The sequence below is a fragment of the Ochotona curzoniae genome, unplaced genomic scaffold, assembly GCF_017591425.1.
Source record: "Ochotona curzoniae isolate NIBS_2020 unplaced genomic scaffold, NIBS_Ocur_1.0 scaffold_3208, whole genome shotgun sequence".
Lineage (NCBI taxonomy): Eukaryota > Metazoa > Chordata > Mammalia > Lagomorpha > Ochotonidae > Ochotona > Ochotona curzoniae.
Genome location: NW_024467106.1, coordinates 2,668,147 through 2,778,487, shown reverse-complemented (window position 1 = coordinate 2,778,487; position 110,341 = coordinate 2,668,147). Strand labels below are relative to the sequence as shown.

General features: G+C 54.1%; 2 protein-coding genes, 1 long non-coding RNA gene and 1 other non-coding gene across 10 annotated transcripts; 1 reads left to right on the top strand and 3 right to left on the bottom strand.

The window, feature by feature from the left end:
• Positions 1-577: 577 nt before the first annotated feature.
• On the top strand, positions 578-41,494 carry NTNG2 (netrin G2). The gene is made up of 9 exons (XM_041004656.1): positions 578-793; positions 15,212-15,855; positions 32,440-32,612; positions 34,601-34,627; positions 36,972-37,046; positions 38,143-38,238; positions 39,511-39,678; positions 40,812-40,946; positions 41,265-41,494. Exons 1-9 carry the CDS (start codon positions 578-580, stop codon positions 41,492-41,494), a joined length of 1,764 nt encoding a protein of 587 aa, XP_040860590.1.
• A 2,842-nt stretch (positions 41,495-44,336) lies between these two features.
• On the bottom strand, positions 44,337-46,617 carry LOC121145068. Its single transcript, XR_005881939.1, has 3 exons — positions 46,020-46,617; positions 45,194-45,314; positions 44,337-44,801 (listed from the first exon to the last, which is right to left on the bottom strand). It is a non-coding gene; the product is annotated as an uncharacterized LOC121145068 (long non-coding RNA).
• A 3,656-nt stretch (positions 46,618-50,273) lies between these two features.
• On the bottom strand, positions 50,274-110,104 carry SETX (senataxin). Of its 7 annotated transcripts, none has more exons than XM_040963737.1 (26): positions 109,954-110,104; positions 109,382-109,501; positions 106,955-108,121; positions 103,599-103,809; positions 103,066-103,175; positions 96,667-96,886; positions 95,886-96,005; positions 90,678-90,849; positions 90,461-90,548; positions 86,004-90,005; positions 82,341-82,440; positions 80,051-80,224; positions 77,760-77,998; positions 76,756-76,923; positions 76,098-76,254; positions 71,917-72,018; positions 71,638-71,753; positions 70,604-70,675; positions 66,696-66,845; positions 65,057-65,164; positions 62,439-62,626; positions 61,796-61,888; positions 60,887-61,051; positions 56,713-56,811; positions 54,525-54,612; positions 50,274-51,307 (listed from the first exon to the last, which is right to left on the bottom strand). In XM_040963737.1, the coding sequence occupies exons 3-26, from the start codon at positions 107,261-107,263 to the stop codon at positions 50,588-50,590; spliced, it is 7,971 nt and encodes a 2,656-aa protein (XP_040819671.1). In that variant the 5' UTR covers positions 107,264-108,121; positions 109,382-109,501; positions 109,954-110,104; the 3' UTR covers positions 50,274-50,587. The 7 variants fall into 7 exon arrangements, with proteins under 7 accessions (XP_040819671.1, XP_040819675.1, XP_040819670.1 ...); XM_040963741.1 differs by having other exon boundaries at positions 86,004-86,969; positions 88,017-90,005; positions 109,382-110,103; XM_040963736.1 differs by having other exon boundaries at positions 109,382-110,104.
• Positions 93,820-93,951, bottom strand: LOC121145164. The gene has a single exon (XR_005881961.1). It is a non-coding gene; the product is annotated as a small nucleolar RNA SNORA30/SNORA37 family (small nucleolar RNA).
• Positions 110,105-110,341: the final 237 nt, after the last annotated feature.

Below are 110,341 nucleotides of genomic sequence, written 5' to 3'. Positions count from 1 at the left end.
ATTGTTGGCACTTTGGATCCCTGCGAAGAGAAATCTCTGATCAGTTGGAAATGCCAAGTCCAGTGCCAAGAAGGGAATGTGTTTCCTGCTAGTGTCTGCACCCCCGATTCTGCTGCATCTTTGCAATGCAGGTGGGGCAGGGAGGGGGGCGGTCACTGTGCGGCCAGTCGCCTTGAACCTGACGCCAGTTAAGGGCCCTTTAAAGACCTGGATTGATTGAAAGGACAAAAATTAAAAGCAATCGGATCCACCCTCGTGCCGGATCGCAGCCCCCGTCACCATCTGAGGGTTGTTCATCTCACCTCCTCCGACAGAGGTGCGACAGAGGTGTGAGGCCAAGGGCAGGAGGACACCAAGTGCTGCTCTCTGACCTGCCCGTCACAGCAGTCTGAAACGCTGGCTCCGAATTTTCCGGGTCGGCTCCCGGCTGTCGGCAGACCTGCAGCGCCCTGGGCCCTGGCAGATGTGGCCTTTCCAGGCTGAGGTTGCGAATCCGGTCTGACCCTGTCATCGTCACCACTGTCACTGCCGCCTCGCTGGGGCCTCTGGGGGCCACGCCCCTGGGCACTGCACAGCCATGCTGCTATACCTGCTGGCGTTCCTCTTACACGTGCTCCCGCTGGCCTCCGGGGCCTACGACATCTGCAAGTCCTGGGTGACCACGGACGAGGGCCCCACCTGGGAATTCTACGCTTGCCAACCCAAGGTGATGCGCCTGAAGGACTACGTCAAGGTGAAGGTGGAGCCTTCCGGCATCACGTGCGGCGACCCCCCAGAGAGGTTCTGCTCCCATGTAAGTTGGCCTGCTGCCCAGGCCAGGGGGCGGGGCGGGGGGGAAGGCAGGAGACCTTCAGATGCATGGGTGGGCCAGGTAATTTGAATCAGGCCTAGGAATCTGTCCATCCCCACCCATGGAATCGGAGAGTCATTCTGTACCTCCCACAAAGACCCCAGTTCTGGATGGAAGCCCCGCCCACTTGCAGTCCCCCAGCCTCGCTCATAGAAAGTCAACTGGAGGTGCTGTTTGCAACAGTACCCACCACTTCCCCCATGTGGTGCAAGCCCCCAACCCACCCAGTGCCGCTATGCAGACCGGACTGGGCAGTCAGGATGGGCTGGCCCTTTGCAAGAGTCCCAAGGGACTCTTGGCAGACCCTGCAGCCAGCACTCCTTCCAGCCCCACTCCCACGTGCCGTGACCACAGGCCATGGCCGAGTCAGGGAGGGCAGGTGGCCAGCTATGGGCAAAGGAGGCAGCTCCTGGCCTCAGTGGGCTGTGGGACCTCGGCAGCCGCAGACATGGTGGCAGAGATCACAGGGAGACCCTTGGTGAGGGATACCACCCCTCAGCGCCCCTCCCCCCACCGGGCCAACCCAGCCTGTGCCGGTCAGTGGAGGGCGGGGCAAGATGGCAGCGATGGCATGCTGAAGCAAGCAGATCCTCGGGAAGTGCTCCGGATGCATCTGGCATGGAGCAGGTGCTGTGTCCGTGTTGGCCTCGTTATTCCCATGATCCAGATGGGCAAACCAAGGCAGCGGGCAGGGAGGCCACACACCAGCAAATGGTCCAGCCATAGGGGCTCTCCCTGGGCGCAGTGTCAGTGAGCTGAGACTGCCCCTGGAGAGGTGCCCTCCCTCCCTGGCATAAGGCCGGGCAGCCCAGCCGGGCTGTAGGAAGGACTCGGATCCTTCGAGTGCCCTTGACCAGGGTCTCCAGGCCTCTGGGGCCCTGGCAGGGCTGGCCTGGTTTCCCAAGCTGGGCCTTTTGAGGACGGCTTGGTCCCATGGGGCCATTTCAGTCACAGCTCAGAGCAGTCAGCCAGGCAGGTCCCCCCTTGGGCTTGTCAGAGGTGATAAGGCAGTCGCCGTGGGTGGTGGCTGGGCCCTGGGCCAGCGGGGGAGGACTGGAGGGGAAGATGCAGGAGGCTGGACGGTCCAGGGACAGCCCTGCCTGGGCAGGCTCAGCAGGGCCTCCCTGGCTCAGGGTCAGGGGGCTGGGCCTGACGGGGGCGGGAAGGGCTCTAGGGCTAAGTGCAGATCTGAGCCCAAGGCAAAGCCAGCCGTGTCTTGTCTGTGCAGTGTCAGCATTGCCTAAATGTGGTATGGACGGGGTAGGGGACACTGCATTGTAAGTTGGAGATCTTGACCAAGGGCCCTCCAGGTCCACTCCTGCCCACAGCTGGCTCTGGACAGGCTCAGCTCTGCACCTGTTCCATCCCCACCCTGACTCGGAACCCAGGGCCGCTGCAGGGGGGCCGGCCACCCTTCACATGCCTGCCTGCCGCAGAGCTGGGCAGCTGAGCCCAGGCCTCCCGGAGGGAGCTCTCTTGCTTTTGCTTTTCTTGTTTCTCCTGGGAAGTCAGAGGAAGAAGAGCAGCAGCCCAAGATCCCCGGCAGGGCTGCCCCTGGGGTCGGCTTGCCTGCTTGACGGACGGAACAGTTGATCCCAGGCTGTGTCCAGCTCTTGCCTTGGGGACCTGGGAGCTGGGCAGGTGGCCTGAGTGATGGAGCCTGGGCACTGTGTGTGCCTCGGTGGCTCCTGTAGGAGGTGCAGTCTGCTCCAGGGCCCTCTCAGAGTGTGCCAGGTTACCGAGGCCCGGCTGTCACCTGCTTGCCCACCAAGGGGCACAGCACCCTTGCCCACCCGCCCCTGTTCAGGCATGAACTTAATCCCCTGCAGCCCCCTGTTGTTGCAGCCAGCCACCAGGGGGCGCCCTGATGGCATCAGACGGGCCCACAGCCACCTTACTCTGGCAAAGGCCGCGTGGCTGCTGCCTGCTCCTGTCCCCTCGTCTGGCCTGTCCCAGGGCACCCTGAGTGCCAGGGGAGCTGAGGGGTCGTCCCCCCATTGCCCGCCCAGGCCTCTCGTCCTTGGTAGGACCCGTTGAGAACTGCATTGTAAATTCCAGGTTGGAGAGGAAGGGGAGGCGGGTGAAAGACAAGATGAATGAATAAATAAAAACCTATTGGCTCTGAACGCACAACAGGAATTAATAGGGATGAGCTCCCGGCCGAGGGTTCCTGGGCAAGGACACGATTTCCATGAGGCCGGGCAGGGATGGGGCGGCCCCACCCCCACTGCCGGGACTCTGGGGAAGCTGTTGGGCGGGAGGGGAGGGAAGAGGGTGCTGGGCTCTGGTCTGGCATCCCTCAAAGGCAGAAGCTGCACTGGGGAGCCCTTGGGGGTGGGGAAAACACAGCTGGGCAAGTGGTGCTCTACCCGAGGGGTCTCCTACCTGGGCCCCCGGGTTGGGGGAGGCCCTTTCTTTGTGCCTTTGAGCCACTTGAGACACAGGGGGGAAAGAATGCCAACCCCAGCCTTGCCACCCAGCAACACAAGCTCCCCTGTTACAAATGCAGAGCCCCAGACCCCACCCAACCCTGCATTGCTTTATTTTGTTATTTATTTACACATAGAGAGAGGGAGAGACCGAGAAAGAGATCTTCCACCCACCAGTTCATCTCCCAAAAGGCTGCGTCTGGCTGGTCCGAAGACAGGAGCTTCTTGTAGTACTCTCCTGTGGGTGCAGGGACCGAAGGACCTGAGTCCTTCTCCACTGCTTTCCCAGGACATCAGCAGGGAGCTGCATGGGAAGTGGAACAGCTGGGACTCGAACCAGCACCCACTGTGGGTCACAGGTGTCACAGGCAATGGCGTAGTGCCAAGCCCCAGACTCCTGCATTTTGACCAGAAGTCCAGAGGCTGCAACGTGTGGATGCAGACAGAGCTGATGGTGGAGGAAGGGGTGGGCAGCCTGTGGATGCTGTGTCCTAGGGACCAGGGCAGCTTTGCCTAGGGTGGAAGGAAAGACCCTGAAGCATAGGATCGTAGCTAAGGGCCGAGGCCCCACCCAAAGGCCGCCTTCACCAAGGCCAGAGCCCACACTTCACTCTGGGCAGGAGCTGGAGAGGGGTGGCCCAGGCCCTGGAGGATGCCTCCCAGTGTGACCTGCTGCCCAGGCCTGTTTCCCTACCTGCAGAAAGGGGCGTGGCCCTGGCCATCTCCCCACCTCCTCGCAGAGCCGCCATTCTGCTCTGCTCTGGCCCAGCCCAGCACTGGCCCTCGCTTGGCCCTGTTATGTCTTGACTTGGGGAATGCCTGGGGGTCGGTGTGCTTTATCCATAGAGACCCTAAAGAGAGAGAGGCTGGACTGTAGTGCTGTGTGATGCTCGGCATCCGACGTGAGCTCCCTGGCCTGTGTTCCTCCCACTCAGGGCTAGTGGCAGCAGGTGTGCTAAAAATGCTGATACCAGGACCCTAGCTCCCAGGGTTTGGGGTTCACCCCCGCCTTGGTCTGTCACCTGTATCTGTGCCCGGGCCGGGCGCCCCCTTTCTTTGCTCAGTCCGTGCTCAGACAAGTGGGGAGGGAGGCTGGTGTGATCCAGGAAGGCTGCTTGGAGGAGGAGAGCTTGGGGCTGCATCTTGGGGAAGGAATAATGGGGAGGCCCATAAGTGCCTGCATCCTTCCCAGAGCTGAGCAGCTGGCTTTTCCAAGGGGGTAGGTCTGGACAGGGACCCCTGCCCCCACATACCATACCCCTGCCAAGGAGGGCAGCAGGCAAGGCAAATGAAGGACTGGCAAGTCTTCCCAAAGAGTGTGTGTGTGGGGGGGTTCCTCTCCCTGCGTGTCCACGCAGCTGCCTAAGCTCTGTCCTTGCTGTCCCTGCTGCTGCTCCTTTCGCAAGCTGCTCCAATCTCACGCGTGATGAGGCAGGTGAGAGGTGGCCAGCCACACAGGCAGGCTCAGTCAGTGCTGTGGCTGAGAGGTGGGCTCTGGGCTGGGGCTGATGGGGCTCAGGGCTCCCCTGGGCTTGGAGACCCCAGGTCTGAGACATACCTTGCTGACGCCAAGCCTCGGTTTTCTCATCTGGAAATGGGGTGCCACGTGACCAGGCATCCAGGAGTGGGCTGTGTTCTAGAAGTTAGCTCAAGGGCCATAAAAGTGGTAGGGCAAAGGAGGGCGAGGTGCCAGGCAGGAGACGAGCCGCAGGCTGATCATGGCGGAGGGGAAGGTGTGTGTAGCAGTTTTGCTTAAATCTAAGAAAACGAGGTTCTCACACCCAGAGCACCCCCAGCTGCAGAGGACGAGCTGATGGGAGCTGAGTGTCCCAGCCCTGGGGACTGGAGATCTTTGCCCCACCTCCAAGCCTCAGTTTCCCAGGCTGTCTGACCCCGGGGTTTGGCTAAATGGATCACTTCAGGTCACTGAGAGTCAGGCAGACAAGGGGTGTCCAGCCTGTCCATGCCTGTGCCTGGCGTAGCGTGGAACGGATCAACAAGACGTTTGTGAAACTTCCAACACATTGTTTTTTCATGGCGGTAAAATACAGCTACCTTTGGGAATCTCCTAGGACCTGTTGGCACACACGGATTCACAGCTGCCCTCTCCTTATGGGCCGTTAGGGCCGTCCCTCCCCGGCCCCAAGCCCCGGCCCTCACCGGTCAGCGTTACCTCTGTGCACCTGTCTGTTTTTGGATGCCAGAGCTCACAGCTTCTCGTAGCTCTGTTCTCCCACTCACAGCGGTCACGTGTCTTGTACTTCGTTCCCTGTAGCCGTGTGCCATTTACCAGGCAGTGGGCACTTGCATTGTTTGTGCTGTGGGGCTTCCGTGAATCTGTTGCTAAGAGCAGCTGTGTGTAAGGTTCTCACGTCACAGGGTAGACAGCTTGCAGTGGAGTGGCTGGGTCCCGTGGTGAGACCGTGTTGGACTTGTGGGGAGCTGCAGAGTGCCCCACACAGAGGCTGTGCCATCGCACGCCCCCTCCAGTCCTGCACAAGTTCTCATTCTGTCTCCTCCAGTCCATGCTCTCTGTGCCTTCTATTCTCAGAGTTACACAGAGTGAGAGACAGATCTTCCATCCGCTGGGTCACACCCCAAATGGCCACAACAGCCAGGGCTGGGCCAGGTCCAAGTCTTCCCCCGGGTCTCCCACGTGGGTGCAGGGGCCCACGCCTTCCCCCGGGTCTCCCACATGGGTGCAGGGGCCCACGCCTTCTCTCGGGTCTCCCATGCGGGTGCAGGGACCCACGCCTTCTCTCGGGTCTCCCATGCGGGTGCAGGGGCCCACGCCTTCCCCCTGGGTCTCCCATGTGGGTGCAGGGGCCCACACTCTCAGGCTGTCTTCTGCTGCTTCCTCAGGTGCATCAGCAAGGTGCTAGATGGGAAGTGGAGCTGCCAGAATTCAAACTAGTGGGATACCAGCATCACAGGCAGTGTCTTAACCCACTCGGTCACAGCAAGGACCCCTGGGATCGGAATCTGCATCTCCCTGCTTACCAGTGACACTGAGCTTGCGGATGTCTGGGTCTTCCTTGGAGACCTGCCGATCAAGTCCTTTGCCCATTGCTAAATGCAGTTGTCTTCTTGTTGCGGTGTAGAAGTTCTTCCTATAGGCCAGATCCTTGTCCAGTGTCTCTTGGGAGGACCTCCTCTGTTCCGTGGATTTTCTTGGCACTCTGTGTTTGGAGCACATTTTCCATTTTCATAAAGTCCAGTTTATTCTTCTTTTTGTTGCCTGCGCTTTGGGCATCTTGTCTAAACATCGATCAATCCAAGGTCGTAAGCATTACTCCTATGTTTTTCTTCTAAAAGTCTTATAGTCTTGGCTCTTATAGCATTTTGGTTTATTTATACGCGAGTCAGGGGGCAGGGAGAGACAGACAGATGAACAGACAGACGGACAGATGGACAGAGCTCCACTGGCTGATTCGCTCCCCTGAGATGCCCGCAATAGCTGAGGGCGAAACAAGAGCTAGGAGCTCCATCGAGTCTCCTGTGCTTGGGGACCCTGGCAGCTGAGCTGGCACCTGAGCTGGCACCTGAGCTGTCTCCAGGGTGTGCAGGAGTCGGAAGCTGGGGTGGGGAAGTTCAGCTGGGTGCTGAATCCAGGTCCGCTGGTAGGGGACAGAGGGATCCCAACCGCTGAGCCGAGCACCTGCTTGGGGCTCAGGTGTGGGGCCCGTCTGAGCTGGGTCGAGGCCCGCCCTTGTTTTCCAGTGGTGGCTGTCGGGTTTCCCGTTGCGCTGTGCTGTTTGGAGGAGTCCAGTAGTTTCTCCCTGTCATATCCTCGACACCCAGGCCCCAGACCAGCCGGCCATGGGTGCGGGCTCGGCTCCTGATGCACAGCTCTCCCCACTGAATCCCTGACTCTCTGTGCAGTTCTCCACCAATCCTCCTGCAGAGTGTGTCCTGGAGAAATGACCAGCACCCCCTGTTGTCCATTTTATAGATAGGAAAACTGAGGCTGAAATCCTGGATGATGAGCTCCAGGCTTAAACTCAGGGCAGAGGTCATCAACGGCTGCCATGATGAGGCCTGCGGCTGAGGGGCCCGGCTGCACCCCGTCTCCCTCCACCCCACACTCTTTCCTGCTCCCCCTTTCTGTCCTAGCTCTGAGGCTGAGGTGCTGTTGGTGACTCGGGGGACACCATTGCCCTGGTTGCCTGCAGAATCCATTTCTCTCTTACCTCTCTTCCACCTAGTGGGGTACCTCCTTGGCCACCTGTGGTAGTGTTGATATGCAGTCAGTGCTAAATAAATGCTGAAGCCAACATTTTGTCAGAGGTGATAAGGCAGTCACACAGGGCTGGGGAGATCCTCTCCAGGACCCCTCCTGGGAAGTCCTAGCCACACTCAGTGGCTGGAGCCACCTGCAGCCAGCCAGGGGACGGAGCTGCACGGGGTCTGGGAGGTGGAGGGATCCCAGCGTTCGCTCTCTGGGTTCTGCCTGGGGGAGCTCCCACGAGCATCGTGTCCCCCCAAAGCTGTGCCTCACTGGTCCCAAGGGACACTTCCAGCCATGGCTTCCTTGAAGAAGCAGCTCCAGGACAGGGCGACACAGACGTGGTGTGTGGGGGAGGCTCTGGGTGGGGCTTGCGATCACCACAAGTTAGCCTGTACAATGGTCCTGGGAGCTTTGTGAAGGACAAGCCAATGACTCACAGGGCCTCCCACGGCCTCCTGCTGCATCCTTTGAGGATTCTGAGATGGAAAGGGACAGCATCAGGGAGAGCATCAGGGTGGAGGAGACTCGGGGCGGTCCCGAGTGGCTAAGGCAGGGGACAGCAGCAGGGAGAGAAGCCAGCTGTCCCTGCCCCGTGTCCTCCCTGCACCATCAGAAACTGGCTGATGTAGCGCTGGGGCCCAGCTCCTGAGTGGCCTGGAGCAGGACGCTTTGCTTAATGGACGTTTGGACCCTCTTTCCATCCACTTCGGATATGTAGATTCTGGGTTCAGAGAGGCTAAGGCTGTCGCTCAAGGTCACACAGCCTGCAAGCAGAGAAGTCTGACATCCGGCTCCCTCCCCCCAGTTCCCTGTGGGTTGAGTGGATCTAGCTGCCAGGCTCCCAAGCGGCTGCTCACCTGACACGAGTCGGTTCCAGTTTCCCCCCCTCCCCGTCCCCTCCCTGGGGCCTGCTGTCTTGTGTGTGTGTGCTGCGCCTGTGGGTACCTGAGTAGCCTGGCCTGGCATGCCATGGACCCCAGAAAGGAAGGCTGCTGGTCGGGGGAGCAGGGGGTGGTAGTGGTGTGTGCCTCGCCCCTGCCCCTTGGGACGCTTTGCAGTCTGCCACGCCCCGCCGCTTGTTTGAGGACTTAATTCCTGTCTACCAGCACCAGCTCTGTGCACGGAGCAATGCCTTTGCCCAGGGGAACCTGATTTGCTTTGCAAGGAGAGGCGGGGTATGCCACCAACACCCAGCAAGGGACCTAAAAATAAGGGGGAGAGTGGCCAGGGCAGGATGGTGGCGTGCTCCCTGCTGATTAGCTACCCTTGATGTGGGCACACCCTAGGGGGTCAAACGAGACCCAACTGTGGTGAGGGGTCTCTATGGTGAGACCTCAACCCCAGGGTACGTCCCTGGCCCAGCCACTATCTCCCCCAGCCAGAACCCCTGCACTGCTCAGCAATGCACTGCCCACCCCCCCAAGCCTTAAACCTCTTAAAGGAGCCAAGTGGGAGAGGCCCTGACCCCCAGGCCTCCTTCCTCTGTTGGAGCCGTGGGGCCCTCCCAGTTCTGCCTTCCTGGGTGCTCCGTGGGGTGAGCCGGAGGAAGGCTGCCCAGTGTGCTGCCAGGGGTTTAATCTCTGGTCCTAGAAGGAGAAGGCAGCCAGAAGCAAGGCTGCTTTGCAGCTGCTAAATGTCACAGCTGCTGGCCTCAGCTCCTTGCAGCTCCCTGCTCCCAGTGCCGCCTTGTGCATTAACCCCTGGCTCCCTGCAGCATCGTGCGCCGCGGCCTCGTCCTGTCCCTGTCCCCCTTCTCGCGGCCTGCCTGGCCTTGGCCAGCACACCTAGAAGCTTCCCCAAGTTCCCCGCCGGCCCTCCTCGGGTCCTGCACTGCCACAGTGAGGGCGTGGGTAGCTGACTGGGCCTGCTGCGGGAGCAGCTTTGCGGCCTCTGGGGGAAGAACCTTGCCAAACCCGGCCCCTCCCAGTTCCTCCCCTACCGCCAGGTGTTTTGATGGACAGCCAGCTCCGGTCAGAGCTGACGAGCATGTGAAGGAACCAATCGGTGAGCTGCTACCAGGCCAGCCCCACCTCCCCGACTGCCTCTGCTCAAACGTGCCCAGGTGTGCCCAGAGCCAGTTTCCTCTAGATGGTCCCAGCCAGCTAGGGGCTCCCCATTCGCGAGGCCTCCTTGGGTGGGGCAGAGGGGCCCTGCTGAGAGGAGGCATGGACTAAAGACTCCAGCTGAGCACCCAAGAGGTGCAGGTGGCCCCCTGGCTTCCCAGAGCGCTCATGAGGTGGGGACACGCTGGAGGAGTTGGTCTGTGGCCTGTGGGGCTGGGGACCCCCACAGAGGAGCCCGAAGGGGCGGAGCTGCCAGCAGAGTCCCTTCTTTCAGCTGCGTTCCTGGTACACCCCAGGTGCCTGCCAGGCCTGGCAGTAGGGCCCAAAGCCCCCAGAATCCACGGAGGGGCACCTGCCCTGTGCCCACCCCTTCAGAGGGACACGGCTGCCCTGCCCCTCACCCAGCCCCGCAGTGAAGCCCGGCCTCCCTCCCTGTGTCCCTGATGCAATATTCATGCGGGCAGCAGCCGCTCCAGGAGGCCGCGTCTGCTCGCCCTGCGCAGGCTTTCACGGAGCAGGGCGCTGGGCTCTCCGCACATCCTCCCGGATCAATACTGCACTTTGCGGGCTGCTGGCCCAGCCGCCCCGCCCCTCGACCTAGTGCCCTCCCAGCCTTCCCTTCCTTCTTCTCTCGTGTTTACTTTTGTAGAAAGTGTTCAATAAAAACGCCCAGCTGTGGGGGAGTGGCGTGGGCAGGGAGAGGGGACCTCAGTGTCACGAGGGGCACTCACCAGGCAGGCGGCCAGCCGTGTGCAGGGAGAGGGCTGAGATGGAGGAAGAGAGGAAGGGAGAGGGTGAGGGGAGGTGGGTAAGTAGGGGAGAGGAAGGGGAGGGGAAGAGACAACAGCCCTCCCAAGCACTTACTGGCCCCGGGAGTGGGGGGAGCAAGTGCCGGCCCAGCCCCCTCTCCATTGTCAGAAACCCACAGCGTAGCAGGAACCCAGGGCCCAAATGGCTTGGCAAGGGGAGCTGAAACAAAGACAGCAAGCAGAGCCTGGCCAGGTGCATCACCCACCTGCCATGGTGGTGGTGAGGGTGCCGGCCAGGACAGATGCCCCCGCTATGGGGTCGGGGCTGTGGCTTGCTGTGGGGACGGAGTTTCCCTCCCCAGCGTTCCTGGAAGTCTGGCCGTGGGAGGGAGCCGCATATGCCCAGGGCCTGCTTCCCTATGGTGCTTTATTTATTTATTTTTAAAGGATTCAGTTTTCAATTCCTGGAGAAATTAACCCTTGTCTGCCTGGGATGCTGGAGGAGCATGCCCATAGGTGGGGTGCTGGCCCTTCTGCCCTTCCCCCAAGGATCCCAGGACCTGCTGCCAGGGTGCTGTGCGAGCTGCCCGCCTCACTCAGGTCCTATGCAACCCTGAGGTCCACGGTCAAGGCCCACAGCTCGGTGTGCGAGTGTTTGCCAACTGTCTCTGCACAACCTTGGGCCAGGGAGTGAGGTCCCCAAGTGGACGAACCTCAGTTCGTACCCTAAGCCACAGAAGGTTCTAGAAGGAGGAAAACCATAGACAAGGTTGCAGGGAGCATTCTCAGCACTGTTTCCTGGCAGGCTGTGTGGGGTGAGGAGACGAGATGAGATGCATAGGAGGTGGCCTGAGACAGGTGGGCCTGTGCCCAGGGGATGCCCGGGGCGTGGCCACTGGGATGGCCAAGCCCTGAGCCGCCTCCTGTGCCCTGGGGAATTGATTGGGGCCTGGCGGAAAAAAGAGAAAGGGAAAACAAAGCCTTGCTCCAAGTAGCATCCCCCAGGGGAGCGGCTGCAGCTCCAGGCGGGTGGGTTTCCAGCAGGCGGGCAGGTGCAAGTGACCTTGCTGCCCAGGGCTTTTGCTCAGAGAAGAGAAGCAAAGGGCAGGAGCAGTGGGGCAGGGGTCAAAGAAGCCGCAGAAGGAAGAGCTGGGGGCTGGAGACTTAGAGACCATTGGTCAGGGCGGCTGGAATTGGAAGCGGCTCCAAGCAGAAGCTCTGTTTCCGCCCTGTTAATAATTTATTCCTGCTGCAACTTTTCTTACCCATAAAGAGGAAGTGATCTGTTAGTGAGAATTCCCCCTGGCCCCCGCGTTGTAGTCGAAGAGGGTGTGCGTCCCGGTGCTTTGATTCAGGAACTTGACTTTGGTGGCAGCGGCAAGGCTGGACTGGTGCCTTGGACACAAGTTACGTGAACAGCGCAGATGGCAAAGACAACAACTCCACCTTGCAGGGGCCCCAGCGGGGCACGCGAGTGGGCACAGGGGGCTCTGGGTTGGACGTGGCTGCTGGCTCCAGCCGTGGGGCCAGGCACCGCCATGACATCCTTGCCACGCGACGGCTTGCCTCAGTGGCTGCGGCTGGGAGGCCGGTCCTCGTGGAGTTGTAGATGGCTGTTCCTTCCAGCCCCGGGGCCTGCCCCCGCTAGCAGCCTGCATCCCCATTCAGTTCTGTCTCCTTTCCTGCAGCCCTGACTGCACTGTTTACCAGCTGGCCTCTGACTTATCAACTGTACCTCGTGCGCAGAAAATGAAAAGAAGCAGCTAGGAGGCCTTCCCACGGTTTGAAAAGTGTCGTGTCAGACGGCTTCTCCCTATGCTGGTTCTAGCTGGAAGGCTGAGTGGGAGGCTTGTCCCCTCTGTGCACCGTCCCTGTCGCTCCCCTGGCTGCACTGCCCGGCTTCCCAGGTGGCTTGCCTCTGTGGGGAAGAGCACACATGCCAGGTTCCCCAGACGCTGCATTTCCCAGGATTCCCGACGTGAGGTTCCCCTCGAAGGCCAGAGCAATCAGGGGCCACCTGTGAAGTAGCCATAACTACAGTGTCCCCATCTCCCGACACGGCCAGCGCAGGGCGACAGTGGCTGTGGTTCCCTGTCCACAGCTCCAAAGTGGCCAGGCTGGGTTGTTCACCATGTTCCCTCCAATACACAGGGCGTCTCGGCAGAGAGGTCCCCAAGCTGGTGTGTCCAGCTGCCCTGGCAGGGACACTTTTGAAGCCTTTTGTTCACATCAACGTGCTTGATACAAGATGGAAAGCAGAGCCTAGGACAAAGCTTCCTCGCAAAGGAAGGACAGAGCGGGGATGGAACTCGGGGGAGGGGTGCCCCAGAGCTAGCTTGGCCATGCCAGGCCCAACGTAAGGGGAGACACAGACCTTACACCCATGTGGCATTGTATGAGAAGGGTTGTTGGTTTTGCGTTTTTCTGGGGTCAATTCCAAGGCATTCGTTCAGGTGGTGGGGTGATGCTGCTTTCTGGATTGTTCGAATCCTCAGCTCCATGCTGAGGACCCTCCCGTGTTAGGAGGGCTGTGGGGCCAGCACAGCCCCTACCTGCGGCTCAGGGGAGAGCCAGACCCGAGGGTTCAAGGCTGGTGCAAGGGTGGTGGGATGGCCAAGAGCGAGGAAGAGAGAGCGTGAACCGGGGGTGGCAGCGGCCTGGGATCTGTTTGCTGAGCTCGCCGTGGTGGCCGCCTGCTCCCAGCAGGTGCAGGGCCGGGCGGCTTGCAGACTGATTCATTAGTCTTCACCATCTGCTGCTCGGGGCAGCTCGGAAGAGGCCGGGTCGGAGGACCCTGTCTGCTGCCTGGGCTCAAGGCGCCAGTCTTCTCCATGATGGACAGCCAGGCACAGCTGGGGCTTTAGAGAGCCTGGGCTCCCCCGCCCCGCCATGGAGACCACCAGGGGTGCGTGGGAGGAGACGGGGACAGCAGGGGAAGGGTTACACTGATGACTGGAAGTGTTTCTGGGTGTCGTGTAGACATCCATGGACGTTCTTCAAGTGGCAGGAATGGCCCCCTCCTCGCAGACATCGTAGTCACAGCTCAGTCTGCAGGGGTCTGGGGGCTGTCCTGGGCTCCCCTCCCCACCGCGCCTGCCAGCTGTAGCCCCAGAAACCAGGGGGCCACCTGACTGCACTGCGCTCAGGGCCACCAAGCAGGGTCACTGGCCAGGGAGTGGGGCAGCTTGTCCCTACGATGCACCTGAGCCAGGGCCCTCCTTGGGGTGTCGTGGTGCGAGTGAGCCAGGCATGGAAGGGAGAAGCCTAACCTGCTGAAGTACTGTACCTCCATCCCAGAGAAGCCTGTTTCCCCTCTGTTCGACAGCTGCCAGACTCCAGGAAGAGCTCCCTGCCTCGTGCCAGGGCCCCAAGGCAGGCCGGGTACAGAGGACCGTGGCATGCAGCGGGACTGTGGACAGGGCTAACAGGGCCACGGAAGGCCGTGTGCAGCCTGTGGTGGGACGTGCCAGGGTGGCCCTGCCCACTGAGGGGCCTCTGGGGGCTGGGCATCTGGCCTGCTCCAACACAGAGGATCAAGCCCATAGCCGAAGGCATGTCACCTGGCAGGGGAGCGGGGGCAGTGTGTCCCCTCCTGCTGTGGCTGAGCGTGAGCAGCTCAACACCTGAGGGCTGGCGTGGAGCTGTGCGCTGTGCACACGCGTGCACATCTGTTCGTTAATCATCTCTCCAAAGCTGTGTTGGGCTCAGAGTGCAGCAAGGTTCGACTGTGCCACCTGTGGTTTGGCGCTTGCAGGGCAGCGGCCATTGACTTGGAATGGCCCCGTGCTCCACCTTGATCCCCTCGGGCCCTGGGCCACCCATGGGCACAGGGCAGGAGGAGCCACTGCCTCTCCGACCCGCGGGATGTGGGCCGTGTGTGCCAAGACTCACATCGCAGCTGATGCTGCTACCAGGGCTGGGTACGGATCTGGCTCGGACTCCACGACCCTGCCTCCGCTTCAGTCCTCTGCCAGGGCAACTTGCCGCTGTTGACCAGTTCATGATAAAGCATGGCACACGGGAAGGAGGGGCAGGGGACGGGGATGGGGGGCACCCCAAGGGGTTCCCTAACCACACAGTGCTGATGAAAGGGCTGGGGGCATCCTGGCATGGGGTGTTTGAAGTGTGAAGACTGTGAGTGGGGCCAACAGCAGTGGAAAGGGCTGTAGCAACAAGGAAGAGCAGAGGTTCAAGGCAGGGCCGGCAGGGCTTCTGGGATGGAGGGTCAGCCAGTGTCCCCACTGTGGGGAGGGCAGGTCACAGTGTCACCGGGTGTGTGTTGAGAAGGGCACAGTCAGTGCGTCCAAGAGACAAGGCAGGGACTTTATTTTCCAGGTGATAGGAAACCATAAGGGACGTTTTTTGTTTTTTTTTTTTCAAGATTTCTTTGTTCAAAAATCAAGAGTTACAGAGAGAAGGAAGAGAGATCTGTCTATTAGTTCACTGCCCAGATGATCACAACAGCTGGCCCTGGCCCAGACCAGGAGCCCAGAGCTCTATCCGGGTCTCCCACTCGGGTGCAGGGTCCCACGGCTTTGGGCCGTCCTCTGCTGTTTTCTCAGGCCACAGGCAGGGAGGTGGAAGGGAAGTGGAGCATCGGGGACGTGAGCTGGTGCCCCTGTGGGATGCCTGCATTACAGACAGTCACAATGCTGCCGTCACCGTGGGGGACTTTGGAGAAGGGCCTGATCCTTGCCTGTCTTGGTCTCGCCCAGAGTGTGGCTGTGTGTGTTTCTCTGGGAAGCTGAGCATCAGCAGATCCTGGGGAGACAGGTGTCAAACACTCACGTGGGAGACTTGCCCTGCTGCCTGATGACTGGGGTACCGGCTGGGTGACTGCCCCATTGTGGCCAGCGGCCTGTGCCCATCCTCCCCTTGTCTGCCTGCTGCAGGAGAACCCCTACTTGTGCAGTAATGAATGTGATGCCTCCAACCCGGACCTGGCCCACCCGCCCCGGCTCATGCTGGACAAGGAGGACGAGGGGCTGGTTACCTACTGGCAGAGCATCACCTGGAGCCGGTACCCCAGCCCGCTCGAGGCCAACATCACCCTGTCGTGGAACAAGAGCGTGGAGCTGACGGACGATGTTGTGGTGACCTTCGAGTACGGCCGGCCCACAGTCATGGTCCTGGAGAAGTCGCTGGACAATGGGCGCACGTGGCAGCCCTACCAGTTCTACGCCGAGGACTGCTCAGAGGCCTTTGGCATGCCCGCGCGGCGTGCCCGCGACATGTCCTCCTCCAGCGCGCACCGCGTGCTCTGCACCGAGGAGTACTCGCGCTGGGCGGGCTCTAAGAAGGAGAAGCACGTGCGCTTCGAGGTGCGGGACCGCCTGGCCATCTTCGCTGGCCCGGACCTGCGCAACATGGACAACCTCTACACGCGCCTGGAGAGCGCAAAGGGCCTCAAGGAGTTCTTCACGCTCACCGACCTGCGCATGCGGCTGCTGCGTCCGGCGCTGGGCGGCACCTACGTGCAGCGTGAAAACCTCTACAAGTACTTCTACGCCATCTCCAACATCGAGGTCGTCGGCAGGTAAGGCCCGGGCGGGGCCACCAGGCTGTCCTCTGGGATGTCACCCGGCCCCTGGGTGGAGACGTGATCGGAAGCCTGGAGGGTCTGGGTCCACTGGACCGTGAAGGCAGGGCTGGGAGGACAGCCTAGTGGCTGGCCACGGACTCAGTGGTCCGGGACCACCCTTGGGTGTGATCGTGTCCAGAGGGACTCGGCAAAGCGGTGGAGTTCGCAGTTGCTGTCTACTGGAGAGAAAGCTGGCAGGTGACCCTCTACAACAGGAGGTGCCGGGGCAGGAAATGGGAGACGCGCAGGCCAAGCTTCCCCGGGGGGGGAGGTCTGCAGACAGCACGTGCCCCTCTCATTGATGATGTGTGACCGCACGTGGCTGGTGTGGTGTTGCCAGCTGGGACAGCCGGCCTGAGCCTTGGAGCCAGGGGTCTCATGGCAAGCTGACCACAGAGGTGTGGCTCCATGCCCGCCGGGTCTACCTCAGCCTCTGCTCCCTGCAGACACCAGGGGCATACTGCATGGCCTGCTGCGCCTGCTGTGCACTGTAAATTACATCCTTCGTGTACATGCCCCCTGCAGGACCCAAGACCCCTGCCAACACGGATAGACCCTCTTGGCAGACAGCACACTCCCAGTCCAGGGGGACAGTGGTCTCCTGGGAGCTGGGCCAGGGCCACTCTGACTTTGCAGGGTGTGGACACCATGCTCCCCCACCCCCAGGCCTGCTGAGTTAACCTGGCACTGGACGGGAGGTCCTGAGGGCGCTTTAGACCCGAGACTGTCGTGACCTGCGAAACCAGTCCAGGAACGGCCTCAAGGGCCTGTGTGTTTGTGGGCAGGTGATGTTCCAGTCAGTAGGAGCTGGAGCCCCTGCGTGACGTGGCGTGCCCAGTGACCAGAACCCTCTCGTGGGATTGTGCAAGGGCTTGGCAAGTGAACGCTGGGAGGCCCTCGGAACAGTTCCTGGCCTGTAAAATGTGCTTTCTGAAGAGTGGCATGCAAGGACAGGGGCAGCCTGGCGGAGGGCGGAAGTGAGGCCCAAGGCGGCTGGGGCACCGAGCAGGGACGTCCCACCCCGGGCAGCCACCAAGTGCTGGCTTTGTTGCTGACCTGGAGGACATTCCTGCTGGGAAGAAAAAGCAGTTTGCTGCAAGGTCCTGGGTAGACCTTGAGAAGGGGGAGGGGTGGGCACCTGCTGGTGAGGCAGGGTGGGGTGAGAGGGGCAGAGGTGGTGGACAGCAGGGCCAGCAAGGGCTCTTGTTTTCGGCTTGGGTCTGCGTATTCTTTGGCTTTGCATAGATTCCATGTGGACAAAGGCAGTGGCAGGTTGTTTGTGGGGTGTGAGTGAGGCCCCGGCAGCAGATGGGGGAGGAGCAGGTGCATAAGCAGGAGCCCGGGATTTGGACCCTGTGGTCTCTGGTCCCTCCCCACCACACACACACACACACACACACACACACACACACACACAGCACAAGACTGGCTAGTTCACACCCCACATATCCACAATGGCCAGGACTGGGAGCCAGAAATGGAGTCCAGCTTTGCCACGTGAGGGGCAGCAGCCTGATCCCTCTAGCCATTGCTGCTCCCAGAGGCTGCGTTGGCTGGAAGCTGGGAGGAGCCGGGGCCCCAGGCCCCAGGATTGAGTCCTGGCATTCTCTGTGGAATGGGTGCATCTGTACTGCTGGGCTGGCGCCTGCTCCCAGGATAGGATGCTGAAAAGCAGGACTCCTGTGGGAAGCACCAGTCTGTGGGCACGGCTGTGGGATCCCAGGCTTCTGGTGGCTCAGCCTCTGCATGACCCAGGCCAGCAAGATGCGTCCTCCAGCCCTCCACTCCCACCGGGCTTCGCAGCTCAAGGGTTACAGGGGTTGACACCCAGACCCTCCCAGGATCACACGTGCTCTCTGTCCTGCCTTGGGCTTCCCCAGGGAGCCCTCAGCTCCATCAGTGACTCAGGCAGGGTCCACACATCGGAGCCAGCTTGCCGCTGGCCAGGACTGTGGCAGGCAGGGTCTCGGTGCTCCACAGGGAGCTGGCAGCTGGCAGCTGTCTGTGAACCTGGGGCTTAAGCACTCTGTGTCCCGCCTTCCCGAGTCTTGGTTTTCTGTCTGTGACAAAAGCCCTGAGCCTGTCCCCAGCCCACGCCTCCCTGGCCCATGGCTGTGCCTAGCTGCCCCTGGCCCACAGTGAGCAGCAGGGACTAGCCATGGCAGTGGCTACAGCGATCAGTACACCAGGAGAAGAGCAGCTGAAAAGCACAGCTTGGCTCATCGATTTGTTAGGTCTGGTTAGACGGCTCGGCTGAGGGCCCTGACAGACTCGTCCTGTCCAGTTCCCCATGGAGAGCCCAGTGACGCCCAGAAGCCGGGGTGGCCCGGAGGAGAGGCCAGAGCCTGCCAGGTGACGCCTCCAGGTCGCCTGGGGGTACACTCGGGGAGGAGGCCATTCCTTGATGCAGCCATTCCCAGGGATCCCGTGGCGTTGCCATCTCTGCTGCCACCTGCCAACAGTAGCAGGCTGTCCTGCTGCCCACTGTTTGGCACCGTGAGAATGTCCTTGTCATTTAACTTCCCAGGTTTCAGAACAAGCCAGGCCTCATCCCCACCCTGCAGTCCCTCCCCGCCGAGGATGAGGTGGCCACACAGCGAGTCAGGCAGAGGTCCAAACCCAGGCCCAACTGTGGCCCTCTGCCTCTGCCACGGGGACGCCCTAGCAGCTTCCCCTTCTAAATCCTTTCATGTGAGGGTGGGTCCTCATGGGGGAATAGTGGGGAGGGGTGGGGGCAGGAGAGCATAGATCAGCTGGGCAGGAAGGAGGCTTCCGTGTGCTGCTCCCCGGGTACCCCCTCCTGCCTCGAAGCTCTTCCTCCCTCCATGTTTCTGGCCTCGTCCTGGCTCCATCCATGCCCACTGTCCTCTGGCATCAACAGGCCAAGAGCGCTTGTGGAAGAAGAGAGAGGTGGACAAGGGCACACAGCAGCCCAGGGGCTTGGGGTGTGAGAAGCCAGGCCCCAACAGAGTGTGGCTGAGCCAGGCTCCCAGGTTAGAGCTCAAAGCTGCCCTGTGAGGTCATCGTCCATTACCCAGAGGTGAGAACCGAGGCTCCAGGGCTGAGAAATAGATGAGCATCCTAGATAGAGTAGCTGTTGCCAGGGAAACAGGAAATAGCAGGTGTAGTAAGGATGTGGCCAGATTGGAGCCCCACTCATTGTTGGCGGGAATGTGAAATGCTGTCAGTGCAGAGGAGGATAGTACAGTGCAGCCAGCAAAGAAAAAACTGAAACGTTTCAGAGGGAGAGAGAGAAGGAGCGGGGTCTTCAGGGGCTCCATGGCAGCCTGGCGAGTCAGTGTGTGACTGCGAGAACTCTGAAAATGGGCCATGGATGTGGCAACGCAAGGAAGCCCAGCTTGCAGGCGGCCGGCCCCAACAGCCTTCTCCCACGGGGCTGTGATCTGCTGGGAGGGAGGAGGGTGGACCTGAAGGGCCTGAGGGCTCCTCTGGGCATCTCAGCCACTCAGCCATCATAGCCAGCTCCTGGCCTCCCACCCACCCAGCTCCCACCTGTACAGTATGGTGGCCACTCTGTGACTGTGGCCATGGGCCTGGGTGTGGCTGGCCAGCATCAGCAGAGACGGCCTCCCGCTGGCTCCAGGGAAAAAGCCTCGCCTGGCTTCTGCTGAGGGCAGACTGCCCTGGGCCACAGTGCGTCCGGGGCTGCGGTGGGTGGGTGCCTGCTCAGGGAGAGGCCCCCATTTTGACCTCATTCCCAAAGGGAGCTGGCAGAGCCGCTGGGAAAGTAGTTTTGTGTCCTTTTTTAACTATAATTTTTAAAAAGTTTACTTATTTTTATTGAAAAATCAGATATACAGAGAGAAGGAGAGACAGAAAGATCTTCCATCTGCTGGTTCACTCCCCAAGTGGCTGCAATGGCCAGAACTAAGCCAGGAGCCAGGAGCAATTCTGGGTCTCCCACACAGGTGCAGGGTCCAAGGCTTTGGTCTGTCCTTGACTACTTTCCCAGGCCACAAGCAGGGAGCTGGGAGGGAAATAGTGCAGCCAGGACACAAATTGACACCCATATGGGATTCCAGCATGTGCTACTCTGCCAGGCCACTTTTTAAAAAAAGATTTGTTTTGTTTATTTATTTATTTATAAAGGCCGAGAGAGAGATCTTCAATCCACTGGTTCACTCACCAAATGCCACAGCAGCCGGATGGACCAAGTCAGCCAGGAGCTCCTTCCAAGTTTCCCACGTGGGTGGCAGGATTAGGCCTATTAGCAGGGAGCTGGTTGGAAGTGGAGCAGCCTGGACTGGAACTGGAGCCCATGCAGCGTTGCAGGCAGCAGCCTAACTCACTGCACCAGCCCGGGGTGGGTGCAAGATAACAGAACCAGTCAATTGACACCGATTCCAGAGGCCCGAGGTCAAGGTGCTGCTGGCTGGGGCCTCTCCTAGAGGGGCGGTTGCAGCCTCTGCCCCTGCTTCCAGGGGCTGCTGGCCTGCTCTCTCTGCTCTCTGACACACCCTGGATGGCTGTTCTCCAGGCATCAGCCTTGGCAGTGGCTGGTGACAACACCAGCTTATAGCTCAAGCACACCCACAAAGGCCCTAGTTCCAGAAAAGGTCGCTCAAACAGCATTGTGGATATAGGGTTTCAATGTGCCCTTTTGGGGGACACAGTTTGGCTCCTGACAGATACCTGCTATGGGTTGGGTCCTAGAGCCTTGAGTGGCTGATGTGCTAGGAGAAAGAATGTGGGAATAACCCCACTCAGTGGCCAAGGAGCCTGCAGGTGCCTGCTGGAACACTCTGAGGGCAATATAGGAGTGGTGCTTGACCCAGCCTGAGATGGCCTGGAGACAGTGTGAGGGGGCAGATGCCAGGTGCCCCGGAGCTGGAATGGGCATGAGAGGAGCTGGCAGCCACAGAAGGAGGCTGGCCCGGTCCTGAGTTTGGTGAGGGCACTGCAGGGCTGTGGGCAGGGCGGCTGCGGCATGGGAAGTCTGAGGCTTGGAATTTTAGGGCTACTGGAGAGCAGCAGGGAGCAGCGGGGAGCGGCGGGGAGCGCAGGCAAGTCTGTGAGCCTGGACCGGGTTTGGAGGTGGTGCAGAGGTAACATACAGGAGGAATCCAGGGGACTGCGAGGCGATGCGGACCTGGGGCTGTGCCCAGATCCTGGGTGACTGTGTATGTGAAGGGGGTGGTTTGTGAAATGCTCATGGAGGCTGTAAGATTGACCCTCTGGGGGCACAGCCTCCTGTTCCTCCCCTAAGAAGGCCCTCCCGCACACCCCAGTGCCAGCAGCCACTCAGCTGCTGCCTGGCACCATGGCTGTGTCTTTGGAAATGTCCTACGAGGGGAACTTTGCAGCAGGCACTCTGACGTGGGCATGTTTGGCTCAGGATGTTGCCCTTGACCCTGTCTGTGCTGCTCGCTCCAATGATTACAGTGAGGGGAGATGTGCCCCTGTGTGGAAGGGACATGCACCTGCACCTGTGTGGCTGGGGGCGTGCACCTGTGTGGATGGGGCATGCACCTGCACCTGTGTGGCTGGGGGTGTGCACCTGTGTGGATGGGGGCATGCACCTGAGTGGCTGGGGCGTGCACCTGCACCTGTGTGGCTGGGGGCGTGCACCTGTATGGATGGGGTGTGCACCTGTGTGGATGGGGTGTGCACCTGTGTGGATGGGGGCGTGCACCTGTGTGGCTGGGGGCGTGCACCTGTGTGGATGGGGGCATACATCTGTGTGGCTGGGGGCATGCACCTGTATAATGGGGCATGCACCTGTTGGTATCTATGGCTGCCCTCCTGGCCCCCATGGAAAGACACGGGGCAGCTCCCAGGTTGGGGTGATCACAGACCAGCCTGCTGAGGCCATCTGGGTAAACCTGCGTTGGTTCTCTGTGGAAATGCTCAGGTGTGGCTGGCAGATCCTGACATGTGGAGGAGTGCCAATGACTTCTCCAGATAGCCTGGGTTCTGTTTTGGACCTTTAGTGGGCATACGATGCCCCTTGCACCCAGGCAGTGTGCAGGCATGGAAGCTGGGCACTCAGAGGTGCCAGCTGATGCTGAGAGGGGTGCAGGGCCTCTGAGAAAGATAGCAGGTACACAGAGGGCCCTGAGCCCGCACAGACTCCCGGACGCTGGAGCAAGGAGGCTGAATATGGAGCAGGTGGAGCCGGCTGGGGGCCTAGGGGTCAGGGGCCCCACCTGAGCAGGAAGATTCTGCCAAGGAGTGGGCCCCATGTCCGCTGCTGCTGCAGGACCCATGAGCTTGGCAAACAGCAGGTCAAGGGTAACCTTGTCAGGAGCAGGTGTGGGCGGTCCAGAGGAGAGGGAGGAAGCCTGCCAGCGGGGGATCCCACCTTGTGTCTGGCTCTCTCTCCAGCCCTGGCATGACCCCCCCCCCCGGGGCCCCAGGAAGCAGCAGCCCACTGTAACTTTCGGTGTGGTCCATGTGACCCCCACAGAGAGGACTCCAACCAGCTGCCCTCCCGGGAGCAAGGATGTACAGCCCAGACCCTGCAGGCTACTGAACCCCACATGCAGCTTGGTGACTTGAAAAGCCCCTAAGCCATAATTGGGGCTCCTGGGGCCTGGACCAGACAGGGTGGGGAGCCAGAGGGTGCAGGATGCAGACCCGTGAGCAGAACAGGCCTTATTCCTGCCCCACCCCCAATTGTAGGGCAGGCCTGATGCTGCGTGCCCACCTGGGGCATGTGGGCTCCAGTGCCAAGCATGCTTTAAAAAACAAAAGATGATTTGTATTGCAAGGTAGCGTTAAAAAGAGAGAAGTAGAGGGAGAGAGGGAAGGAGGGAGAGATATCTTCCATCCACTGCTGGGTCACTCCCCAAATGGCTGCAACAGCCAGAGCTGAACTAATTAAAGCCAGGAACCTCTTCCAGGTCTCCCACGCAGGTGCAGGGTCCCAAGGCCTTGGGCCGTCCTCGACTGCTTTCCCAGGCCACAAGCAGGGAGCTGGATGGGAAGTGGAGCAGCTGGGATATGAAGCAGTGCTCATGCAGGATACTGGTACTGCAGGTGGAAGTTCACTGTGTCACGGCTCTGGGCCAGCCAAGCATGTTAGGTTCTGACATTTGTGTCTCCCCGCAGGCTGCACACACTTCCGCCTACATCCGCACTGCAGGTTCTCATACGCCCTCACCCCGCACCTCGGCACCAGGGGGCCTGGACACCAGGCAGCCACCCACACGCCCACCCCTGGCCACCCAAGTCCTGGTGGGTCTTGGCACCGCTGCCCCTGGGTTCTCAATGCTTTTGGCCCGTTTTCCAGCTGTCCACTTTGCACTTGGGCTTCTGCCATGTTCTGCACTCCGACCCCCTCTACCCACCTGCCCCCCACAGCTTGCCCCAGGAGACCCCTCATTGTACCCTGCCCCCAGGAGAGGTATTGCCCCTTCCTTGAGCAGCTGTGTCAGCAGGAAGCCAACAAGCCATCTCCCCCCGCCCCCCCCCGTCCCCTGGAATACAGTCCAGCGCCCCTATGGCGCTCTCTCCGCCCCCCACTTGGCTTAGTGAGTGTCTGTCCAGGAAACCTGTCCCAGACCTGGGCTGCACCAGGCACACATACCTACTGCCCACGCCAGCAGGTTCTGAGCCAGATAGGCATGCTGTGTGTGTGTGTGTGTGGGGGGGTGGATTCATCCATTCGTGACTTCATTTGTTCACAAGCAAATGAACAGGAACGTAATTGCCAACGGCCACCACTTACCCTTCCCGCACCACACCCCGTTTTTCCTAGGGGAGGAAGGGGCTCCTTGTCCCCATGGGGCCAGGGGGTTGCGGCCCTTTGCATGCCTGGACTACAGCCACGCCGACCCCCTAAGGCGCCGCCATCCCCAGCCTCCCTCCTGCTGCCTGTGGTTCTGTGCCGGCTAACAGGGTTTATCAGCAGCCGGAGAGAGGTGATGTATGTTAAAGCACTTAATAGAAAAGGACTCGGAGCAGAAGCCCAAATCTGATTTCAGCAATGAACTCAATTGCCGGCCTGATTGTCTTCCGGGAGCAGTGGCTGCTGGTACTGTCCATGTTTCCTTGGAGAGGCCCGGACGGCCTGGGCCCTCACCTGCACCTCCACGCCACCCCACCTCGCCAGCTCCAGCCCTCCTCTCCCCATTGCTCCAGTCTCAGGTCAGCGGCCAGGCTGGCCAGTCCCAAACTCCCAACATCTGGGAGCTTTCCTTCCCGACCCCACAAGCAGCAGGCGGTCTGCTGAGACAGATCTTCCGTCTGCTGCTTCACTCTCCAAATGGCCTCACCAGCCAGGGCCAGACCAGGCCGGAGCCAGGAGCCCATCAGGGCAGCCGGGGCCCGGGGCCCTGTGCCGTCATGCCCCACTCCCAGGGTGCGTGAGCAGGAAGCTGGGTGGAAGTGGAGGCCTCGGACAGGCACACTGATGAGCGATGCCAACATCTGGGCAAGAGGTGGCTGAGCCAGCTGCACCCCGGCTCCTGTCCCCAGAGAACAGCCGTGTCGCCCGGGGCTGTGCCTGAACCCGCCCACACAGCCATGGGCTCCCTCCTGGTAGCTGTCAAGGAGTTAGAACACGAGTGGGCGGCGGATTGAGCAGGAGTGAGGCTGTGGCTGGCGGGGATGGGGTACCCCAGTCCAGGCTGCTGTGCAAGGAGTCAGGGCAGAGGTCATGCAGGTGCAGGTGACCTGCAGTGAGAGGCTTCCTGGCGCAGGGAGGGGTCCCCCAGGCCCTGGCCTCTGCCCTCGGTTTCTCAGGGCTCACCCTGGCTGCCTCTAGCATGCTGCTCCCTGTGTGTCCCCAGGGGCTGGGTGACATCTCTCTCCTGGCAGCCGCAAGCTGACCTACATCCCACCGGCCTCCTGTCTGGGAGCCGCTCCAAATGCCCTGCTCCCCTGGCGGGCAGGGGAAGGGCCCGGCTCACGATTTTCATGGCACTGTCCTGTGCCAGGCCTGTGCCCAGATGGTACCCCTGCTGGCATCTCCTGGGCATGACGAGCATCTCCCTGCAGGGCAGGGCACGCTCCAGCTTGACTCCAGCTGGCACCCAGCCCTCCTGTGTGTGGCTGTCGGGAACCCCACCCCCGAGCCATCCCCCATTCCCTGGGCTGTCTGACACAGCACTTTGCCTGAGGCAGTTGGTGAGGGACAGAGCAGGAGCGTGGCTCTGGTCAGTGGGGATGGGGTGCAAAGGTTCCCCTGGGGAGCTGGCAGAGGACACCCCGTGACCCTTCACACACATGCAGCTCCTCCCTCTACTGCTGGTGACAGATCGGCCGGGTCAGGGCTGTGTGGGGAAGCGACTCCCATCGGCAGTGGCCCTCTTGCTCCGTGGTGTCTGCCGAGCAGGCACAGGATGCAAGCACAGAGGGGCTGAGGGTCAGGCCGGCCAGGACTCTGGGGCTCCTGCCTCTGGCCCCAGCAGCGGCTGTCCAGTGAAAAGGCCAGATGTGCTCCCCAAGCCGCCCACCCTTGCCTGGAGGTTGCTCCCTGGACAAGTGCTGAGCGCCCACTGTATTCCGGTGCCTTCGGGCAGCTGCACAGCCACCACGGTGCTTCCTGGGGTGACCAGTGCACTGGCACCCAGAGAAGTCGCTTGTTCAAGGACACCAGCACGGACCCCTCGGAATGGGGTGCTGAGTCAGCTCTCCCTCCCCTGTTCCTCTTTCCTTCCTTCATCCCTCTTTCCCTCCCTCTCTCTCCTCTCCTTCCTGCTCTCCCCCCTCCAGCTATCTCCTCTCCTCTCTCCCTGTCTCCCCCCTCCTCCTGCCCCCCTCCCCGTGCCTGGACAGAGCCCAGAAAGAGTTAAAACCCTGAGTTGGCAGTGGGGGGTGGGGAGCAGCAGGGCCTGGTGGGCAGGGCTGGCTGGCTGGACCCTGTCCCTCTGCTCATGATTAAATAATGCCTTCTGATGGATGAGCCGAAAGTGCTGTGCAGGGGCAGGCGGCCCAGGCGCTGCTCTCTGGAGAAATGGATGGTTCCGAAGGTCACCTCCACAAGGCACCTGAGAAAGTGGATCCCTGGAGGAAGGGGGCCCTTCTGGGGCTCAGCGGGGAGTCCTGCTCAGGAGGTGCTCCCCTCCCAGCTCTGGGCGCCAGGCCAGAGATCGTGCTTCTGGAGTTCCCTATCCCAGGCTGGACCGGGAACTCAGGAGTGGGGTCTGGGCGGCTGGCCGGGGTGGGAGGCCCTGGCTCCAGGACCCTCTCCTGGCCTGTATGAAGCAAGCCTAGGCGACCCAGAGCCGGCCCGGAGCGCAGAGGTCCCAGTTCAGAGTTTGCATCTTCCACCCAGAAGCTGGGTGCTGCCCGGCCCTGACCCCTGACCCTGGTCTGGGAAATGGGTAGAGTGGCGCTGCCAGGTTTCCATCCAGACTTGGTCAGCGCTGCACAGCCCAAGGGTGAGCACGGGCAGTACGGTGCCGGTTTGCTCGTTTATTATATTTACTGCATCTCCCGGGCAGGGAAGGAGGAGAGCGGAAGGAGGAGAGATGGCGCGAGGGATGCGGGGAGGAAGCGGGAGGAGGGGGCCCGTGGCGCTGCGCATGCGTCCGGGAGCCGCAGGCGCCACTGCCCACCAGTCAGCGGCCGCTGCGTCATTTCCTTGGACACGAGACCAGCAGCTGATCCCTGTCGGAGCGCATGGTGCGTGAGGAGCTGTCGGGACCGCCGGCCTCAGGCAAGAGGCTGACATTTCCACAGCGTCTCTGTGGCATCTTCCTCTAGGAGGCCTGTGCTTTAGCCATCACCCAGTTTGCAGACTGGAAGACTGAGGCCCAAGGAAGTTCAGCAACTTGATGAAGGTTTCCCAGGAGGAGCTGGGTCTCCCAGGCCAGCAGCCCACCAAGAGAGGGCGCAGACCCCAAGCTGTGGGGGTAGAGATGGGGCTTAGGGCGGCAGTTAAACGCAGGCTTGGACAGCCACATTCCGTAGTGGAGAACCCAGATTCACCTTTGAATCCCAGCTTACAGCAGGTGCGCACCCGGGGGAGCAGCCTGCCGTGGACCTGGCTGCTGCAGGCATGCAGGGAGTGACCCAGCAGATGGACACTCTGAATCTCAGCGTCTCCAAGATGGGCACTGAATTTGTTGAGGATGCCAGCGGAGCCTGCCCTGCGTGGGTGGGAGTGCGCAGGCAGTGGGTGTGTTGCTTAGGGTCTTCCATCCGTTCTGTTGGTCGCTCGTGAACGACCCACGTCACTGATGGAGGTAGGCAGGGTTATTGCTTGCACTCTCGGGTAACAAATGGAGACTCTCGTTGGTGAAGAGCCTGTGCAGGGTCCTGGTTCTGTGGTGGAGCAGACCTCCGCCCTGCGGTACCCACATCCCGTGTAGACGCTGGTTCAAATCCTGGCTGTTCCACTTGCAATCCAGCTTCCTGCTATGTGCCTTGGGAAGCAGTGGAGGGTGGCCCAAGTCTTTGGATCCCTGCATCCACATGGGAGACCTGAATGAAATTCCTAGCTTCTGTTGTAGCTAGCAGATGGAAGATCTTTTTCTCTCTTTATCAAACAAACAAACAAAAAGATTCAGCATGAGCCGCAGCGGACAGGGCTGTGTACCTGCAGCTCTGGTGTCAGGCTCGCTGGATCCCACACAGCCAGGGGTGTCCCTGCCCAGGCCTCGGCTTCCCCAGTTGCAGAATGGAGCAGGAGACGCACCGGTCGTGGGAAGGGCCGGGCACTGGCTCCTTGTGCAGAACCAACAGTGGGCAGCGTGCAGGCTGCTGGCCTGCAGAGACGACGTGGGAGGTTTGTACAAAAAGTAAGACGCTGTCTGGGGGTGTGTAGAAGACATTGCCCGCGCTGTGCGTGTTCAGGTCAGTCCTTCACGGCTCCCCACATCCCATTCACATATTCGTCCGCGCCTGCACCCACAGTTCCACTGAGATGTTAGCTCACGCACCACACAGCCTTGCTCCTCAAGTGCCCAAGACGGGGGCAGCAGCGCGTTCCCCCTGCGGCTCCTCCCACAGTCTCTCTTGTAAAAGCCGCATCCCCCTGACCCGTGAGGCTGCCCTGCTCCTCTGAGGCCTCACCCTCCCGTGCCCCGGGCCCACATCGGCCCAGCCCTGGCAGCAGGGCCTCCGAGTGGCTGTCCCAGATGGGTGGCGGTCATCGCTGACGTGTCACCTGCCCACTTCCTTCCCACAGCGGCTGCCCCACTGCGCCTCCCTTCCCCCAGCCCAGTGCGTGACAGTCCTGGCCCCTCCACCTCTTCCCCAATACTTGTGCTTTTAAAAGCTTATTTATCTATTCAAAAGGCAGAGTGACAGAAAGAGAGGGAGATCCTTCATCTGCTGGCTCACTTCCCAAATGGTTCCCACAGCCAGGGCTGGGCCAGGAGCTTTACCACGACCCCAAGTGGGTAGTAGGGACTGAAACACTTGGGCAGACTGCTGCTTGCGCCGGGCACATTGGCAGGGACCTGGAATGGAACTGGAGTGGCTGGGACTCGGACCAGGGCTATGATGAGGGCCACTGGTTTTGTAAGCAAGTCGCAGCATTGCTGAGCCCCTCAGCTGTCCCTGCTGGCCGGGGCAGCCCTCCCGGGGCCCGCTGGCTCTGCTGCAGAGATGCCCGGGCAGGTTCCTTCCTCGGGTGTGGTGCTCCTGTAACTGAGCCACCTGCTGAGGTGACCCGGGTGACCCTCGTTACGGACACAGTGCACACAGGCTTTCTCCCATGCTGTGACTCGGCTTCTCTTGGAAGCGCAAAGCTACAAAGCTGAGATGCCGTCCGGCTCTCCAGACTGTCACCCGTGGTTTGGGGCCAGGGCTGAGGAGCACCCCTAAACGCAGCTTGTGAGGTTGGCTCCTGGATTTTGTTCTGGGAGCTGTCACGGTCTTCAGGTCTCTTGAGTTCTCCCTGTGTGTGCCGTATGAAGTTAGGGTCCGTCCCTTGAGAGGTGACTTTCCCATCTCATTCACTCCCCACTCGGTGTCATCTTTAAACCGGTACACCAGGTGTGACTGCAGCTGGGCCAGGACACACTGAAGCTCACAGGTTTGGTGAGCTGGACATCTGAAGTCCTGTGCAGTCGCAAATAACGAACAATCCAGGAAACCTTCTCACGTGTCCCGCGAATGCTGGGGGAGAGCGGGGAGGGGCTGCGTGCCGCGGCCTCCCTGCTGGGATGCCATTTGGCCTCTGGGTGCCAGCTTTAGGAGGGGGCGGGGATCGGCAGAGGGAGCCCCAAGCACACAAGGCACCCGCAGCAAGCTCAGACAGACAGGAACCCCAAGAGGGAGCCAGTGAGTTCAGGCCCCAGACGCCCCACAGCACCGGGCCCGAGTGCAGCCTTTCTCAGCACCTGGGTGCTGGGCAGCCCGGCCACCAGGGCCTGCCCAGAGGAGGAGGCTCCCAGCTCGTTTCAGTGTCCAGCCAGGCGGCAGAGAAGCCAGGACAGGCAGCCACATTCCTGTAGAAGACAGGCCAGGGCAGCGCGGCTGACCGGGTGGGTGACCTTGCTGCCGGATCCACACCTGTGCTGCCTGGGTGCGTCCTGCGTCAGCACCCCAGGACTCCTGTCATCACCACCACAATACGCTGTTCAGCTGGTGCTGCTCGGGTGTGCATTTTTAATAAGCCAAGGTCAATGTGACCAACCCAGGTGGATGGCATCTTTTCCTCTCGTAGCCGATAGCTAAAAATATCCGTTCCTCTGCCGAGCGGCGTGCATGGGGTAGGTTCCTGGATTTCCACTGCCCGGGGTTCCTCCCCAGCTCACTCAGCCAGAGCAGAGAGGGTGAAATAGAAGGCCAGAAGGAAATATTCAAACCCTCCAAGGCCGAGCAGGTGTTGCTTCCTCCCTGCAGGAGTTGTTAGACCCTTTGAGGAGCTAACGTGCACGGAGACCCTGACTGGTGGGGGGGTCGCCTGCTCGAAGGAACAGGCTCATGCCAGGCTTGCGTTCTGTTCCCAGGGGACTGGAGCCCCTGGACTGGAGCAGGGTGCACAGTGGTAGGACGGGGCCCATCGTAGGCCCGCATGTGACTTCAGAGGGGTCGGATAAACAGGTGTCTTCATGCTGCACCTGTAAAACCTCGGGGCCCCTCGACTGGAAAGGCATGAACGCCAGGACTTTGGCGTTCCACCTCTCTTCCCTCCCGGGGATGGGGGTGGGGGGATAGGACCAGCTTCCAAGCCCGCTGCCCCGCCCCCACTCCCAGCCTGCTGACCTGTTGTGGAAATGCAAACCTGACTGGTTCAGGTAAAGGCAAACCGAGCCGAAGTGTAGAGCTTCAGCCGTATACATCCCGCCTCCCCCGACACCCCGCAGGTACAATGGCCTTTGCTGTCCAGCGTTCCCACCGTTGATGTTGGACGAGTTATGGTTTGACGGACACCTGAGGTCACGCAGCCTAGGGAAGCCCTGTCACCAGAGGACATTGTTTTTGGTTTGTCAAAGCCCAGCTGCATGGGAGCTGGTGCTGTGTAACGGGTCAAGCCACTGTCAGCAGCACTGGCATCCCACACAGGCACAGGTTCAAGACATGGCTGCCCCACTTCCTATCCAACTCCCTTGAGACTGCACCTGGGAAATACAAGTGGGACATGGGGGCTGCAGCTGCCACAGGTCCAGGCCACCGTCCCTGGCTGTCTCGGCAGCCCCCGCCCCAGCTTCTGTTCCCAGATAGCACCATGTCCAGGGAGCAGCTCCAATGAGCCAAACCGCTACTCAGAGCCAGTGTCAGGCCTTGTAGGGCTGCTGCTCAGCCAACTGCAGCCGCCGCCCCTTCCTCCTCCCCTTGGGCCACATCTTGGACCAGCGTCTTCTGGCCCTCCCTCACATTATTGCTTGCTCTCACTCTCTCTCTTTATGTTTATTTTTAAAAAAATATTTATTTTTATTATTTTTTTATTGGAAAAGTGGATATACAGAGAGGAGAGACAGAGAGGAAGATCTTCCGTCCGATGATTCACTCCCCAAGTGAGCGCAACGGCCAATACTATGCCGATCCGAAGCCAGGAGCCTCTTCCAGGTCTCCCATGCGGGTGCAGGGGCCCAAAGCCTTGGGCCGTCCTCGACTGCTTTCCCGGGCCACAGGCAGGGAGCTGGAAGGGAAGCGGGGCTGCCGGGATTAGAACCGGCGCCCATATGGGATCCCGGGGGTGCAAGGCGAGGACCTTAACCACTGCGCCACCGCGCCGGGCCCTCTTTATGTTTATTTTAAAGGCAGAATTACAGAGAAAGGAGAGAAAGATCTTCCATCTGCTGGTTCAGTGTCCAGATGGCTGCAATAGCCAGAGCTGAGCCACTCTGAAGCCAGGAGCCAGGAACCTCCTTCAGGTTTCCCACACGAGGGCAGGGTCCAAGGCTTTGGGACATCCTCCACTGCTTTGCTAGACCACCAGCAGCTCTGTGCCCATTTCTACCCATTTGGGGCCAGCACCAGGGTATAGGAGGTTAAGCCTACAGTTGCAAAGCTGGCATCCCATATGGGTGCCGGTTTGTGTCCCAGCTGCTCCACTTCCCATCCAGCTCCCTGCTTGTGGCCTGGGAAAGCAGTGGAGGACGGCCCAGGGCCTTGGGACCTGCCCCCGTGTGGGAGACTGGAGGAGGCTGCTGGCATTGCACTGGCTCAGCTCTGGCTGTTACAGCCATTTACGGAGTGAACCAGTAGATGGAAGACTTCTCTGTCTCTCCTTCTCTCTGTAACTGACTTTCAAATAAAAATGAAATAAATCTTAAAAAAATAAAAAGATGGTAAGAACGTGTCAAAACACTGGATCCACAAGACCAGCATCGCACTGAATGGCTTCCCCTCCCCCACTGACATCGTGTGTTGCCAGGGTCTTGGGGTGTCCCACTTTTCTTGGCTCACACAGTTTGACAGAGCCAAGGTCCCAGGGCGCCGCGCCTGTCTGCTCACCATTCCCTCCGTGTCAGTGTCTGTTCCACGCTGTTCCCCCGATCGGAGGCCCGGCTCGCAGCGTTGGGAGCATGGCCTCAGCAAGCCCTGGTACTAACCAGCTTTCACTTCTGTTTGCTTCCTGAATGGTTCTGTGTGTCAGCATCAGGCACACGTGGGTCACACCCCGTGCCACCTGCCGCTGCCCAGGGTCCATCCCAAACCCCAGAAACAAGCGGTTCCACCCGCCACTCCCCACCCCAGCCACTTGCTGATAGCACAGGCAGGATAAATACTTGCTGCTTCCCCTGTAATTTACCAATTTCCAGAATTAGCTGCCTGTGAACATCTGAATGGATGAATAAAGCGTGTGGGGAAGACTTGGCGGGCTGCGGGAGTGTGGCTCCTCTCGGTTGCTCTCCAAGGTTGTGGTTCCACCTACCATCCCGCCCCACTAGTTACACAACACACAGCCAGTGGCCAAACTTGCTAGCTGTGAGCCCACTGCAGTCCGTCGCAAGCAGACGTGATCAGCATCCGGGATTGAGGAACCCTGACGGCTTCCTGCAGCGGAACCTTCCAGCACCATCAGAGGAGGGGACAGGCCGACAGTGAGGGACTCACGAAGGCAGCTGACTTGGTGAGGGTTGGGCCTGGCCTCCAGTGTCTCCTGCTGGGCCAGCCGACCCTCCCCTGCCCACCGGGCAGCAGGGGCCTCTCTGATCCTCTCTCTCTCCCCAGGTGCAAGTGCAACCTGCACGCCAACCTGTGCTCGGTGCGGGAGGGCAGTCTGCAGTGCGAGTGCGAGCACAACACGACGGGCCCCGACTGCGGCAAGTGCAAGAAGAACTTCCGTACGCGTTCCTGGCGTGCCGGCTCCTACCTGCCGCTGCCTCACGGCTCCCCCAATGCCTGTAGGTCCTGGGGTCTCTCCCTGCCTTCCACACCCCACCCAGGAGCGCAAGCTCACACACACATGTGGCACACATGCGCACATGCAGAGACATGCCAGCATGTACAAATCCACCTGCTTGTGCATGGGCGGGTGCACACCTTAAGCGGGGCTCCCAGCCTTGTAGTAACTCCCCTTGCAGTCCCACTGACTGCTGGGAAACCCGGACTGGGCTGTCACTGTCTGAGCCTGCTCTGTTGTTCTCTGCCTGGTCCTCCCTGCACCTCGCTCAGGGGAACTGGGCAAGTCCACCTGTGTGTATACAGGGACGCCTTGCGGGTCCTCAGCACCGAGCACAGGTGTGTCCAGGGACTGTGACACGTGGTGGAGAATCCCGCAGCTGGCCCTGGATGCTATACCCCTGCCCCAGCTGGCCCTGGATGCTATACCCCTGCCCCAGCTGGCCCTGATGCTATACCCCTGCCCCAGCTGACCCTGATGCTATACCCCTGCCCCAGCTGACCCTGATGCTATACCCCTGCCCCAGCTGGCCCTGGATGCTATACCCCTGCCCCAGCTGACCCTGATGCTATACCCCTGCCCCAGCTGGCCCTGGATGCTATACCCCTGCCCCAGCTGACCCTGATGCTATACCCCTGCCCCAGCTGGCCCTGGATGCTATACCCCTTGCCCCAGCTGAGGTTGGGTGCTTCATTCTCTCCTGAGATTGAACAATGGGCATGCCCTCTCACTCAACCCTTGCAGCACCCCCATTCTCCACTTGAGCACACTGAGGCCCAGCCCATTGCCTGCCTTGAGTCCAGCCCTGAGACTCAAGGCCACTTACCGGCTCTGCTGCCCAAGCCCCCCCCATGCTTTGTCCCCTGCCACCCAGCCACATGCCCACCCTGCCCCAGGGTCTCCCGTCTGCCTGCTTCTGGATGCCCACTGACTCGAGGCCCAAGCCTACAGGTCCCTCACTAGGGGACCACAGACCCTAGCCCCTCTCTTCCCTGCAGGGCCTAAGAGCTGGACCCGCCCCTGCCTACCAGCAGGAGGAGGTGCTAGTGCTGGGAGCATCTAGAGACCCCCAAGCCAAGGGGTGGGGGGCTCTGGGGTCAGGATGGCTCCTACCCCCGCTTCTCCTGGAGCAATGAGGATGCAGCCTACACCTGCCCTCGCCTGCCGCTACCTGCAGGAACCCCCCTCAACAAGGAGGCTCATCTTGTCCGGGCTCCCCTCCACCACCCTCCCTCCTCTCTTGGGGCTGCCCTTGACCTTGGGCACTGTGACCCAGCGTCCCTGCCTTCGTCACCGCCCAGCATTCCGAGACCCGAGCTCTGGCCCGTGCGTGCTGGAGCTTGCTTTGCTGCGGCTGTGATCCTTCTGGGTTCCAGTCACGGGTCCGCCACCCTGGAGTCTTGCCGGGCAAGGACCCGTGCCCTTGCCCATCCACTCTGTGACTGCCCCCCCGCCGGGTTCCCCCAAGTCTGTGCTCCTCCCCCCCTTGTATAAGAGAACGGAGGAGGGGGTGTCCCAGGCCACAGCCTCCCCCACCCCTGCTCCTTAGACAAGGCTCAGGTGTCACCCAGTCCCTCCTGGGGGCCCCTTGAAGAAGAGGCCTCACTGTCCTCCTCTGATGCTGGCAAGGACATGCTCACCCAGGGATGGCCAGGCCCTGCTCCCATTGTGATCTGGGCTTCCCGGAGCGCGGGCGGAGACCCAGGGGTGAGGGCTGCCTCTGGGCTCACAGCCAACCCCCTACCCCTCCCGCCTCCCTGAACCCAGTCCCCCAGCCCTAGGACCGGCCTCAGGAACCTCCCTCTTTGGGGCTATTGGGAGTTCCAGGGGCGGGGGGAAACTCAAGCTCTCCAAGAGCAGGAGCGGCTGCTGCCCCCACCAGCTGCCCCATGCATCGCGCAGCCTGGGAGGTGGGCTCCTGGCCGCACTGCTGATTGAGGTGACTCCCAGGGGGCTGGCCACTCTGTGACCTCTGTTCTCCCCCAACAGGTGCTGCTGCAGGCTCTGCTTGGGGTAGTAAGTACAGCCTGGTGCTGCCCCCCCACTGTGCTGCATGAGGGAGGGGGAGCTCAGACATCCTGGGGCTCAACCCTGTCCCCTGCCTCCCCTCACACCCTCCCACTGTCACCCTCATTGTCATCATCATTGTCATCATTGTCATCTCTGGCCTGTGGTCCAGCCACTCAGTCCCCCTAGGAGCTTCATTCCTGCTGCTTTGGAAAGCAGGGTGGCCTTCTGCAGGTCCCTGGGCCACTCCAGCCCTGGGACTCCCTGCCCCTTCCCAACCTGGAACTCTTGCCTACAGCCACTGTTCCCAGGAAGTCCTTACTGCCAGCCTGGCCCTTCGTGGGGTTGGGGGTGGTCTGCCCTGTCCTGCCCCAGTGACTAGCATGGGACACACCAACACGGGGGGCATCTGCTAGAAGGACAAGGGGTCCTGCCAAGTCATCAGAGATGGGGGCAGGGCCGTAGGAAGCCACTTGGAAAGGGTTCTCCTCCACTCACCACTCCAGGCTCCGTGCTGGGCAGGACGCCGCAGCGTCTGGTAGCGCCCTCACTACCCCTGCAGGGATAGACACTGCCAAGGTCATCTGGCAGGGCCCTGGCAGAGCCTAGGTCTCAGCCATGCCCCAGGACTCTGAGATCCTGCAGGGACGCCACAGCCGAGCAGGCGCTGGAAGGAAGCTGGACCCTGTGGCGACACTGCCCTCACATCCTCTCACTTTTTCCCATTTCTCACCAGACGTCAGCAGGTCCAGGAAAGAGTCTGTTCCCCAAGCCCCCATGGCCACTGTGGCCATGCGGAGAGGCCCTGCCACTCCCACCCCCGTTAAGCCCACTGCTTTGGCTCCCCGGGCCCACAGCATGCCAGAGCCCACAGGTGGGTGCCAGGGTACAGCAGTGACCCCTGCTGCCCCCTTTCCGCTTGTGTCTGCCTCTCGCGTCTGCTCTTAGAGTAGTCAAAGCTAGAACCTAGTGTGGGCTTGCTTACACCCGGCCAGGGAGCCAACCCAGTTCTGGAAAATTCCACCTGCTGCTCTGAGGCACATTCAGGCAGAGAGGAGCCCTGTCCACGAGCGGCTCTGTAGAACTGGCTGAGTCCTGTCAGGAAGCCTGGTTTACGTTTATACCCTGGCTCTGACACAACACAGGGCAGACTGAGCGAAGGGGAGTGAGGTACCCAGGATCCGTGATGAGGACCCTAGGGCCTGTGGCTGGGAGGAGGCTAAGCCAGTCCCCAGGGTACCAGGAATGCTCTGCACCTCTGTAGCCACCCAGGACACCGGGTCCACTTGGTACGGAGCAGGCTGTCCCGGGGGATGCTCGGCTATTGCCCCCCTTGTTCCCTGGGTGTGGGGAATGAAGCTTAGAGCAACTTCCGGATTCTGTGGTATGGCACTTAGACTCCAGGAAGCTGCTGTTGAGTGGCGGCGGCTGCCCACTGTCCTAGGGTTAGGAACATGCACAGCCTCACTGGCCGCAGACACCATGGCCCCCAGGCCCTCAGGCTGTCCTGCCTGCCTGGCTCTTCCTCCTCCTTGTTCCAGAGTGACAGACGGACCTCCATCTGGTCTTGGCACATGGCATGGGCCACCACTAGGACTTCCTCCTGTACACCTGAGCATGCCCCATGCAGAGCCCAACTCCCCTGCCCCCCACGGGCCCCTCATCCCTCCGGGGGTCCCCCAGCAGCAGGTGCCTTGGGATGTGTCTGTCCTCTCCCCCCATGACTGCAGAGGGTGCCGGGAAGGCGGCTGGGAAGCAGGATGCCTCTGGGGCTGGTGCGGCCCTGGCTCTAATTAAGCCCTTGCCAGTTTTGACTTGGCAGCCTCTGTGCCTCCCGCAACACCACATTAATGTCAGGTTGATGTCCGGCAGCTCCCGGCTCCCAGCTGCAGCAGCTCCAGCACTTTCTCGCCCCGGTCCTGGGTTTGTTCTTTGAGATCCAGCCCGGAACAAGCCCCTCGGAGGGCAGTGACCTGGGAGACCGATCACATGTTCAGGGGCACTCCTGCATCCGAGGGGGCGCCGATGTCCCAGCTAGAACATAGTACCCTTGGCAGCTGCAGCCATGCCCACTGCCCGAGATGGGACGCCATCTGACTGTGCTCAACAGGCATGGGGTCCATACAGGGGACAGCTCCCGTCTGACTTCACAGCCACATGCACCCACCTTGGTGTAGACACTGCCTCTGCTGTAGTTTTCACCTCGCCCTTTCCGCCAGTGTAGACAGAGCCTCCTCCTCCAGTGTTGCTACTCGCGGGGCTGCAGGGAGCGATGTCCCAGTAGGTGCCCGGGCTCCCCCCATGTGTCCCCACTGCCACCCCATGTGACTTGCTTTCTCTTCTTCCTGGCAAGAGTGGACCAGGCCCTCCACGGCCACCCCACTGGGGGAGAGCCTCTCCCAGCCCCAGGCAGCCGCTCCTGCAGAAGGTATGGGAGGGGTGGGAGGACCTTGCCCTTGGAGTGAGAGTGACAGGTGGACAAGCAAGGGGCCAGCCAGGAATCGGGAGGGAGAGGTGGAGAGAGACTTTCCTGAAGGGTGGAGCTCTTCCGGCTTTGTCCCAACCACCGGTCAATGCTTAGAGATGTCCCGGGGACATCACCGACAGCCCCAGGCCCCTCCATCTGGGGACTTCAGAGTCAGATGAGCCTCTGCAGCCACCCTGGCTCCAAGGATGCTTGGGCAGCTAAGGGAGCCCAAGGAGGGCTTCCTGCAGGAAGAGGTACAGGTGACCTAGAAAGAGGGAGAAGGTGGCTCATGCCAGGTGCCAGATGGCAGGACCTGGCTCAGGACAGCAGAGAGCCTGGAAAGGAGGGCTGGGGAGAGAGGTGAGAGGCTGCACCACCCTACGCCGGGCGTGCATAGATGGGCATGTTCAGAAATGGCACAGGTGGCACCTGACCCTCCAGGAAGGACGTGGTCTCCGTCCAGGCTGGAGTGTCCCCATCTGTACCCTGCCCTGGCCCTCCAACCTCAGCCATGAGCAGCTTTACATGTCCTTTGCTGGGAGGTACTTCCAGAGCAGGCCCTGCTTTTCGGGGAGGGTCTCAAGGCTGGGTTCCCACACCAAGGCATCCGCTCTGGGTAGGGACACAGAAAAGATGGGGCCAGGGGCAGGGCAGGACTGCCTTCCCTACAGTCTCCCAGAGGGGAACTGAGGCAATGACAGACCTGTGGCATCAGTCTGGAATACAGGGCTGCAGGCTGCACCCGGGACCTTGGCAGCACGTGCGAGCGGGAAGCTGGATTTTGAAGTCAGCTTTAGATTCAGAATGGATGCTTGGGAGGGGTGGGATATTGGCCAGGACAGGTGCCACTCACAGGAATGAGCTGGCATGTGTAGCTGGTCTTGGGGCAGAGGACCCCGGGGCAAGGTGCCTCCTAGACCCCACCTAGGGACCCCGTGCCCTCCTTGTCTCAAAGCTGAGCAGGTGACAAGGCTGCCCCAGATGCAGGCCTGGACAGCCAACCTGCTCTGGGCAGCCAGAGCCCGGCCTACGAAAGCATGTTTCTTGTTCCTCCAAGCCACGGGCCCCTCCGCCACTGCCCCTGCCAAGGGCTCCAAACTGGCCCAGCTCAAGCCCAAATCTCCACACGTGATGCCCATTGAAGAATTCCCAGGTAAGAGCAAGGCCCAGCCCAGGTCAGCCCACACCAGTGGCGCTCTCTCCCCGCCACCCAGCCCTGGCCACCACTGGAAAACCACAAGGCAGGGCTCAGACCCACACTTACAGGGCCTCTGTAAGCACTTGCCCTGATCAGCTGGGTCAAGGTGAAGCTGGCTCTTCCCTCCCTCCCCAGGGAGCCGGGAACAGGTATGAGTCAGAAGCAACTTGGGCATCATGGCCTGGGGTGCTGGGCAGACACAGCAATGCCAGAAATAGCCTGCCCTGGCCCCCCCGGGGAGGAACCCAGGGGCGGGTCACACTGATGGACATAAAATCTGGGACAGCTGGGTCACTGACGGACACTGCCCTTGGGACTCGTGGAGGGCACCTCCCCTCTCTCTTGTCTTGGGAAGGACGAGTGAAGGCAGCAGGCTCTGGAAGGTCCTAGGCAGATGCCCACTGCCACCTCTTCCTGGCTCACCATCAAGGTTTTCCATGACCTTGACTGCAGTGGCCTGGGCCTCCATCTCCTTTCCCAGGAGGGTGGCCGTATCTCTTGCTGGGCAGTGGTGAAGATGTTGGATCCTCACAATGGATATTGAGGGACCACCAGGGAGGGACTCCCTCCTTCTCATCAAACCCTGCCCCCTCCTGGTAGTGGACGATCCCCCGCCAATCCCAGGGCGCCATGCCCCGCTGCCCCAGCTCCTGGCCAGTCCATGCTCCTGGGCTGTTGGGTAGGAATGGACAGAGAGCCACACGCAGGGAGGGGGAGGCACAGACATGGGATGGGCGACAGAAGCTGGGCCATGACCAGGGGACAAGGATACACCAAGGTACATACGCAAAAGGGCATTCACTCTCAGAGTCCCTCTGGTGCCAACCAGACTTTGAGGAAGCCAGGCAGATGGCTCTCCTGTCCCCCCATCATGTTCCAAAGCAGCAGTTTGAGGAAGCTCCTGGCCCATCCGTCTTACCCATGTCCACGCATGCGTCCATCTGCCTACAGATTCACCAAGGTTGCAGTGGGGAGTGTGTTGGCCCTGGGCATGCCCCCCGCCAGCTCACAGTCCAGCAGCCTGACCCTGTGATAACCCTGGCACTGCCTGGCCTGCCCCCAGGCCAGGTGGCACTTCCTGGGCAGGGCCTGCACCTGTTCTCCTTAGGGTGTTGGGAGTGATGCCCTTTCCCCTGTGCGTCCTGGAGGCAGGCCCTTCCTCGCCTGTGCCTCCATTTCCCCAAGTGCTCACTGACCCTCGCCGTCTCTCCCGCCCGGCCGGCCCAGACTGTGAGTGCTACGGCCACTCCAACCGCTGCAGCTACATTGACTTCCTGAACGTGGTGACGTGTGTCAGCTGCAAGCACAACACGCGTGGCCAGCACTGCCAGCACTGCCGCCTGGGCTACTACCGCAACGGCTCAGCCGAGCTGGACGACGAGAACGTGTGCATTGGTGAGCGCAGGGCCCCGGAGTCGGCCCGCCCGGGCTCCCGCCCCCAGGCCCCGAGAAGCAGGTCCAAAGCCCCAGGCTCACTTTGCTGAGCCCTCCCCTTCTCTGCGCCTTTTGCAAGGTTTATTTATTTGGAAGGCAGAGTTTTAGAGAGCAGGGAGGGAGGCAGATTCTTATCTGCTGGCACACTTGCCAAGCGGGGCTGGGCCAGGGCAAAGCCAGGAGCCAGGTGCTTCCTCCAGGTCGCCCATCTGGGTGCAGGGCCCTAGGCCCTTGGGCATCCCCCACTGCCTTCCCAGGGGTGTGAGCAGGGAGTTGGATTGGACCCAAACCAGTGCTGGCACGGGGTGCTGGTATCTCAGATGGCAATGTAACCCTGAGTGCCACAATGCCATATGCCCCAGACCAGGGATTTGTGAGCTGTTCTTGTGACTGAAACTTGCCTCCAAAGGCTTTCTAAGCAGAGGTGAAGTTTGTGGAGTTGCCCCTGCCCTGCTTGCTTCAAAGCTCTGCCTAAACTGCCTTTAGAGTTAAAGAGGAAATCTAGGAGGGACACGGCTGGGTTGGGCAGGTGACCACCAGCCAGCCAGCATCCAACAGCAGGCAGGGAGGAGCCCCAGTAGGCCGGCTCACCCTGCCCACCAGCCCCCTGGCCACCCCAGGCTGCAGTCCTCCCACCAGGCAGCTCTGACAGCTTACAGCTAGCGCTGTTAGCCTGCATCGGCCGGTGGCCTTCAGCTAATTCCATCAGTGCTGAAGCAATCCGCGTGGGATTGTGCTGTGACGTCACCCCGGGCCAGCTTGCAGACGCCCCGCAGCAGCCCTGGATCCGGTTAGAGATACCCCCACCCCAGCGCCCTCCTCCTCTCCTCTCAGCTCTGGGGCTTCAGCGGCCCCCAGCCCCCTCCCAAGAACAGAGATCCTGGTGGGGCAAAGGCCAGGGCCTGGAAAGGAGCTGCAGCTGGGGGTCACACCTCGCCCCCCTCCCCCCTCCCCGCCTGAGGACTCCGGGGCCATCTGACCACTTGCAGGAATTCTAGCTCCTTGGAGCTGGGAAGGCCAGGGCACGGGCTGGTGGGGGTGATGTGAGGCAGGCGGCTGAGCAGCCCTTGACCGTGTGCTGTCTGCCCGTGCAGAGTGTAACTGCAACCAGATCGGCTCTGTGCACGACCGCTGCAACGAGACGGGCTTCTGCGAGTGCCGCGAGGGCGCGGCCGGCCCGAAGTGCGACGACTGCCTCCCCACGCACTACTGGCGCCAAGGCTGCTACCGTGAGTGGGCACCTGCTACTGGGAGGGCAGCTATGGAAGGACAGGAAAGCCGGTACCTCCCCCGACCGGCAGAGGGTGAAAGGGCGTCCCCAGGCACAGGCGCCAGCAGGTGCAGAGCTCGGCAGTGGGGGAAGACAGCAGCCGGAGCCTGGGGAAGAGCTCTCCTAGACCAGCAGGGTTGGAGCTCAGGTGTGCGCTAAGTCCCCACCCTGGTACAGCAGGGGTTAGCCCGCACCCTTAAGGGGCTCGTGCACAACCCCCCGCCCCACTACCGCCTGCGTTAACCGCGTGCCCCCTCCCTCGCCCCTTCCCCCACAGCCAACGTGTGCGACGACGACCAGCTGCTGTGCCAGAACGGAGGCACCTGCCTGCGGAACCAGCGCTGCGCCTGTCCGCGCGGCTACACCGGTGTGCGCTGCGAGCAGGCCCGCTGCGACCTGGCCGAGGGCGGCCTGGACTGCGACGGCGCGCCCGGGGCTGCCCCGCGCCCGGCCACCCTGCTCGGCTGCCTGCTGCTGCTGGGCCTGGCTGCTCGCCTGGGCTGCTGAGCCCGGGCGGCGGTGCGCAGAGGGCTGCCCGAGCTGCTCCCCGGTGCTACTCCGCAGGGTCCCTCGCCGCAGCCCGCCCCTGCCTTCCTTTCCCCCACCTCACGCGCAGCACTGGACTCTTGCTGGCCCTCCCCGCACCGGCCGGCTCCCCGCACCGGTCCGGCTCTTTTGTATTCTTTTTCCTTTGCAACGCCCTCCACCCCCAGACCCCGGCACCGCCCTCCCCCAGGCCTGGTGACCCTAGAACTCACCGCCTGGGGGAGGGGATGCGAAGGGGGCTTCTTTTTGGAGGGCGGGCAACTGCGTTTCCTAGAGAACTATTTTTGTTCCTGTGAACTGTCCCCCTGTGGCGGGGAGCGCGGGAGGCAGTGCCCGCGGGGTGGCTGCTGGAGTGTAACCGCAGAGTAAAATGCCCCCTGCTGCCTCCCGCCCGTGTCCGTCCGTGTGTCAGTCCCGGTGGGCTGGGGACAGCTGCGGGGCTTGCAGTTCACCCCGCGGGGCGAGCAGGTGTGGCCAGGCTGCCGGACACCACATGTTAGAGGCTTCCAAAAGCCAAGAGGGGGAAAAAATCCCTAGAGATCCCTGGCCCGGTGCTAGGCAAATGCCCAGCGCCGTGCTGTGTCCAGATGGCCATGATGGGTGAGTATTGCAGGGCCTGCTGGGGGCTTCGGGCCATGGCTAGTCAGAACCCACAGTTGTGGGTGGCCACCGTCTTCCTGGCTGCAGGGTGCACCCCCTCTGGAGGGTCCCCCAGCCCCACTCACCCCACCGTCAGCCTCTTGTACCAGCTCCTGCCAGCAGTTTCCAGGCAGGGCAGCCCAGACCTCAGTTCCTCCCTGGAGTCACCAGAGCTGAGCTGAGGCCTTGGGATTAAGAATGGATTACAGCGGGGGGGGGGGGGGGGGGGGGGGCCCGCGCAGGTCATGGCCAGGGAGGCCCAATGCTGCCCCCTACTGGCCTTCTTGGCTCCCAGCACCAGGCTGCAGGGATCAGCTGCTACATCCCTCGCCCTGCTATACCCACACCCACCCACCCACCCTCGGCACTCGGCCCTTCCCCAGGGACGGCACAGGTGTCGGGTCCAGCAGAGACCAGTATGTGCCAAACAGGGCCTGAGCTGATGGCAAGTGTGGAATCTGGTTCTCGGCTGCGGGCCAACTCACCATGCCACAGCGTCCACTGGGGCCCCGGGGTACCAAAGTTTCCCTGCATGACCCAGTTCCCACCCTGGATGCCAGCTGCCCCCCTTCCCCCCATCCATGAAGACTGCAGTTCCCACAGCCTCTGGCCATGTTCTGCCCCTTCTCAGAGCTGCACCCAGCCCTGCCTTACGTGAGCAGGGGGCAGGCGGGCTGGAGACCAGCCCCTTCTGGTCATCAAGGCAGGGGGTTCAGAGCAGCCCGGCTCTGGGTCCCCCTGGAGCAGAGGCTGAGTTCTGGATCTTGGCAGAGAGAGCCTGTGAGGGAAGTGGGGAGAGCCCGGCTGGGGCCTTCCACCTGCACCACTGCCCTCGGGTGGCTGAACAAACCCCTTGTGCAGAATCGTTGGGTCTGGGGACCCTGCCGGTGGGAGGCTGTGGGCTGGAAACCCACAGCTTCCAGCACATACACAGGGTTACATGCACACACATACACACAGGGGCACACACACATGCATACCTCACTCTGTTTCCCAGGGTGCAACCCAAGAAGCCCCTGGGAGCTCTGGGAGGAGAGGGGCCCTCGTGGGTCCCAGTTCTGGCCACCCTGACTCAGCTGAGCATGGCCCAGGTCTGGTGAGAGCCCAGGGGTGGTGGAGTGTGTTGTATGTCAAAGTGTGAGCTCTGGTCCCCGGGGACTGCCGAGGCCCTGACCTCAGCCGGAGGGCAGAGGAACGTGGTCAGTGGCCATTTGGAAAACTCTGCCATCTTCCAGGTGGCCCACAGGAGAAAGCAAGGGCAGCAGTGCAGAAGTGGCAGAGCCACCTCCTAGTCAATGGCGCACCTGTCCCCAGGTGAGCTCATGTGTGACGCCCAGTGTCAACAGCATGCCACAGACCAGTAACATGGCTTTAGTAACCGGGGCCCAAGGGAGGGAGGGAAGCTCCTGGCTCTCACCCTCACTTGGAACCAAAGCTTCAGCCTTGGCCTCTCCAGCCTCAGAGCTGGCGGTCTTCAGTACAGCACCACGGCCTCAGTGTGGCTCGTGAAGGCTGGGGACCCCCTTCCACCCAGCACGGATCCCATACCCAAGGTTGAGAACTGCCTTGGGCAGGTACTGCGCCCTTTTTACAAAGGGGTAAGTGGAGGCTGCGAGCAGGAACGTGACTCGCCTAGAGTCCCAAATGCTCAGGAGCTGCGTCGTACATTCCAGCCAAGGCTTCCTGACCCCAGGCCAGGCATCCACATGGGGACACCTACCCACCTTCTGCCTTCACCCCACGGCCAAGCCAGGCCGACCGAAGAGCCCTGGAGAGCTGGGCTTCACCTGGGAGCTGCCCCGCCCACCCCTAAATAAGCAGGCTGTACCACCTCGGGGGTTCTGGCAGTCCCTACGGTTCCCAGGTGTCTATGGGTTCCTGGGCAGCAGTGCCCTCACCCCAGCACACCTCCAGGCCTGCGCCCCTTAGCAGGGAGGCTTGTAGGGAAGGGAGAGAACGCAGAGAAGGGGAGGCCATCAGGATGTTTAAGTCAGCTTCGGCACGACCTTCCAGTCACAGCCAGAGACTGTGCCCTGCACTGCCCCTCTGCAGCCGCCAGCCAGAGACTGTGCCCTGCACTGCCCCTCTGCAGCCGCCAGCCAGAGACTGTGCCCTGCACTGCCCCTCTGCAGCCGCCAGCCAGTGCGGGTTCCACCTGCCCCTGGTTGAGCTGGGGCTTCCCCTCCCTCCCTTGAGCCCTGACCACTAAAGTCATTTTACAGCCAGACACGCTGAGACTCCTGACCTCCAGGGACCTAAACTCCACAACCCCAGGTGATTGTAGCAGCTGGCGTGGATTGGGAGAGCTGGGAAGCCAGGGATTCTGCCTGTGTCCCCGCCGGGGAGCCCCGGGAACTCCAGCTACTGTCCTCACCCCCAGGCCCAGCTCTTGCCAGCCTCCCCAACAAACCCCTACCACGGGGCCACCCTTCGTGTCCAGCATCTACAGTTCCTTCCAGGAAGAGGGGACAGGGGCAGAGTGAGTAGCACAGAGGGTGAGTAAGCCAGCTCAGGGTTACACAGGCCAAGAGCAAACTGCGAGCCCGAGCTTACCACAGCCATCTGCTCAGGCGTGCACCCGCTTCCGAGTCGGCTGTTCCAGGTGTAGCCAGGGGCAGGGGTCAGGGAGCTGCTTGGGATGACACATCCCATCGTGGGGGCCTGGATTCCGCTTCCAGCCCTGCCCTCTAGTCCAGCTCCCTGCTAGGGTCCACAGGTGATGCTGCCAGTATGTGCTGCCCTGCCACCCACCCATGTAGGATGCCCAGGTGGAGCTCCTGACTCCTGGCCCAGCCCTGGCTGTTGCAGGCCTTTAAGGGGTGAACCCATTGGGTGGGAGTTCTGTCTCTCAAATGGAAAAATCAGTACTCTCTCCCCCAACTCAGCAACATACCCAGGACACCCGAGGAAGGGGCCTCCAGGGGGTAGTGACCCTGGGAGCCCCCAAGGCTGGCTTTCCCAGGCCACTCGGCCAGGGGGTGCACCTCACAGGGCAGGCTTGGCAAGTGTCTGCCCACTCACCTAAGTCACCCAAGGCCAGCACATGCTCACCGCCTCTTCACTGTGCCTGGAGGCAGCTCATCAGGGGCCAGCTCACAGATGGTGGGTACCACAGGAACACACGGCTGTGTGTCACAGCACCCTGCAACCACACAGGGGACAATCAGCTAACGCTGCGCGTCTCAGGAAGTGTTTCTGTCCTTAAGTGAGCACCACCACGTGCCAGGCACAAGCGCCAGGGACATTCAACCCCTGTCCCCGGCCTTCCCAGCTACCCTCACTATGGCCTATCTCTGGCAAGAGTACGGAAGGGCTGTCCTGCACTAGGCCGCCAGAGGCCCTATCTGTGACAGCAGTGGCTCTTAGACCCAGGGATCACAGTCCCCACCTTATCCTAAGGTGTACGCCCGTCTTGCCTGGAGATGAAGGGAGGACAGGGCAAGGCCAAGGGCACGGGTTCCAGGCACAGCAGAGTCTGCAAGGGACTTGCACCTGTGTAACAGGTGGGAGGCCCAGCCAGTTGCCACCTCTGTGCATGGTTCTCCCTCTGGTCACTCGCTCAACTGCTCTACTTTGAGCCCTGATGGTGCCCCCCGCACTGGGGGTCCAGGGCGCTTGCTGCCGAGTGGGACATGGTCCACACCTGGGGCAGCAAAGGAGTCTGGCCGAAGAGCTAGCCTGTGTCCTTTAAGGGACAATTACACTTCCTGCAGTACAACCCCAGGAGTGCAGCAGGAAGCAGCGGGGCAGGTGGCATTGTCACGCACCTGCCCAAAGCCACAGCTGTCCGAGAAGGAGTGCTGGGCTGTGGGTGACAGCCACGTGGGTCCCTCAGGTCACCACCTACCACTCAGTGCGGGGCTGGAGAGGCTGCTGAAGGGGCGGCTAGCACTGAGGATGATTTACTGTTCTACACTGGCCTGCAGGAACGGGGACCCCACACTGGCAGATTCCTTTCCCGACAGCGTTCCGGGGTGAGCGCCACCAGGTAAGGTCTCCACAGTGGCTCACGACCATGCTGCATGTGGAGAACTCCGCAGAAAGAGAAAGGAATTCAGAAATGGAAAATACAGTATCTAAAATGCAGAAAGCTCACAAATCCATCCATGAACTTGAGGATATGTTGATACAAGTTGCCCAATTTGGAAAAAAAGATGCTGAAGCAAAATCAAAAGATCCCCAGAGAAATCCCAGCCGCAAGCCCAGTCAGCACGGTCGTCTGAGAAGGTTGATCTGAGGGGGTGGGGGCGAGACAGCATGCTCTGCCCTCCACTGCTTTAACCCCAAACATCTGCAACAGCTGGGGTTGGGCCACGACAAAGGCAGGAGCCCCCACTCCATGCAGTCTCCCACGTGGGCAGAAGACCCACATCCTTGGCCAGGACCGGCGGGCATGTCAGCAGCACAAAGGTCCATCAGGAGTAGCTAGCACCAGGCTGATACTCCAACATGGGATGTGAGGATCCCAAGTTGGCAACTTAACCCACTGTACCGCAACAGCTACCTAGTAGATTAATTTGAAGAAATAATGGATAAGAAAACCTTTTAAAAGTACTTATTTTGGGACCAAGCACAGTAGCCTAGTGGCTAAAGTCCTTACCTTGCATGCACCAGGATCCCATATGGGCACTGGTTCATATCCTGGCAGCTCCACTTCCCCCCATCCAGCTCCCTGCCTGTGGCCTGGGAAAGCAGTTGAGGACAGCCCAAGGCCTTGGGACCCTGCACCTGTGTGGGAGACCCAGAAGAAGTTTCTGGTTCCTGGCCTTGGGATTGGTTCAGCTCTGGCCATTGTGATCACTTGGGGAGTGAACCAGCAGACAGATCTTTCTGTCTCTCTTTTCTATAAATGTGACTTTGCAATAAAATTTTTTAATTTTCAAAAATTTATTTTGAGAGTTGCAGAAAGAGGACAGAGCTTTCACCCACTTGGCTCATGCTCCAGATGGCCACACCGCCAGGACTGGGTGGGTCAGGCTGTAGCCAGAAGCCAAGCACTCCGTCCGGGTCTCCATGTGTCGGATAGGGCCCAAGGACGTGACCATCTTTTGCTTTTTCCCAGGCCATTAGCTGGATTGGAAGAAGCAGAGCATCTGGGACACAAATCAATGCCCATGTGAAATGTCACTGTCGTAGGTGGTCACTTCACCCACTACGCCACAACCCCAACCCCAAAGATAACCTCAGTGGTTTCTAACTCTGCTTCCCCTGCTGCACAAGGCCAAGTCCTACTTATTTTTCCACAGTGGATCTACTTCTAAATTTTATTTTTACTATTTTTTAAGCATTTACTTTTATTTCCAAGATTTCTGGAGAAAGAAGACGGACAGATCTTCCATCTATTGACCTACTCCTCAAATGGCTGCAATGGAGAGGGCCCCTACACAGCCGGGGCTTCTTCCAGCTCTCCATGCAGGGGCAGGGCCCGAGGACTTGGGCCATTTGCTGCCCTCCCAGGTGCATTAGCAGGGAGCTGGAAGGGAAGTGGAGCAGCCGGGATTCAAACCAATGCCTGCATGGGATGCTGGTACTGCAGGCGGAAATTAAACTTGATCCACCACAGTGTAATTAGACACTAACAGAGTTTGTTGAGCGCTTTGCATATGACTGTGACTTTGGGGGTTAATTTTCAAAGTATCAGTTTGGGGGGACACACCCACTTTCAGACCTCAGCAAGGGCAGATGGCACTGGTGCACTTGTCATCAGGAAGCCCAAGCACAGGCCAGGGGTCACGGGCAGTGCGGCTCCTCCAACTTCAAGTCCCTTGAGGTAAGAAGGGCGGACGAAGCTGCTCTCTCCCTCCATCTCTAACTCTGCCTTTCAAATCTTAGGAAAAAAACTGTGGCCAACCCAAAACTGGAACTGTCCACTGGGGCCTCTAGACACATGCACATATACTCCATTGGATGGCCACAAAACCCACGTGGGAAGGGGCTGCCTAATGCTGCAGCCTGACCCTGGGGGAGGCAGCTGGGGTGCCTGGCTTGGCACCGCCTCCTGTGCCATGGGTGACGGCAACCTCAGCTATGGAGGGCTCCCCTGGGTACAGAAACTGCCTCTGTGGTCACACACCACTGTAAATCGTTGGGCCTGAAGCAAGGCTTTATTTTTCCTTCCTGAATTATTTATCCCTCAATGAATGGCGAGGCCCAGGAGGCGGGGGTGGTGTGGCAATGAATCCTGCAAATGAAGTGACCATCACACGGCACTCCGGCCTCGCTGGTCCTCTGGCAGATTTACGTTTCCATCCGACTCCCTCTTCAGTAACCCGTGCGTGCACAGCGAGAGCCAGGCCGGCTGGACTGCGCTGTGTATGCACGCTTGGGGTGCCGCGTGAGGCAAAGGTCAGGTGCTTCTCCAAGTGTAGGAGAGCCAGGCTGTGTTTTCTGAAGCTGTTGCTTTGCCAAGAGCGCATCCCACTTGTATGACGTGCACTGAGCACCTGCATCCTCCCACACTGTGCCCCGCAGCGCCCCACACAGGCCGTGTCATGTCCTCTCCCCAGTCCAAGAGCAGGGGCAGCGAGGGCAGTTACCACTCCTAGCGGTGCCCACAACAATGGCACCTTCAATAACAAGCAACTGGCAGCCCACAATAGCACTCTTGTTTCTACTTTTTAATTCTGCCATTTTCCCTGAAAACTCAGGTTTTAACAAAGAGGACTACTGCTGCAGCCCAGTCCAGGGAACAGAATGTTGGAGGCGCAGCAAAACAACTACTTTAGAAAAGAATACACTTTATAGGAGATTATTCGCAGGTACTTAACGAATTCGCTCCAGGTAATTCACAAAAACATGTCATGGAATCAACTGTGCACAATAAACCAAAGGCAAATTATCTACAAATCAGCCAACTGAGGTTTTCAGTAGAAAATATTCACATTCAAGTGGCAGTGTCAGGAGACACGGCAGTGTCTTCTCCCGCTGTGCAAGGCCAAAGGCCAGGCTGACTTCCCCGCTTACAGTAGGTTGTGCTGTCCCCGGCCCCAGTGCTGGGGCAGCTCTGGCAGGACTGGCACGACTTGTCCCGCTGTGTTCTGCTGGCACAGGACACAGGCCTGGGCTTCACCAAGGATGCCGTACTCCCGATGCTAGTGCGATCAGGCCTGACAGGTAAACTGATGGCTGAACACGGCCCGAGCCCGGAGATCAGCCTGAAGCGGACAGTCATGTTCTGCCTGCAAAGTATTCTGGGGAAAACTCGCCTTCTAATTTGCATGTCCGTGTGAGGCAAGAGACACGTCCTTACGGCGCTTGCTCTGCCATCCGCCTTCACAAGCGCAGTTTCTGACCTCTGCCAGGGGACCAGGCTGCTTCCACTCACACTGAGGTTTCCTGCCCAAGGCCCATGTGGGCTCCCCGAGCCAGTGCCAGCTGTCCTGCACCATCTTACCCTGCCCAGCCCAGCCAGCACAGCTCTGGGGCTGCCTCTGGAGACCAATCCCTCCAGGCAGCCACCGCTGAGAGGGCGGAGTGCTCCGCCAGCAAGAAGCAGGCCCCCACCCGACGGCATCGAGCCACATGCTCACCAGCACTGCCCTTCACCACCACGTGGTCCCTCAACAACTCGCCAGCCAGACTCTTTTGCTAGCTCCCTTGGTAAAAGCATTTCTTTTTAGCCTGGAATAGTCTTTAGCTGGATCGGATCGGTGGTTCTCATACTGCCACGCAGCTCCCCAGGCCCTGCCAAGACCCATGAGATCTGGAACACGAGGCAGCTGTGGGTGGCTAAGGGGACAAGATCCTCCAGCAACAAGGCGTGAGACACACTGGGTCCACAAGGCTCAACGGCCTGGGGACATCTTAGTGACAGGTAAACGAACTTGTCACACAAACGGAATGAGCTATGCCAAGCTGTCTTGCCACCAGGCCTGTGCCTAACAGAACTGCGGCCCCAGGAAGACTCTGTGGTTGTTTCTAAGTAGAATTAGAGTCCCCCAGTCCTGCCCTGAGTCCCCAGCACTAACTCAGCTTGCCCAGCTGTTCTGCCTATGGTGGGTGACAACAGTTCAGATATGCCCTTCTCTTACCTTTTCTTAAAGTTTGTTCTCTTGAAAAACCATTCCATTTTAAGCAGGGAAAAGAAAACAGTCTACTAGAATAAACTTTCAAAGTATTCGTTATTTGCTGTACAAATATACATTTCAACTTTGCAACACTCACTATGGCATCAGCTTCTAACAGAATGACATTCAGTCCGCAACTTCAAGGACACAGCGCGACCCAAATGGGCCCTCTGAGAACTCTCCAACCGACAAATAAACAAACAAAAACCCTGAAGGTGAGCAAGAGGCTCAGGTGTCAGGACGCAGGATCCATGTGCCCCAACACACGCGAACCTGGCTGGATGGCGCGACAGGCTGTCACCGGAGCGCCCAGTCATGCCCGTAGCGTCCAGTCCAGCCACGGGCTCCACTATAGCCTTCTTCTTTTGGGGCCGCTCTCCTCCTTCTCCCATCTCCGCCTGTCCCAGCTAGAGGCCCTGCGGGTGTAGTACCTCTCGTGCCCATCCTCTCTGAAGGCCCTGGCCTCCCTCTGGGGGCACAGCTCCTCTTCCAGTTCATACCTTCTCCTGCTGGTCAGAGCATCAGGGCCAGCACCCGGAGGCCCGCCCTGCCCGTACGGTCTGTGGGTGCTCGGGACAGTTGCTCGGCCAGCGGCCTGCTGCACAGCCCTGCCTGCATCCTGTCGCGCCACAGGAAAGCCGGGCTCTCCTGAGGGGGGTGTGGATCCAGGATGCTGAGGGCTCACTGGCTGAGGCTCCTGTAGGAGAGCCCCCTTGGCCTCGGTGGCCATCCTCCTGAGCAGCCGTGGGTCCCGGAGCTGCTCCTGGCCTGGGAGCCTCTCAGGGATCACGGGAGTCACAGGGTTTCCTTTGGTGTCGGAGAGCGTGTGGTACAGAGAGGATGCAAAGGATGTCCTGGCCAGGCCGCCGTCGATCGCGCTGCTGGGCAGGCCGCCCTGGGGCCTGGCAGCCTCGGGCACGGCGGCCAGCGGGTGGCTCAGGCTTCTCTGGAGCACAGGCTTGAGTTTCAGGATCTTCATGGCATCATGTCTGTAGTTTTTGTCACAGGTCTTGATAATGGCACCACGCTTCTGGGCGTCCTGAATCAGCTGGTTCCAATGCGGATTTTCCTTGAAACAAAAGGGAAAGGCAATTAGGCCCCAAGGAGACACACGGTGAGGGGGCAGGCTGGCAGGCAGCGGCTACCTCTCTGAACAACACGGCCGCCTTCGAGAATGAATGCTTAACAATCCATTTCCCACACGCAAGGCTGAAAGGAAAAGCTAACCCTGAATCCAAGATGACAAAGTCGGTTACTTAAGAAACAACTGCAGCCATTTGCGTCCACTGTCCTGCACCTGCACGGCAGGCGTGGACACGTGGACCTGCCCGGGGCATAGTAGCGCCTAGACAGCTACTGAAAAGTCAGAAACACAGCCCCTTGGCTGGGCTCAGCACGTCCACGGTTACACAGGACCAGGGGTCACTGTCGGGGACGGGGCAGACGCGCGCTTGGTCATATGGAGTGTATCACCAGCCTCACGCAGGCCAGAAGTCCTGAGCGGACCCGGGCCTGCAGGATGACTGCGCAGTCTTACAGAGCCCACATGGCTGAAGCAGTCCCGTCTGCCTTCTGGTCCTTTCCGGGGCAGCGGCAAGGATGGGAAGCCAAGCACGTGGGAGGTGGACCCTGCAGTCTGCGGCTCCCCTGCCTCCTCCTCGGCAGCTTGCTGCTGCGGCACAGCCACCACAACCTGCATCTCCTTAGAAAGCAGCAAACCCTGAGGAAGATGAGGGTATAGGAAGAGGAAGGCGCAGCTGGCCTCCAGCGGGCTCAGGAGGGTGGCTTGCCGCGGGACTCTGTCTGAGTCGGTCAACCAGAGCCCACCCTGCTTCCTCCCCATCTCACCCGGATGTGCTCTGCTTAAGCACACTGCTGACTCCAGGCTGCCCTTCGCTCAGGCAGCAATTACCACGTACCTCTCCTGGGCAAACCTGTGACTGGGCACCATCAGCCATTACGGCACCTCATCTGGAGACAGGTGTCTGGCCTAGCAGTTAAGGTGTGAGGACACTGGCAGATTCCGCCCTTGGCTCTGACCCTGACCCAGCTACCTGCCAACAGAGGCCCTGGAAGGCATCTGGGAGACTTAGCAGACCAGAACACACTCCAGGAAGCTATGTGTTTCTCAAATATAGATTTTTTTTCCATCTTGCCTGAAAACCTTCCATAGGACATATTCAAGCAAGCAAGCACCAGCACTAAGAGGCGTAGAGTGGAGACGAGGAGGGTCTCAGAACAGGGGTGGAGGACACCGCGGGGCCAGAAAATGATGACCTGGGACTGGGAGCCGGAAGTCAGGGACTGCAGCCGTGGCTCAGTCCACGGTTTCATTTGTACTCTTGCACGTAAGTGTGTACCAAGAGATGTGAGAGCACAGCGAAAGCCCTAAGATGATCCTTTCAAGAAAGAGATCAAAGCTGAAAGTGTAACTAAAGCACCGTCGCACTTTGTGAACGGCACACAGCCTTGCTGAGCGTGGCGGCAGCAGCTGGGTTTGGCAAACCTTGCTAGGTGCTGACTCCACACGACAGTCTGGGGCTACCCGAACTCACGGACTGCAGGCAAGCCCCGTGACTGGCAGCTGCAGGCAGGCACACACAAGCACACCCAGGCTCCCACTGGGCTCCTGAGGCCCTGGCCCGGGGAAGCAGACGCTCTATTTCTGCCAAGCCTATTGCACTAATCTTGGTCCTTAATCTAATCCTAAAGACTCAAAACTGGTTCTGAGGAGGAACTATTCATCTTGGCTTCTCACAGTAAGTCAGGCACCGAGGAAATGATTCCATTTCTTCAAGGGAAACTAGATTGAAGATTTTTTTTAAGATTTATTTTTATTGGAAAGGGCCTGGCGGCATGGCTTAGTAAGTCCTCACCCTGAATGTGCCGGGATCCCATATGAGCACCCATATGGGCGCTGGTTCTAATCCCAGCAGCTCTTCTTCCCATCCAGCTCCCTGCTTGTGGCCTGGGAAAGCAGTCGAGGACGGCCCAAAGCCTTGGGGCCCTGCACCCGTGTGGGAGACCTGGAAGAAGTTCATGGCTCCTGTCTTTGGATCAGCGCAGCACTGGCTGTTGCACTCACTTGGGGAGTGAATCATTGGTTGGAAGATCTTCCTCTCTGCCTCTCCTGCTCTCTGTATATCTGACTTTCCAATAAAAATAAATATATCTTTTAAAAAAAAGATTTATTTTTATTGGAAAGTAAGATTTACAGGGAGAAGGACAGACAGAAAGATCTTTTGTCTGCTGGTTCACTCCCCAAGTGGCTGCAATGGCCAGAGCTGAGCCAATCCAAAGCCAGAAGCCAGGAGCCTCTTCTGAGTCTCCCATGCGGGTGCAGGGGCCCAAGGTTTTGGGCCATTCTTGACTGCTTTCCCAGGCCACAGGCAGGGAGCTGGATGGGAAGCAGAGCAGCAGGGATTAGAACCAGCGCCCATATGGGATCCTAGTGCGTGCAAGGTGAGGACTTTAGCCAGCAGGGGACAATGTGACAATGTCTGCACAGCCCACCGTGCCGTGGGCTCAGGTCAGGAGTCACTCAAGTGAGACATTACTAAGAGCCAAATCTCCAAGAACAAATTAAACATTATCAAAAACTTACAATATGCTTAGGTTTTGTTCAAATGTACAAAGAGTAACCTGTAAGTCTGTTATGTGAATAGCAAAAAAACTGTTTTTTTAACATTCCAATCTTTAGAAAAATTCTTTGTTTTGAGTTAAGCACAAATTCACAGAAGCCCAACAGTGAGCTGCACAGCAGGCCGGCCCAGGGACTTTACCTACACCAACAGGAAGGGAAGCACCACGTCAGGGACAGAAAAGACTCCTGCAATCTCCACGTCTTACAATGTCAGCGGATGAGAAACACTCCCTAGTGACCCGCACACTCAGGACATGCTTTTCATACGAATTCTTGCGGGCGCACAGCACCGCAGCAGGCCAGAGCGTGGACTGCACTGCCCTCTGGTGGCACTCACCTAAACGGGGACGTCACGAGCGGACTGCTCTCTTTGGAAGGATGAGCTTGTGGAACAGACAAGCCGGTGCTGCACAGCTGGGACGCAGTCCCAGGGCAGGCCTGCGGGAGCGGGAGGGCCTGTTCTGGTAGAGGCGGGCTCCAGGCCAGCGCACTGAGGCCACACTCAGTGAACAGCACTGAGCTGGGTGCCTGAAGCCCAGCCTGGACCTCTCACGCCCTCTGGTGGACAGCTCGAGCATTCACTAAAAGCCATGTGTGCATTTATTACACCCTCTAATCCTGTGGCTTCCAGGTATGCACCTACCATAAGGGTCCTCAGATGCCCAAGGATAAAGAGGCTGTACTTGGCTCGCGTGATAGTGACATTCAATCGCTGCAAACTTGCCAGGAACCTAAGCAATAAAAAAAAAAATTATTCCATCTACAGAACCACTTAGCACACTTACAAGACACGTACAATGTTTTCATCAGCTTCTCCAGTGCTCCTTCCACTTCCTTAATCATGGGCACTCAGGCCTGGCATGATGGCTCAAATTCACTAATTCCCCCCTGGAAACACGGGCATCCCATATGAGCGCCAGTTCATATCCTGGCTGTTCCACTTCCCCTCCAGCTCCCTGCCTGTGGCCTGGGAAAGCAGTCGAGGACGGCCCAAAGTCTTGGGACCCTGCACCCGTGTGGGAGACCCAGAAGAAGCTCCTGGCTTCAGATGGGCTCAGCTCCAGGCATTGCAGCCATTTGAGCGAGCCAGCAGATTTGGAAAATGTCTTTTCTCCTCTCTTTAAATCTGCCTTTGCAACAGAAATAAATAAATCTTTTTAAAATAATCCCAGTGCTAGGCCCGGAGGCATAGCCTAGGAGCTAAAGTCCTCGCCTTGAATGCCCCAGGATCCCATATGGGCGCCGGTTCTAATCCCGGCAGCTCCACTTCCCATCCAGATCCCTGCTTGTGGCCTGGGAAGGCAGTCAAGGACAGCCCAAAGCTTTGGGACCCTGCACCTGTGTGGGAGACCCAGAAGTTTCTGGCTCCTGTCTTTGGATCGGCATAGCATCGGCCGTTGCAGTCACTTGGGGAGTGAATCATTGGATGGAAGATCTTCCTCTGTCTCTCCACCTCTCTGTATATCTGCCTTTCCAATAAATAAATAAATCTTTAAAAAAAAAATCCCAGTGCTACCTTAACTGTGCCCCCACCCAGGGCCCATAGGAGCAGCTCCCACACAAAGCAGGGTGGAGTCAAAGCCCTGGTGCTTCACTGCCCAGGGATGAGATACTTAGAGATTCTATGTTTAGAATGCTTATTTGAAAGGCAGAGCCACAAAGGAATGGGGAGAAGCAGACAGAGATCTTGACCTTGCTGGTTCACTCCCCCAGATGGTCGTAACGGTCAGGCTGAAGTCCAGTTACCTGGACCGCCTCCCACGGCTTTTCGGGCACATCCGCACGGAGCTGTGACACAAGCGCAATAGCCGGGACTTGAACCCACACTGAAATGCGACACTGACACTCCAGGCAGTGGCTAAGCCACTGCTAACTCCAGTGCAAGTTGAAAGTACTCAGAAAATACCCTAGGGGCAGAGCCACGCATCCCAGCGTTAGGCTGCCTGCAGCCGCCATCATAGCACCTGCATCGGGTCCCTGGTGGATCCCTGGTGGGTCCCTGGTGGGTCCCTGAGCCCATCCCCTGCTAATGAGAACCGCACAAGCAGCACTGCAGGCTGCAACGTTCCAGTTCTGGCTTTGCCATGGGGAAACCCGGCCCAGGGTGCTTGGGAATGAATCAGCAGATGAAAGTTTGTCCTCTGTTAATTTCTGCTTTGTTGCCTCTTAAAAATGATTTAGTACCCTTAAAAATACACAAATTCCATTATTCATAAATTTGAATCTGCATATGTGGTTCAGATCCTGTGGCATTAGCACAGATGTACGCAGGCACTGAGTGGTTGGATGCTAAGCGGCCTTCACACGGGCACGCGGCCTGTCCCAAGGGGCTGGGCAGTTACCTTCACTTTCTGTAGGAATTAACAACCCAAATTAGCAACCTGCAATGCACACTCTATCTGCTTTCAATGAGAGAGAACGCGTCACGACCCCAAGGCCCCAGAGACCAAGGGAATGCCCTGCCCCTCTGTACCCTCAGTATGTGATGTCACAGCGAGAGAAGAAAACCACCTCAGGACAGTGACAGAGCTCTGTGAAACACCGAACCCAACCACTCAGCTCACTTACCAAAACACCTGCAGGGATTTCAAAAAATTTTTGCATCAAAATAAAATATTCTAATTTCATTTTTCCGCAAGCTTTTCAAAGTTCAAAGTTGACAGGACAGTAAGAAAAAAAGCTCAGTTTACCTGCAAGTCAGACAACTTCATGCTAATGAAGGAATTTTTTTTAACAGAAAATAAAACAAATGGTGGTGATCTCAATGGTGATTGGTGATGGATCTGGGCCTGGTCCACTGGCAGCTGACCAAAGCACAGGCACTTACTCACCCAATGGAGCCTTGCAGAGCATTGGCCCGGACACAGGTAACGATGACGCAGTCCTTCTGCCGCCCCTGGAAGGCGTCCACCGTGTCCACTTCCGCTGGTCTACGTAGCAGAGAAACAGTGACTCTAAGTAAAATCAGCCTTCAACACAGAGTCACATCAAAGCATTCCAAAGAACCATTCGCCATGATACTTCCGCGGTTAGTCCCAACCTCGCCCTCACCCCATGCCCTGGCAGTCACTAACCAATTTACTGTCTCTACAAAGATTTTTCTATACTGGAAATTTCATATGTGAATGGGATCATCACGACATGGCCTTCCAGGGCTGGCTCCTTTCCCCAACACACTTCCAGTTTTCTAGCTCGAGGCTCGTTGAGTACTTCCTGTTGGTTATTTCATTGCCCAGCCCTATCACGATTTATTACCCATTGACAACTGAAGGGTATTTAGGCTGCTTCCACTTCATGTATATTACGACTAATGCTGTGATCATCAGGTATTTATGCGAACTTTTTTCAAAAAAATCTTTCATGTATTTGAAAGGCAGTGTTAGAGATGGATTTTCCCATCAGCTGGCTGCCTGTCCGTGCATCAGTCAGGGCTGGGCCGGGTCTCCCCCGGAGCGGCAGCGACCCAGCACACTTGGGCCATTAGCTGTGGGCCTTTCAGGTGCATGCGCAGGAGGATGCATCACAGGACGACCTGCAACTCAAACCAACACTCCGCCTTGGGATGTGGCCGTCTCAAGCTCTGGCTTAGCAATGCCCAGGCCTATCTGAATATTCCTTCCAGTTTTTACAGGCGTGTAACTAGGAGTGGACGTTCTGGGTCTACCAGTCTACACACACCATGTCGGGGGCCAGGCAAAGCGGTGTCTAATCACTCCTTGCCTTACAGCCTCGCAGCAGTGTGCTGGTTGTGAAATTGTGCTCATCACAGTGCGATATAGTCTCCCTTGCTGTGATCTACACTTTCTTCACACTCACGTCTTTACTGATGAGTAGCCATTTCTGTATCTTCTTCTACAATATTTTCAAATCCTGGGCCTGGCATGTTGGCTCAATGGTTAAATCCTCCCCTTGCAAGCACTTGCAAGCACTAGGATCCCATATGGATGCCAATTCATGTCCCGGCTGCTCCACTTCCTATCCAGCTCCCTGCTTGAGGCCTGGGAAGGCAGTCGAGGACGGCCCAAAGCCTTGGGATCCTGCACCGCACGGCAGACCAAGAAGAAGCTCCTGGCTCCTGGCTTCAGATCGGCTCAGCCCCAGTCATTGTGGTCACTTGGGGAGTGAACCAGCAGACAGGTGATCTTGGCCTCTCCTTCTCTCTGTAAATCTGACCTGCCTTTCCAATAAAAATAAATTTTTTTTTCAAAAAGGGTAAAATCTTTTGCCAATTTCAAAAACTCCCTGTTCCTGCTGGACTTTCAGAATCCCTCACATCATCCAGACTCGAGCCTCCTGTTAGACACACAGTGGCACCTATTTTCTCTCATTATCGTCTTCTCTGAATTGTGTCCTCTGACATAGAAAAGCCTTTCATTTTTATGAAGTGCACTTTACCCATTTTCCCTCTGGTTATTTTGTGTTGTAGAATATCTAAAAATCTGTTGCTAATTTGATGCCACTGAGACGTCCCTCCATATTTGTTCATGATCTTTCTAATTTCCGGACAACAGAAAGGCAGCTGAAGTTCTGGTGGTTACTGAGCTGAACTTGGAGATCAGCCTGGATGCCCCACCTTGCCAAGAGCAAGCCTTCTACCCCGAGAATATGTCTATGTAGGTAAATTTCCTTCAACATTTACAGTGTACAAGTCTCTGACCTATTATATCTACATGTGTTTTTTCTTCTTAACAGGATTTATTTATTTGAAAGGCAAAGAGACACAGAGGTCTTCCATCCTTTAGTCCCCAATGATCATGACAGCCAGGGCTCAGCCAGGGCTCAGCCAGGGCCCCTCCAAGCAGTAAGGACACAGGTGCACAGTCAGGAGTGGAACCCGCACCACGTGCCACAAGGGAGGGTCCAAGCACTTTCTTTTTCATACTATTATAAATGGGATTGTTTGTAATTACTTTTTTTTTTTTTAAGATTTATTTTCATTACAAAGTCAGATATACAGAGAGGAGGAGAGGCAGAGAGGAAGATCTTCCATCCCATGATTCACTCCCCAAGTGAGTACAAAGGCCAGTACTGTGCCGATCCGAAGCCCATCTGAAGCCAGGACCTTCCTCCAAGTCTCCCACAGGGGTGCAGGGTCCCAAGGCTTTGGGCTGTCCTTGACTGCTTTCCAGGCCATAAGCAGGATGGGAAGAGGAGCTGCCAGGATTAGAACCGGCGGCCATATGGGATCCCGGGGCGTTCAAGGCGAGGACTTTAGCTGCTAGGCCACCAAGCCGAGCCCTGTAATTACTTCCATATTATTTACTTGTAGCACAGAGACAAATAATAGACCTGCGGTAAACTGATCCATTATCTCCTAACAACTTTGCTAAGTTAAAGGTGTCTGTACGGATTTGCTAGTGTTTCTATAAATGGATCAGGCCATCCTCTACAAAAAACATAGTTTCTTTTCTTCTTTGCCAATATAAAAACACTGTTTCTTTTTTAGCTGATCTGGCTAGAATCTACAAATACAAGTAGCAACAGTACGCCCTCATCAGGGATATGAGAGGAAAGGTTTTGGGGCCTCACCATTGAGTACACCTGCGCAGGCCCAGCTCCTGCAGCTGCCTGCGTCTGCTTGCCCGTGACAGGGCACTGGGCAGCACTGGAGGCGCTGTCTCCGTCTGTGCAGCCACCACACTACGCCAGCCCTCCCCTCACGGATTCAGGCCATCCCACGCGGACTTCCTCATGTTCAGCACTGCATTCCTGGGACTGCCCACGCAGCTGGGACCCACAGAATCCCTTCACAATGCTGCACCCCTGCCCTGTGCCGGAGGGTTTCTGCACCTGCACTCGCAGGCGCCGTCAGCCTGTCCCGGTTGTCTGGCTTCGGTGCGTAAGGGCAGCACCAGCTCATAAAGCTAGCGAGGGGTCTGGAGGACCGCTGTGACTTGTTTCAGGACTTGCTGGGACTCACCTGGGAAGCCTGCTACTGGGCGTTTCCACTATCAGGAAGTACTTGATGACTAACTCAGAATCTCAGCTTGTTGTATACATCTGCTCACTTTTTTCCTAGAGTCAATTTCAGTAACCTATATGTTTGTTTCTAGGTTAAAAAACAGCTAAATTGGGCCAGGCACAGTGGCCTAGTGGCTAAAGTCCTTGCCTTGCATGCACCGGATCCCATATGGACCCAAGTTCGTATCCTGGCCTCCCCACTTCCCATCCAGCTCCCTGCTTGTCCTGGGAAAGCAGTTGAGGACGGCCCAGAGCCTTGGGACCCTGTACCCGTGCAGGACACCTGGAAGAGGCTCCAGGCTTCAGATCAGATCGGCTCCAGCTGTTGCAGCCACTTGGGGAGTGAACCAAAGGACAGAAGAGCTCTCTCTCTGTCCTTTTCTCTGTATATCTGCCTTTCCAATAAAAAAAAAATTTAAAGAAACAGCTGAATTAAAATATTTCTAATATTTAACCTCTATCGTTGGCATAAGGGGGCCAAAAATAATGTTCAGGCCGCTGCCAGCACCCCCTTTAGAGACTGCTTCAAGTGCCGGCTGCTCCACTTCAGATCCCGTTTCCTGCTGGCGCACCTGAGAAAGCAGTGGAGGCTAGCCCCAGAGCGCGGGCCCTGCACCCAACACGGCAGACTCAGATGGAGTTGCCCTTCTGGCCTGGATCACTCTTAGATGTTGAGGTCATTTGGTGAGAGAGCTGGTACATGGAAGATCTCAGTGTTTCTCCCTTTCTGTCACGCTGCCTTTCAAAAACACAAATAATCCAAAAATAGATAAATAAAATCTTCACACTATAAATAAAGGCAATAAAAGGGTTACCTAATGTATTCAGAGTAAACCATGACTGCGCTGGCTTTCCAGGCACCACTATCAGGTGAACATACCATAGCACTTGACATCCCAACCACCAGGAGGCTGGAGGGGCACCCAGCATCACACGTTCATTACGGTCAGTGCCCAATCCCCTCGTGCCACGTGTCCCACTCAGGAATCCTTTCCTTCCTGCCTTTTAAGCAACAGTCCCACAGTATTTGGAAGGACAGCTCACCCTTTTCTATCAAACTCTCGGTCCAGATCCTTCTGTATCATCGTCTTCTGAGCCTTGTAGTGGGTTATGATGCCGATGTTCCGAAAAGTAACATCCTTTCTTTTGTCTTTAATAAGCTTAATTATCTCCATCACCAACTTTATTTCTTGAATGTTCACATATGAGCTAAATAAGATGAAAAAGAAAACATCAAAATTGACAGGAGTCCAACTGCTAACTAGGTCCCACGTAGTCTGTCCCCTGACAGCAGGAGGGAAGGCTGACTCAAGTGGATATGCGCATCATAGCACGTCTAAACAACAAACAACGCACAAACACAAACGTGTTTGAGCCCAGAGCTTGGAGTCAACAGAACACTACACATCAACTGCCTCTGTTAAAGCAGACAGCGATGATCAGAATGCTGCTTCTAACAGTGCAGACATGGACAGCAAATACCTCACAGGAACTAAAGACTTGCTACTTTCCAAACACTGGAGGACTTCACATGTATTCCTTCTAGAAGAGCCTGCTCATGGCCACACCCCATGCCACCAAGAGCTGTCTTCTATTGGCTAAGCGGGAGTGACGCTACCAGAGCTCAATACCGGGGTGTGGCAGGCCCATGTCCTCATCGTCACCCACGCTGGCCTCAGATTCCCAATTGCACTTCTGCTCACTGCTATTCCCGACCAACAGGACAGGCGCACCCTGCTGCTGTAACACCCACTCTCCCACCTGGGGCTGGGCAGACAGAGACAACCCAGACAGCCATCTCTGCTACCCCCCAAACCCTTTTCTTAAGTCATATTCCTGGTTAGGCCTCTCTGCTCAAGAGGCAGAGGTATGCATAGTGTTTTTACTGTCCATCTGAACAGAAATCTCGCATGCATCTGGGGACCATCGCTGGGAAGTGCAGGAAGAACGCACTCATTGTCCCGTCTCTCGGAACCATCTCCAACATCAAACACGAGGTAAGGCTGGAACGGCCAGTCTGATGAACATCGGCTGCTCTCAGTCAGTCTGTAAAACATCAGCCACCATTCAAAATGTGAGTTATGAAGGAATATTTCATCGTTACTTCTACTTGTCTCCTACTTGGGGAGAGGGAGCTGGGAAGAGCAAGGGAGACGTTCCTTTACCGAAGTGACTCTGCCAATGGCAGATCCAAACAGTTTTTCTACTCCAATGCTAGGGAGAATTATCTATGTAATTAAAGCATGAAACCTATAAATGGAAAATTACTTATAGCTTTAAAAAAAAAAAAAAAAGCAAAGCATGTCCCGCAACCCCAGCCAGCGCCCAGTGACCCGGCTCGGAAGGGCTGGCAGCACAGCCAGTGACCTACAACACGGCCACCGCCCATTTCCACCTCACAGCAGCATGCGTGATCTTTGTTTCCCTTTTTTTAAAACTGTATTTGCAGCAACCAATATGGTTTCTATAATTAGAGAAAATTACTAAACCTCTGTGACTTAGGCTCATACGAGACTCGAGAACACAGTAAAACACATCTTTCTACTAAGCAGCTATACTTACAAAAAGTCAGCTTGCAAGCAGCAAACAAACCCACCTGCTGGTCTTCAAGTTCCTGTTGTAAATGTAATTAGAAGGGAAGAGGCAAATGTCCGGGTGCATTCGGTACTGGACAGTCAGCTGTAAAATGGGCAGTCTGCTAATCACGTTTTGCTCCACGCATTCTTCCAGCAGTTTATAAAAGCGAGCCATCATCGACTGGTCATAGCCATACTCCTGTGCTTTCTGAGACACAGAAAATAAAGTCACAATTCTCAAGAGTTTAGCTCTACTTTCCCTACAGGTGTAACAGTAAGGGTCAGGTGATGCAAGATCACCAAAACCACAGACTCAGAGATGTTTCCAACAGGAAACTGTCAGAGTCACAGTTTTCGCTACAAGTTTGGGTATCGCCCATCCTTCTTTTTTTTGTTTATTTATTTTTTTCATTACAAAGTCAGATATACAGAGAGTAGGAGAGACAGAGGAAGATCTTCCGTCCGATGATTCTCTCCCCAAGTGAGCGCAATGGCCAGTGCTGCGCCGATCCAAAGCCAGGAGCCAGAAACTTCTTCTGGGTCTCCCACATGGGTGCAGGGTCCCAAGGCTTTGGGCCGTCCTCGACTGCTTTCTCAGGCCACAAGCAGGGAGCTGGATGGGAAGTGGAGCTGCCAGGATTAGAACTTGTGCCCATACAGGATCCGGGCGTATTCAAGGAAAGGACTTTAGCCACTAGGCCACAGCACTGGGCCCAGGGTATCTCCTATTCTAAACAAACCACTCACACACCACTTACGAAATGATGGGATTCTTGCAAAAGCTGTTTTCATGCAAACAGAAAGAAATCTGAAAAAAATTAGTAATAAAGCAAAGGAATAAACACAGATTTGAACAAATTATTACTGGCTATATTCTCACAAATAAAAATGTTGAGTGGGCCCGGCACGGTGGCACAGTGGTTAAGGTCCTCGCCTTGCATGCCCGGGATCCCATATGGGTGCCGGTTCTAATCCCAGCAGCCCCGCTTCCCATCCAGCTCCCTGCCTGTGGCCTGAGAAAGCAGTCGAGGACGGCCCAAAGCTTTGGGACCCTGCACCCGTGTGGGAGACCCGGAAGAAGTTTCTGGCTCCTGTCTTTGGATCGGCACAGCACTGGCCGTTCTATAGCACTTGGGTTCTATTCCCAGCAGCCCTGCTTCCCATCCAGCTCCCTTCTTATGGCCTGGGAAAGTAGTCAAGGATGGGCCTGGCGCGATAGCGCAATGGTTAAGGTCCTCGCCTTGCACATGCTGGGATCCCATATGGGCGCCGGTTCTAATCCCGGCAGCCCCGCTTCCCTTCCAGCTCCCTGCCTGTGGCCTGGGAAAGCAGTCGAAGACGGCCCAAGGCCTTGGGACCCTACACCAGCGTGGGAGACCCAGAAGAGCTCCTGGCTCCTTAACATCGGCTGTTGCGCTCACTTTGGGAGTGAATCATTGAATGGAAGATCTTCCTCTCAGTCTCTCCTCACTGTGTATACGCCTTTCCAATAAAAATAAAAAAATATTTATTTAAAAGACGTAATAAAAGAAAGAAAACAACAGAAAGATCTTCCCACTTGCTTGTTCACTCACTAAACTACAACATCTGAGGCTGGGCCCGGCTGATGCCAAGAACCAAGAACTCTACCCACTTGGGTGCCAGGGACTCAAGCACATCGGCCACCTGCTGCCTTGCAGGCACACTGGCAGGGCACCGGATTGGAAGCAAAGCAGCCCAGACTCAAGCCAGTTCTCTGATATGGCATACAGGTGCTGCAAGTAATGGCTTAACTCCGCATGTCACAATACAGGCCCAGAGTCTGTCATTTTTTACAACAATTTTTTCTCTTTATAATGCCCCCTAATTTGCATGCACATAAATCTGTCAGGAAGTTGGAATTCTCTGCATTGCTTTTTTTTTTTTTTTAAGATTTATTTTTATTATTTTTTATTGGAAAGGCGGATATACAGAGAGGAGAGACAGAGAGGAAGATCTTCCATCCCATGATTCACTCCCAAAGTGAGCGCAACGGGTCGATACTACCCCGATCTGAAGCCAGGAGCCTCTTCCGGGTCTCCCACGCGGGCGCAGGTTCCCAAAGCTTTGGGCCGTCCTCGACTGCTTTCCCAGGCCCCAAGCAGGGAGCTGGAAGGGAAGCAGGGCTGCCGGGATTAGAACCGGCGCCCATATGGGATCCCGGGCGTGCAAGGCGAGGACCTTTAACCACTTGCGCCACCGCGCCGGGCCCTGCATTGCTTTTAAAGTGCTGTTACATTCTGCTGTGTTCCTGCGCCTGCCCCGGCCTTCAGCAGGGGATCTGTCTCTGAGCCTCAGGCTCATCGGGCCACGCACACAGAACCACAGCCAGCAGCACAGCCAGCAGCCAGCAGCACAGCCAGCAGCCAGCAGCCAGCAGCACAGCCAGCACAGCCAGCAGCCAGCAGCACAGCCAGCAGCCAGCAGCACAGCCAGCAGCCAGCAGCACAGCCAGCAGCGTGGGCAGGGATTTGCACTAAGACCCAAACAGCGCTTCTCTTTCCTTGTTTACTGTTTACCTTTCCCTGTGAGAGACAACCCAAGAAACACACCACCCTTCCAAGACACTAAAGAAAACAAAGCCCTTTCCACTGACCAGCAACCCAAACCAAGGGCTCACCATGGAAATGACGGTGGGAGGAAGCTGCTTCGGGTCCCCGACAAGGATCAGCTTATTGCAGCGATGGATCAGTGGGGTAAGCGTCTCCACCTCACAAGACTGTCCGGCCTTGGTAAATTCAGAAGGGCAACAAAGTTTTCATTATTTTTCCTATTAATTTATACACATTAGATTTATTCAATTCATTCTCAATATTCTGAACACTGCCCTGTACTATCACTGAAAGTTCCTTTTTTTATTAGAAAATAAAGCAGAACAAAGAACAACAAAACCAATTTCCTGTGGGGGCTCACATGTGCGCACACGCGCGCATACACACACATCAAGCAGGTATTTTGCAGCAGCCAGCAGGAGTGTTCCATTCCTGGGGAAGCACCCCAAGCCAGAAGGCCCCTCCTGTGTGCAGTTTGTGGTCTCACCCTGCTGGACACCCCGGGACACTGCATTCTCCTGGGCTCTGTGGTTGCGGCATCAGGTGAGGCCTGAACCGTGTCGCCCATCTTCGCTGTGTCTCAACAGACACAAGCTGGCTTGAATATTTTGGTTTTTTTTTTTTTAAAGATTTATTTATTTATTGGAAAGGCAGATATACAGAGAGGAGGAGAGACAGAGGAAGGTCTTCCGTCCAATGGTTCACTCCCCAAGTGACCACAACGGGCAGAGCTGAACTGATCGGAAGCTAGGAGCCAGGAGCTTCCTCCAGGTCTCCCATGCAAGTACAGGGTCCCAAGGCTCTGGGCCGTCCTCGACTGCTTTCCCAGGCCACAAGCAGGGAGCTGGATGGGAAGTGGAGCTGCCGGGATTAGAACCGGCGCCCATATGGGATCCCGGAACCTTCAATGCGAGGACTTTAGCCACTAGGTCACGCCACCGGGCCCGAACATTTTGTTTCTTCCACTATTTCATCATTTCCATTTCTGTTCTTTCACTCTTTTTTCAGTTTTTTTAATTAATACATATTAAGAGGATGCAAATATGCAACCTTGGATCTCCTGGATCAATCACTTGCATCTCATGCTCCATTTCAGTCTTCTGACAAAGAGTAAGCACCAAACACACGCTTACTCAGTGAGTGAACTAGAGGAGTAAAAGCTGTCACCTGGAGTCTGCAGCTGCCAGCTGCCTAAGGGAGCATGAAGACTACTTCGAGGCTGGGCACTTGGCAGGCAGCCAGATGGCAAGGAAGCCACTCAGGGTGCTCACATCCTGTACCCACAGTGCATGGCTTCCTGTCTGGCCTCTCCTTCCTGCTGATGGGCCCACAGGAGACAGGTGACAGGTGCCCGTGCTTGGGGCCCCGCTCTTTAATGGGAGACTGGACCGAGATCCCGGCCTCCTGCTCTGGGCTGGCCCAGGTCACACTGTGGCAAGCGTCCGAGGGAGAGACCAGTGGTTCCATTGCATCCTTCCCTTTCTTTTCCTCCTCCTCTCTTAAACTGATCAATTTAAAAACTGCTTCAACTGGAAAAATAGGTCATTAGAAACATTTCAACATGAGAATACACACATCAAGCTATGTAGAGACCAGGTGTAACAGAGCTGTTCTTGCAAACACCTCAGTAGCCACAATCCTTCAAAATCCTTCAAGACCCATTCCTCACAGTGCCAGGCGCGGTTTTCTGGCCGAGCACTCACTGACCTCATCAACAACGACACAGCTGAAGGGGACGCCCCCTTGTCCGCGGAAGGCCGACTCGAGCAGCAGCCCACCGCTGGTGCTCAGCGTGCAGCAGATGATGTGCGACTCCAGGATGATGATGTTCTGTGTCTTCTGGGGCCGTCCTTGGACCTGACAAAATAATGCTCATCTGTACGTGAACTCCTGACTGTAACAGGCCTAAATCCACAATTTGTTATGTGATGAATAAATTTTTAGTAAAAGAAATCTCAAATCTAGAAACTTTCCTGATAATCAGAAACCACTAAAGAATACTGTCTAATTTGCATTCTAATCTTAGAACATGACTTAAATACAATAAAACAATTATGCAGGTTTTAATTTTCTCAGTGTAGATTGAAACAATTCTTTTTGTAGTCATATTTATGTAGCTAGGTGTCTGAATAGAAATTAAATAATTCTCAGTTGTGAAGCAATTATCTGAATAAAAACAGGATTTGAATTAATTTGAATGCACATTTTTCTGATATTTTAAGTACAGCCTGTAATACTCTTACTTTTGTAACAGTACCAACAAAAATGTCTGTGAGTCTCATGAACTCCTCATTCCCAGCGTTCTGGTCTGACCAGGGCCTGGTTCCCCGCAGTCCACGCAGCTATGACGGTGAGCCCATGGCCACCTCCGCAAGCTGGCCTCGCGGGAGCTCCCTCACAGGCTTCACTAAGACGCAGAGCCACAGGTAACAGTGCAGGCTTCCTTCCTCTCCACACCCAAAGGCCCACGAAGGCCCGGCAGGCGCTCAGCCACAGCCAGGAACAAGCCTGGGTCCCCACAGAGGAGGAGGCATTCAGCCACTTGAGCCATCACTGTTGCCTTCTAGGGTCTGTGTTAGCAGGAAAGTAGAGTCCAGAACAGAAGTGGGTATACAAGCCAGGCTCTCTGACACAGGAGCAGGTGTCTTTCCCAGTGGTCTTTGGGTCACTCGGTACATTTTGGGTCATGGTTCTTCTACAGGACTTGGGGCTACAAGCCCCAGCTGGGCACAGCTACTCTTTTTTGCTTCCTGACTCACAAGTCATTACCCCTTTGCCATCCTCTGGCCTCACCAGATTCCTGACCAAGGGGCCACCTGACTTTGGACTTAGGAACCTCCAAAAATATAAGCTGAATAAACTCTGAGCAGCTCCCCTCAGGTATTGAAAAGCTGAAAAAACAGTAAGAAAAACAAACTTCTATAATGCAACACAGCACGGTGCAAGCACACCGAGCGACCTGCACACTATCGCAGTGCTCAGATTACACTGAAGTGCCATCTGCCAGAGGCTCAGTTCGCCCATTTCTGCTGCAAGGCACTACTGAGTCACCTCTGCACATGAGGCACTCCATCAGGCCTCGATGTGCACGTCTGAGATCTGGGAGGAGGCGGCGACCGGGAGCCTCTCCACTCACACGGCACGGCACCTTTGTCAGCTGTTCTGCTCCCAGTGAGGCAGCAGCATCGCCACACACGAGGCACTCAGTGGCCCTCAGTAGCAAAAAAAGGACAACACCTGTGATCTGGGACTTCTTCAAACTTGGGAGGATTAACTTTGAGCTCAAGTTAGAATTTTAACAAATAGCTTTCACATCATTTTCATGAAAACAGACAGCTATGAAGTTGATTTTCACTCTATTCGTGCAGCCACATTGAGCAGACCAGTAGTAAAGGAGAACTCAGCTTAGGAACACCAGGAGCTGCACCGGTCACTGTTCCGCTTCTGAACGAGGTCAGAGCTGTGTTCTAAACACCCGGACATGCACAGGGCTGTCAGGGTCAATGTAACTCTGACTGGATACTCGCACAGCCGCAGAATCCTGGGGGAAAACTATTACAGGTGCTCTTTTATCAGTTTCTGCATCCATGACCTACACACTGAAGATGAGGGGTCTGTCATCAGTGACAGCCACACACAGACTTCCTCTCGGCATTACTCACCCTCTCCTTGCATTTTCTCCCTCTGTCACTCTGCCTTTCAAATAAATACATCTTAGAAATAAAAAAAGTTCATGGAAAAACAAAATGAAAATGCTTATTTTTAAAAAGGAGTTAATGGAGGACATGTGCCAGTTCTAGGCAAATGTCATGCCATGTTCTATAGGGACCTAAGCGTCCTCAGATTCCGATGACAGACATGACTACACGGTCCATCATCTTTCACAGAATCCACGCTCTAGGAGCTGCAGCCCAGTGCTTCCTTCCTTATATCTGCCCAGCCACCGTCACCCCGCTGGCAAAGACTGGGACACCACAAGGCTCCCCACCACGAGCCACTTTCTAAGACTCACACAACCCACGGACCCATCTTCACGACCCATTCATCCACAGCACACAACTACTGTTTCTACGGGGTGAGACGAGGAAGCCAGTACTTGGTTAGATTTTTTTCATATTTACCCAGACCTAAGATAGGAAAAAGATCATTTAAAATCATTTCTTTCTTACATATCTCAGACTGTAACAGAACTCACCCTCAGATTAAATGAAAAAATAAAATAAATGTAATTCTACCATTTTCTCCACTTGCATAGATGTATCTAATTTTTCACAATAAACACGAAAAGAAACATCAACAGGTTGTTTGAATTGTTTCACAATTAAATTTTTACAAGTAAAACTTAACCCAAGGCTTACGGGGACCTGACAGGTGGCTGGACCGCCCCGCAGCAGAACCAGAGGAGCGAGTGCCTGCTAACCCTGCTCACCCTGCTCACCCTGCTCACCCTGCCAACCCTGCCAACCCTCACGTGCTCACTCCTGGCTCCCGACACTTCCCTGTTGCGGGAGGGACTTTTGCACTTGAACTATTCTTTCCAGAATAGTACCCCGTGGCAGCCCTGGAAGTGCACTTCGGGACCAACATCCATCCTCCTAAGCAGGGCAAGGTAGGGCGCACTTAGATATTTTAGAAAGTAGCTGCTCCCTGGCCCACGACCACACGGGCCTGTGCTGGAGCCAGGCTTCGGCAGTGGGAGACCACCGAAGTCTAAGCCCGAAAAACAGCTTGAGCGTGGACAGGCTCTGAGCCCTGATAAATCCATCTCATCACCAACTATCAGTCACTTCTGCTTGGCTAAGACTTCTTCCTGTTGCATTCAAGGGACACAGGAACACTACAGAACAAAAAGCCCAGGTACCCTTTGTTCTTTGGTGATTAAATGCCCAACAGTAAATCCACAACTCAGGATTTCCCGTTGGAAAACACGAAGAGACTGCAAGCATCACCTGGTCCCCTTACTCCTCATGCCTGCAGTCCCAGTGTCGGAACACACAGCCGCCAGCTAAGACCTGTCCTCTGATTCACTCCCCAAGAGGCCACAATGGTTGGAGCTGAGCTGATCCGCAGCCAAGAGCCAGGAGCTTCTTCCAGGTCTCCCACGCGGGTGCAGGGTCCCAAGGCCTTAGGCCGTCCTCTACTGCTTTCCCAGGTCACAGTCAGGGAGCTGAGTTGAAAGTGGAGCAGCTAGGACATGAACTGGTCCCCATAAGAGATCCCCACACGTGCAAGGCAAGAATTTAGCCACTAGGCTACCACGCTGGGCCCTCTTTTAATTTCATGGGATCCTTTTCCTCTTTATGTGGTGATCTAGCTGCTTTTGTGGTGATCTAGCAGCACTGGTAAAGCAGCTAAGCAATTCTTCAAAATAGGCTGCATAGTCAAGTCTATTTAGATTCTGTAGATAGACAAGCTTTGCCAAAACTGGAGCATTAAAAAAAAAAAAATACAGCCCTCATTAATAACATTGTGACTTTGTTACCAAGTGCAGATTCCTCCATTCTGCCTGGCTCGTGTGGAAATTTTGAGAGATCTCATGTTTTAGAGAAATACTTCCTGGTATTCCAAAAAAATTTTCTTAAAAAACAAGAAAACACTACAGGCAAATTACTTACCTCTTTAATTTTAGAAGCAAGTTCCTGCCTTTCTTTTGAAACTCTGGCAATTTTTTCATCTAACTCTTGCCTCTAGAAAAAAAATCAAATTGCACCATTAAAAGTAAGTTGCGTATTTTAAAATGCTTTCAAGTACACCACCTTACACGGCCAGACTAAGCCTGACTTTCCACCCGTGAACATCTGACCACTCCAGCTCGTATTCACAGCACAGCCCCAGCACCTTCTTACATCTGTGTCCGGTGTGGTCATGCTTGGCATCCCACAACAAATGCTGTTTTCCTACTTAGCCTGCAAAGCCCTGGAGCATTATTCCTCCCCTGAATTCTAGGTGGTTCAAACAAGGTGGTCACTCACACCCCACACTCCTCTGGCCACTACGGTGAGTACATTAAACGGTGCATCCAATCACGACCCATTTCCTTAAAAATATGGCTTGAACCTGCCTGCCCACACGGGAAATACTCGGGATCTTTCCTTGGAACTGGGAGACCATCACTGGGGTGCCAACGTGGGCTTCTGCAGCCCCACAAAGCAAAACAAATTAAAAACTGGGTGGAAAAATGACATAAGCTGAGCCTCCGGAACCCAATCCCTGGCAAAGCTGAGCCACTTCTGGTTTGACCAGATGGGAGTTAGTAAAATCCCTTTCTGTTTAACCTAATTTGAAGTGGTTTTAACTTGTAACTGAAAGGTACCTAATAATTTCAGTGTAGCTTTAAAATATCAGCCCAATTGAAGACACCACCTGCTTTCGTAAATGAAGTTTTACTAGAACACGACCAGATTCATCTGTGACTGATGGCTGCTTTCACGCTACGACAGAGCTGAGCAGCTGTCCTGCGCTGCCTAAAACATTTCCTGCTTTGTCTTTTACAACAACAAAGAGGACACTGACCCACCTAGTAAGGCAAGTCACTTTACTATGTGCCATCCCCAGACAGCAGCAACATCCGGTGCTCCTGAAGCAGCATGTGGCATGTGCGCCTGCCCTGAGCTACCGCCTGGAACAATGCCCGGTGCCAGGGAGCTACCTGCGCCTCCCGCGCGCCTCGGCACAGAGCGCGCTTGCGGGAAAGCTCATCCAGCTGCCGGTCGAGACAATCTTTTCTCCGGTGCATCTCCTGAACATGAGAAGGCAGCTCTTTCTCTAATAAAAAGGAAAAGTCAAAAATCACATGCAAATTCCAACAAACACAGCAAAAAGCACAACTAGTTCCCAGAACTAGACGATTTCGAGGGTCTCCAAATGACCTTAAGTGCCCAGAAAGGGATGAGAGAAAACGCCCGATTACCATGGATTCAGTACTTACTCATCCTGTGGTTAACCTGGCTGTCCAAACTGAATTTTAGGACTTCATTATTAATAGATTTTTCAGGACCCAGTCGTACTAAATTTATATCTCCACAGTTTCCTGTTAGAAAAAAAAAATCATACTTAAAGATCAGTACAGGTACTGCCAACAAAGCCCGTCTCTGTGTAATACCTATTCTTAAACAGACACATTAACAATCAGAGAAAGGGGCTCACATACACCAACCACCTGCAACCAGAACAGGGATTTCTGATACATGATTTCAGAGAATCTTCTAGCAATCCTCCTACAAAGCCAGTACCCACAGTCAAAGCTGTCAAGGTCACATAAATACTACAGAGCACAACTGGAATTCTATTTTTTTTTTAAGATTTATTTATTTTAGGGCCCGGCACGGTGGCACAGTGGTTAAGGTCCTCGCCTTGCACGCCACAGGATCCCATATGGGCGCCGGTTCTATCCCGGCAGCCCCGCTTCCCTTCCAGCTCCCTGCTTGTGGCCTGGGAAGGCAGTCGAGGACGGCCCAAAGCTTTGGGACCCTGCGCCCGCGTGGGAGACCCGCAAGAGGCTCCTGGCTTCGGATCGGCATAGTATCGGCCCGTTGCGCTCACTTTGGGAGTGAATCATGGGACGGAAGATCTTCCTCTCTGTCTCTCCTCTCTGTATATCCGCCTTTCCAATAAAAAAAAATAATAAAAATAAATCTTAAAAAAAAAAAAGATTTATTTATTTTATTTTTTTTTTTTAAAGATTTATTTTTATTATTTTTTCATTGGAAAGGCGGATATACAGAGAGGAGAGACAGAGAGGAAGATCTTCCGTCCCATGATTCACTCCCCAAGTGAGCACAACGGGCCGATACTATGCCGATCCGAAGCCAGGAGCCTCTTGCGGGTCTCCCACGCGGGCGCAGGGTCCCAAAGCTTTGGGCCGTCCTCGACTGCCTTCCCAGGCCACAAGCAGGGAGCTGGAAGGGAAGCGGGGCTGCCGGGATTAGAACCGGCGCCCATATGGGATCCCGGGCGTGCAAGGCGAGGACATTTAACCACTTGCGCCACCGCGCCGGGCCCAAAAAGATTTATTTTATAGGGCCCGGTGCAATAATGTAGTGGTAATAGTTCTCGCCTTGCACACGCCGGGATGCCATATGGGCGCCAGCTCTAATCTCGGCAGCTCCACTTCCCATCCAGCTCCCTGCTTGTGGCCTGGGAAAGCTGTTGAGGTTGGCCCAAGGCCTTAGGACTCTGCACCCGCATGGGAGACACAGAAGAGCTCCTGGCTCCTGGCTTTGGATTGGCGCAGCTCCAGCCGTTGCAGTCACTTGGGGAGTGAACCATCAGATGGAAGATCTTCCTCTCTGTCTCTCCTCCTCTGTATATCTGCCTTCCCAAATTAAAAAAAAAAAAAAAAGATTTATTTATTTTATTGGAAAGTCAGATTTACAGAGAGGAGTGACAGAAAGATCTTCCATGTGCTGATTCACTCCCCAAGTGGCCACAACGCCCAGAGCTGAGGCGATCTGAAGCTAGGAGCCAGGAGCTTCTTTCAGGTTTCCCATGTGGGTGCAGGGTCCCAAGGCTTTGGGCCGTCCTTCGCTGCTTTCCCAGGCCACAAGCAGGGAGCTGGATGGGAAGTAGCATAGCTGGGACATAAACTGGTGCCCGTGTGGGATCCCAGGGTGTGCAAGGGGAGTAGAATTTAGCCATTGAGCCATTATATCGGGCCCTACTGTATTTTTTTTAAAAGGATTTGTTTGAAAGAGTGATAAAGAGGGGAAGATAGAGATCTTCCATCCACTGGTTCACTCCCTAGATGCTTATAGCAGTTACAGTTGGGCCAAGCTAGAGCCAGGAGCCAGGAACTTCGTCTGAGTTTCCTTCATGGATGGCAGGGTCCCAGTACTTGGGCCACCCTTTGCAGCCTCTCACACACAGGCAGGAGATGGAGTGCAAGAGCCAGGACGGGAACCATCACACTCAGAGAACTTTGGTGTCCTAAGTGGCTGCATAAAAATCTGCTGCAACACCCACCCCAGAGCTTCCTTAATTTCCCATTTCCCCAGGCTATTGTGCCAAGGCATGTTCTGTACAACACAGCTTGGCGACGTCAGCACACTGCGGCAGGTGCTGTGGTACAGCTCAGGAGGCTGCCAGCTGACATGCCCTCCCACAGTCATGGTGTCCCAGCACCTCCACTTCCCATCCAGTTTCGCTCCATGTTCCTAGTCAGGCACACAGTATGCCATGACAGAAGTGTCTGCCACACAGGAGATGCACAAGGATGCCTGGCTCCTGGCTGCAGCCTGGCCTCAGCGGCTCCTGCAGGCATTGGGGGAGATAAGAGGAATGAAGTGCTCTTTCAAATAAAATAAAAACTGAACTAAAAAAAGCACCACTTTTTAACAATGGACTATTCAAGGACAGGTACGTATTAATACATATTTGGATTTCCAAAACAAGATCTTATTTGCCCATTCAGTCCCTGTCAAAGTACTCAGCACAAGAGTTTCAAACTATGTTCCATACTGTCCTGCTGCTACTGCCCAATCTCGGTAATGGACATTCTGCACATAACAACTGTTACCATTATAAACAATAGTTAGCCTGTCCATTATACCATGTTCATTCAGGTTACCACATCTTAGTATTGAAAAATCTTCCATTGCACCATTAGGCTAAATTATGGCCATTGTGACGTTGTAGCAGCATTTACCCCTACCTGACACATCATATAGGTCTGTCTCTCCCTTTCCACTGAAAGCTAAGTCCCTTAAGAACAAGGTTCTGTTTTTGCTCACTGCCTGTAACAGTGAGTGGCTCACACACAGCAAGTGCCATGAGCACAGACCATGCCCAGGGTGAACAGCTAATCCTCACAGAACCTGAGGCTCAGTTTTGATCCAAGCTTGGCCCATTCTTCCAGATTTGAGGTCATCTCTGATCAACATTTACTTGAAGGCCTCAAAACTGTGTAACCCCCTTTTGTTGCCATCAGAAAAGCAGATGGTGACCTGGAACTCACCCACAATGAACAGAGCAGGGCGCGCCACCCTTCACGCCGCAGGGAGAGCTCACAGGGGCACAGAGTAACTTCCAGGGACCAAGACACAGCGAGCTGGGAGTCAGGCCTCCTAGCAAGGGCTTCCCGGACAGGTGCAGTGCCGCCCAGGGGGGGTGGTGACTGGTGTCTAGGCACTTGAGGGTCTTGCTCTCTTTAAATCAGCACTGATGTATAATTTACATTGAGTAAAATGCAGAGATATAAAAAAATCTTTAATTTGGGGCCAGTGTTATGGCAGTGCAGGTTAAGCTGCCACTTGTGAAGCTGGCATCCCAAATAGGTGCCAGTTAGAGCTCCACTTCCAATCTAGCTCCCAGTTAATGGTCTGAGACAAAAATCAGAGGATGACCCCGAGCTTGAGTCCTTGCCACACACGTGGGAAGTCTCCTGCATGAACCTCCTGGTTTTGGTCTGGCGCATCAGGGAAGTGAACTAACAGAAAGAAGATCTCTCTTTGTAACTCTTAAAAATAAATCTTAAATTGAAACATTAAAAACCTTGATGAGCTTAACATATGTCTGTTAGGCAAACTATAATTTCAATAAAATACTCCATTTTAATCTGTGCTAGAAAGCAAGTGGTCCTAGCAGAGCTGGCAGTGCGCTACTGACCTGGACCAGGACTCGCAGCCACAGCACTGTGCTGTCTGCAGACTCAGGATGAACACGCAAACAGGGATTGACAAGAGGATCGTACCACAAACACACAGCTTGAGCTTTCTGAAGTGAGACTACAATGAAGAACTGAATTTCTTACATTAGCTACACCTTAAATGGGGCTTCTGGTTTCACCTCATCTTACACGTTACTTCCTCCAAAAGCGCCCCTGACTTCACACAGCTGAGTCTCGGAGCCTTGAGGTGGCCGCAAGCAGACCACGGGTTAGGGGACACTAACCGCTCTGTGACCGTCCACTGGGGCATCCAGGTTTTGCCGTGGAAACCTGGCACAGCACAATTGCTCAACAAATGAACTGAGAGGTGAAGTGAACTGACAACTATCCACGGGCCACAGCTCCAAGGAGAAGCTATTACCAGCTTATGCCTGCTCTGTCATTCGAAACTGCCCACACAAAACACCAAAAACCAAGCAACAATTAAAAACTCATGTAAATCATACCCAAAGGATTCTTCTTGTCTTTACATTTTTCCTTGAATTCGAGGATAATTTTTTTCATAAGCTCATCAACAGCTGCATTAGAAGGCGCACACACAAGGACGCGGTTCTGTTTGATCTTGGCGTTGAAGTTTTCATCGGGGTGTCCTTTCCTCTGGTTCTACAATTTACCACACACACACACAAATGCCAATGAATTCTATTTCATAATTTGAAAGTTTTTCTCTATTTCCATGTATTTTCAAAACTTCCCATAAAGATATCAAAATTAATAAAAGCATCTCTATCTTACATTGATACAATAAAGTTAATATGACACAAGATTTGTGACTGAGTTTATCAAAAACCTGCTTAATCAATATTCATCAATAAAACTGCACATGTGGGATGGTTTCCTGGCAGCGGTGCAAGCCACTATGAATCTTGGGGACAGCCATTTCAGTGTGTAGGACTTGTCTCACCCAAGAAGGGTTTTCTGATGGTTTACATTTATATAACTTTCCCTTCCCCTGCCATCGCTTTCTCTGATTGCAGTTAGACATAATATCCAAAATACACACAAATGCAAAAGGGACAGGCACTTTAATATTTACATGTCATTAATTCAAGCGAAGTTAGACGACACAGCAGTTCACAACACCCAGCTCCTCGCCACACCCACCTCTGTCAGTAAGCAATAGAGAAGGCCGACAATCGTTTTTGACTTTCCTGTTCCAGGTGGTCCATGAATCAAACAGATTTTGGCAACTGATGGCAAGTGTTTGACCATGGCGTACGCAGTCTCTATTGCCTTCTTTTGATCTTCATTGAAATCCCGTAAGTAAGCAATCTATATAAAAACCACATTTGTGACAATGAGCTTTTTCTACAGTGACACAAACAAAAGGTTTATTTACCATGACTGGGCAACACCATAAAAATACCTTTAGGAACAACTTTCACTACTGAAACGGTAATAATTACTACATAGGGTCTGTCAGCTTCAGTGTATCTACAAATACTCATGTTGTTTTGAGATTCTTATAATTAATTACATTAATCTATACTTTATTTTTTCCGTTTTAGTCAATCTTCTCCATAGACAGTAAAAGCATCCCAAGATGCTTTCTTTGCCACAATGTAGTATGATGGGAAAGGCATCGTTTTCACAGTGAGGTTTAAGGATAAATTGCAGCTTCCCTTGCAAGCTAGGTCCCTACGCTCCTAACCTCACTGTTTCGTTCACTGTGAGATTCCTGAACATTTGGGAATTACTGAAAGAATGCACACCAAAGTCCTTGCACAGAACAGAGAGAAGAGTTCCTTCTGCAGTTCCCTGCACTCATTCCCTAGAATGCACACACTTCTTACATTGCAAACTATGCTACTACACGATCAGCATCCCATCTCCATGTGCAACATCAGTTGGTTCATGTCTCTTTCACTCATGAACACTGACCACCTATGGAACATTCCAACAGGATGCTGATCTAACTTTTTAAAATTGCTCTTCCCGTACAGCTTCAAGTATTTACTGTCAATCTAATTGCACACTTCACAAAAACTAACACGAAATGCCATTGTGCTTCTGCATGAACATGCTGAGACATACAGCAACTAAAAATGACACTTCAACATCCCAACATAAACTTTTCTTTCACTGGCTATCATATGCTAATGACTCACAATTCTCTCCGATGGCATACTTGGTAACTCCTGTGTACAGAAGTCCGTGGAGCATGGGCGCAGGATGGCTCTGGCCAGTTGGTTCCGACCACTCAGCAGAGACATAGCCTTCAACTTCCTCTGTGTAGTCACCAGAGAACTGATTACAACACATTTAAATTTCACAATTTCATTTGATTTGCCTGGCAGATCGTCTTGAGTCTGGACGGAGAGGGAGCACTCAGACTTCCCATTACGCACTGTTATGGAGAAGGAGAAAAAGCAATTTCAGTTACTAATGAACAATGTCAGCTACATAATCTTCCAATTTGCCTTCTGTTCGATACATGATTTACATAATTGGCTTAAGAACTAGTTACAGGTTACAGAACGGTTCCTGACAATCAGGTGTTTGTCTACCACAGACAGACAAACATGATGTAAGCAGAGGACCACATATACCAGATGGTGGCGCATGCTGGAAAGAAAACAGGGAGACAGAGCGGGTTGATGACGTTAGGGGAGAAGCATGTAGAGGCTGCTCAGGAAAGGCCTTCCTAATGAAATAACCTTTGAGCAGAGACCTGAAGGAAGTGGAAGAAGCTGTGCCTCTGTCAGGAGCAAGGAACAGGCGGAGGATCAGCAACCATCAAGACCACATCAGAGACATGTGTCAAAAGCATTTCAGAAACAAGCATGTGGCAATATGGCTTGAAGGAAAAGCAAGGAGAGCGGGATGAGAAAGTAAAAGCTACTTGTAGGCTCTGGCCGGATGCTGCTGAATGCCACACAGCACCAGGCGGGAAGCCCCTGACTGCTCTGGCAGAGGAGCCCCAGGGCCACCTGCCATGGTCAAGGCACTGCTCTTACTGCAGAACAAAGAATGCACTTCAAAGGAAAGTACAGAAGCAAAAAGAGGCTATGTAAAGGAACTGGGGTAAAAGGGAACGGTGCCTTGGACTAGAATAGAGCAGAGGAAGAAATGGATTTTACATATATTGCAAAGAAAGTCAACAGGATTTCCTAATCAGTCAGGTGTTGAATAGAGGTGGGAAATGTCCGTATACGGTGGAACTTTTGCTCTGGTCCTGCCAAAGCAATGATAGACAGGACACAAAATTTTATACATCTATAGTAGGCAACTTTTCAGGTTAATTAGTTCATATGGCCTCTGAATGATGTAAATACTCAAAAGGCCCTTGGCAGCAAAAAGTTCCCAGCCACAATCCCAGGTAGAGGAGAACGAAAGGACCATGGATGTTTCCTAGGTTTTTGGGTTGGGCAACTAAGAGTGAGGCAAAATGAAGTCAAACAGAAAGTCAGGTATACACTGTTGGCCAAGCAGGTTTCAAAAATCCAACATATCTCGAGCCCAGCACAGTAGCCTAGTGCCTAAAGTCCTTGTCTTGCATGGGTTAGCATTCCATATGGGCACCAGTTTGTATCCCGGCTGCTCCCTTTCCCTTCCAGCTCCCTGCTGGTGGCCTGGGAAAGCAGTCGAGGACGGCCCAAACCATGGGGACCCTGCACCCGCGTGGGAGACATGGAAGAGGCTCCTGGCTTTGGACTGGCTCAGCTCCAGCCACTGCGGCCGCTTGAGGAGTGAACGATCAGATGGAAGATCTTCTTCTCTGTCTCTCCTCTCTGTATACCCGCCTTTCCAATAATAAATAAATAAATCTTAAAAAACAAAAAAAAACTCTAGCAGATCTCAAATAGACAGACATACAGTGCTGATCCGCAACGAGATCTCTTAGAAACACGTATCGAAAAATGTTAATGACAACCTTCAAAAGATGACTTAAAAATCCTGGGACTAGTTTTTGAGGAGCTGGGAGTAAATCACCCTGCCCAGTATGACAGGTACTGCTGAAGTCAAGCCAACCTTGCACTAGCTTCAGCAGAGAAGTCTCCACGACACAATGGATGCAGCTTATGGAACCGTAGACGCCTCATGCTGCCTTAAAGTGTCTGGCTCTTCTTCACAGTAATTAGCCACAAAACCAAGGTCGTAAAATATATCAAGATGTAACAGAGGAGTTTGCAAATTGTTTTATGACAAACGAAGTGGTACACCAGAAGAGAACGTTATAAAACAAAGCTTTTAAAAGTAATAGAGTATCTTCCATATTGTGTTTAGGAAACAAGCACTGCATGACAAACAATCACACAGAAAATTGTCCTGGTGGTGTACGCGTCTGCAGGGCCGGGCTGGCGCATCTGCAGGGCCGAGCTGGCACAGCTGGGGGTGGGGAGTGGGGAGAGGCTGGGCTATGTCCAGCAGATCTCTCTAGTGTCTCTCATTTACTTACTGACTGAAGTGCGACGAAATTTATGAACATAACCACAATGGTACTTCTGGAAATCTTGTACACAATTTCTCTCTCCATCTTCCGTTTCTTCATTTAGTTGCTCAGGAACCAAAAACACCAAATCATTCTCCTTTGGGTGAAGCTGTTTAGCCAGTTCACATTCCTCTAGATGAACTAAAAAAACAAGCCAGCTTTTCTATAACTTTAACACAATTATTTTAAATAAGATTAATACAAAAATTAAACCACCGCATTAAATGCACAAGTACACAGCCCAGTGTATTTTATGAAAGCAATCATGTAGACGCAATCAAAAGCTTCATCTGGACATGCACTTGGAAGACACCTGTGTCCCACATCTGCTACTGCTTTGTGTTTCAGCTCTGCTAACTATCGCAGCTGCCCATGAATATACCAGCTGGTGGGGCAGCTGGGTCCCGGCACACACGTGAGAGGTCTGGTCGACTTCTTGGCCCCTTGTTCTGGCCTAACCCAGCTCAAGCTGCTATGGACACATAGGGGACAAAGCAGCAAATGAAAGCTCATTCATTTGCGGTCACCGTTGCGGTCACTTGGGGAGTGAACCAGCAGATGTGGGATCTATATTTCGCTGTCTCTATAAATCTGCCTTTCCAACAAAAACCATCGGCTCAGCTCAGGCCACGGCAGCCACTTAGGAAGTGAACCAGCACATGAAAGATCTTTCCCTGTAAAACTGCCTTCCCAATAAAGACAATCAAGACACTGAGGTATTGGTAGAAGGCAGATATACAAATAAAACATAACAAAGTGTCCAAAATTACATCTGCAATCAAGGTGCCAAAGTACTCAGCGCAGAAAGAATCATCTTTTCGTTTTCTTTAAACACTTATTTACTTTTATTGGGAAGTAAGATTTACAGAGAGAAGGAGAGACAGAGAGAAACATCTTCCATCCACTGGTTCACTCCCCAAGTAGCTGCAATGATCAAAGCTGAGCTGATCTGAAGCCAGGAGCCCAGAGCCTCTTCCGGGTCTCCCACTCGGGTGCAGAGTCCCAAGGCTTTGGGCCGTCCTCGACTGCTTTCCCAGGCCACAAGCAGGGAGCCAGAAGGGAAGTGGAACAGCCAGGATATGAACTGGCACCCATATGGGAGCCCGATACATGCAAGGCAAGGATTTTAGTCACTAGGCTTCTGTGCTGGATCCAAGAACAGTCTTCTCAAGGAGTATCAATAAAAGTAGACATATAATATCAGCAACCCATGTACTATACACAAAATCCAAACCAAAGGACAGTTATCAAAAATGAACATGAAAACTAAACCATTCAGCTTACAAAAAAGTTCCAAAAGAGTATCTGTGAGCCAGGGTTAGGCAAGCATTTCTTAGGGCACAAAAAGCTAAGCTACACAAAATGTTAATAAACTAGATGTCATCACAATTAAAATTTCTGGGGCCCGGCACGGTGGTGCAAGTGGTTAAGGTCCTCGCCTTGCACGCCCGGGATCCCATATGGGCGCCGGTTCTATCCCAGCAGCCCCGCTTCCCTTCCAGCTCCCTGCCTGTGGCCTGGGAAAGCAGTCGAGGACGGCCCAAAGCTTTGGGACCCTGCACCCGCGTGGGAGACCCGCAAGAGGCTCCTGGCTTCGGATCGGCATAGTATTGGCCCGTTGCGCTCACTTGGGGAGTGAATCATCGGACGGAAGATCTTCCTCTGTCTCTCCTCTCTGTATATCTGCCTTTCCAATGAAAAAATAATAAAAAAAAATATTAAAAAAATAAAATAGAAATAAAAAAAATTTTTGCTCTTCAGACAGGAAAATTAAAAGGCAATCCACAGACTAGGAGGAAACACTTGTTAGGTTATGAATCTGAAAAGTAACCTGCATCCAGAAATAAGGAACTCTTGTAACTCCAAAGCAAGACAAACAATGTAAGAAAGAGAAGAGCGCCTGGCACGAGAGCCTAGTGGCAAAACCCTCGCCTTGCATGTGTCAGAATCCCATATGGGCACAGGTGTGCATCTTAGTTATCCCACTCCCCATCCAGCTCCCGCCTGTGGCCTGGGAAAGCACTCGAGGACGGCCCTGGGCCATGGAACTCTGCACCCGCGTGGGAGACCCGGAAGAGGCTCTGGGCTCCTGGCTTCAGATCAGCTCAGCTTTGCTCATGGCAGCCACTTGGCGTGTGAGCCAGCGGATGAAAGAATTTTCTCTGTCTTCTTCTCTCTGAAAATCTGCCTCTCCAATAAAAAGAAATCTTTTAAGAAAAATAAAAATAAGTCTTTTTAAAAAATAAAAAGCACTCACCTACAAACTCCCTGTATTTTTTCTGTTCACCAGGAAATTTCCGCAGATGTAACTGGTAGAAGTTGTCTTTGTTTGGAGAGCTGCTCCATTCCTGGGCCACCTGTACAGAAAGAGCAAATTAATAAAGCAAGACCAAACCAGAATGTCTTCAAAGGAACAACATTTTTCAAAGTAAACAGGAGCAAGATCCAGACCACAGACTCCTAGTTGACATATGATTATTTTGTGGCACTTTCGTGAAACTATCTAGAACTATCTTGTCTACCCAGTAGCTCCATGTGGTTATTTTACTTAAGCTCATCAAAACTTTAGAAATTAAAAATCGTACTGCTCCAACTGCTGACTCCCAGTGCCCCCGATGGCCTCTGGTCGGCACACTGCACACCGAGCTCAGAACATAGCCAAGAATACACAAACACTGCCTGCTGTCACTCTACCTTGCAAGTCAGTTAAAAAAAATATCCTGTATAAACATTTTTTAACATAATCAGATGGCTGGGCTCTCAAGAAAATTATCTTAAGAAAAAAAACCCTTGATTAAACGTCAGCCGCTCCTGAGGAGACCCGCAGCCCTCGGCCACAGGACAGCCCCTGCTCACACGCGCACGTCCGGCCTTCCTCTTCAAGAGCTGAAGACAAACAGCGATCTGTGCTCTGGGTCCCTCCTCTTCATCCTTACCAATTTCTTCCTGCCCGTGGCTCCTTCCTATCAACACACTCACTGAAGATCTTGCTTCCTGAATCATCTCCTCACTCTAGCATGCAAGTTTTCACAACGTTCCTTCCAAGTGCTTCCATTCGAGCTGTAAGCCTACTCTCTCGCCCGCCCAGCATCACTGCCTCGCTGTTCCTCCTGCTCTGGATCTCAGGGAGAACAGGAGAACCTTCAGCTCATGAGCAACTCCCGACCGCCAGGCCCTTGTGACTACTTCTAAATCCCGACTCTCGAAGGATAGCTTTCGGCAGACACTCACTATACAGGGAAGTATTCCACTGTGTTTCCTGTGTGTACGTAGAGAAATAGTACTATACTACAGTGAGATTTTTTCCTCCGTATTTCTAAAGCTGCCCAGTACTGCCTGCTGCATAGTATTCCCTCACGTGCAACAGGAACTGCTTACTTATCCACTTCAATGACATGAACAGTCCCAGAAAATCCGGCAGAAACCAATGGCCTGAATGGACACAGGTACCTAATCCTCCGGGCAGCAAACCACAGAATGAAACCATGAGCCCAGGGCCTGCACTGTGGCAGAGTAAAGCTGCTGTCGATAACACCCATAACCCACACGGCTATCAGTCTGTGTCCTGGCGGTTGAACTTCTGACCCAGCGCCCTATTAATGGCCTGGAAAAAGCAGTGGAACATGGCACCACTGTTTGAGCCCCCGCACCCACAAAGGAGCCATGGGCAGAGTTTCTGGCTACTGGCCATTGTGCCTTCTAGGGAGTGAGCCAGGGCATGAAGCTCTCTCCAAGAACAAATATGAAAGACCACTTGAGAACAAACCTCTGTTCCCCACATTCCCCTTCATTTCAGTCAATGTCCACGCACATTTCTACCAGGTTTTTCCTTCTGTGAACTGGCCACCTGTTGCCCATCTTCTGAAGGCTCAGAGCAGTTCTGAACATTGATGTGGATACGAGTTTGTGTGCAGTTCCTTGGCAATAGGAAAAACCCTTTCAACGTCACTGTCAAGTTCTTCTCTATTTAGGGGAAATTTCTAATTTTCTTATTAAGTATGTCTTCTTTTTCCCCCCTGAGCTTCTTTACAAGCAGACATTGGCACTTCCTTACCACCCTATCCACTCCCAAAAACCCATTTTCTGGCTCTTGCTTAGCCAGTAGAGGCAGCCCTCCCGACGCGCCTCTTCGCTGCAGCAGCAGCAGCCCGCTCCATTTGTGTGGCCGCAGCACCATGTGAAATGCGCCCTGGAAGCAGAGGAGTCTCCCCACTAACCGTCTGGACCCGCAGCATCACAGCTGCCTCCCCCAGACAATCGCTGCTGCCGTTCCCTGCGCACCCATTCTCCACACAGAGGTCACATTTGAGGCTGACGGGCAGCGACAACAAATCTAAGTTTTAGGTTGGAGGGGAAATGCCACTCATACTGACAACAGAAGAAAGGGTGGGAGGCGCTTGCTAAAATAGTGCACATTTACCTAATTCACATTTCTGTTTTAAATGCAAGGGTTCAAAAACAAGTATTCTCTTTCCGCCATGGACGCCACCCCATATGCTACGCAGCCCCCTACCTCCTGGCCACCCTTGGGGCAATGCTTCGCCCAGCACCAAGGACATCAAGACAACCTTGGACAGCGTGGGCACTGAGGCAGATGACAACTGGCTCAACAAGCTCGTCAGCAAGCCTAGCAGCAAGAAGGCTGAGGACGCGATCATCCTGGGCCTCAGCAAAGTGGCCAGTGTGCCAGCCGGCGCCATGGCCTAACGGGCTAATCCGGACGCCAGCTCATGTCCCAGTGCTCCATTTACCATCCAGCTGCCTGCTTGTGGCCTGGGAAGGCAGCAGAGGATGGCCCAAAGCCTTGGGACCCTGTACCCACGTGGGAGATCTGGAATAAGCTGACAGCTCCAGCCACTCTAGTCAGTTGGGGAGTGAACCAGCAGATGAAAGATCTTTCTCTCCATTTCTCCTCCTCTCAATAAATTTGCCTTTACAATAAAAATAAATCATAAAAAAAAAAATCGGTATCCTTGGCATCATCCACTTTAGAGTGCAAGATCCAATGTTTCTAAGGGTTGGAGTAAGCATTGCTATACTCCACCTCAAGTAACTGGTAAATCAATTATCTGGTAAACATTTCACGTTCTAAACAGAACCAACCAAATCTGCCTGAGCCCATCCCAGCAATGCCCCTCACAAGTGGTCACAGACTCCCAGCAGAACGAGCACGGCCCCTGGACTAGAGCCAAGGTCCATGTCGAAGCCCATGGCTTGTTTTTAAGAAGACTAAAACTATCAACTAAATAACAGAACTCAAATTCACTAATTGTTGACCTGTATAACCTAAAACTACTGAAACAATGCTGTGTAAACTACATGACTGAAAAAGGTCAAATTGTCAGTAGATCAAACTCCATGAAAATATCAAAATGACTTTCCAAAACAAGATTAACTCACTAGGACAAAGAAAGCAGAGGCAACAGAGTGGAAAGCTTTTGGAATCTGACAAGTATGTGGATGAATGGGGACTCAGAGAAAGTCCCAGAAGCTGGGTAACACCTGGGAACAATCAAACAGCTAACTCCAGGAGGCTCACTGAGAAGAGACTAACCTCTAATCCCAGCAAAAAAAAAAAAAAAAATTACAGAAACGTTCAGGATTTGTTTGTATGCTTCAATGTAATTTGCCCTTTGCTACCATCTCAAGAAAAAACAGTCAAAGCCTACATGGTAATAAGTAAATAAACACATGGGAACTGCTGCCGCTCTGAGACACCTCCCCTCACCTATTTGCTGATAAGTTTCTCCCTTTGTTATTACTGAACTTTATGTACCAGCAACCCTGCAGTGAGTCTGCAAGCACAAGGCGAAGGCCAACCGGTGCAGCCCCACCATCTAGAGCAGCGTGGCTGGCACACACGTTAACAGAAAACCCCAAGCAATACTTAACCCAGAAGTTCATCGCTTCATATACTTACTGTTTCAAAAGTATTCAGTATCATCAAAGGCAAAAAGACATTGAAATACTCTTCACAGTCCTGAAATTTGACAGGCACAGGTACTGAGATGGACTGACAAAGACTTGCTGGGGGACCACACTGATCAAAGTTCAAAAACATTTCATATTTCCACTTTAAGATCTCTTTAACAAAGGTGTCGGAGATAGACTGTGACGCAAAGACAGTGTTTGCTGGAGACGAAGTGAAGAAAGACCTGCTGTCCCCAAATGGAAGTGTGTAACGTTGCCTGCTGGAACTATTCGGAATCTGAGGAAGGCCAACATTGCACCAACTCTGGATTTCAGCCATCGGCTTTGACGAGACTGCGGAACCTGCATGTGGTTCTTTTGAAACAGACTGTCGCCCACTTGGTTTAGTTTTTAGAGATGACCGAAGTGCAGAAGTGTTCTCCAGTGACTTTGAAAGATTAGCAATCCGTGAAGTGCTACTTGAGGTAAAAATCTTTCTAGTGGAAGGTCTCAAAGGCTTAGCAGCAGCAGCAGGCAAGGCAGGCTTCCGGAACACGCCGTCCTCGGCCGCCCCGGCCTCCGCGCGCCCTGCGCAGTGCTCACCAGGGCTGCTCACGGTCCCAGCACAGGCTCGGTGCTCGCTCACTGGGCCGTGCCCAGACTCCAACTGCAGCCCACTTCCAGAATCAGCGGCTCCATGAATTACTTCAATTAGTTTATCATCGAAAGTCTCCATCTGTGAACACAGATCCATATCTTCAGGATCATTTTGGGTTAAAAATAAAGTCTCGTCGTCAGCGTCACTGCCGCACTCCGGCTCTTGCTCCTTCAAACCTGCCACCTCCATCCCACGTGCTGTCAGGTCGGCTCCACCCGAAGGCTCTTCCGAGGCAGAAGCAACTACTTCGGCTGCTGAGACTCTCTCATTTGCCACTGTAGAATCACACTGGTTCCACAGAGCAGCAGCATCAGCCACCTGAGGAGCAGAATTCGCTTTTAGGGTTTCTGGTTCAGAGGGGGTGCATTTCACCACCTGCTCTCCATTATCAGACGTATCACATTCTGGCCCAGATGCTTCACCAGCCTGGGCTGTGTGTGGTTCGGCACCTGGAACGACCCCAGTGTGACCACCACAGAATCCCTGTACCTTCTGCTGGGATTTGGGCCTCGCCTGCCTACGCAAAGAGGCATCTTGACATGCCAGCAGCTTCTTATTGTTTTTCACAGACAGAGTCTGAGGAGGGATCAATTTACTCTTTTTCCGTGTTTCAACTACGCCAACAGTTTTGCCATGGTCACGTAACTGAACTAGAGAATCTAAAGATCTCTGGGATAGTTCAAAAGCCCTTCGAGGTGCCTTTTTCAGACCAAGCTTCTCAACTGTAGAAGTTGGCGCAGGACACTGGCGAAGCTTCTTGGGCGGCACTACTGCAGGCATTACTCTACAACTCAGGTAGCTGAGACTCCTGCTCTGCCCTTGCCTGGCTTCTGAAGGCATTTTCTTAGAGGTTTTAGAAAGTGGGCCTCTCCTGCAAGTACGAAGCTTGCACGGAGGTTTCCTGGGCAAAGTGCCAGTGGCTCTGTCAGCACTGGAGTCAGGAGTCACCACTCTCTCATCCACACACCCCAGGTCGTTTTCTGAGTGGTGCCTGCCTCCCTCAGCCTGCCCTTCACTCCCGGTAGAAGATGAAGGCCTCACAGGCTCTTTGGCCACAGGCTTTTCAAGTCGTTTTCTCTTAGGTTTGACGTCAACTTCACGACACTCCTCGCCAGAAACATCCCTTTTCTGCGTCTCCGTGTGCCCTCCCATGCCCTTGGCCCCCTTCCTGGTGCACACTTTAGAACCACCGTCTGCAATGTCCCAAGCTCGTGTGACACTGAACGCGCGCATCACCCTAAACGATTCATCTTCAACTGGAGTCTTTTCCGGTTTCATTTCTTGCCAAGCAGAGTATATGTCAGATTCACTTTCAAACTCAAACAACTGAGACTCACTGCCCTCGGCCTCCAAGATGGACCTCACCTTTTCCTCCTTTAGGGGCTTTTCTTCCACAGAAACTGCCGAAGCACTCTGCTCTGGACAGACTTTGACGCATTTTTTGTCCTGTTTCTTCTGTTTTTCAAAATCCAGAAGTCTTTCTTCTTCCTCATCATCAGAATCTGAAATCACAATAATCTGACCGCGGTCCCCCACATTATCCTGGCTGGCTTTAAAATGTCTTTTGTCATCTTTCACTTTCCTCTGTAGCGGGGATGAGCTTCTCTGAGTTGAATCTGATGGAAATTTAATAACACTAGCTTGAGCTATTAAGGACAATTTGTGGAGGTCTCGGTCTACCTGAGAATCTGTTAAGATGTCTGATTTAGGACTGAAGCCAGGGACCTGATCTGCCAGGTTACGCAAAAGCACATCTGCACATTTGTTCATGTCCTTGTCTCTTGATTCATGTACAATCAGACAATTTCTAAAGGGAGATGTTTTATCCATTGAGGTAGGACTCAATTCTGCACAGGAGCCCAGATTCTTATCAACAGGGCTTTCCTGATTTTTACACTTGTTTCTATGGGAAGTATAACTGTCTAGCTCTTCATTTTCCAGTTCTCTTTTTTCACGATCCAGTAAACCACTGGAGACTAAAGACAGATTTTGCCAAAAGCGGGCCCTGCTCTGACCGGCTGCGTCCTTCCCTGAATGTAAGCTCTTGGCGTCAGACGCAGCCACCTTCTCGACGCTGTCGGCGCCAGGGCCGGAAGCCGCTCTCCGAGCCCGCTTCTTCAGGACGTCTGACAACTTTGCACAGATCTCATCTTTCTGTGCCTTTGTCTTTGGCTTGGGGATCTTACCGTCACCCTTGAGCGGTGATGGGGACACTTTTCCCAGAGAGCCAGACTCAGTCACAGAGGGCGTGGACGCTCTGACCCCTGCATCACACCCCCTGTCAGAACCGTTTCTTGAACTACACTTCTGCAGCTTGCATGGACAGGTCTCGTCTGCTGACGTCTGCCCTCCTGTGCTTATTTTGGTCTGATTATGGGCTCTTTCAGTGAAATGACTTCTATTCTGCTTTAAGCACAGCTGAACTGACAGATCATCTCCTTTTTTCAAATCCTTCATATAATCTTTCTCATTATCTTCCACGGTGCTACTTGCTTGGATCGATACATTCTCCTGCATGTGATGTGTGTCAGCTTTCATTGGTTCTTTAGAAGATGTGGGGCCGGAATTATCTACACAATGTGTCTCTTTCTTAAATTTCTTCTCCATGGGATCACTTTCTTCTTTACAAGGAATAGAAGGAATTTTACAGGTAGGAGTCGGATCCACAGATGTGTTACACTGAGGTACTTTGAATTTTATATTTCTAATAATTTGTTTTAAACAAGTTTGTAATTCGTGTGTTTCTTGACTAGTCAGTTGACAACCTAGAGATAAATTTTTCTGACGAATGAATCCATTGAGCTTGTCCTGGTATTGTTTACAAAGGGTTTGCTGCCCAAGCTGATAACCTTCTTTAAGGAGACTCAGAATCAAATGCACAGAAGCAAGCTGGACAGAGTTAGACGGTGATGAGAACACATTCACTCCAGACGACTTCTCAGAACTCCGTGCAAACGCAGTGGTAGGTAGCTTGGCGCACTTGACCACCGCTTCTACCCATTGCTGTGAGCTCACCCAGAGCAAATGCAAACATTTTTTATTTTTATGCAGTTCAATCACTGACACCAAAATTAAAAGAAAAAATTCAGTGACTTTGTCACACACTGCATCTGTTTGATTGAGGACATCTTTCACTTCGGAGTGCAGATGGTGGATAACCTCTACGATGTAAGCCACACCCAAATCTTTGAGATCCATGAGGGATTGAACAAAAGGGATGAACCACAGGAAGGTACTATTATGAACACGCATGTCTTGACCAATATCTGACTGAAGCACATTGGCTAATGTTTCCATTTCTTCATACATGTTAGGACAATAATCTGGGCAAATGGCTGATCTCCACCCTGCATCCTAAAATGAAACAAATACTGAAATTTAGGTAAACAAGTAACCATTCATAATGGGCTTTACCCCCAAGATGCAAAAAAGAAAATGTATTTCTCGAAGTTTTCTATTTTAGTTAGATATATACATGTAGGTATTGATGCTTAAGTCTCATGAAAAGACAAATGTATATCCTCATCACACACTCTGGGCCTTCTTCCATGAGCTGGCTTTAATTTCTAGTAATGCCACTTATCTCTCCCTTAACCCATAAACTCAAGTAAAATCTAAGTTCCCAAGTGTGCACAGTATAGAATCCCGCCCCCGCCCGATAGACAATGCAGCCTGGACCATCAGCAGACCTTTTTGTAGCAGTTAAGAACAGCTACGTATCATAAAATCAGCAATTCTAACTAGTCATGTGAAATACCCCATGCATAAAAGCAATACAAGGTCATCTAAGTTCATGCAATGTTCTATACCTTTTTTGTCTTTTCAGGATTGTAACTGTATACAATCTGGCTACAAGTCACCATATCATCCAAATATGACTCCGGTTCCAACTTGGTCCTTCAAATATCAAAAACAAACAGAAATTATTGCAATGAAAGAAAACAACGAAACCCCCGCTTGCTAAGTCAGTTGTGAGTCTTGAACCTGGCAGAGAGGTTTGTAACTTGTGCCAAGCACTTAACTGACCTTACAGAACTGTTGCGAATGTTCTGGATCTCTCTGTTGTAGCTCACATTGTTGATAATGGTCTGAAAGGCCTCAATAGGATCAATAAGTTGACCCCAGACCTTGGACCCAAGGCGATCCAGAATCACCATGAAGCAGTGCAGTGCTGGCCAGAAAGGATCCAGACTGTCATCTGAAACAAAATACAGCAACAATCAGGAAAACAGAAAAAATAAACGGAGGATCAGTACATGTTATCGGTCCATAGGCCTACAAGGTTCAGTGTCCACAAAATTCTACACATGCGGGCCCGGTGCCGTGGCCTAGCGGATAAAGTCCTCGCCTTGAATGCTCTGGGATCCGATATGGGCGTCGGTTCTAATCCTGGCAGCTCCACTTCCCATCCAGCTCCCTGCCTGTGGCCTGGGAAAGCAGTCGAGGAGGGCCCAAAGCCTTGGGACCCTGCACCCATGTGGGAGACCTGGAAGAAGTTTCTGGCTCCTGGCTTTAGATCGGCATAGCATTGGCCCGTTGCGGTCACTTGGGGAGTGAATCATCGGACGGAAGATCTTCCTCTCTGTCTCTTCTCCTCTCTGTATATATCTGACTTTGCAATAAATAAATAAATCTTAAAAAAAAATTTTTACACAAGCTTTCTAAAATCCTTTATGAATAGGTGCCTCCTCAGGTTGGTTAAAGAATTTATTGTTGGGGCCCGGAGGTGTGGCCTAGCAGATAAACTCCTCGCCTTGAACGCACCGGGATCCCATATGGGCACTGGTTCTAATCCCGGCAGCCCCACTTCCATCCAGCTCCCTGCTTGTGGCCTGGAAAAGCAGTAGAGGATGGCCCAAAGCTTTGGGAACCTGCACCCATGTGGGAGACCAGGAGGAAGGTCCTGGCTCCTGGCTTCGGATCGGCATAGTATTGGCCGTTGCGCTCACTTGGGGAGTGAATCATCGGAAGGAAGATCTTCCTCTCTGTCTCTCCTCTTCTCTGTATATCTGACTTTGCAAAAAAATAGATAAATCTTTGAAAAATAAATAAATCAATAAAGAGAATTTATTATTGGGCCGGCGCAATAGTGTAGTGGTTAAAGTCCTTGCTTAGCACGCACCAGGATTCCATATGGGTGCCGGTTCTAATCTCGGCAGCTCCACTTCCCATCCAGCTCCATGCTTGTGGCCTGGGAAAGCAGTTGAGGACGGCCCAAAGCTTTGGAACCCTGCACCTGAGTGGGAGACCCAGAAGAGCTCCTGATTCTTGGCTTTGCATTGGCTCAGTTCCAGCCATTGCAGTCACTAAGGGAGTGAACCATTGGACAAAAGATCTTTCTCTCTGTCTCTCCTCCTCTCTGTCTATCTCACTGTCCAATAAAAATAAATAAATTAATTTTAAAAAGTTACTTTGCTTTTATTAGACAGTTGGATAGAGAGAGGAGGAGAGACAGAGAGGAAGATCTTCCATCTGGTGATTCACTTCCCAGGTGGGCACAATGAAGGAGTTGCGCCAATCCAAAGCCAGGAGCTTCTTCTGGGTCTCCCTCGTGGGTACAGGGTCCCAAGGTGTTAGGCCACCCCCCACTGCTTTCCAGGCCACAAGCAGAGAGTTGGATGGGAAGTGGGGCAGCTGGGATTAGAACCGGTGCCCACATGGGATTCTGGTATGTGCAAGGCAAAGACTTCAGCTGCTACTCTACCACATGGGGCCCAATTTGGTTGACAAAATTTCATGGTATCAATCATGACTACCTGGAATCTTTCTCGTCATCCACAATTTTGTATTCACCTCTAAAAACACTAATATTTGTATTTATTAACCACCTAGGAAAACATGCTAAATTCAGGTTACTAAAAGCAGGAAGTAACTCTAACCAACTGATTGCCATTTTAAAGCATCCAAAGTTCTTGGGAAACTTTTGATGAAACTGGCCTACTGCTCAGTCCTGCCATGGACGTTATGTGTATACACGTTGTCTGTCTAACATTTATTAAGAGCTCTCCCCATAACTGGTTTACCAATAAAAATGTACTCATAAATATCACTAAACTAACACAAAAATATTTTTGGCTCACGTGACTTAAATCTCTGATAGGCAATTTTACATTTGTCTATAAAAAGAAACATTTTTAAGTCATTTCATTGACACGTTTTTGTTCAAGTTCACTGGTCAAACAGGTTATTCATGTTAGAGTCTCCCTGCTCTCTGTAATGTACAATTTAGTTTCTATGGTTGTTTGGCAAGAATCCCAACTTCAGGACCCGACACCGTGGCCTAGCGGATAAAGTCCTCGTCTTGAACGCACTAGGATCCCATATGGGCGCCAGTTCTAATCCCGGCAGCTCCACTTCCCATCCAGCTCCCTGCCTGTGGCCCGGGAAAGCAGTGGAGGACGGCCCAAAGCCTTGGGACCCTGCACCTGCGTGGGAGACCCAGAAGACGCTCCTGGCTCCTGGCTTCAGCTTGGCACAGCTTCAACCGTTGCGGTCACTTGAGGAAGATATTTTTCTCTGTCTCTCTTCCCTTCTATATATCTGACTTTTCAATTAAAAAATAAATAAATAAATCTTTAAAAAAATAGAAAGCATTGGATCTTTTCATAAATGTTTTTTCCAAGTTGTTAGTTGACTGCTTTCACTTAATACTGTTACAGAGCTTATGCAATCTGGGAGTTCTGCCTCTCCCTTCATTTCTCTTCTATTCCCAAGTTGAAAAACTTTTTTTTCTTTTTTGCTAAAAATTTTTTTTTAATTTTTTTTTTATTGGAAAGTCAGATATACAGAGAGGCGGAGAGAGGAAGATCTTCCATCCGATGATTCACTCCCCAAGTGGCCTCAACGGCCAGAGTTGAGCCAATCTGAAGCCAGGAGCCAGGAGCCTCTTCCGGGTCTCCCACACAGGTGCAGGGTCCCAAGACTTTGGGCCGTCCTCGACTGCTTTCCCAGGCCACAGGCCGGGAGCTGGATGGGAAGCAGGGCTGCCGAGATTAGAATCAGCGCCCATATGGGGTCCCAGCAAGCGCAAGGCGAGGACTTTAGCTGCTAGGCTACAACACTGGGACCTAAATTTGCTTTATTCTTCATGGCAAATGGCAAAAAAGGAGATGGTCTCAGGTCAGAGTATCAGGACAAAGAAACAGCAAGACAGCAACCACAGCATGGTCCCTGTCCCACTCAGTATCTACCGCCACTAGTACAAGTCCCAGGGCAAAGATACAGTTGGGGGTTTACTTTCAACACCAGCTCAGCCAAATCCTGGCCCCACTGCCTGGGGGAGGACCTGTGAAAGTGCTAGGGAAAACTCACTGGACCGTGAAGAACTCTCTAGAGGTACAGCTTGAGATCCAAGCCTTATGAGATAATCTTTTTTGCTTATAATGCCTGGCCACATATAAAAGACCATTTAGCCTGGCTACATATGTAAGATTAAACAGTACAGCCAAAAATGAGAGCTTAACCTATGCAATAACTTCACAGCTAAATTATTTTGCACTGCACAGCTCTGCTCATAGGCATTACCTTATCCCACGGGCAAAGACTGTCAGTACACGCCTCTGACCACAGACTCCCAGCTCAGCCTATTAAGGAATGACTCAACAGTGGCCTGGAAGACTGACACGGCTCCTTAAGCCAGGCACCACCTTAGACACCTGCTTTCCCCATGTCTTGACCTCCTCAGGGCCCCACTTTACACCCTTTCGGTTTAAGCTGCACTATGCACCAAACCCTGTACTTCAGGATTCCCTGCTCCGCCAATGCCCTGGGGCAGCTCTCAGTGCTATCCACCCACAGCCCCATCGCCAATCCCCGACACCCCCCAGGTGCTCTTCCTTCTCCTCTCCTGGTGCTCTCTCCGTCTCTCTGCATGCTCTCTCTCTTTCTTGCCCCCTCATGCAGAGTCTCTGCTTCCTGCCTTCCTTTCCCGCAGCCGCCTCCCCCTATAGAAATAAAGGACTTCTCATGCCTTGTGGTGTCTGGTGTCCTGGGTCTGTGGTAACAATAGCTAACATATAGAACAGACCATCCCCAGGGCCGGGGCAGGGACTCTACTAGCTAATCCTCTGCCTGCAAGTGGCAGCACCAAATACACACGGCAGTTCATGCCCTGGATGCTCTACTTCGATCCAGCTCCCTGCTACTGGCCTGGGAAAGCAAGAGACATGGCCCAGAGCCTTGGGACGCTGGACCTGCATGGGAGAACCAAAACAAAACAAAACAAAACAAAACCAAAAAAAAGGCTCCTGGCTCCGGGCTTTGGATCGGCTCAGCTCCAGCCATTGCGGCCACTTGGGAAGTGAATCAGCAGATGGAAAATCTTTCTCTCTCTCCTTTTCTCTATAAATCTGACTTTCCCATAGAAATAAATAAATCTTAAAAAAAAAAAAGAAAAAGTTTTACACTAATATTTTCGTTTAAAGTTTCCCACAAATGAGTTTATACTTAAGCTGCTGGAAGACAGTTAACATGTTTAATCTTTAGTGATTCATTCCTTCCTAAAGACTAGAAAAATGTATTGATTTATTTAAGTGGAAATCTTCCATGAACAGCCTGATAGCAACATCCAGCAGAGGAGGATGGGAATGGGGTTCCGCAGTTAACACACATGACCATAACCTGCGGCTTTCTCTTCCACGCCACCTAAAGCAGCAAGGTCCGAGAGAATGTTCTGACGATGGAAATGGTCTCCACCTGCATTGTCTAAAACATTAAGCCACCTGGCCCATGTGGCTCCGGGACAGGATCAGCCTTGGGACAGGATTGGCGAGACTGAACATGTCATCTGTGGCTGATGGTTCCTGCGCACAATGCAGCCCTGGGACTCACGGAGCAAAGGAAGCAATGGGGAATCCTGGGCCGGAGAGGCTTGCCATGTAACGCTGAATTCTGCCTTGTTCCCGAAGGTTCTTCCACAGGTTGAACTTCATTCAGCCTCTTACTTTTTTAGATATGAAAATGTTGACTTCCAGGCTTCAGCACCTCTCATAAAAGGATGGTATTCAATTAAAGTCTGAAGATTCTTTCTAAAGTAAAGTTTGAATGTGTGTCCTGAAGCATAAAAAGTCAACTCTTTTCTTCTACAATACACCTCAATTCAAAAGGTGACACCAAAATTAATTTAAAAAAAGACAAATAAAGACAAAGAAAAAAGAATAAAGTAAAAGGTGACACCAGCCTTTTAAAGTGCATCATCATAGTACACAAAGACAGGTGTCAAGCAGACTTTCTTACCATCTGATTGTCTTTCCATGGTGTGAAGTATTGATTGCATAAAGTCGTTTTGTTTGTCTGACCCCAACAGCAGTGAGTCCATGGCTTGCTCTTCAAGAATGGTCAGCAACATGCAAATCCCTGTAAAACCAGCCACAGCTTCCCTGAACTAACAAAGTTAACAGGAGTCCAGTGCCTTCTCTGATTAAGGCAGGAATGTGCCACTAAAACAAAAACCAGTTCCTCAAACATTTAAGTCTGAGTCACATACACACAACTGCCCCCAATCGGGGCTTTAGGCTTACTCCAATGGAAAAGAGGAAGCAATTCTAGCTTGGATTATCACATAACTTGCATTTCAACGAAACTAAAATGATTTCAATCTTAAGATATACCATACTCCACGTAGCACTGGCAAAGAACAAGTTACTCCAACATGACCCACGCTCCTGAACTGGAATCAGTAAAAGCAAGGGAGACCTGCTTTGAGTCAATACACAAAGAACTTGTAAACAGTGTCACTATCACTGCCTACCAACACCTAACGCAATGAAGAGGCTATTAATGGTTAAACTCCATTTATGTCAACGATTTACTAATATTTTTCTACACTAAGACTGGTTCTCACAGAAGATTCCTTTGACAGTGGTTTTTCTTCTTCAGGAGTTTGCTAATATAAACAATAATAAGAAATGCAATGGATCAATGACTAGAACTGAGAACTCGGGATCTACGGAGCCAGTCGGCGGAGCTGCCGTCCTTCTCGGGACGCTCTGACCGACACACGGCACACAGCACTCACCTAGCCAGTAGTTTTTGTAGTTGGTAGTATCATACATGTGTGAAGGCAGAAGAATCAGTTTGCCCTTTTCAAGAACAGAAGAAGTATAAATGTCGGGACTTTCTAAAAGCCCCAACTCAATGACTTTAAAAAGGCAAGTTAAAACCTCCTGTAAGTCATAGTAATCATCTCTGTCCACTTTTCCCAGATTTCTTGCAGTCAGGATAGCCCAGCGTCGAACCTAAAGGTGGAAACAATGTTCATTACTTCACTCGACAAGCAATGGTCTACATACAGCAACCAGACGGATAAAAACAGGATTCTCTGCACATTTCAAGGCTAAAAGAGGGGGCAAGCATTGTGGTGTGGCAGCTCAAGTTGCTGAGATGTCAACAAACCACAAGCATGGCCAGTTTGACCCTGGCTGCTCCCTGCTAATGGCCTGGGAAAAGCAGCAGAAGACGACCCAAGTGCTCTGGCCCCTGCACACACGTGGGAGACCTGGATGAGCTCCTGGCCTCAACCCGGCCCAGCACTGACCATCAGTCATCTGGCGAGTGAATCACAGACTAGAAGAGTTCTCTAACCTTCTCTGTTACTCTTTCAACCAATCTTTGAAAAGATCTTCCTATTTCCCCTCTCTCTGTAAATCTGTCTTTCCAATAAAAATAATTTTTTAAAAGTAAGTAAAGGGCCCGGCGTGGTGGTGCAGTGGTTAAGGTCCTCGCCTTGCACGCCCGGGATCCCATATGGCCTCTGGTTCTAATCCCGGCAGCCCCTCTTCCCATCCAGCTCCTGCCTGTGGCCCGGGAAAGCAGTAGAGGACGGCCCAAAGCCTTGGGATCCTGCACCCGTGTGGGAGACCTGGAAGAGGCTCCTGGCTTCGGACTGGCATAGCATCGGCCGTTGCGCTCACTTGGGGAGTGAATCATCGGAAGGAAGATCTTCCTCTCTCTGTCTCTCCTCTCTGTATATCCGCCTTTCCAATAAAAAATAAAATAAATCTTTAAAAAAAAAAAAGTAAGTAAAACATGTATGAAGTAGTAATTAATGTAATGTGTAGATCTTTAATCTCGATTGAAAGCAGCCCTAACAGACCACTTATGACACAATCATTTGCACTTATTTAAACACTGATGGGAAATATGGTAGTAAGGCATTACTATCATTTTAACTGTGCCAATAGTACTCAAAATCGTATCTGAAATACGGTCGGCCTGAATAAATGCTATGAGAACCCTTGACCCAAGTGAGCAGGCGCTCCTGTGACCTAGCAAAATGCTGGCAATCTCTCCTCCGACCGTCCTGAGGGCCTAGCAGTCCTGCTCCAGGCGGGGTCCGAAGCCCACCCACCCTCCCGACGCCCTGCTCTCCCAGACAGCGTGCAGGTGCACCTGTCAGCTCTCCCATCTAGATCCCACCTTCGCCTGAGCATTTTCCACCCCTCACGTCTTCGGCCGACTGAGGTACATTCCGTAACCTGCTCAGTTGTCTCCCAAGTGTGTTTAGTCACATTTAAGTCATTAATCCACCTAATCTTTTTTTTTAAGTATCCTAGTTCAATCTTTAAAAAATATAGATGGCTGGTCTTGTAATGGTGGTTTTCAAGTACTTCTTTTACATATCACTTTTTATATATAAATGTACACACATTTTATAAACAACATCTGCTGTATAATTCTAATTCTCAAAATTCAAAACTCAGAAAGTTCTGAGAGTATAATCCCTTCTCACAGGGACCCCTACCCACACACACCTGCGGGCCTCTGACAAGGACTCAGCTGAGCCTGTGTCCCTCTGCAGAGCCTTTGCAAGGCGCTCCTGGGAGGGACGCACGAGCAGGGCCAACAGCCAAGTCTCAGGACAGCTTGGGAGACGTTCAGGACTGCCCTTTCCACACTCAGATATCAAAGACACACTGTTGTCTCCGTCCACCTGTGAATTTATTTCTTTTATTTTTTGAGGGATAGTCCTACCAGTTCTGTTTTACGCAAGGGTTTCACTCCAGCTCCTCAGCTGAAAGCCACTAACAAGCCAAGTGAAAGCCCTGATCTGAGCAACCTTGGCCAATAGTCTCAGGACAGCTGTGGCCTGCCTCTCTTGCTCTCTCTCTCGCTTGCTCTCTCTCTGCTTTCCTGTACTCACTAACTGGCACCGGTGTTGTTTCCAAGTTCATTCTAAGTGTACTATCAACTTTTTATATGTATGCAAGGGGTACTTCAAAAATCTGGCATTGGGAGAGGTTCTGATGGAGTAGCCTGGGCAACTCCTCTGGCAGGACACAGACCCTGCGGGTAAGCGCAAGAAGCATGAATGGAAACTGCCCATAGTAGGTCACAAGACGTTTCCCACTGGCATACATTAGGCATGGATCGGGGGCAGACCAGGCTGAATCAGTTCACGTCATCACTGGCAAATCCAAGCACCAGAAGAGAGTGAGGGTCGAGCCAGGTTCAGCCGCGATAAAAACCAGTCCACAATACAGAATGCCAGGGTGAGGGTACCTGTACTGGATGTGACTGCAGTGCCCATCCAGCACACGTGAGAACCAGGAAGGGAGGGGGCAGAGCCAGCAGGGGAATAATGGGTGGTTCCCCTGCTAGACAGCTACTCCCACTGGAGAGCATGAACTGGGATGGGGGCAGACCAGACTAAGCAGGGCTATAACACCTGTACGCCTCACGTGGACTAGATCAGGGAAAAGTCAGGCTGGGCTGATTATTCCTACTGGTGCAATCTACAATCAGTGGGCGAGGGTTGTTTGGGCATAGCCGCAGCATCAGCTGGTAGAAACTGGCACTGGGGGGTAGGGGGTAATTCTGTCAAATTAAACTGCAGAACCACCTGGGAAGTGCACACTATGGGAGTGAGAGACCTGGGAGGGAAATAGTGGGTTCCCCCTTCTTGGGTTACCACTCCCATGGGAGGGCATGAAAACTAGGACAGGGGCTGGGGTAGCTAGACAGAGAGGCACTCAACAACACCCGTGAGGGGCTTGATTGTTGAGCTGGTTAGATGGTCTAAGCTTCAATGCCAATTGCCACATACGAGAGCTAAGGGGGATGTGGGACAGATTGGACTGGTCTGCTACACATACTGGAAAAAACCGGGTAGGGGCGGGCCTGGTGGGGGTTATTGTGGGTCGCTCTCACCAGGCTGCAGCTCCCACTGGTTTATGCGAGGGCCGAGTATGCGCTGTGCAGAACCAGTCTGGACTGCAACACCCATTGGTTCCAGTGGAAGGCAGGGCTGAAAACAGAACTAACCCAGCAATTGCAACTACCAGCTGATGGGGGCATGGACTGTGCTGGGCCCTGTACTTGCTGGTGCATACAAGAATCTGGTCTGGGAACACCTCAGACGAAGTTTCTTTGGGGATCTCCCCAATTGAAATGTTGAACTCAGAACCCTAACCATAAAAGGACAGAAGATGGAACAAGTTAATCAACCACCTCAGCTATAGGTTGGCAACAAAATACCAGGCAAATAGAGACGCTATGATGGACAATGTCAATTAATGGATTTTTCAACGACCTCATCGTGTTTGGAGAGGCGAGACTGGCAGTGATTCGTAACTGTTGAACTATCGAAACCACTTGAGCGAGTATCTCAGAGCATGCCCCACATGCGGGACTAGGGGTGGGTGGGAAACCAGGTGGGACTTCTCCCTTAATATCCCCCTTTACCTCAGATACATGAAGGAAACAATATGGAAATAATAATCTTACCCACTTTCCTATAGCCTTTGAACCTTTTTACCCAAATTAACTATGTAAAGATTGTAAAAAAAAAAAAAAAAGTTCATGCAAAATCAAAATTAAAAGATAACGTGGGCCTAGGGCGTGGCGTGATAGTGTAGCAGCTCACGTCCTCTCCTTGATCATCTTCTTGAATCCAACTGGACCCTTACTATCCTGTGTCAATCTAATCCTTCTGTTCTCAAAATAATGAATTTGAAAAGGAGAAAGACACAGAGAGCTCGCATCTGCTGAAGCACTCCTTACACGCCCTGAGCCACCTGGACCGGGCAGCCAGGTCCCCACGGGAGGCAGGGAAGCCACTGCCTGGCGTCACCCGCTGCAGCCAGGGTGCAGACACTTCACCTTGGGAACGGGTGTCCCGAGCAGAGCCCTCACTGCTGGGCAAATGCTTGGATTCTGTGTCTTCATGTGTCATCATTTCCTAAGAGGAGCTTCTCAGCTTTGATAGTATTTTCATTATTCTTACTATAGGTTTTCATTCTCTTGACATACTAGACAGGTCCTTAAAAGCAGCACACTACTCTCTAAGTTTCAAGAAATGTATTGGGCAAAATGATTATTGAAAAAAATGTATTTACATGTTTCTCCACTATTTCCTCATCTTGACCTTTTCTTTTGAGTTTTTTTTTAACAGAATTTTTTTTTTCCCATTTGAAAGGCAGAGTTAAGAGACAGACAGATCTTCCATCCACTGGTTCACTCCTCAAATGGCACATGCCCCAGAGCTGTGCCCAGCTAAAGCCAGGAGCCTCTTTCGTGTCTCCCACATGGATGCAGAGCACAAGGACCTGAGCCATCCTTCACTGCCATAGCAGGAAGCTGGAGTGAAAGTGGAGCAATCAAGACGAGAGCCAGCATCCGTATAGAATGTCAGCACTGCAGATAGAGGCTTAGTCCACTACATGTTAGCTCCAGCTCCCTATTCCGGGATTTCTACGTTAATATTACTACTTATATCCTTAACACCTCATAGCTTTTCTTTATATATTTTCTATTTATCTTTCTCTTCTTAGGAATCTGCTCAATGTAATCCAATAATTCAATAATTCAATAATTTCCTATTATATTATTTATTCTGTCTCCTAAAGCCTTTATTCTAAATATCACATTTTTCACATCTTGCAACTCCTCCATGCTTGCTTCTGTTCTATTCCTGGCCCACAGGAAGTTGGCTTTTACGGGGTGTCACTATCCCTTTTGACTTCTGTCTTTTCAGAATTGTTTTCTCTATCTTATATGTTAGATAAGGAAAAAAATTCACTACTGTCTTCACAAAAATTTCCACTAGCGTATTCTTGGTTGCTTTCAATATGTCTTTTTTCCAATCTTTTGAACACATGTACGTACCTGAGGGGCAGAGAGACAAAGAGCTCCCCTCTGCCGGCTCTCCAAACGCACACAGCGGCAGGGCTGACCCGCACGGGCAGCGAGGTCTTTCAGGCAGCGGAGGTCTCACGCCACTGCCTGCCAGGGGACCTGCCACAGCAGGAAGCTAGAGTGCCAGGACAGCCCCTAGCCTCGGGCATGTGGATGCTGGGGGCAGGGTACCTGCACACAGCCCACCCCGTGCAAGACCCGCTGCGGGGCTCCCTGCTGGTCCATCTGCATTTGGGCACTTAGAATCGTCCCAGGTCCCCTTTCCCTAATCCAGTTTATATATTTTCAGATATTTCATCTGGTACTTCCATGAGAGCAGGCAGGTACAAAAATCAAGAAGAGTCGTCCTTTAGCTAAGATGCTAAAAGAAATCAAATTCCTCCTCATTTGCATTTATCTTATGCTCAACCTTCTTGTTTTTGTTTTATTATTTTGTTTTCGTTCATGCTAAACCTTCACGTGCTACCAAGTACTCTCCCCCCCCACAGAGCCCACAACACCTTCTACTTAGCTGCAGTAATTTTAAAATGAGAAAAAAACAGCAAATATTTTAAACAAAATACACAGCAAAAACATTTTTTTAAAGATTCTTTTTTTTTTTTTTACTGCAAAGTCAGATACGCAGAGGAGGACAGACAGCGAGGAATATCTTCCATCCGATGATTCACTCCCCAAGTGGCCAGAACGGCCGGAGCTGAGCCAACCCAAAGCCAGGAGCCAGGAGCTCTTTCAGGTCTCCCACATGGGTACAGGGTCCCAAGGCTTTGGGCCGTCCTCGACTGCTTTCCCAGGCCACAAGCAGGGAGCTGGAGGGGAAGTGGGGCTGGCAGGATTAGAATCGGCACCCATATGGGATCGTGGTGCATTCAAGACGAGGACTTTAGCCACTAGGCCACCGCGCTGGTCCCACAAAAACTTTTATTAAAAATATTCATCACTGGGCCGCCGCTGTGGCGTAGTAGTAGGCTAACCCTTAGCCTGGAGCACCAGCATCTATATGGGCACTGGTTCAAGCCCCAGCAGGCTCCACTTTGGACACGGTTCTGAAGGCTTGGGCTCCTGCACCTACGTGGCATCCCCATAAGAAACTCCTGCCTTCAGATCAGCTCAGCACCAGCCACGTGGCCCTCTGCACTGTGAACCAGCAGACGGAAGACCTATCTCTCCTTTTCTCTGTAACTTTGCCTTTCAAATAAAAATTTTAGAAAAATATTTGTCTAAGTTACCTATACGTACAAAGATAAAATACATTCTTCCACTGACCAACACTCATCACACTCACCATTTCATTGGGATGAACCAAAAACAAATAGATCCCCGGATGTTTGTCAAAAACCTGAAAGGAGCAGTTGGCCTGTTCCATGCGACAAAGTGCTTCAACACACAATTCATCTAAACAGAAAAATAAAAAAGCAGCAAATCAAATACATAAATCCTGACTGGTTATGAAACACCCTCTGATGCTGGGTCCTTTGGAAAGATGTCTCCCAGCAACACACACTGCTCTGGTCCCCTCCCCCCCAGTGCCACGCTGAGCTCTGCTAGGGACACCCCAAGAAGAGCAATCCCCTGAAGGTGCAACACAGCAAGACCCAGACAAAGGCACAACCTGCGGGGTGGGCACACTGCTCACATGATCGCTCCTTCTTCTTTCATTGAAAATTTCAATTACAATGGGAAGAAAAAAAGAGTTGGGAAGAAACGTTACCTATTATTAACTACTGTAATATTGTAACTATTGCAGCAGACCAATCCCAATGCAGATGAAGCTAACCTCTCAGCACGTCATCCTTGAGAAAGAGCCCAGGTACTCACTAACACGCTCATGCAGAAGCAGGTAAGGGTATTTCAGGATCTCAAGAAGAGGAACACGAAGCTTGTTTTCAAAATCCTGGCCAGAGAAGTCGAACAGCTGAGCTTCGCCATTGTTGTCCACTATATATAATTCATCATTGTCTCCAATTTCTGCCTTCATCGATTTTTCAAAATGGTTTATAAGACGTAAGGTTTCTAATTCCCATAAAACCTACAGAGAAAGAAAACGGACAGTGTGCTGTATCCTAACACAGTACACCAGATGTCAGTCACTCTAGGAAAGGTTTTCCTAAGCTCAAAGACGCGATAGCCATCACACACAGACACCTTGCTCGTGTTGTGTTTGGTGCCAGACCGTAACAATAAAGTGAACTCCAAAACAAAAAACAAGCCGAGGGCAGGTGGCACAGCAGAGCAGGGCACACTCACCTCAAAGTGCATGGCACGCAGTCTCACCTCTCCTTCCAATCCAATTTGCTGCTACCAGGCACCCTGATTGTCAGCTCATGGTGACTCAAATCCCAGGGTCCCTGTCACTACTTGGGGAGACCCCAGACTGCGTTTCAGGCTCCAGGCTCTGCCCGGCCCAGCCCACGCTGCTGCAGACACTGGGGAAGTGATCCAGCAGACCGACCATTTCTGTCTACCCCACTCATCTGTCCTTCAAATAAACAAAAATGAACTTTACAAAGAAAAAGTCGCAGGGTCACATGAGCTTTTCTTTTCCCAGCCCCTGAGTACACTGCGCCCTCGGGAAGTGTGCAACAGCGCAATCTAAAGAATAAGGTGTGGGCATGCGCCCAAGAGACGCCACGCACCATCTGAACCTTCAGTCCGAACCACTCCTGCTGGCAGGCGGCAAGCTGCTGGCTGCGACAGTCACAACACTGCCACTGCTGCCCTGACACCCCCTTCCTTCATGAAAACTTGCCCAGAGCAGCACTCTGCGATAGCATTTCATCCACAGAATGTCTTTCCGAACTGGAGTCAGTCGTCTCAAATCCTGGTCCTACTCTCCACCAAGTCAGTAAGTGTGATAACCCAACACTGTCTTATCCTATCAACATTCACAGCGCCGGGCCCGGCGCAGTGGCACAGTGGTTAAGGTCCTCGCCTTGCACGCCCGGGATCCCGTATGCGCGCTGGTTCTAATCCCGGCGGCCCCGCTTCCCATCCAGCTCCTGCTGTGGCCTGGGAAAGCAGCTGATGACGGCCCAAAGCTTTGGGATCCTGCACCCACGTTGGAGACCCAGAAGAGGCTCCTGGCTTCAGATCAGCATAGCATCGGCCGTTGCGCTCACTTGGGGAGTGAATCATTGGACAGAAGATCTTCTTCTCTCTGTCTCTCCTTTCTGTATATCCGCCTTTCCAATAAAAGTAAAATAAATCTTAAAAAAATAAAAGTGCACTATTCTCTGTCTTTGAGTCATTTAAAATTTTATTTATTTTTGTTGGAAAGGCAGATTTATAGAAAAATATACAGAGAGAAACATCTTCCATCTGCTGGCTCACTGCCTGAATAGCCACATTGGCTTAGAGCCAAGCCAATCTGAAGCCAGGAGCCTCTTGCGGGTCTCCACACAGGTGCAGGGTCCCAAGGCTTTGGGCCGACCTCGACTGCTTTCCCAGGCCACAAGCAGGGAGCTGGATGGGAAGCGGGGCTGCCGGGATTAGAACCAGCGCCCATATGGGATCCCAGGGGTGCAAGGCGAGGACCTTAACCACTGCGCCATCGCACCAGGCCCCAATGGTACACTTTTTAATGGCCACAATAATTACACTGAAGCCAGTAGTAGGGAGCTGAATTGGAAGTGGAGCAACTAGGATTCCAACTGTTCCCCACAGAGGATGACGGCATCACAGTGACTTAACCTGCAAGGCCACAGCACCAGCTCCACAGCGAGGATGTTACACGGCCACATAACCAGGAAATTTCGTAAGATTCAAGTTTCAGGCATGGCACAGTAGCTCAGTTAAAAGACTAATAATGCTTTGTCTGCAAGCACCAGGACCCCATACAGAGGTCAAGTTCGTTTCCTGGCTGCTCCACTTTCCATTCAGCTCCCTGCTTATAGCCTAGGAAAGCATTGGAAGAAGACCCAGGTCCTTGGGACCCAGCACCTGCATGGGGAAGCTGGGAGAGGCTCCTAGTTCTAGATTGACTCAGCTCCAGCCGTTGTGGCCACCTGGGAACAAACCAGCAGATGGAACATTGATTTATTTCTACTTCTCCCTGTAAATTTGCTTTCCAATTAAAAAATAAATATATCTTAAAAACTTTTCAAGTTTCTCAGCACAGATCCATAGCTCTATCCGTGTTCTTTCCCCAAGAAAATAAACTAAACAAACTTCTCAGAGCCACACATTCAGGATTTTATCTCTCACTTCAGTTTGATGACTATAAAATAGGCCTGTCGGGCCTGGCACCGTGGCCTAGCGCTAAAGTCCTCACCTTGTACGCGCCAGGATCCCATACGGGCACAGGTTCTAATCCCGGCAGCCCTGCTTCCCATCCAGCTGCCTGCTGGTGGCCTAGGAAAGCAGTCCAGGACGGCCCAAAGCCTTGGGACCCTGTACCTGCATGGGAGACCCAGAGGAGGCTCCTGGCTCCTGGCTTCCAGTCAGCGCAGCACTGGCTGTGGTGGTCAACTGGAAAGTGAATCACTGGATGGAAGATCTTCCTCTCTGTCTCTCCTCTCTGTATATCCGCCTTTCCAATAAAAATTTTAAAAAAATAAAAAATAAAAAAATATGCCTGTCCTGGGCATGATGGCTCAGTGGCTAAAATCCTTGCCTTGCATGCACTGGGATCCCATATGAGAACTGGTTCGTATTCGGTTGCTCCACTTCCCATCCAGCTCCCTGCCTGTGGCCTGGGAAAGCAGTCAAGGACGGCCCAAAGCCTTGGGACCCTGCACCTGCGTGGGAGACCCAGAAGAGGCTCCTGGGTCCTAGCTTCGGATAGGCTCTTCTCCAGCCGTTGCAGTCACTTTGGGAGTGAATCATTGGACGGAAGATCTTCCTCTCTGTATAACTGACTTTCCAGGAAAAATATATATTTAAAAAACAGGTAAGCCTGCCCTTGCAGGTTTGTATTATTTACCCACTAAAAAATGAAAAATGCTGTCATTTTTAAAAGCCTCAAAGCCACTCAGACACAAGAACACAACATTCACAAATGCACTGACAAAGCAGCAAAAATACCCACATGGCTCCACTTAGTTCAGCTGTTTTACACCAGAATGTGGAAGATATCAGCATCCCACCCTGCTGTTCCACATGTCCCGGGAACCGTGAGCGGGGCTCCCGGCTTCTGACAGGTCAGTCTGACTCTCCCAGTCACCCGCACCGAGTACCTCATGCAAGAAAGGCAGCTCGTCCCTGGCCCTGTGGTACTCGGCCACACACTCCAAGCAGTAGCACAGGTCTTCCTCAGCTGTGTGGAAGTCATCAGGCGGAGCCTTGGCAGCATAGCGCTTCAGGAAGTCGACGGTGGATAAGCCACCGGGCGTGCACCAGCAGCACGTGCTCATTCTGTCCCTGGAAGAGGAAGACAGCTGGAGTGAACCAAGAGCCACCCTCCAGCCTGCGCTGCATGGAAAGCGGGTGTCGTCTGGTCTGGTGACCGTGACCTGGACCTCAGACAGTGCCTCCACTGCCAGCATGTCCTGCTGGCCACCTCAGCAATCACTAACCTCAGAAAATAGTGCAAAACTTAACCTTTGACACACAGAAAACATCAACAAGCCATTTTGCTAATAATAAACATCATAAAGTAGTACATAGCTATGCTGTGAAGAAAGCAAAAAGCTACACAAATCTGACAAGAAATGCCGCGAGACACTCGTCAGGGTTTTCAAAGTACAGATATTGAAGTGTTTCTAGCAATGAGGGAAACATTCAAGAAACCTTCAGATCCCCAGACACCAGGCCAGATGCTGCAAACACGGAGCCCATAAAGAACAACTTGCACAACCAAATACTCCTGGAAACCTTCCCCCGCCTTGCTGCGTGTGTGCGTGAGTGAGAGACTCCGCCATCACCCACTGCTCTCTGTGCACGATGACCTACTGCTACCAAGCTGAACACTTACTTCTTACCGACTTTCTGGTCCTCTGCTAGAAAACTCAAAAGGGAACAGGGGCAATGGCAGGCTGCTCTGGCATTTCCTCCACCCCAGCTCCCCTTCCGCTGTGGCTTGCATAAACATCAAAGTTGTCACAGACCCGCCCTGAGCCTGCTGACATCTGCACTCAACACGCCTTCCCTGGGTGACAGGATTCAAGCCACTGGTTTAACCAGGCCCTCCCCAGAAGCTTTCCTGGCTGAGAAGGTATGCGAAGCTCTTGATGCAGGTTCAATTAGCTGTTACCCAACCACTTCAGGGCAGCCTGGCCCAGCATTGCAGACAAGTGATGACAGGAAGCCGCATCGGCATCCCCTGTGGGTGCAGGTTCGCCTCCCGGCTTCTCCACTTTGATCCAGCTCTCAGTTTGTAGCCTGGCGGGGCCCCTGGGAGAGACCTGGAAGAAACTTCTGGTTTCAGAGCAGCTCAGCTCTGGCCACTGGGACCACCTGGGGAGCAAACCAGCAAATGCATGATCTGGCTCTCCTTCCCTCTCGCACGTGGCCCTCCCAGGGAGCCCTGTCCCATCCACTGCCTGTCCTCTGTCGGCCGGCCCAAGAACAACGCTGCCAACGCAGGAGAAACCTGCAAACTGTGCTCGCTCCCTCTTCCCCCACTCAGCTTGACTGGCGCGTGAGACCCCCACCTCGACGGCACCTCTACCAACTGCCTTGAACCCCTCCAGCCTCCGCTCCACTGCCTGGTCACAGCATGGCAGCCCAAGTCTGCAAGGGACAGGAAGGTACAGCAGAGGTACCACACCGCACGAGGAAGCAGGTGGCACCTCTGAGCCACCAGTCCCTTGAGCCCTGAGCATCTGTAGCAGTCCCAGCTTATCTCACTGTCATCTCACCTTACAGCCCAATTAGGAGACACGACCCTGCGTTTCACCGTGTATGCTATACTCGCACATACCTTGCCTACTTGTTCTACGGTCCCTGGAGGGAGCATGAGGGTCCCCTGGCTCACGGTGGCATCACAGCAGTGCCAGGCACCTAAGACAACCGGTCCCTCTGTGAGCCAGCTGAGCAACTGTCCCGCAGGGTCCCTGCAGATGCCCACTATCTTGGCCCCCTACCTGCTGCTCCCTGCCCTCGCCTCTAGCTCTCCCACCTCCTCTGCTTAAGACTACTGGGGGTGAGCATTACCTGGACAGCGTACGCTCCTAGGGCAGTCCTAACACGGCATGTAACCCTGCTTCCTCTCAGAGTTAGCATCGCAGCATATTAATACATTTCACACTTGGAGAGAATTACAACTGTATTTTTGGGAATGCACCGGGTGCGTTGCACTCACCCTCTATTCCAGACCTTGGCCCAGGCCTCTCCAGGTAAGGCTCACCTCTAGCTCCTGCCGTGGTACCTAGTTAGCGGGTTAGTTCATGGGTTTGATTTCTACTATAATTTAACATTCCTCACAGCATCACACTCACCTCAGATCTCAGAAAGGTGGAGATGAGGAGACTCTGCAGCGTCAAGTGGCCAGTGTTCCATGTCGCCTGTGGTCACTGCCTCTCCCTCCCCAGGACCCTGTCCGCAGCACTGAACCCCTGTCACTAGCCCCAACCTCTCCCCAAGTCCCAAGAAACTGTTCTCTTTTATACCAGTTTGCTCAGATCAAGTGACTTAAAAGTGCTTTTTTTAAAAAAAATCCTTACCTGGGTAACCAGCCTACAGAGAAGCGTTCCTCTTCGTGAGCGCGCTGGGTTACTGATGCTCCAGGGCAGGGGTGCGCTCACAATCACGCACACTCAGGGCCCAAAAGCGCATTTCTGAAACTAAAGACAGAGCTGAGCTCAGACAACGCTCTGATGCTGTCAGGGTCCGCAGCAAGCTGAGGCCGGGCGGTGGGCGGTCCAGCCCATCAGCTGCCCGGCTCCGCCCCGCAACAAACCGCTCCACACGCCGGGCTCTTCCGCCCAGCAGCAGGCCGGAGCGGGCGGACCAGGCCCGGAGCCCCTGTCCGCGCGCCATCCCGTCTGGAGAGCGCCGGGCCGGCCGGAGGCCACGCCGACAACCCCGACTCACGCAAGAAAGGGCCGCGGGGCGGTGTGGACAGCTCTTTCTGCCGCAAGGGAGCTAAACAGGTGCTACACGCAAAGGCGCTCACACGAGGCGGCAGGAACCGGGTCCCTAGCAGAAAACACAGCCGGCCCGCCGCCGCCGCCGCCGCGACCCTTCCAAGGGAGGGCAGGCCCGCGCCGCCCTGCCCCCACTCGCCGGGACTCACGGGCCGCGACGGTTGTTCCCGGCACTCCCGCACGAGCCCGCTGCGCCGGCACTGCCCAAGCACAGGCTGCGGCGGGAGCGCGACGCTCGGCTCCGCCGCTTCAGATCAGAAACAGGCGCTAGCCCACCTCCATGCCCGGCCGCGGGCCCGTACTTCCGCCCGCGGCCTCCGAGCCCCAGGCCCCGCCCCCGCGCACGCCCTCTCCCTGGCCCCGCCCCCGCGCGGACTCGACGCCTAGTCCCCGCCCCCGCGCCGATACGGCCGGCCTAGGCCCTGACCCCGCGCGGACGACACCGCCCTCGGCCCCGCCCCCGCGCCGATACGGCCGCCCTCGGCCCCGCCCCCGCGCCGATACGGCCGCCCTCGGCCCCGCCCCCGCGCCGATTCT

Bases quoted from the DNA above. Each gene is read 5' to 3' on its own strand.
- NTNG2 (XM_041004656.1), top strand. From the start codon at position 578: ATGCTGCTATACCTGCTGGCGTTCCTCTTACACGTGCTCCCGCTGGCC. The intron at 794-15,211 runs GTAAGTTGGCCT...TGCCTGCTGCAG, and splicing joins CAGAGAGGTTCTGCTCCCAT to GAGAACCCCTACTTGTGCAG. The intron at 37,047-38,142 runs GTATGGGAGGGG...TGTTCCTCCAAG, and splicing joins GGCAGCCGCTCCTGCAGAAG to CCACGGGCCCCTCCGCCACT.
- SETX (XM_040963736.1), bottom strand. From the start codon at position 107,263: ATGCTGGCAGTGGAGGCACTGTCTGAGGTCCAGGTCACGGTCACCAGA. The intron at 82,441-86,003 runs GTAAGTATATGA...CTTTCTGTACAG, and splicing joins TACTGAATACTTTTGAAACA to GTGGCCCAGGAATGGAGCAG. The intron at 51,308-54,524 runs GTAGGTGCATAC...TTTTGTTTCAAG, and splicing joins GGCATCTGAGGACCCTTATG to GAAAATCCGCATTGGAACCA.